Source organism: Dromiciops gliroides, chromosome 5 (genome assembly GCF_019393635.1).
Source record: "Dromiciops gliroides isolate mDroGli1 chromosome 5, mDroGli1.pri, whole genome shotgun sequence".
NCBI lineage: Eukaryota > Metazoa > Chordata > Mammalia > Microbiotheria > Microbiotheriidae > Dromiciops > Dromiciops gliroides.
Window position 1 is genome coordinate 46,312,042 of NC_057865.1, and position 144,179 is coordinate 46,456,220.

At 41.2% G+C, this 144,179-nt stretch overlaps 5 protein-coding genes, 2 non-coding genes and 1 pseudogene across 10 annotated transcripts; 1 reads left to right on the forward strand and 7 right to left on the reverse strand.

Annotated features, from left to right (window-relative positions):
* Nucleotides 1–16,145: 16,145 nt before the first annotated feature.
* Nucleotides 16,146–22,908, reverse strand: RPSA (ribosomal protein SA). The gene is made up of 7 exons (XM_043968996.1): nt 22,803–22,908; nt 21,840–22,006; nt 20,499–20,617; nt 17,690–17,935; nt 16,912–17,040; nt 16,565–16,730; nt 16,146–16,307 (listed from the first exon to the last, which is right to left on the reverse strand). The coding sequence occupies exons 2-7, from the start codon at nt 21,970–21,972 to the stop codon at nt 16,213–16,215; spliced, it is 888 nt and encodes a 295-aa protein (XP_043824931.1). The 5' UTR covers nt 21,973–22,006; nt 22,803–22,908; the 3' UTR covers nt 16,146–16,212.
* On the reverse strand, nt 17,373–17,528 carry LOC122730249. The gene has a single exon (XR_006353441.1). It is a non-coding gene; the product is annotated as a small nucleolar RNA SNORA62/SNORA6 family (small nucleolar RNA).
* On the reverse strand, nt 20,687–20,840 carry LOC122730250. The gene has a single exon (XR_006353442.1). It is a non-coding gene; the product is annotated as a small nucleolar RNA SNORA62/SNORA6 family (small nucleolar RNA).
* Nucleotides 22,909–28,488: 5,580 nt separating the features above from the next.
* Nucleotides 28,489–53,179, reverse strand: LOC122728551 (caspase-14-like). Of its 4 annotated transcripts, none has more exons than XR_006353292.1 (8): nt 52,188–52,609; nt 45,858–45,922; nt 43,063–43,212; nt 41,456–41,681; nt 40,393–40,506; nt 37,847–37,956; nt 34,981–35,200; nt 28,489–28,569 (listed from the first exon to the last, which is right to left on the reverse strand). XR_006353292.1 is itself a non-coding variant. In XM_043967268.1 (8 exons), the coding sequence occupies exons 2-8, from the start codon at nt 52,432–52,434 to the stop codon at nt 35,099–35,101; spliced, it is 1,014 nt and encodes a 337-aa protein (XP_043823203.1). In that variant the 5' UTR covers nt 52,435–52,513; nt 53,079–53,179; the 3' UTR covers nt 34,891–35,098. The 4 variants fall into 4 exon arrangements, 3 of the variants coding, with proteins under 3 accessions (XP_043823203.1, XP_043823204.1, XP_043823205.1); XM_043967268.1 differs by lacking the exon at nt 28,489–28,569 and adding an exon at nt 53,079–53,179 and having other exon boundaries at nt 34,891–35,200; nt 52,188–52,513; XM_043967269.1 differs by lacking the exon at nt 28,489–28,569 and adding an exon at nt 52,920–52,988 and having other exon boundaries at nt 34,891–35,200; nt 52,188–52,513.
* A 4,432-nt stretch (nt 53,180–57,611) lies between these two features.
* Nucleotides 57,612–75,182, reverse strand: SLC25A38 (solute carrier family 25 member 38). Its single transcript, XM_043967271.1, has 8 exons — nt 74,800–75,182; nt 74,153–74,364; nt 66,512–66,633; nt 64,469–64,553; nt 63,781–63,960; nt 63,264–63,432; nt 62,543–62,709; nt 57,612–62,134 (listed from the first exon to the last, which is right to left on the reverse strand). The coding sequence occupies exons 2-8, from the start codon at nt 74,219–74,221 to the stop codon at nt 62,012–62,014; spliced, it is 915 nt and encodes a 304-aa protein (XP_043823206.1). The 5' UTR covers nt 74,222–74,364; nt 74,800–75,182; the 3' UTR covers nt 57,612–62,011.
* A 3,230-nt stretch (nt 75,183–78,412) lies between these two features.
* LOC122729825 (ubiquitin-like protein 5) lies at nt 78,413–78,637 on the forward strand. The gene has a single exon (XM_043968911.1). It carries the CDS (start codon nt 78,416–78,418, stop codon nt 78,635–78,637), a length of 222 nt encoding a protein of 73 aa, XP_043824846.1. The 5' UTR covers nt 78,413–78,415.
* Nucleotides 78,638–101,773: 23,136 nt separating this feature from the next.
* On the reverse strand, nt 101,774–120,978 carry LOC122728704 (annotated as a pseudogene).
* CCR8 (C-C motif chemokine receptor 8) lies at nt 120,162–121,223 on the reverse strand. The gene has a single exon (XM_043968431.1). It carries the CDS (start codon nt 121,221–121,223, stop codon nt 120,162–120,164), a length of 1,062 nt encoding a protein of 353 aa, XP_043824366.1.
* Between the last annotated feature and the right edge of the window lie 22,956 nt (nt 121,224–144,179).

Consider the following 144,179-nt stretch of genomic DNA (forward strand, 5'->3'; position numbering starts at 1 on the left):
TCACTGATCAAAACCAGGAGTCTGTTGTCAATCAGAAGGAACCTTCCAGATATCAATCTGCCTCTCTCTGCACATATTACCATTTATCATAGCTTCACATGCTCTGAACCCTTTTCCTATAGACAGAAAACTAATTAAACCATTCAGGTATCTCTAAGGCACCAAGGCCCCCCGGAACTCCACAGAGGCACCCTCCACTCTTCCCTGCCTCTTATTCGACCTCCTTAAGACTCCAGATGGGCATGGGCATGCATTTCCCAACTCTCCATTCTTGCAGGTTTTTATTGCCATGCTTAAAGAAGAAGGGGATGGGAGATTTCAGAGGCAAAAGCCCCCACATGACCTCGGTGCAGTGAAACTTCACTGAACCAAAACTCCAATTGCTGCCACACCCTCAGTCAAGGGGAATTACAGTGTCCTTGAGTTTTAAGAAAAAAAGGAGCAAATAAAAAGAAAACAAACTGATTCCAGGGATTCAGTTTAAAACACAAACAAACAACCCTCCATCTTTGTCATGGGCTTAGTTAGTACAACTTCAATCCAGTTTTCTGCACCTTTGGTATCTACAATGAAATAAGGGTGTTCAGAGGATTATGTTTAGAATTCATCTTCTACACTCTCTCCCTTTCACAAATGAGCAAATTAAAGTGCATTACTTCTCCAAGGGTACACAGGTAGTAAATACCAGAGATGGATCGGCAACCCAAGTCATCTGACTCCAAATACCGTGTCCTAGCCACTACTGTACATTGTCTCATGATGGTTATCTCACGTCAGTAAAAATAAATTCAATAGGGGCGGCTAGGTGGCGCAGTGGATAAAGCACCGGCCCTGGATTCAGGAGGACCTGAGTTCAAATCCGGCCTCAGACACTTGACACTTACTAGCTGTGTGACCCTGGGCAAGTCACTTAACCCCCATTGCCCTGGAAAAAAAAAAAAGAAAAATAAATAAATAAATAAATTCAATATACTATACTTACTAAGGCAGGAAAATAGATGAATACACTTTAGAAAGAATTTCAACAAAGATTTTCTGATGAATGGTTAGCAAGAAAATTCAGTTATGCAGAATTCTTCTCCCTTCTTCCCATTCCCTTAAATATTCTCTTTACTTGGGAGTTTGGGACACTTTTTTCTGAATTATAGCCTACCTTAGTGAAAACATAACCAGAATGATAAAAGAATACAACCAGTTCTTCACTGTACCTTATCGGGTATAATGTATAAAATACATATTGTATAATAATTACACTAATAGAATAAGCTCACTAATAGGAATTTTGGCTAACCCACTCCTCGCCGCCACCACCCCCCACACCATTTACATCACGAGTTTGTGATCAGCTGCACCAGCATCATAAGCGAGTTCTCCAAAAATCTTCCCTTCCAGCTGAGTCCTTGCAAATGTCTTCCCTGCAAGACTGCTAAAAACAGTTCCCTCCAGGCTCTCACTAATTGGCCTCCATAAGGTTGTGTCTCCTTTAACAAGTCATAATTCCCCCGCTAACTGTCTGGTCTGAGACTCTCCACCAAAATAGAAAGCTCATGCAGTAATATAGTGGTGATGCCGCCCAGCATCTGAAGTGTACTTTTCTTTAAAAAACAAAAGTAATGTACTTTCCAATCTGTTACCTTCCAATCTCCACAAAAAACCTCTTGTGAGAGGGAGGGAGGGCATTGTCTTTCCCATGTTTTTATATGTGAGAAAAATGAGATCTAGAGAAATAAAATGACCTATATTTTTGTTAGTTTGTTTGTTCTGAGACTGGGTCTCCCTAAGTTGCCCAGTCCTTAAGTTCATTGGCCACTCAAAGACTTGACACCCCTCCACCACCTACCCCACTGATTGCCACAAGAGGTTTGAGTCAGTTCACCTCCTTCTTAGGCACCCTGGAGACCCTTCTCACTCCCAGATACTCACTCTATTGGTGCCAGGCTTAGTGCAGAGGGTGCCCTCCCAGATAATGGGGCATGGCCAAGTCTAGCTGACCCATAGAAAGGTCATACTAGAATGGGGACTAGATCATAGATTCACGGGACCCCAACTTAGAGCCAGAAGTACCTTAGAAACTATCTAGCCCAATCTCTTCATTTTACAAATATGAGGCCCAAAGTCACACCAACAATAAGAGGATTCGGGGTTTTTTGTTTGTTTTTGTTTTTTGTCTTGGGGGGTTTTGTGGGGCAATGAGGGTTAAGTGACTTGCCCAGGATCACACAGCTAGTAAGTGTCAAGTGTCTGAGGCCAAATTTGAATTCAGGTCCTCCTGAATCCAGGGCGGATGCTTTACCCACTGCGCCACCTAGCTGCCCGCAATAAGAGGATTCGAACCCACATCCTCTGACTCCAGAGCCTATGCTTTTCCTATGTCCTACCATTCAGGTAGCTCGGTAGAGGTAGGTACAGCGCTGAGCTTGCAGTCAGGAAGACTTGAGTTCAAATCCTACTTTGGACACTACTAACTGTGTGACTCTGGACAAATCACTTAATCTTCTGTCTGCTTCAGTTTCCTCAACAGTAAAATTAGGATAACGACAGCACTTACCTGACAGGATCAAATGAGATATTTGTGATGCACATAGCACGGTGCCTCTAGGTGGTACCCAGCCTGGAGTCAGGAAGATGAGTCTTCCTGAGTTCAAATCCAGCCTCAGACACTTATTAGCTGTGTGACCCTGGGCAAGTCGCTTAACCCCATTTGCCTCATCGTCCTTATCTATAAAATAAGCTGGAGAAGGAAATAGGGAAAACCCCAAATGGGGACACGAAGAGTCAGATACCACTGAAACACCTGAACAACAACAAGAGCACGGTGCCTGGCATAAAGCAGGCACTGTTTAAATGCTTATTTCTTTCCCCTCCCCCACTTACCTAGTGTTCCTCCTGATGGAACATCCGATCTCCCCCAAAACATCAAAGATTTTGGCCAAGTTTGCTCCAAACCCTATCATGAATGTCCCATTTATCACAACCACTGACAAAGCAGCAATCTGACAATGAATATTAAGGAATATATTCTCTTTAATCTGACAGACCATCTCCCGTCCTTGGGAAGGGCCCTTTAGGGTCAAGGTTACAAGTCATCTTTAGCTACGTTTTTCAGCTGACAGGCAGAGACCCTTCTCTCTTAATTAACTGAGAATCCAAAGGCACCGGTCAGTATTGGTGTCATCGTGCCCATCACAAGAGCTTGTTTTAAGATGAGTTGTGGAATATGACAAATCTAGAGGGAAAAAAGCAAGATTTGTATGACCTGGTGAAGGGCAAATATGCACAATGACTACAACAACAAAAATGAAAAGACCTGAAAATGAAGGATAGTCCCAGAGAGCAGACAATATACCTTACCTTCTTCAAAGCAGGGAGACAGGGGACCACTAGGGCAGAATGGCACATGTCTCCTCAGCTGCCGTCAATATACCAGGGACTTTTTGTTGTTGTTTTAAGGAAGTTTTCAATGGGTAGGGTAGAGATGAGGTTTCTATTTGTTGTTCAGTTGTTTTTCAGTCATGTCTGACTCTCAGTGACCCCATATGGGGTTTTCTTGGCAAAGATACTGGAGTGGTTTACCTTTCCTTCTTCAGCTCATTTTACAGACGAGGAAACTGAGGCAAACAGGGTGAAGTGACTTGTCCAAGGTCACACAGCAATAAATGTCTGAGGCTGGATTTGAACTCAAGGAGATGAGTCTTTCTAACTCTAGAATCGGAGCTCTACCTGCTGCACCACCTAGCTGCAAAAAACAAAAGAGGATTTTAAAAAGATTAACAGTAAAAGGGGATGCAGAATCTCTTCCATGGTGAGGTAGACCTCCAACTCACCTGCATAACAAGGCTGCACGTGTACTGTGTCCCCCCAAAATGAAGGGAAAGCTAAATGGAGACTGCCAAAGAGGTAAGCATGTCCTTATGTCCTTGGTAGAAAACTGGGTCCAAAATCTGGCCCAGAGGCAAACCAATTATGACTTGGCCTTTGTCAGTGGACTTTGCCTTAAGAAGCTGCCAGTTTGGCTGCTCGTTTCTCACAATATCCCCGTGAAATGGGACAGTATGTCCTGTTATCTCCATTTCACAGAGACAGCCAAGAGTGAAACTCACCACCACAGGGTGTGGGGTGCCAAAATGCCCCCAAAGACTCATGTGACTTCGGATACAGAAAAGCGCTATGAATCAATCAAATAGTAAGAACCTCCTGTGTTCCAGATACTGCATATGTATGTATCTGTATATGTACATACAGATATATACATACAGGTATATGAATATGCACACATGTGTAATATGTATGTGTATGTACATATATACAGGATGTCCCCAAAACTCTTAGTTCAGTTCTAAGTCTTAATAGCTTAAAACTTGAACTAAGATTTTTGGGACACCCTGCATATGAACATATTTAGACATTGTATGTGGTAGAAATTTACATAAACTGTTCTTTGTATCTTGAAGTATTTGTGATTACTGATAGTTAAATCTTTCAATAAATGAAACCAACTAGAAGAATAAATATTGGTTAAATTTGCACACTTTGTGCATCTTTTTTTTAATCAATTGTGCCTTATTTAGTCCTAGTTCTTCCCTCAGAAAAATGCAGGTTACCCAAAGAACAAAGGAGAGACACAAGGAGGGTGCTAATAAATAAGTTCTAGCAAATCAGTAATGAGGACTAGTGCCCAGGAAGTGATGTTAAAAATATCATACATAGGGGCAGCTAGGTGGCGCAGTGGATAGAGCACCGGCCCTGGATTCAGGAGGACCTGAGTTCAAATCCGGACTCAGACACTTAACACTTACTAGCTGTGTGACCCTGGGCAAGTCACTTAACCCCAATTGCCTCACTAAAAAAAAATTTTAAAATATCATACATATAAAGCACTGGCCCTGGATTCAGGAGAACCTGAGTTCAAATCCGGCCTCAGACACTTGACACTTACTAGCTGCAGGACCCTGGGCAAGTCACTTAACCCTCATTGTCCTGCAAAAATAAATAAATAAACAAACAAATGAATGAATGAATAAATGAATAAAATAAAAATAAACATAGCATATGAACAGGAAGTGAGATGGTCAGGTAGTGATAACAAGGAATAATGTGGGGACAGCCATGTGTTGCCCTTGGTGGGAGGGGTGGGTAGAGGGGAGAACATAACATTAGGAGACTCAGAAGGACTTCGGCACACCAGAGGGTCCAGAGGGAGGGCTCCAGACTATCTGCCGGCTAGAAGGACTCCAGTACATTTGATAAGACAGAGAAAGGGCTCCAGGGCCCAAACACATTTGGTGGCTTCTCTACAGAGCATTTCTGGGGGCACGTGGACAAGAGCCACAAAGGAAGAGAAGGCACAGATGGGTTGTCATTGGCCCCACTGAAGGGCATTTCCAATCACCAAGGCCATAAAGCCATCGAACTACTGGTGCATCCACCCCAGTTCCCAGCACCATGTTCTACACAAGGGCTTCATAAGTGGTTGTTAAAGTTGACATCTGTGCTAATTCTGCAGGGAACTGATCTCAAGCCAGAGAAACCCGTGCTTCCAAGAACTGTCCTAGGAGGAGGCCTGGGGGCACAAGACACAAGTTCAGAAGCAAAGCCAGCCTCAGCTCGGCAGCTCCAGTTCCCAGTCCGTGTGAAAGCCTAGCAAAGCCTAGCAAAACAGTCAAAGGTCAGGCAGAGAGAACAGCTCAGGGAGGCAGGCGACATTCACAATCCAATTAGGCCTTAATAAGATGTGAATTTGTTTCCCCTCCGAATGATAAGTGCTTACGGTCTAAGCGGGCCTATTTTACAATGCATGAAGCCTCCTAATAACATCAGCATGATTACCATTCCAGTCACTGCCACAGGATGCCAACCTTGAAATAAAATGTCATTTCTCTAATTAAAGAATGTCCCTACAGGAGATCATTTCCACGGCTTGTAACTCAGAGCCTTAAAGAGAAGCTGACAGTCTTCGCTGCGTCAAGGGCCATATATTCAATTTACTTAGCATGTATCGAAGGGCTGGACAACTGATTTCCTCATGGTGTGTGAAAGCCTGCAGATGCCCTGTCTGAGGACTGTTTCTTTGTTAAAAAGCTGGTGCCTCAGAACTTCTGGAAAGGCTCAGTGTGGTCATTGCTCTGTTTTATCCATCTGGGCAAGGATGCTTCCTTCTTTCCCATGGCTCTTGTAGGGAAGAGGTGGGGTGCCACAGGAATCAACACTGGGTTTAAAGACGGGGAAGAAGAGTTTGAATCCTACCATAGCCACCTACTGTCTTAAGGCAAAACATGTAAGTCATCCAGACTCATCTCCTTATCTGTAAAATGAGGGGATTGAACTACATAACTTGTGAGTTCCTCAGCTCTAAAACCATGAAGACGTCAAGTATAGTCAACATGTTCTTCTGAGCAGCTCCATTAAAGAATGCATTTGAGATAAAATAAATGGTAGCAAGGACACTGGGGAAGCTAGGTGGTAGGGGATAGAGCACCAGGCCAAGAGTCAGGAAGATCTGAGTTCAAATCCAGCCTCAGACACTTGTGTGACCCTTCAGAAGTCACTTAATCCCTATTTGCCTCAGTTCCTCATCTGTAAAATGGGGGACACACGGCAGAAGGAAATGGCAAGCTGTTCCAGCATCTTTGCCATGAAACATGGACAAAAGTTCACAGAGAACCAGACACAACTGCATGACTCAGCAATAACAACAAAGAAAGGTCACTGGTGTCAGAAAACCTCAGTTCCCATCCAAACTCCCCCACTTTCCATGATGCCTGAGGCGACCCACTCAATTTCTCTGTGCTTCAGTTTCTTCATCTGTCAAAATGGAAATAACCATAGCTTCTCTCCCCCACCTCACCGGATGGATGTGCAGGCCAAGTGAGGGAACGGTACAAACGTGCTTCGAAAACCAGCAACATGCAGATATAAAGTGTTCCTATCAAAATCCTCACCATCGTGGTTATCATAACTGCCCATACACTGTTTCCTCCTGCTCCAGCTGACAACCTGCTCATAAATGCCCATGACCTTAGATTTAAAATGGGCTCCTAGTGCCCTCTGCTGACCAGGATCAAAAGCTGCAAGAGAATGACAAATTCAATTTCTAACTCCCTATCAGGCTCTGGTCATCAGAGACTCAGAGCTAGAAGCTTCCTGAGAGATGTTCTAATTCAGTGGTGTCGAACTGTGAGCTGCATGTTTGCTTAGAAAGCCACAAATCCACATTATCTATGTTGCATTGTACTTTTGTTTATTTTGTCAAGCAATTTCCAATTACATTTTTTTTTTTTGGTGAGGCAATTGGGGTTAAGTACCTTGCCCAGGGTCACATAGCTAGTAAGTGTCAAGCATCTGAGGCCCGATTCGAACTCAGATCTTTCTGAATTCAGGGCTGGTGCTCATTCCACTGCGCCACCTAGCTGCCCCCAATTACATTTTAATCTAGTCCAGGCCTTAATAGAGAGTTTGGTTTGAGGGGTACTGAGTTTGACACTTCTGATCTAAATGAACCCCTTCATTTCACAGATGAGGGAACAAAGGCTCAGAGAGGGTAAGGAACTTGCCCAAGGTCACACAGTGGCAGGGCTGGGATTTAAGGCAATCCTTTGATTCCTGAATGAAGGGATGAATGGATGGATAGATGGATGGATGGATGGATGGATGGATGGATGGATGGATGAATAATAATAATAATCCAGCTCTCTAACCACTGCATCACACTGCCTGCCCTCCCTCCTGGACGACAGAACACTATGAACTAGGTAAAGTTTATCTTCAGACCATGCTCCCTCCATACCCTACTCCCCCCATAGAAAGTTTAATGTTTTAAAAAGGATTAAAACTTAAAGCTATGGGATGGAATTTTAGGCATTGAGGTTTTGGGGGGGGTTGGTTTTGGGGGTTTTTTAGTGAGGCAATTGAGGTTAAGTGACTTGCCCAGGGTCACACGGCTAGTAAGTGTTAAGTGTCTGAGGCTGGATTTGAACTCAGGTCCTCTTGACTCCAGGGCCAGTGCTCTATCCACTGCACCATCTAGCTGCCCCTTGAGTTATTTTTTTGTTTGTTTTGGAGGAAGGAGAGGCTTCCCGGATGCTATGAAATCACACCCCTTCAGCAAATATCAATTCTGCTATGTGTAAGAATGGTGCCTTAAATTGAGTAACAAGTATGACTTCCACTTAGGGGGAAAGGGGAATCTGGAGAAAAATGACTCTGGAGAAACCCCGGATTCATCGTTCCCAGATATTTGTAAGTAGAAAAAAAAACCTATAGTCTAAGGTTAAATTCTGTATCTTCAAGGGAAAATCTCCTTTTGTAGATTGTAGAAATCAATCAGCCAAAATCATGAGACAGCCCCAAATCACCCCTATTGAATGACATTTTATACCCATGCATATGGGCAACGAAGTGACAAAGTGGATAGATGGCCAGGCCTGGAGCTGGAAAGATCTGAGTTAAAATCATCAGAATGGGATACAGAGTTTTGGATTTGGGGTCATAGTGGAGAGACAAGGTACTAGATTTAGGAGAAGTTCAAATCTAGTGGCATATACTCGCCAGCCGGGTGGCCCTGAGCAAATCACTTAATCTCACCCAACCTCAGTTTATTCCTCTGTTATTGAGGATGATAATAGTACCTAACTTATTGGTGTGTTGAAAGGATTAAATGAAATAATGACTATAAAGTGCTTTTTTGCAAACCTTAAATTATGTAAATGTGAGTTATTATCACTACTATTACTACTACTACTACTGCTGCTGCTGCTGCTGGAGCACAAGACACACCAACAACAACTACTACCATTACTACCACCACCACCATTACTTTGACTGTGGATATTTAGAGAGGATCTCCACAGGTTTCCTGTCTTAGATCCAAAGACACCTGAACTAGAAAATAAAGGAGACAGTGACCTTTCCATAGCAACATCTGTACAGGCCAAGCCAACAGTGCATGTGGGAGAAGGGGAAACTCATGGCAGGACTCTCCTTCTACAAAGAAATCTTTCAAACTCTCTCCAGAAAAGATGACCACAAAGGGGACAGCCAATCCCAGTTCTCTGGGTTACTGTCCTGAATTACTAGATCACCACAAACTATGACCTGCCTTCATGGTAGCTATGTCCCCCCACCTCTGCCTTGTCATCCCTGACTTAACTTTACGGCCCTATGATTATGGAACCACAGAGGGTCACAGGGGTTTAGCTAGTCAAGCCTCCCCACCCCCGAGTCCAAGAATGAACCCCTTGGAGATGATCAGCCACCTGCTGCTTAAACACTTCCAGGGAAGGAAAAAGGCACTATCCCCATAAGGAATCTGTGATCCTGTTCCCACTGGGAACGTCCTCCCCGAGACCATTTTAGAAAATATCCTGGCTATGTTGTTTCACTCTCCCAGGCTCTTTCTCGTCCCAGTCCCATACCTGTTCCTGTGGAGCAAGAAGAGAAGAGAAAAGGTCACACCGCACCAGTCCCAGGACCCAGGATCGTAGACTATGTGTCATGAATTGTTATTTTTTTTAGGCATTGTAACTGAATCTTTGCAGGGGAAAGGGGCAGAGGGTGAGGAACGTAATGTCACTTACTGGTAGGTGAGCTGCAGTTATTCTTTGCTAGCCCTGGGCTCATACAAATTAATTTCCTGTTGCTTATATGACTTCTAATAATCCTATTTGTTGTTTAAGGGTTTATTGCTGGTTTGATTCTTTCAAGAGAACTGAGGATCCTCTCCAGGATCAAGCCAAGTTCAGCATCTCCCTACGTGGTGGCTCAACCATGTCTTTGAGAGGTCCCCCAAACTGATCCCGCTTCTTATGGACCAGAAGTTCTGAGCCACAAGTTAGAAAAGAGACACAAGAGGCTGTCTGGCAACCCATTCTTGAACAAAACCCTCCATCACAACATCCCAGATACGTGTGGATCCGGTTTCTGCTTAACGACTTCTAGTAGCAGGGTTTCTAAGGCAGGTCATTTCACTATAGCATCAATCTAACTGAAGTTTTTCCTTATAATATATCCCTCTGTTTACCCCACCCACCAAAAAAAAAAATCAGATATAGACATATCTACCTATCTAATCTATCTGTGTATGTATGTATATGTGTAGTGTGTGTGTGGAACACAGTTAGGTGGCACAATGGATGGAGTGTCAGACCTAGAGTCAGGAAGATGAGTCTCCCTGAGTTTAAATCTGACCTTAGACATTTACTTGCTGTGTGACCCTGGGCAAGTCACATCACCATGTTTGCCTCAGTTCCACATCTGTAAAATGAACTGGAGAAGGAAATGGCCAACCACTCCAGTAGGTTTGCCAAGAAAACTCCTAAATGGGGTCGTGACTGAAACAACTCAAAAATGTGTATACATACACACAAATACACACACAAACGTACACCCTACAAATAACTTATTAGTCTAGTGGTTCATTAACAGGCAACAGGACTTTGGAGAGTGTTTGTCTTTCTATGAGGAATCTATGAGACAGAGTTTAACTTTTCTGGAGGGGACCGCTAACTATAATAGCTGAAGAGAATATAGAGAAAACAGACTAAGATAACTTATTTGCTGAGAAGATAAAGTTTGAAGTTCATTTTGCAAAGAAACAGAATTGTTAGGAAGGGACTTTGGTACACTGAGAGAACCAAATAGTGGGATGACACTTGCACAACTGAAAAGTTAGCAAAAGTGATGTCTTTGGGTGTGATATTTCTCACAGCTAATATATCATAAATAATGTCTGTGTCATTGTTGGTGATCCTTAATAAATAGTATAGTCAGTAACCTTGATATTACTTTAAGGGGGAGGGGGGACTTGAAACAGATATATAGTTATAGATGATACATAAGTCAAATACTTATGGGAAATTTCTTTTTTATTCTAAAGGAACTTTATCCTATAGGCTTTTTTATAAAATATTTTTATTAAATAAACTAAGGTAGGGACTCAGAATTAATGAGATGTTGCAATTTAAGTAATTAATAAGGAAATATGAAAATACACCCCAGCTGAAAAAATGTATGCATCATATGAATCATAAAGCACCAACCCCAGCCCTGAATTGTCTAAATTAGTTTCCAATCTTCTAATTCTTTGACCTTTCATTTCAATGCGCTTTTAACGACCTTATTTTTATTCATTTAGTCAACTCTTAAAAATCACTAACTAGATCCCTGAGTTTAGTTTTAAAAATATTTATTAAACATGTCAGCCTCAAGTTTTTTCAAGTAGTGGTAATATATTTAGCAAATTAATAATGATAAACTAATGACTAAACATGCAACATAAACAGTAATAACCTATGAAACAAGTTATATGCAATAACTTATTAGATAATATTCATATACAATAACCTATAAAATAGCAGTTATATGCAATTAATATGTATCAAATGCAAATCAAATAGGCAAATCAATCATTAAGCTCCTGCTGTTTCAGGCATTGTTCTAGGAGCTGGGGGTACAAATTCAATGACTGAGCGATTCCTACTTGATGGGGGTGAAGTACGGGGTTGAAAATGGGAGAAAATATCTATAGGTTTTGTGTCTCCTACAGTGCATCTCCAAACTAATGTATCTCTGGAAGAGGTTTCTCTCAAATGCCTGGGGGACAGCCAGAGAGAGTGCCCAAAGCCAAGATGAAGCATATCGTTTGCACATCGGCCAGGACACCAGATTGAAGGGCATTGCAGGGGGGTGTGGGGGGGCAATTCGGTTAAGGTATAAGACTGGAAGGGTAGGAGAGGGTTAGGGTATAATGGACTTTGAATGTCAAATAACATTTTGTATTTGACCCTGGAGGCAATAGGGAGCCACAGTAAGGGGCTGACATGATCATCAGCCATCTCATTTCTCACCAAGCTGCATTAACTGGGCATTTCCGACTTCACCTTCCACTTCTAGGTACTTCTTCCCACCCACTTTTCAGCTTCCTTTGGTGTTCTCTTCCCTCGTTAGATTGTAAGCGTCTTGAAGGGAGGGCCCCTTTTTTCCTATTTGGATCCCCAGTTCTCAGCATATTACCTGATACATGGTAAATGACCGACCAGGGTCACAGAGCTGGATCCAAAACCAGGCCTTGCTGATTCCAAGCCCTACCTATTCTATCCACCGCACTATACGGCCTCCACCACAGGACAAGGGGCTTTGTCCACGAGGGGTGAGTTAAGACAAAGGAGGCAGCTCCATAGCTTCAGCAGAATCATCTCTCAGGTCATTCCTCTCTGTATATGCTAAGAATTCATCAAGAAGGCTAATTGCTTGCTTACAGACCACTACCAGGTATGCATCCTAGAGATCGTAATAAAAAAGTTTGGAAAAGGGCCTACATGTACAAAAATATAGCTTTTCGTGGTGGCAAAGAATTGGAAATTAAGAGGATGTCCATCAGTGGGGAAATGGCAGAATATGAATGGAATGGAATATTGTGCTATTAGAAGTGATGAGATGGCAAATTTCAGGAAAACCTAGAAAGATTTAAGTGAACTGAGGCCGAGTGAAGTGAGCAGAACCAGAATGGTGTACACAGTGACATCACCATTGTGTGATGATCAACTAATAACGACTTAGCTCTTCTCAGCAATACAATGATCCAAGACAATTCCAAAAGACTCATGATGGAAAATGCTATCTACATCCAGAGAAGTATGAAGTCTGAATGCAGATTGAAGCAAAGTATTTTCATTTTTTTCTTCCCGTTTCTTCTCTCACATAACTAATACAGAAATGTTTTGCATGCCTGCATATATGTAACCCACATCAAATTGCTTACCATTTTAGAGGGGGGAGGGAAGAAAATTTGGAACTCAAAAATTTTTAAATGAATATGAAAAATTCCTCACATGTAATTGTCAAAAATAAAAGGGTTTTTTTGGGGGGTTTTTTGTTTGTTTTATAAAAAAGGCTAATTCTTACTCTCATAAGAGTTTATTCCCCATCAAAGGCATCCTGACATTGGCAAGCCTCTAAAGCCTGAGCAGTCTGGAGCAATCGCACTCCAGATTCCCAAACATCATGGGACATTTGAGGGCTGATGCCAGTGGACTCCCTCTTCAGCCTTCATTTTTCCCCTTTCCTGGCTCATGGTGATGCCAAGGGGCTCTCACCATCAGCCTGATACCCCAAACCGAGACTTTCTCGTGATGAGGCACCGTGAAGGCAATGAACAAAACGCGTCGAGTAAAAACACTGTCCATCCAAAAAGAAAAAGATTATACAATTATTCCTGGCTTTTCAAAAAATTTTTAATCCATTTCTGATGTTGGGGAACTTCAGGGGAGCTCTAGGATGCCAACAAAGCCCGTTTCTGTAGCTCTTGCCTCAGAAGGCAACAGAGCTTAAGAGGTGCAGCTTGCCTCTAGTCTCAAGGAATCCGGTCTGCCTCGACTTCCCTCCAGGTATGGGAGTAGAGGAAGATAGCAGTGGTATGGCATGGCAGTGGGTCTGAGGTCTTCAAATAATTACAATTGTGACCTTAGGCAAGTTCACTGAACTCTGAACCCCAGCCTCCTCACTTCTAAGGGTTCAAAGAAACAGGCATTAAGCACCTGCAATGGGCCACGTACTGTGCTAAGCACTGTGCTAGCTAGTATTTATTCACATAGCAGCTGAAATCATCTTATTTGATTCTTAGAATCACTCTGGGAGGTAGGTGTCATGATTATCCCCAATTTATAGCTGAGGAAAGAGGCAAATAAAGGCTATCTTGCCTGGAGTCACATAGCTACCAAGTGTCTGAAGCCAGATTGGAACTTGGGTCTTCCCACTGATCTATCCAGCTGCCTATAATTGGTTCTTCTTGACCCGGTTTCCTTGGCAAAGATATTACGTGTGATTTGCTATTTCCTTCTCTAGCTCATTTTCCATATGGGGAAACTGGAGCAAACAGGATTCAGTGACTTGCTCTGGGTCCTACCGCTAAGTCTAGTAAGTGTTCAAAGCCGGTTTGACCTCAGGAAGATGTCTGACTGCAGGCCCAGCACTCCATCCTCTTTGCCATCTAACTGCCCCCAATACCTCTAGTAATAACGGTCATCATTTCTAAGGTTTGCAAAGTGCTTTACACATATCACTTGGTTCTCAAAATAACCCTGGGACAGAGACTCCATTATCCCCATTTAACAGATAAGAGATGCTAAGTGACTGATGCAACCTCCCCTCTTTGTATGTGCAGGAATAGGCCCAAACATCCACTCACTCACACACACACTCTCACGCACACTCACTCTCACACACACACACACACACACACACACCCTGAATTTAAACCCAGATAGATTATTCTGACCCTTTATAGGGTAAGTTTAGAGCTAGAAAATCCCTTGGGTCATCCAGTTCAATTTTTTATTTTAAAAATATAGGGGCAGCTAGGTGGCGCAGTGGATAGAGCACCAGCCCTGGAGTCAGGAGGACCTGAGTTCAAATCCGGCCTCAGACACTTAACACTAACTAGCTGTGTGACCCTGGGCAAGTCACTTAACCCCAATTGCCTCACTAAAAAAAAATATATATATATATATATAGAAAGAGAGAGAGAGAGAGAGATGAAGAAATTGAATTGCCCAGGATGATACAGCTAGTCAGTGTCTTAACTCAGGACTCCATGAGACCCTACACATGCTCCATCCACTAAAATCATCAGGCTGTCCCTTGCTCTCTAGGGTCCCTTCCATTTCCTGTAAAACCTGAAAGGTTGGGGCAGCTAGGTGGGCAGTGGGATAGAGCATCAGCCCTGGAGTCAGAAGGACCTGAGTTCAAATCCAGCCTCAGACACTTGACACTTACTAGCTGTGTGACCCTGGGCAAGTCACTTAACCCCAATTACCTCACCAAAAAAAGGGGGGAAAAACCTGAAAGGTTTTGGGGGTGGGGCAATGGTTGTTAAGTGACTTGCCCAGGGTCACACAGCTAGTGTCAAGTATCATAGTGTCAAGGTCATTTTTGAACTCAGGTCCTCCTGAATCCAGGGATGTGCATCACCTAGTTGCCCCAACCTGAAAGCTTTTTAAGCTTTTCCTGGCACGTAACAGTTCTGGCTATGGTCCTCACTTAACTTTTAACCTGGGGTCTGTGAAGTTATGCTTTTAATGACATTTTGTTAACTATTTCAACATAGTGGGTTTCTACTATAATTCTTTAAGCCATCAAAACATTCTGAAAAGGCATACACAAAAAACTTAAAACTACACAAATCCAAAAGCTTCTGAAACTTAGTTTTGAAATGGTTTCTCAGCCATTTTTTTTTTTAGTGAGGCAATTGGGGTTAAGTGACTTGCCCAGGGTCACACAGCTAGTGTTAAGTGTCTGAGGCCGGATTTGAACTCAGGTCCTCCTGACTCCAGGGCCGGTGCTCTATCCACTGCGCCACCTAGCTGCCCCTCTCAGCCATTTTTTAAACCATGTTGTATCAGCTCGACCATCCTCCCCACCCCATGCTATCTGGCTAGGCAGGGAAATGAGTGCCTGTATTGTGCCTTTCACTGGCTGAGCATTATTCCCTGTAACTCCCTGAACAAGGAGGAAAAAAGCACAGCAACAGTAAAGACTTGTTATAGCCAGCCACCAGTAAAGCCTCGGGGAGGTCACAAGCCTGAGTCCAACTGCTCTGTGATCTGGGAAAATCCCAAGGGGACCATGGGCATGGTCACACAGGAAAAGCAGCCACTGCCAACGCTGCCCTCATGGGGCAGCACCACGGATATTCCTAGAAAACCAAAAAGGCTTCAGGTGGTCTCTATGGGCTCACCCACGCTGATCAAAGCCCTAATGAACTTTTCAGATGTGAAAGTTAGAAATTCACCAAATCTCAATGTCAAGACGATTCATTCATTCCTTAGTCCAGGGCAATAGTACCAGCATAAAGGTTAGAAAATTTGCTCAGGAAGGGGAAGGATTAAATCCACACCCTAATTATACTGAAGCTGTTGAGCACATCCATGCCAGACTCCTAAATCCTTCTGGCATTAACTCTCCACAAATCATTCCCTAACAACAAATTTTCACCTTTGTGTTAATGCTGTGCCAAATGAAGAAATATTAAAGAATATTCCAGAATCCTTACAAACAGGTTTGAGATGGAAAAAGTTTCAGGAAGATTCTTCCTAACATGTGAAAACCTGGGGCAAAAAATTCAAATAACAACAGATGAAATGACCCCGAGAAGATAAGAAATCAAGATTTATTTTCCTTCAAGAATCTTTTCCTTCTCTATTAGAGCATCTGGGATAAAACTTAGGACCACTCTGTGGTAGTCCCTACCCACTCAGTGGCCTGAGCAGTAGGAGCCGCAGACCAGTCCTCGGTAGCAGGCTGAGCACTCCAGTCTTCTAAAATTAGAAAAAAAGAAATCATGAGCTCTATTCCCAAAGAGCATCTCTCCCACCCCACCTGCCTTTTAGAGTTCAATATTTTATCCAAATAATAATACCCCACACAATAGCAAATACATGACCTTTTCTCAATCTCTTAAAACAGAAACTACTCTCCCCAACTCGAGGAAATACCCACTGTATTGCCCTGCAGAAGCAGTCACCTCACATGAATCCTGAGCACATCCACATTCTCCATGTCCTCATACACTTACCAGTAGGGAACTGCTGAATGGGCACAGATGGCACCTGCACTCCCTCAGACCAATCAGCCACCTCTGGTTGAGCAGCAGTGAATTCTGGGGCAGGGGCAGTCCATTCACCCTGAAATTCCTCCTTTGTCACTGCCTTCTCAGCTGCGGCCTGCTCTTCCTTCTCAATCTGGTAAAATACATGGGACACATTATACAATGCTAAGCAACACGGCCTGTGCTAATTTCCTTAATTGCAGAAAATTACTCCTATTCACTGTAGTAAGCTATAGGACCTAACTGTGCCCACAGAATGCATAGGCTACTTTCAACAAGGGTCTAAATTTCACTACTGAAGATGACCAAGTTACCTCCTCTGGATCCCTGTAGAAGTAAAGATCAGGCATCACTTCCCACGGGTGTTCACGGGAGATGGTACCACGCATACGTAGGACTTCACGGGCCAGCATCCACCACATCAGACCCACAGAGTGAGCTCCCTACAAAAATCACACTGGTGAAGAGAATCATGGAAATATTGTGGCTACCTACTTCCATAATAAAAACAGGTAACATCTGCCTGTTGAGTTTCAAAGCTCAGTGTGGTACAGAAAGGATCTCTCAAAGAAACCTTCCTGCCAGCCACCTGCCAATTCATTAAGTCCAGACAGAGAACCTCAATCGCTATGGCCTAAAAGGCCAAAGTGTAGAAAAGCCTCTCATTACATTATGCAGCGTCCCTTGAGTCCTAGCCCCAGATGGCCTAAGACCTCCTTCTAGTGCCCATCTTACTTCTTCACTCTTTATAACTTGTCTTAAAAGCACCATAATTATCTGTCGCATGGAATACTATCAAACTCCACTCATTGGACCACCAAGGCCCTTGTGGTGTTAGCGAAAAACCTGCCATTAATATAGCACACAACCTACACTTGGGAGTTCATTGGCCAGTAACCAGCCTCAACTCCAAGCTCTAACAGTGTGCAAAATGTTGCCCCAATGATCTCTTTCCAGGAGCTAGTCCAGGCCAAAGATTACACAGGATATTTGTGAAGAGCTTAGCACAGCGGCGAACACACTGCAACCATGCTCTAAATGCCTACTGTTCCCGTGTCCCAAAACCAAAGATGGCAAGATAACAGCTGATACCTTGTTGTTGCATGGAATGGCAATGTCCACATAGCGAAGTGGAGAATCTGTGTTGCACAATGCAATGGTTGGGAGGTTAACATATGATGCTTCAGTCAGAGGCTGGTGATCTGCCCGAGGATCAGTGACCACCAAGAGACGAGGTTCCCGGAAAGCTGCCTGAATCTGGTTAGTGAAGGTGCCCGGAGTGAAACGTCCAGCAATAGGTGTAGCACCAGTGGCAGCAGCAAATTTCAGAACAGCTCGCTGAGGACAAGTGACAAACCAAAGAATTAAATGAGAACTGCATTCCATGGTATGGACAGACAACATGGATATCTATCAATTCTTTCAGCAATTAGCACAAGCTTTGGTAATGAACTTCAAAAGTATACTCCTCCCATATTTCTCTTTCCTATCATGTAGTCTCACCCCATTGTGCCAAAGAAGTGACAAAACAGAAAGGAGGAAACAAGACTTCTATGATCTGATGCTAAATGAAATGAGCAAAACAAGAACAATCCATACAATGACATTAGAGAATCTATTAACAACTTTCAAAGACTTTAGAACTCTAATCAATGCAATAATAAACCTTAAGTCCCCAGGACTGAAGATTAATCATAGCATCTACATTCTGCCAGAGGCAATGGATTTAAAATCCAAAGAGATTTCCTGGATTGTGTTAATTGCAAGTTTTCTAAACTGTTCTATTGGGAAAGGGGGCCAAATAGGTATTTTTTTTTAAGCTTCACATCCATTAGGTACAAAAATAAGTATTGATGAACTTTTTCATGCTTTCAACGAACTACGTAAAATTTGGTTGAAATGGATATTTCAATTCAATCAAGAACTGGGCTGGATAAGGTTTGTTTTTATGAGTTTTGTTAATATAGTTTGTCTAGAGTAAAACCAATGTATAGCACATTCTAGTCAGATACAAATTCTAATGATTTTATATGTGGGTCCCATATTGGTCCCACATTTAAATTTTGTATGCAAATCTTAACAGTCACTCTGTAACACTCATGAGGCCAACAGTGAGGGCATCAACAATACATGAATTAGGATCCCCCCCCATTCTACAGTGGAAGCTCGGTTTTGTAATCAGTCTTTAGTCACCTTCAAGATGGAATGTACCTGACTCTGAACTTGTTTTCAATAGTGTATTTAGAAATAAAACAACCAATTTCTTCAAGTTTACAGTCTGCTAATTTCACTCTTTTGTATGCTTACTGACTGTATAATTCCCTGAGTAAACCACCATCGAAAGACCACTACAAACGATAATCTGAAGCCAACAACTGACCAAGTTAATCCCCAGATCCCCACATAGCTTGGGTACACCTAAACACTCTGAATCTGTATCAGTTCAAGTCTGTCTGCTCCTACTGTATCTGTACACTGGATGATGGTCTGCACCATTTACCTTGTTAAACCAACAATATAAAAACACATCCCCATGGCTTAAAGGACTGGATAGATTTCATGCCCTCCAGGGCTGAAAGTATAGCGTTAAGTTGAAAAACTTTTAGAAGTGAGTAAACTCAATACCAAAAACAGCCTAAGTAGGGGAGTGGGGTACAGAGCTTATGGTGACATTAGTGTTAGCCCTCTGGGCATTAGAACCAGCCATTAAAGTTCAAGGGCCCCGTGAGGCATGGTATTAAGGAGAGAAGTTTCTGGACAATGAGAAGGTCCTTATCTTAGAAACACTTAATGAAGTTTCAGAACCACCATTGTCTCTTATCCCATCCTGTGGGTAATAAATGGCCCTACTAATCTTTTCAGGGTCAGGTGATCCTTCAATACTTCCTACATTAGTGGGAATTAAACAAAAGCCACCTAGCCCCACTCCCCCAAATCATTTGGTACCTGCATATCATTACCCTTATGTCATGGCACTGAACAGGGAAGCTGTCCAGTCACATCACGTGACTGTTAGTGATTTTTTATCTTTCAGTTAGTTTATGGAGGCCCCGGCAAGTGTCAGGGCTAGTAACTAACTGTTCCCAAGGGGGAATACCGGAAATATCTAAGAAGGAAGGAGGCAAAGTCCAAGGAAGTCTAAGTAGGGCAAGTAGGAGGAAAATTGAACTAAGTGGTGGACATTTTCTTGGGTTCAATCAGCTCCATGGCTGTTAGACAAGACAGATTTCCGAGAAAGAACCTCATCTCACACAGTTACTTTTATTTATTTTCATTGTTTTATTATGTATATTAGAACATTTGACAATTCAGTACTTTTCATTAAGAGTCAAATGCCTTTCTGTTGTTAGCTGGCTTTGTCTTTTCCTTTTCTTTCCATCTTCTCCCTTCCTCCCCTCTCCCCACCCTCTTAGCAAAGATTGTTTGAAATTCTCTCCTTTTGGATTTCTGCTCCTATTGAGAAATTCAGTTAACTTCTCTATGTTATCATCTACTGATATTTTATACCTTATGATCCATGAATTTGTAAGCCTTTGGTATGTGGTTTGAAATGGGATTGGAAAGGTGAGCCACCATTTTGTATCATAAGGAGTATAGCACTTTAACCAGAGAGAAACTGGATTTCTTATCTTTGAAATACCTTGAACTATTTATTATTAAGAACATGACTCCGTAGTCCCATGTGCTTTTGTCATGCTAAAGTGAAATGTTCAACTTTCCTTCAGAAGACAAAAACAGGGTGATTTCCTCCCACTCCTCCTCCCTTCCTTGGTGAAAGTAAAATGCCTTACCTTGTTTAGAAGCAAATTCCTATTTCTGAATATTCCTGCCTCAATTTCCCTCTTCTCCCCCCATTAAAGTTATACAGCAATCAATTAAAAACACTTCCCAGTCCCCGTACCTGGCCAGTGTTCCTGGATGAGATAACACTAACATCAGCAGGGTTTTCAATGGCAACAATGGCACGAGCAGCGAGCAGAAGCTTTTCCCAAGTTCTCTTCAAATTAATGATGTAGATGCCTACAGTAGACAGAACCAAGTTCTCAAAACCAACTTAAAATTACTACTAAGACTAGCACCTAAAACCAGACATGTGGCAGTGACTACTATCAAACTCCAGTCACAGAGGCAAGCTCTACTGGTGTTAGCGAAAATCCTGCCAATATACTGTAGCACACTTCCGACACTCAGAAGTTTATTGGCCCAAAACTGGCCTAAACTCTGGGTTTTAATAATGTGCAGGTTAGAATTAACCAAACAGTCTTTTGCATCCATTCCTTCCTCTCCATTCCTACTTCTACCAACCTCACATATTCTCAACCTGATTCGATAGTCTTGCCTCAATTTCTAAAGTGGCTTCCTCTATATGTTCAATGCCTTTGTAATATCTACAAATCTCTTACCTTCAGCTACATACTGTTATTTATAATGTATCTTAAAGTATTTCAAGGGATTGAATTAGGAGGAAAAGTTCACTGTTTTTAAAAAGCTACTGTAATATCTATTAAGTATAAGGCTTCGAGTCAAAAAGAATGGAGTTCAAATACAGTCTCATCCTTAATAGCTGTTGGACCCTGGCCAAAGTTACTTAACCTGGCTTCCTGTTTCCTCAAATGTAAAATGGAGATAACAACAGCACCCACCTCACATGGCTGTGAGGACCAAATGAGATAAATATGGTCTACAGGGTCACAAAGAGGACAGGAGTGAACAGCAAAATTATTGATTTCATGTAATTTACACAAACTATAAAATGAAGGGAACCCATTTGTGGAGCTAAGTATGGTGAAATGTTTAAGCCCTATCACAGGCTGAAGTTGAAAATTTATAACCTTTAAATGAATTCTTTCCAGAATGATGATAGATATGGAGAAAACCTGATTCAAAACCCTAACTCAGAATTACTTACTTACCCTGTGATCTGAAGTCACTTGATTTTTAAGTCTTAGTTTCCTCATCTGAAAAATGGGGAGAATACACTCACCTCATACAGTTATGAGCAAAATGCTTTGTTAACCTTCAAGCAACTCTATTCAATGAGCTTACTTACTACTCTCTTTTCAGGACCTGGCTAAATTTCCTAAACATCTCAGTGTGCTCCGTCCCCAAAAATCATCCTTGCGCCTCAATCCCCCAGCCACGCTCTGGACACTGCAAATTGCGTCCCCAGGGACATAACCTATTAGAAAAAGGCAAAACTTCACAGCCTGTCCTGGCGCCCGTTTTCACGTCAGAGACCCACCATCACTCTTCCTTTTGTAGATGTACTGTTCCATCTGGAAGTCCAAATTAGTGCCACCCAAATGGGTTCCTGCAGCGAGGAATTTGAGGACATCCTCTTCCTTCATCTGCAAGACATCCAGGGCTCCGGACATTGTGGAAGTTTCCCTTTAAAGTTACGACGGAAACCTGAAATAGCAGAGATCCATGAGAACCCACAAACTCCGAAAAGCCCCAGAGCAGCGTGAACTTGAGCAGGTGTCATTTCACCCGCAGCTGCAAACCTCTAAGCCCATTTTACCCCCGGCTCTGCAGCGAGGTTTCAAGGAGTCCCCCATGCGAAGACCCCTTCATTTTGAATAAGGTCCTGAGCAAGACCCCGACTCCACAATATGTCAAGGGCGTTCGGAGGGCTCCGCAGCCCCGCCCACGTCGGGGAAACGCCGCTACCGCTGACAGCGGCGCCAGCCCACCCAAATCGCCCCTCACGGGGGCGTCCGACGCAGCACGTGGGGGGGCCGCGGACCCGTCCCCAGCTAGATGCCCGCCTTGCAAGCCCCGCTCCGCTGTTGCCCTGCTCCGAGGGTCGAACTGCCTGGTCTCACGGGGCGGCCCCCATTTCCGGCCCTTTGGGGCCGCTCGCATAGTACTTGGGGGTGACGCCAGTTTAACATTTCCTTGCAGAGGCCGCAAAGACATCGCGCGGCTCCCCGCCGGGCAGGGTCCTCCCTCCCTTCCCAGGCTAGGGTGAGAGCGCCGGAACCTCCCCGCGAACAGCGGGAGGGCGGGGGACTGAGGGCCGGCCCTGCGGGGCCGCCACGTGCCCCAGCCCTCCGCAGGCCTGGGGCTCACCCGGCGTCTGCTCCAGCCCGAGCCAAACCCCACCACCACCCCACCGAGCCATGAAGCCTCCCGCCTCCCACCCCGCCTACTCCCGTGGCGGCTACAGCCGCGAGGACGGTGCAGACAGAGCGAGGACACTGACCGAGTACAACGCCGTATGGATCCCTCTTCTGGGTAGCGCGGAAAGGGAACGCGGGCGGAAATGACGTCCTTATATATCCGGGCCGCCGCCAATGGGCGAAGCGAGCGCAGGAAGCGCTTCCCTTTAGCAGAGCGCCTGTCACCGCCGGTAGCCGCCAGGGGTCAGAGCGGTGCAGTGACGCTCCTGAAGCAGCCCAGGATAAAGCCGACCTCCGCAGGACAAGTGGAAAGGGAGGCGGCGGTTCCCTCCCTCACTCCCCTCCTTCCCCGCTGGATGCCGCGTCGGGGAGTGCGCGTGCGCGACGGGAAGAGCGCCCCCGCCCTTGGAAAACAGCCCTCAGTAGAGGAGCGCAAGCTAGAGCGCCTGCGCGCTACCCTCTGTATTTGCACCAGAGTTACCGATTTTAAAGAATCTTTACTCCAATTTTGTTTTTATAAAGCCTTCTCCTCCATGGACCATAAGAGTAACGAGGCAACAGCTAATGTCATCTGGGATTCCGTTGATTTCATCTCGAAACTGTCTCAATTTCTCAAATAACTCCTGTGACAAAGAGCGTTGCAAAATGTATTCAGTCAAAGGGTGGACTTGTAACCCATTTGTATTTTCTATAGTAGTGCTCAGAATGCACTCCATTTCCCCAGGTCGTGGCACTGAAAGCTTATGTTCTCACAAAACATAGACCCTTAAAAGGAAGGGTGCGTCTGAAACGGCACCATCATATTTATAGGCTGTTTCTTTGATTGTTCAGGTGTATGGGGCAGGTATTTAGGAGAAGAAAGGCCCTTCCTGTTAACCTTGGCCTACTCCAACCCCACCCACCCATATTTTTTGAGGATGAAGACTCAGCGTGAGAAAAATCACTCCAATAACTTCTGGAACTCTGCGTTGCTGATGTGTCAAAGACTCATTTATTGTCATTCTCTAGAGAATGGGCCACCCCTCTTGAAGAGAACACCAAAATGGAGGCTCCCGGGCCTTTTATCTCCTGGTCACTACCTTGACTGGCCCCTCCCCTTTTCCACCATTATTCTAATTACTCAAGGGTTACAGTCTATGAGCTGGAAGTCAGTATTTCTTTTTTTTTTTTTTTTTGCGGGGCAATGGGGGTTAAGTGACTTGCCCAGGGTCACACAGCTGGTAAGTGTCAAGTGTCTGAGGCTGGATTTGAATTCAGGTACTCCTGAATCCAGGGCCTGTGCTTTATCCACTGCGCCACCTAGCCACCCCCAAACTCAGTATTTCTTAGCCAATGGAGGAGGTGATACAGGGACAACTCTTCAATTACTCCCTTACATGGACATAGCTCAGGAGCAGATCTAATTGCCAGCAGCTTAGGGTTTCCCTGAATCACGTGATTTTGTTGGGGGAGGGGGTTAGGGGGGAGAGAAGAAGCAGACCTTTTTCCTCAAACAGGTTCTGATTTGAGACCAATCTCCATTTCCTCACACTCAGCAACATGGATAATTTCTGAGCTACTTGAAAATTGTTGAGTCAACCCTTTATACTTCAATGCTAAATAGTATTATACAAATAAAATTTGTGAAAATATAGATTTACAAATCAAAAGCTTCAGTTCCTACCCATTACCCTTACCCTAAATCCAACTAGTCACTAAACCCTTTCATTCTTGTCTTGGTTCCTTCCTTTCTGGCACAGTCTTCCCAATTACTACCATCTTAGATCAGGCCTGCTTATGCACTTCCAGTGTAAAAGTTTAACTATCAAAACATATTTTTCCCCATTTGCACAAGACTCAAAGCAAAGTAGTAGGAAACATTAGAAAATGAAAGAAGCACCAAAGATTCCAGTCCAGTTTTACTGAACTTTATGAAACTCGAGGATACAGAAAGAACCAGAAACAAAGCAAATATCGATTGGCTAGAGATTGGCTAAATTAGTTCTCTTACTTAAATATAATGGAGTATTGTGCCATGAGAAAAACTGACTGAAGGATTCAGAGAAGCATGAGTTTTATATGAACAGATGCAGAGTGAAGTAAGCAAAGAAAAATACCACAATTACCACATTACAAAAAGAGAAAGAACAGAAAATAAATGAGATGTGATAACTACAAATTTACTGATTCCCCCACCCAGTCCCCTATCCAGGCAGGAAAATTGCCTGGGGCTGACAGTCTTTGGCTATTCCAGAGTCTTGCTCAATTTATGGACCTGCCCCCAAGCAAAATGATCCTCCACCTCCTTAGTCCCAGGACTTTATGGTATTATGTCAAAGAGTTCACCTACATTAAGTAGTTTCTATTTAGAGTTTAGTAGCATCTATACTTAACTCCAGAGCAGTTCTATAGTTTCTTTTTGCTGAAGGTTCATTTACATTAAGTAGTTAGTAGTTTCTGTAGTATCTCTGGAGCAGTCTTTTGGTTCCCTTTGTTCTGTCAACTCCAAGAAAATCCCGTCCTCAATTCCTATCTTTGGGTATTCCTAGCTTCTTGCTTTGCAATACCAGAAGCTATAGTTCCTCTGCCCCAGTTAAAGACCTTATTTTCTCCTGTATTTATTGTTTCATTAATTTACAGGTTAACATATAATTTACAGTTTAACAGATGTAACAAAGATGACCAAATTAGGAAGTGGAAAGGAAATGAAAAAACATGGCTTCCTCCCTTCTATGCAGAGGTTAAGGTCCATGGATATGGAAAATTAGATATTCTATCAGACTCTTTTGATGAGTTGGTTGGTTTGGCTAATTTTTCCCCTCTTCCTTTTAAAATTTTTTATTACAAAGGGCTACCTACTAAATAGAGGAGAGAATATATTCAGGAAAAGGAGTAATATAAAAACAAAAGGAAATTAAAATGTAAAAAAGAGCATTAGTTAGAACTTCACTAACACCTTGCTAAGAAATTCTGTAACTAATATTTATCATTTGCATGTTTTAAGGTTTGGAAGAGGAGTCAAATTTTCTTTTTTTCCCATTTTGTATATGTTACTGATGAAACCATGATATTGAGTTTTGTTTTGTTTTGTTTTGTTTTCAGTTTCCCAAGTTTTATTGCAATACTGTGAGTGACCACAGGAAAAGCACCATGGAGGTGTCTCTTCAATATTGAGTTTTAATAAAGGGTAAAGTGAACAGAAATCTGATGTCTCATGACATGTCAGAATCAAAGAATCAAATTTTTATAATCAGTTTATAATGTTTATAATACTGAGAGTTAAGTGGACCATTTTCTGCATCTCTAATCACATTTTTTTCTGACACAGATATCAGCATTTTTCATCAAAAAAGATTAACAGATCTGTTACTGACAGAATTGAGATATCTTATGGAACAGGTCAACTTCTTTGGAGAAAAAGCTCTTCTAAGCCTGTGAACTCAGGTCCAAACCTATCAATGTCACTAATTAATTTTGTGACCCCCTACATCTCAGTCTTCTCATCTGTTTAAATGAAGGGACTGAACCAGATGATTCCTTAGCTTCAGTCCTTTCCAAGAGCCTATGATATTAAGAAACAATTTAGGGCAGCTAGATGGCGCAGTAGATAGAGCACCGGCCCTGGAGTCAGGAGTACCTGAGTTCAAATCCGACCTCAGACACTTAACACTTACTAGCTGTGTGACCCTGGGCAAATCACTTAACCCCAATTGCCTCACTAAAAAAAAAAAACAGTTAGAAAAAAAAGAAACAATTTGAAAATAAGACAGTATATAGCGAATACTAAATTGTGCTATCAGAAATTAAAGGAAGGAGAAACCAGCGTTTGCTAACTCTGTCTAGGAAAGTTTCATGGAAGAACTGGGACCTGATTGAAGCCTTAAAGAATAGCTAGTTGGAATTAGAAATGGAGAGATTGCTCATCAGTTGGGTAATGGTTGAACAAGTTGTGGTATATGATCATGATGGAATACTATTGCGCTGCAAAAAATGGCAAGCAGAATGGTTTCAGAAAAACCTGGGAAGATTCATATGAACTGATGCTAAGTGAAGTGAGCACAACTAAAAGAACATTTTACACATTACAGCAACATTATAATGATGATCAACTGTGAAAGAGTTGGCTACTCTGATCAAGACAATGATGCAAGACAATTCCAAAGGACTCATGATGGAAAATACTGTCCACCTCCAGAGAGAACACTGATGAACTCTGAGTACAAAATGCAGAATAATGTTTTAACTTTATTTTTCTTGTTGTTTTTTTTCAACATGGCTAATGTGGAAATATGGTTTACATGATTTCACAAGTGTAAGTGATATATTTCTTGCCTTCTCAATGGGCTGGTGGGAAGGAGAGAATTTAGAACTCAAAATATTTTTTAAAATGTTAAAAATAAAATAAAAGTTTTAAAAAGAGGGAGAGAGAATCGTTAGGAGGAGGCGTGTGCCTCAAGAGGTTGGAAAAAGAAAATGAGTTGGCCTCAGTCAGAGCCAGAAAGACTGAATCTGAATCCTGCCTTGGACACTTATTAGCTTTTTGGCCCTGGACAAGTCTCTTCATCTTGTTCACGAATTTTCTGATTGGTAAAATCCAGATATAATAATAGCATCTAACTCACAGGGTGGTGGTGAAGATTAGATGAGGTGCTAGATTTCAAAAGGCTTTGCAAACCATAGCAAGAGTGAACCTTTATAGAGCACTTACTTATGTGCCAGGCACTGTGCTAAGCACTTTACAAATATTATCTCATTGGTGCCTCAGGACAACCTTACAACAAAGTAGGTGCTATTATTATGGCCATTTTACAGATAAGGAAACTGAGGGAAACATTTGCCCATGATCACAGAGCTAGGAAGTGTCTGAGGGCAGATTTGAACTCAGGTCTTCCTTACTCCAGCCCCCATGTTCTATCCCCTGCTCTACCAGCTGTCTAACAAAGTGCTATATGAATGTTAGCTATGAGGCTTGCCTTACCCTCTTGTTAGGTGACTTTCCTCTAAGATTACATTCCATTTCCTTTCTCCCCTATTCATTCCCTCATTCTCATACACTCCCCTTATCTCCTTTTTCTTTCTCCTGTGTATCTGTATATGTATATATGTGTGTAGAGATAGAAAGAGAGATAGATAATCAGGTGAAAGATTCTTATATGAATTAGTGTAAGATTACCCAGGTATAGGCCTAGTTGAAATGACCTTCAGTTCACCCTTATGTGACTGGAATTTCATGACCTCCAAATTATCTTTAGTGTGACTCCACTCTCATCCACAGTGTATGTTTATGTCTGGAGTAGTCTGAGTCCTGATCAGAGGACTCAAAGGCTGTGAATAAAGGGTTCCCACAGCTACTAAATTGAGAGTTGTTCTTTCCCGATTCAGTGATGTTTTATATATATATATACATATATATATATATACAGGATTTGCTTTTTGTGTGATCATTCTAACCTGTATTGGATATTTTCTTTATAAAACTGATCTGCTTTTACCTTTCCTTTAATTATTATTTGCTTTTACCTTTCCTTTAATTATTATATTCTATTAAAAATCGTATTAATCTCTATTTGAGAGCGTGTCATTTTGTAGGAGCAAATCGAAACCAAACTTCCTTAACTAAACATCAGGGTATCCCAAAAGTCTTAGTGCAGTTTTAAAGGTTAATAGGTGAACTATTTTGTATGTATAAATATGTGTGTACTTATATGCATAAACACTCACATCTACCTTGTAGGATTCGTATAATCCTGGAAACCAGCAGAGCAGATTCTACCCAATATATGTAAAAGCCAGTGTTTTAGAAATGTGAAGTACAATGCAAATGCACAAACAAGTTATTCTGTATTCTGTGTGCACCACTCTGTTGTTCACCTACAAGATTAAAAAAACACACATTTACACAAAGGAGTGAGTAAAATTCACTTCAACAATAAGATAGCTGAGAAGAATATTTACAAAAATCCAAACTTCTTAGATTAGCAATAGAAGAAAGAAAATATCTAAGTAGACCAATTTAAAAAAAAAAAGGAATTGAATAGGCCACAAAAGAACTTCAAAAGTAAAAAGCACCAGGACCAAAGGGATTTACAATCCAATTCTATCCAACATTTAAAGAACAAGTAATTCCGGGGGCAGCTAGGTGGCGCAGTGGATAAAGCACTGGCCTTGGATTCAGGAGTACCTGAGTTCAAATCCAGCCTCAGACACTTGACACTTAACTAGCTGTGTGACCCTGGGCAAGTCACTTAACCCCCATTGCCCTGCAAACATTAAAAAAACAAACAAACAAACAAAAAAGAACAAGTAATTCCAATATTAAATAAATTATTTGGAATAATAGGCAAAGACGGGATCCTACCAAACTCCTTTTATAAAACAAACAAACATGATATTGATACCCAAACCAGGAAAAGTAAAAACAGAGAAACAAAATCATACACCAAGTTCATTAATGAATATGGATGCAAAAATCCTAAATAAAACACTTGTTAAAAGATTACAAGAATACATTACAAATATTATACATTATGACCAAGCAAGATTCATACCAGGAATGCAGGGGATAGCTCAACATAAGGAAAATTACTAATTGATGATATAAATAATAAAAGTAACAAAAATATATGATAATATCAATAGAAGCAGAAAAAGCATTTGCTAAAGTACAACACTCATTTCTATTAAAAAAAACACCTGGAAGCACAGGCATAAATGGACTTTTCCTTAAATTGATGAGAATTATTTATCTAAAGCCATCAGAAAGGATTATTGGTATTGTAGATATGTTAGAGGCTTTCCTAGTAAGGTCAGGTGTGAAACAAAGATACCCATTGTGACCAATATTTTTCAATATTGTATAGGAAATGCTAGCAATAACAATAAGAAAAAGAAACAGAAGGAATCAGGATAGGGAATGAGGTAATAAAATGATCTCTTGTTGCAGATGATATGATGATATACCTGGAAAATCCTAAAGACTCAACTAAAAGTTAATTGAAATAATTAATAATTTCAGCAAAGTAGCAGGATGCAAAGTAAACCCACATAATCGTCAGCATTCCTATATATAGTGAAGCAGATACTTCAGGAAGAGATGTTCATTTAAAATAACTCTATGCAATCTAAAATATCTGAGAATATACCTACCAAAACAAATCCAGGATCTAAATGAACATAAAAACCTTTGTACATAAGTAAAACTTTGTACACAGATTTAGATATATGTAGAAATATAAAGTGTTCATGAGTTGTCAGCACCAAAATAATAAAAATGTCAATTTTACCAAAATTAATATACATATTGAATGTCATCCTAATTAAATTACCAAAAATATTTTATTGAACTGGAAAAAATAATAAGAAAATTCATTTTGAAAAATAAAAGTTCAAGATATCAAAGGAACTAATGGAAAAAGTATGAAGGAAGGACGTTTAGGAGTACCAGACCTTAAAGATACTATAAGGCAGTAATTAGCAAAACTGGCTAGTATAAAAAGGTAGATCAGTGGAACAGAACAGCCATATAAACTAGGACAGCAAATGAATACAGTAATCTAGCGTTCGACAAGTGTGAAGACAAGTTTAGGAATAAAAATTCATCATTTGGTAAAAATTATTAGGAAAGCTGAAAAGCAGTCTGGCAGAAATTAGGCATAGACCAATATCTTCTACCATATATCAACACAAAAGTGGGAAGTGACAAATGTTGGAGGGGATGTGGAAAAATCGGCACCTTAATTCACTGTTGGTAGATCTCTGAGCTGAACCAACCATTCTGGAGAGAGATATGGAATTATGCCAAAAGAGTTATTAAATTGCCTATACCCTTTGACCCAGCAAGACAACTCTCAGGATTATTTCCCAAGATGAGGAGAGGAAAAGAAAAGAACCTACATATTCTAAAATATTTATAGCCACTCTCTTTGTGGTAGCAAAGAACTGGAAATCACAGGGAATGGCCTGTGATTCTGCTATAAGAAATGAGGAGCTCAGTGACTTTAGAAAAGCCTAGAGAGGGGCAGCTAGGTGGCGCAGTGGATAGAGCACTGGCCCTGGATTCAGGACTACCTGAGTTCAAATCATGCCTCAGACACTTAACACTTACTAGCTGTGTGACCCTGGGCAAGTCACTTAACCCCAATTGCCTCACTAAAAAAAAAAAAAAGCCTAGAGAGATCTCCACAGGAGAATGAAGAACAAACATGTAGAGAACCAAGAGAACATTCTATACAGCAACATCAGTAACATTTAAGAAGAACTTTGACCAACCAAGTTATTAGGATCCTGAAGTCCTCCTGGCATGAGCTGATGAGGGCCTTAACTAGGGTGCCTGTAGCATGAGTGGAGATAAGGGGACAGATGCTAGAGATGACATCCCACCAAGCCACAGTCATGATTTCAGGCCTGGGAGGGTTTTCTGGGGTTGCTTGGGAGGGGACAATTTTCCTGCAGAGCACAAGAGCAATGAGTATTATTATCATGATCATGACGATGACAACGTGGAGATTTATTCGACAAGCAGCGACTGGCATGTGTGATACAGAGCCAGTGTGGTCTAAAGGAAGGAGTGTTAGCCTTAAAATCAGGAGAGCCCCAGCTTCAAATCCCTCCCATGATGCAGGAGAAGTCACCTCCTCTAAGTTTTCCTCATCTCTAAAAGAATACCTGTAGCACTTACCTCACAGGGCTGCTGTGAGGATCAGATGAGATAATATTTGTAAAGAACTTGGCACATAATAGGCACTAAATATAATACTTATATTTTTGTTTTAGACTTCGGATTCCCAATGTCCTCATGCAATCATGCCATTTGTACCTTTCTTACATCTACCCTCTGTCTGCCTTCTTCAAAATTATATGTTCCCTTTCTGGGACTACATGGAATTGGATTAAAGCAATTCTCTATGAGATAGTGGCTAGAACTAGCCTTGAAGTGAATAAGACCTTGGTTAAAGTCCCACTTTTTTTTTTTTTAATTTTTGGTGGGGCAATGGGGGTTAAGTGACTTGCCCAGGGTCACATAGCTAGTAAGTGTCAACTGTCTGAGGCCGAATTTGAACCCAGGTACTCCTGAATCCAGGGCCGGTGCTTTATTCACTGCGCCACCAAGCCGCCCCCAAAAGTCCCACTTGGGACAGCAAAGTGGTATAGATGGATAGAGTACAGGTCCTGGAGTCAGGAAGATTCATCTTCCTGACTTCAAATCTGGCTTCACACACTTAATAGCTATGTAAACATAATGGATTATTGTGCTATAAGAAATACTGACTATGAAGGATTCAGAGAAGCATGAGTTTTATATGAACTGATGCAGAGTGAAGTAAGCAAAGAAAAATACCACAATGAAAACATTACCACATTACAATAAGAGAAAGAATGGAAAACAAATGGGACATAACTAAGATGACAAAATTTGGAACTGGAAAGGAAATGAAAAAAATATGCCTTCCTTCTATGCAGAAGTTAGGGTCCTTGGATATGGAGTATTAGATATTAGATATTCCATTAGACACTTTTGATGAGTTGGTTGGTTCGGCTAATTTTTCCTCTTCCTTTAAAAAAGTGTTTTATTACAAAGGACAACGTACTAAAGAGAGGAGAGAATATATTCAGAAAAAAAGGGTAACAAAACTAAAATGTAATAAGAACATAAAGAACATTAGAGCTTCAATAACACCTTGTTAGGAAATTTGGTGACTAATATTTGTTTCCATGTTTTAAGGTTTGGGAGAGGAGTTGAATTTTATTTTTTTTCCATTTTGTATATGTACCTGATTAAACCATAATATTGAGTTTTAATAAAGGGGAAATTGCACAGAAATCTGATGTTTCATGACATGTCACGGAATCAAAGAATCAAATTTTTATAATCACAGTTTATCATTTTTATAAAAGTAAACTATTTTCTACACCACTAATCACATTTTCTCCCCCATATAACAGCATTTTTCATCAAAAAAGATTGACGGGTCTGTTACTGGTAGAAATGAGCTATCTTATGTAACAGGTCAGCTTCTTTGGAGAAAAAGCTCTTCTAAGCCTGTGAACTCAGGTGCAGACCTAGCAATGTCACTAATTAATTTTGTGACCCCCACCATCTCAGTCTTCTCATCTGTTTAAATGAAGGGACTGAACCAGATGATGCCTTAGCTTCAGTCCTTTTCAAGAGCCTATGATATTAAGAAATAATTTGAGAATAAGACCGTATATAGTGAATGCTAAATCGTGTTATCAGAAATTAAAGAAAGGAGAAACCAATGTTTCCTAAATCTGCCTTGGAAAGTTTCATGGAAGAACTGGGACCTGAGTGAAGCCTTAGAGAATAGATAGTTGGAATTAGAGATGGAGGGATTGCTCATCAGTTGGGGAATGGTTGAACAAGTTGTGGCATATGATTGTGATGAAATACTATTGTGCTGCAAAAAATGACAAGCAGGATGGCTTCAGAAAAACCTGGCAAGGTTCATATGAACTGATGCTAAATGAAGTGAGCACAACTAGACTAACATTGTACACAGTAAGAGCAATATTGGAATGATGATCAACTGTGAAAGACTTGTGTACTCTGATCAAGACAATGATGCAAGACAATTCCAAAGGACCCAAGATGGAAAATACTATCCACCTCCAGAAAGAGAGCTGATGAACTCTAAGTAAAAACTGCAGCATAATTTTTAAACTTTATTTGTCTTCCTTTTTTCCCCAACATGGCTAATGTAGAAATATGGTTTACTTGATTTCATGTGTATACTTGATATATTCTTTGCCTTCTCAATGAAATAAGGAGTGGCTGGTGAGGAGACAATTTTTAGAATTCAAAATATTTTTTTAAAATAATGTTAAAATAAAATAATAGGGGACAGCTAGGTGGCACAGTGGATAAAGCACCATCCCTGGATTCAGAAGTACCCGAGTTAAAATCCGACCTTAGACACTTGACACTTACTAGCTGTGTGACCCTGGGCAAGTCACTTAACCCCCATTGCCCCGCAAAACAAAACAAAAAAATAGTAATAATAATGTTTTAAAAGGAGAGAGAATCGTTAGAAGGAGGTGTGTGCTTCAAGAGGTTGGAAAAAGAGAATGAGTTGGCCTCAGTCAGAGCCAGAAAGACTGAATCTGAATCCTGCCTTGGACACTTACTAGCTTTTTGGCCCCGAACAAGTCTCTTCATCTTGTTCATGAGTTTTCTCATTTGTAAAATCCAGATATAATAATAGTACCTAACTCACAGGGTGGTTGTAAAGATTAGATGAGGTGTTAGATTTCAAAAGGCTTTGCAAACCATAGCAAGAGTGAACCTTTATAGAGCACTTACTATGCACCAGGCACTGTGCTAAGCACTTTACAAATATTATCTCATTGGAGCCTCACAACAACCCTGTAAAGTAGTTGCCATCATTTTGGCCATTTTATAGATGAGGAAACTGAGGCAAACAGAGGTTGAAGTCACTTGCCCATGATCACAGAGCTAGGATGTGTCTGAGGGCAGATTTGAACTCAGGTCTTCCTTACTCTAGCCCTGGTGCTCTATCCCCTGCTCTACCAGCTGTCTAACAAAGTACCATATGAGTGTTAGCTATGAGGCTTTACCCTCTTGTTAGGTGACTTTCCTCTAAGATTACATTCCATTTCCTTTCTCCCCTACTCATTCCCTCATTCTCATACACTCCCCTTCTCTCTTTTTTCTTTCTCCTTCTCTGGCTCACCCCTCTATCCTGTGTCCTCATCTTCCATTACACACACACACACACACACACACACACACACACACACACACACACACACACACACGCGCGCGTGTGTGTGTGTGTGTGTGTGTGTGCATGTGTATTATGTGTATGTGTGTATGGAGATAGATGGATAGATAGATAGATAGGTAGATAGATAGATATCAGGGTGTCCCAAAAGCCTTGGTGCAGTTTTAAGGCTTAAAAGCTAAAATATTTTGTGTGCATAAATATGTGTGTCCATATATGCATAAACACATATGTATATATATATATATATATATATATACACACACATATACAAACATAGTTATTTACTTGTCTCTCCCATTAGACCCAGAGTTCCTCAACATCACAGACTGTTTTTGCCCTTCCCCGTATCCTGTGGGGAGTAGAATCTGAAATAACTGAGGAAACAAAGACTTATTTTTTTTATTAATAAAAGGGATTTAAAAGTCCAGTAATAAAGCATTTTCAAAAAAACTCCTTAGAAACATGAAATATATTTTAAAAACCATTAGAGAAATTCATTTTTTGACAGAAAAACACCTACCAGGAAGGTTTTGTCATTACTTCATATAAAAGACATTGTTTTACAAAGTGTCAAGCACAATGCAAATGCATAAACAAGTTATTCTTTATTTAATGTCTTCTTCCTTCTCCTCCAAGTGTCAAAAGTACACAGCTTTGGTGAGAGTTGACTCCATGACAAGTACTACTTTTACGGGATTCTTACTCATGTAATAGTCTGTGTGCACCACTCTGTTGTTCACCTACAAGATAAAAAAAAAACACAAATTGCTCAAAGAAGTGAGTACAATTCACTTCAACAATTAGATAGCTGAGAAGAATATTTACAAAAATCCGAACTGCCTAGATCAGCAGAAGAGGGAATAGAATATATAAGTAGACCTATTTAAAAAAAGATATTGAACAGGCCATAAAAGAGCTTCATAAGAAAAAAGAGCCAGGACCAGAGGGATTTACAAGCCAATTCTATCCAACATTTAAAGAACAAGTAATTCCAATATTAAATAAATTATTTGGCATAATAGGCAAAGAAGGGATCCTACCAAACTCCTTTTGTGAAATAAATATAGTACTTATACCCAAATCAGGAAAAGTAAAAACAGAGAAAATGATTATACAACAATTTAATTAATGAATATGAATGTAAAAAATCTTAAATACTAGCAAAAAGATTACAACAATATATTACAAATATTATACATTATGACCAAGCAAGATTGATATCAGGAATGCATGGGTTGTTCTATATAAGGTAAACTACTAATATAATTGATGATATCAATATTAAAAGTAACAAAAATATATGTCAATGTAATGTAGATAAGTTGCATGCTTTCCCAGTAAGGTCAAGTGTGAAACAAAGATGCCCACTGTGACCAATATTATTCAATATTGTATAGTAAATCCTAGCAATAGCAATAAGAGAAGAAAAAGAAATAAAAAAAATCAGGATAGGGAATGGAGTAATAAAACTATCTCTTTTTTGAAGATGATAAGATGATATACTTGAAAAATCCTAAAGATTAAACTAAAAAGTTAATTGAAATCATTAATAATTTCAGCAAAGTAGCAGGATGTAAAGTAAACCCACATAAATCATCATCATTCCTACATATCACCAAAAGGATGCTGCAGGAAGAGATAGCTAGAGATACCCCATTTAAAATAACTCTAGACAAAATAATATACTTCGGAATATACCTACCAAAACAATCCCAGGGTCTCTCTGAACATAACAAACCTTGTACACAGATTTAAATAAATGGAAAAATAAATATAAATTATTCATGGGTTGGCAGGGCCAATATGAGAAAAATGACAATTTTATCAAAATTATTCTACATAGTCAATGGCATCCCAATTAAATAATAACAAAATTAATTTGGAAGAACAAAAGGTCAAGAATATCAAAGGAATTGATGGAAAAAATGTCAAGGAGGGAGGTTTAGGAGTACCAGACTTAAAGATACTATAAGGTAGTAATTAGCAAAACCAGCTAGTACTGGTTAAGAAACAGAAAGGTAGGTAAGTGGAACAGAATAGACATACAATCTCCAACAGCAAATGAATACAGTAATATAGTGTTTGACAAGTGTAAAGACTTAAGCTTTGGGGATAAGAATTTGTTATTTGGCAAAAATTATTGGGAAAACTGGAAAACAGTCTGGCAGAAATTAGGCATAGATCAATATCTTATACCATACACCAAGACAGAAAGGGGAAGTGACAAATGTTGGAGAGGATGTGGAAAAATTGGCACCTTAATTCACTGTTGGTGGATCTCTGAGCTGATCCAACCATTCTGGAGATAGATATGGAATTATGCCAAAAGAGTTATTAAATTGCCTATACCCTTTGACCCAGCAAGACCACTCTCAGGATTATTTCCCAAGATGAGGAGAGGAAAAGGAAAAGAACCTGCATGTTCTAAAATATTTATAGCCACTCTCTTTGTGGTATGAAAGAACTGGAAATCGCAGGGATGCACATCAGGCGGGGAATGGCTGAACAAATCATTGTACATATTCATGATGGAATATTACTCTGCTATAAGAAATTAAGAGCTCAGTGACTTTAGAAAAGCCTGGAGAGATCTCCACAGGATGAGGAAGAGCAAACTGAGCAGAACTGAGAGAACATTCTATACAGCAACATCAGTAATGTTTAAGAAGAACTTTGACCAACCAAGTTATTAGGATCCTGAAGTCCTCCTGGCATGAGCTGATGAGGGCCTTAACTAGGGTCCCTGTAGCATGAGTGGAGAGAAGAGGACAGAGGCTAGAGATGACATCCCACCAAGCCACAGTCATGATTTCAGGCCTGGGAGGGTTTTCTGGGGTTGCTTGGGAGGGGACAATTTTCCTGCAGAGCACAAGAGCAATGAGTATTATTAGCATGATCATGATGATGATGAAGATAGCTGTAATAAACTTGACACTGATTTCCCTTCATTCAGCCCAAAGAACATTAAGGCTGAGTTGTCGTTCTTCCTTCCAGGTTGATCCATCATCCTTACTGGACAAAAATTTAAATCTGACCAGATCCAGGGAAATGAGAGAGTGAAAAAGTGTAAAATGACTTATTTAATAAACACCTCAGCCCCTTGTTTACTAACTACACCAAGAGCTGCACAATCCTGCCCTCAGAGAAGTTTAAAATCTACCGAGGAAGCCAAGAACATGAGAAAAGAGTTCAGAGAAAGAAGACATCTCAGAAGGAGAAAGACTTCATGTAATGGTGCAGGCACCCAGCACACATACACACATACATGCACAAATCCTACTTAGGGAGTTCCATGGAATGTGCTGATAGAAGTAAATAAACACTTGTAAATCAGTAGAGGAAAAATAGCATAACAGGGAGCATGAATCCATTTAATGATTACTCACCTGAGTGAAAAAATCTGCAATATGTAACTTCATACCATGTTGCTGAAAGACTTCATCTATGGCTTGGATCATCACAGAACCATATTTTGGGTGGCGCAAAGCAACATGATCTACCAGTAGAGAAAGGAGAATATTGTGTATATTTTTTACTAAAGTGTCCTAAAAACACACACATTTGGAAACTAGAAAACAATTTTACTAAGCAAGATAAATGCTTGTTCTATGAAACATTAGGACATTTCTACATTTCACCAAGGTGCCCAGGAGTTACACCTTTGCTGCCTGCCTCCCAAATCTGTTCCTTGGAACCTTAGCCTTGTTAGTCCACTAACTAGGCAGTTTCAATGCCCAGTCCATAAAGAATCCATGGCAGGTGAGGTCAGTAAATAATTGACAGTGGGCCAAGAACCAGGAAAAGCCTCTGAATGTCCAGCAAAATAGTCTAGAGGACACTAGGTATTATCTGAAGGTTCGGCTGTGTTTCCTCAGTGCTGCTTCAGTCAAGAGCTTGTGACTTTCAGAATCTCAAACAGACCCTGTAAAGCAGCTGGCTGGGCCCTGGAGCATCCTGCTCATAGTAAGAATGGATTCCATACCCAAAGCATGTCCCATAGGGCAAAGTTTCTTAAAATGTGTGTTGAGACACTATAAAGGGTCATGTAACTGAATGTGGGGGAAACAAAACATTTGGCAACAAGAAATGGTTATGTCTACCTATTTTATATACCTATGTACCTCAGGTTGTGTATATATTTCTTGGGTGAAAAGAAGTCGTGAGTGGAAAACGTTTAAGAAGCCCTGCCATACAACATCCTCAAGCATATGGTCATTCAGCTGTCACCCAAGAACTTCAAGTAGGGGAAACCTGTTATCTTCTAAGGTAACTCCTGCTAACTCCACTTTGGACAGGAATCACTATTAGGTAGTCTTTACTAATCATAACCTCAAATATGCCTCTCTGCACTTTCTGCCCTACTCTGTGGATCTTAGAGGGGCTCTAGGAGACCAAGCACACCAGCTGAAGTTCAGAGTTTGAAAGGACATCAAGAGTCATCTGCTCCAAATGGGACCTAATCTATGCCACAATATGGCCAACAATTAAATGGTCATCAGGACTTTACTTGAAGCTCTCTAGTATAAAGGCACCCACCAATTCCTGAAGAAGTCTACTCTGGGATGGCTCTAAGTACTGGGAAGTTTTCCCCATCATCCAACCTATACCTGCCCTTCTGCAGTTTTCTCCCACTCTTCCTATTTCTGCCTTTTAGGGCCAAGCCAAATAATCTAATCACTGTTCCACATACTTGACAATAGCTATCAAGTCACCCGAAGCCTGCTCTTTTTCAAACTAAATATCGCCAAATAATCTCCAAAATACAGCACCATTCTAGTCACCCCACTCCTTACTCATTCCAGTTTATCACTGTCTTTCCAAAATTGAGGTGGTTGTTGTTGAGTCGTTCTAGTTGTATCTGACTCTTTGTGACCCTATCCATAGTTTTCTTGGCAAAGATACTGGAGTGATTTGCCATTTCCTTCCTCAGTTCATTTTACAGATGAGGAAACTGAGGCAAAGAGGGTAAAGTGACTTTCCCAGGGTCACACAGCTAGCAAGTGTCTGAGGCCAGGTTTAAACTCAGGAAGATGAGTTTTCATAACTCCAGGGTTGGCACTATGTCCACTGCACGTCCTAGTGGCCCATTCAGGTACTCAACATGAACATAATATTTCAGGTGTTATCAGACCATAGCAGAGGACAAAGGGATGATCATCAGCCAATTTCTGGACATCTCTTAACACATGTTCTGACTACCATATCACAAAATGTTAAATTATGCTTGGCTTTTAGTTCACTAAAAACCCCAGATATTTTTCCAAATGCACTCTAATCTCTAGTGACATCTCCCCTACATTTTAATTAGGGAGTTGAATTAAGACTTTGCATTTATCCCTGATAAATTGCATCTTTCTAAATTTGACCAAAATTCTAGCCTGTCCAGATATTTCTGAATTATGATTCTGGCATCCAAATTATGATATCTCTCAGTTTGGTCTCCTGTGAAGATTTGATAATTATGCCATCTTTGATTTCATCTCAAAAAGGGATAGAAATATTAAACAATACTGGGAGCAGCTAGGTGGAGCAATGGATAAAGCACTGTCCCTGGATTCAGGAGGATACGAGTTCAAATCTGGCTTCAGACACTTGACATTTACTAGCTGTGTGACCTTGGGCAAGTTACTTAACCCTTATTGCCCCACCAAAAAAAAAAAAAATGTTAAACAACACAGACCCAATGGGAGTCTGCCTAAGTACAAATGGTTGAGCAGAAGGCCAAAACCCTAGTGGATTAAGCCAATTGTGCACTGGAAAAGATGCTTCGTGGGACGAGTAATTCTATTCCTTGGCGATCTATGTTTACATGATGAGGAGTAAGAATAATTTTACCACAAATGTGAAACTTAAACAACCACCACTGGATTTTGAGCAATCATGATCCCTTTCACTTCACATGCCTTAGCAGCACATAAATTCATTGCCTTACCTTTTTGGGTGGGATAGATGATAAAGTAATCACTGAATGTGGGAAGTCGCTTCTTCTCTGAATCCAGTTCCATTGGTTCATCATCAGCTTGAACAACACCACCATCTCTTTTATCTGTTTTTGTAAGAGAAGATGGGAAGGGACAGTGAGATGAGCAATCATCTGTTAATCTGCTACTAATGCCAAATGAACCCATCATAAATAGGACTGTGTCACTGCATGTACATTGCAGAGGGTAGTTCACAATCATGGGGCCCAGCAGCTCCAGAAAAGCTACACAAGCCAGATCCCAGTCTAAAGAGCAAACTACACACATATAAACAGCAACATTCCTCAGAATTGGTAGGCCAGGGACTAGCAATTTCATCATGTTAAAGGCTAGTAGGATCATAGCATCAGATTTATAGATGGAGGGGACTTTAGAGTTAATCCAACCCAACCTTTAATTTAACAAATAAGGAAACTGAGCCCCAGAGAGGTTACATGACTTGCCAGAGTCACAGAGGGAGTTAGCATGAATAGCATAAGTAAGGCACTTTGTAAATTTTAAGGCTATTTTTTAAAATGCCAGTTATCTTAAGTATCTTAAGTGACAGCACCAGGATTCAAACCTTGGTGCTCTGCCTCCAAATACAAAATATCTTTTCCACAGCATTTCACTGGGCCCTGAGAAACCACAAAAAATTATCCCAAAGTGAGTGAGGAAGTTGGGGCCACAGGGGAACATCATAAAAAGTGGAAGGGGGAATAACACTGTGGAAAATCAGTAAAACTGTGGATTTATACATAGTAAGATCTTGAATCTATTTACTCAAAAAGACACCCTAACATGTAGGATCTTAAGATTAGAGTACTTTGGGCCCGCAAATAGACGAAACTTGACATCTTTATGGATGTAAAGGTGCAGCTAATGAGTATTTCTTCTTGTGATAGGAGGACCAGAAGAAGAGAAAGGAAAGTCTTTCTCAGATGAAAATCTGAGTTGGAATTTCCTAGGGCCAAGAAGAATTCATTTACAATGAAGTCTAAGAATTCCCTGCCACCCATGATAGGTTCTTCTTACCTCCTCTACAAGCCTGGATTACAAAGATTTTTGGTTTCTCTTGAAGCACTGGACACTTTTCATTGCTGAACATTTCAAAAATATCTGATAAGTTGACTCTTTCCTCCAATTTTGTTTTTATAACGCCTTCTTCTCCATGGGCCATAAGAGTAACAAGGCAACAGCTAATGTCATCTGGGATTCCGTTGATTTCATCTCGAAACTGTCTCAATTTCTCAAATAACTCCTGTGGCAAATAGCATTGCAAAATGTATTCAGTCAACGGGTGGACTTGTAACCCATTTGTATTATCCATAGTAGTACTCAGAATGCCCTCATTTCCCTGAGGTCGTGGCACTGAAAGCTTATGTTCTCACATAAAATATAGACCCTTAAAAGGAAGGGTGTGTCTAAAATGGCACCATCATATTTGTAGGCTGTTTTGAAAAGAAACCTAGCACTCAGGAACACAAGAGGTTTAAGAAGCAAGAGAGGGGCAGCTAGGTGGTGCAGTGGATAGAGCACTGGCCCTGGATTCAGGAGGACCTGAGTTCAAATCCAGCCTTGGACCCTTGACACTTACTAGCTGTGTGACCCTGGGCAAGTCACTTGGCCCCAATTGCCTCACTAAAAAAGAAGAAGGAGAAGGAGAAGGAGAAGGAGAAGGAGAAGGAGAAGGAGAAGGAGAAGGAGAAGGAGAAGGAGAAGGAGAAGGAGAAGGAGAAGGAGAAGGAGAAGGAGAAGGAGAAGGAGAAGAAGAAGAAGAAGAAGAAGAAGAAGAAGAAGAAGAAGAAGAAGAAGAAGAAGAAGAAGAAGAAAACTTTCATTTTTATTACAACTGTGGGACTCTGGGATTATTTTATATGATTGCATATAGCACCTAACATAACTTTCATCATGAATTTGCAAATTACAAATAGAAAATCCAATCTCCAAATTCTGATTGCAATTATAAAATAGAATAGTGGATAAAGCACAGGCCCTGGATTCAGGAGTACCTGAGTTCAAATCTGGCTTCAGACACTTGACACTTACTAGCTGTGTGATCCTGGGCAAGTCACTTAACCCTCATTGCCCCGCAAAAAAAAAAAAATAGAATGAATGATTGTTCTAAAATCCAATATTAATTAGTTTTAGGAGTAGTGGTACCAGTGATGGCCTCCAGGGCAAGGGGAATGACTTCCTGGGGCTGTCTTTCCTAGTCAGGGAGGGTCTCAGCCAGAGTAAAGGGGACCAAAATGGAGACAACCAGTAGGGAGGACTCCTTAGTGACCCAGTCACTTAGTCATGAAGCTCAAATTCTATCCAGCTCTGCAAACCATGTGAAATCAAAGCAATTAATAGAGCATTTATTTTCCTGTAAAGGCTTTTCTTTACTGTAGAAATTAGGAAAACAATAGACCTTTAATCCCCATCTCCACCATGAAATACTTAAAAGGCTAAAAAAAAAAGCTCATGGGAATGTCATAGAATTTATTAGCTCCCTGAAACTTGACCCTTGACAGAAGTACTATGATTCTTTTACTAGGATTTTTAAAGGAAGAAGACATTACTGATAAGATTACATCCTTACAAAGGAAGAAGGCTATAAAAGCCAGTTACCAATGTTGCTGTGTTCTCATGTTTACCTCTTCATCAGGATCAATGCATGATTCATAATCAAACTTGCATGCATCCAGCCATTTTTTAATTCTGTTCATATCCTGCTCAGCCCCTGGTCGGCCTGTTTTCACACACATCACAAAAGCCTTACGCTTTTGGTCCATGTTATAGCGTTCCTGTTTGTAAGTCAAATGGTTAAGAACAATTTAATCCCACGTATCAGAAAACATAACACCCAGACACACAGGCCCACATGCTGTCTGTCCCTCTCCTGGGGTCAGTGATGGGGTTTACCTGGTAAGGTAAGGGTTTGGTTTGGGTTTATCAGGGGAACCGGGAGCCCTGGGGGCAAACAGGAATGATAGTATTATGGATTCCCTGGGTGCTGGATACTTCTCCTTTTTATGAGTCAAGAACTTTAGCTAAATTCATTGGGTTATACATAGTTTGTAGGCCCCCAAATCTCCCCAGCTCCAGAGGTTTGGTCTTAATGATTCCAATGAGAACATGCCACTAAGTCCCTGGAAAGACATGGTCTTATTCTTCTCTCATAAGTCAGTCCAGAGGTGCCCATCACCAAAAGCAACTCTGGCTTTCCTTGGCATTTTAGCATTTGGGAGAGGGGTGGTGAGCAGGAGAGACCCCTCTTCCCATAAAGTATCAACATGCCCTTTGGCACTTTGGTAGGAAGACGAAGACCTGGTTAGGTCTTGGGAGCTGGGCGCTGGCTGTCCTAAGATAAATCAATTGGTTTATTGGCACCCCTTGGCCCGTTGGGGACAGGAATCCATTTTAGTGGCAGGGGACACCTCTAGCATCATCTGGGTGATAAGACTCAGGAGGACAGACTCTTTACAGAAGCCCTGCCTCAGTTTCCAACACTCTCTCCTTCCCCTCCCCCAAGTTTCCCCTTGCCATTTTTCTTGAATGCAGCAAGGACCCCACTTTCTCCCCAGTCCTTCCCCTTTACTAGAAACAGAGGTGGGCTATAAGTTAAGGTATAGTAAGGACTTGATAAATGCTTGTTGAACCCAATTATCTGTTTAGTTACTTAAACTCAGGTGAGGGAAGAACAGTTATTATTCCTATTTCTACTTCAGGCAGCTAGGTGGTCCCCTGGACAGGATGCTGGACCTGGAGAAGACCTAAGGAAGACCTGAGTCCAAATCCATTCTCAGACACTTACTAGCTCCATGACCCTGGAGCATTCCGTCTCTCTGTGTCTCAGTTTGCTCATCTGTAAAATGGAGATAATCATAACACCTACCTTCCTGAGTTGTTGTGATGATCAAATAAGATCTCTTTAAGCACCCAGCAAATCTCTCAATGTTATCCTTTAGATATTAACATTCTTATAGATAAGAAAACTGGCTGAGAACTTAGCTGATTTGATCAAGGACAGAGTTAGGAAGTGCTAGAAACCAGACTTTAACCCAGTTCTTTTGAATCCAAATCCTGTGGTCTTTCTGATTTACTCCACCCCATGGGCATTTACAGCTGTTACCTTGTTTGTCCCCTCATTACTACTTTGTTATCTCCCCCATCTGGAAGCAAAGCAGTCATAGCCCACCTGGTTCCAAAGGTTTGTTACACCGGGGTGGGAGTGGGGATAAGCTCCCACTCTCTATAAAATGCTCCAATAGTGGGCGTCTCAAATAGCTTCTGACAACCGAAGCCCAACTCCTGGCCTTCTCTTGGTGGAACCGTTTCCACTAACAGAAGAAGGGGCGAAGGTGAGTCACTGGCGCCTTAAAACCAGTAGCTTTGGGCAGGTGGGGCTCATTAGCCTTGGCAGGCAACCCACCTAGGGGAAGGAAACCCTGATTTTAAACCTCGGCTATACCCATATATGGGAAAGGCTTCGGGAGTTAACCCCGAGGAAAAATCAGGAGTTGGAGTCCCTTAGGTAGTTGGATGTTGGACATCACATCCCTCTGGCAACTCCTACGGCGGCACTGGTGCCAAACTATATTGGCTCTGCCTCTCCTTTGGATCCACCAATGTTGCAGAGAGGGAAAACCTGCTTCATGGGCAACAGCTTGTCTTCCATATTTATCTGCCCAGGCCAGCCCCCTGGAGAGGACACTCCAGCTACTCCTCATGGGGTAGATATAACACGGGATGTGGCAGTTACCGGTTATAAGTCACTCAGGAGCTGCGGCTCCCGTATCGGACTGCACAGCCACACTGTGGCCTGTGGCTCTTCAAGCCGCTGATCATGGTCATCTGAGACTGGTGAAGGCCTACTACTACTACTACTACTACTACTACTACTACTACTACTACTACTACTACTACTACTACTACTACTATACCTTAAGCACCCTGCTGGACAGTGTAAGTACAAAAGGCATAGGCTTTTTCAGCCAAGGAGCTGACATTCTACTGAGAAAGCTCCAACAATTAGAGTGAGGGGAGAGGCCCCAGGGAGGAGGGGTCAGCTAAGATGAGTCTGAATGGAACCTGGGCTTCCAGGAGGTGGAAATGAACAGGGATTGCACTGCAGGGATGGGAGCCAGTCTGATGGAAATCATGGTGAAAATCAAGCAGTCCAATTCCCTTACTGATGGAAGGGATGAAGGGGGGCAATAGGAAATTAGTTGGAAAAGTGAGGTTGGAGCCAGATTTTGAAGGGCTCTAAATGCCAAACACAGGAAGAGACGTCTGTATTTTATCCCAGAGAGAATAGACAGGAAGTGGAATTTTTTTGAACAGGAGAGTGAAATAACACACAAATCTGCCCTTTTATAGCTATGTTAAGGAGCCACGCAGGTATCAGATAATTACATTACTCAGGTTTAGATAAAAATTAAGAACTTACCAATTCAGGGCCGTCATCTTCATATGGTCTCTTCAAATTCATCCGTGAAGCTCTTTCTATGGAATCTATGAACCAGAAAAACAAAAACACAGAACAGCATTATTTATTTAGTGCTTTCCCACATATCCTTTCTCTATCTGGGACACATTTCCTTAACCCCATTCCTCCTGGGTTCTCCAGCAGATCCATCCTACAAACATTTTCCTACATTCTGTTTTCCAATCTCTCCCTATCTGTAGGTTCCTTCCCTACAACCTACAAAGAGGCCCAAGTCTTTCCTACCTTCAACAAACCTTCACCTTCCCTGCTAGCTATTGCTAGCTATCACTCTCTTCCTCTCTCCCTTTTCTCAGCCAAACTCTGGGACCTGGTTGTCTTCAGTCCTCACCTCTGCTTCCTCTCCTCTCCTTCCCTCTTCAACCCCTTGACATCTGGACCTCATCACTCAACAAAAACTGCTCTCTGCAGATTTACCAGTGACCTCTTCATTGCCAACCTCAATCACCTTTTCTCAATCCTCATCCTCCTTCACCATTCTGCAGCACTTGACTCTGATGATCCCCCTACCTTCTCCTAGATACTCTCTTCTTGATGGTATTCTGTGATACTGGAGAAAGAGAATAAGCATTTATGTAGTGCCTACTGTATACCAGGTACTTTTTACAAGTATTATCTCATAGAAGCTTCACAAAAACCCTGCAAGGCTAGGGCCATTTGGTCCCCATTTTTCAGTTGCTAAAACTGAGGCAAACGGGTTAAGTGCCTTCCCCAGGGTCACACAATGAGTTAAGTGTCTGAGTCCAGATTTGAACTCCAGGCCCAGGGCTCTATCTACTGTGCCACCAGCTGCCTCTGTTGGTTCTCTCTTTCCTACCTGACTGCTCTTTCTCAGCATCTCTATTTATGTTCCCTTACACTAGGTATATGCCAAGGCTCTGGCCTAGGACCTCTTCCCTTCTCTCCCCTCTCCCTCTAATTGGTAGATCACCACAGAGTACAGCTACATACACTTCTCTCAATTGGTAACTTCATTAGCTTCCATGGATTGAATCATGGTCCTGGTGCAGATGATTACATATGTGGCCTCAGCCTCTCTCTTTACTTCCTGTCCCATATCACCAATTGCTCTTGACCTGGACATACCATAGACATCTCATAGGGACTATGTCCAAAGCAGAACTCATCATCTTTTCTCTTTAACACACGAGTCTTCCAAACTTCCATATTTATGGTAAGGATTACACCATCTTTCCAATCACTCAGTAACTTAGGCATGGTGCCCAAATCTCACTCCTCAAATCCAGTCTCTTGTCAAATGTTTTCATTTGTCTCCATGACATCTCTTGTCCCCTTCTCTTCTGCCCTAGTTCAGTCTCTCCCTTGGGCCATTACAACAGTCTCCTTATCAAATCTCCCTTCCTTAAGCCCCTCACTACTCCAACCCATTGCCCGCATACAAGCCAGTGATTTTCCCAAAGTACAGGTCTGACCATCTTACTCTCTTTCTCAATAAGCTCTAGTGGGGGGGCAGCTAGGTGGCGAAGTGGATAGAGCACCGGCCCTGGAGTCAGGAGTACCTGAGTTCAAATCCGGCCTCAGACACTTAATACTTACTAGCTGTGTGACCCTGGGCAAGTCACTTAACCCCAATTGCCTCACTGAAAAAAAAAAAAAAGCTCTAGTGGCTTCCTATCCACCTCTAGGATCAAATTTAAGACCATTTTCTTTAAAGCTCATTACAGTCTGGACCCAACCATAGGCCTACTTACACAGTATTCCCCTTCATGTTGCCTTCAGTCCAGCTAAACTGACCTTCCTACTGCTTCTCACACATAACCCTTTATTTCTCAACTCTCTGCCTTTGCACTGGCTCTCTACCTCACCTGGCATGTACTCTCTCCTCACCTCTGCCTCTCTGAATCCTGGGTCGCCCCCAACATTCACTTCAAGCTCCATCTTCACATGAAACTTTTCCTGATTCCCACAGCAGCAGCTCTCTCACACCCCAAATCACTGTGTGTGGATTCTGATTGTATTTTGTATGTATACTTCCATGTGTGCACATGTCCCTCAACACAATGTCAGCTCCTTGAGGGGAGAAAGGATTTCACTTGTGCTTTTGAACCCTCAGCATCTAGCACAATGACTGGCACAAAGCAGGTGTTTAATAAAGGTTTGTTATTGACTCTGAAGTCTTGGTTTATTTTTTGTCAGTGTCTTCATACTTTTGCCTTTTTGCTGAACTCTCTATGTAAATCATGAGAGAAGAGAGAGGGAGCAGAAGGCAGGGCAGAAGTGAACCAAAGGTGTAAATGCAGAAAGTCTGTGGGAAAGAGGGGGAGTTAAGGGTACAGGGAGGAGGCCATCAGAAGAAATGAATTCCATGAAGTCAGAAAAGCCAAGGTAGAGTCAGAGCCTTTTGGCCAAAAGTTTTGCTTGACAATACAGGATTATGATAGGAAAAGTAGATAGAGAGATAGATAAACAAACACTTAAATGAATGGACAAATAAATGGATGGAAATAATAAAGAGAAGCAAAGGATATTTTCTTAGGTACACATTTAATGTTTGCTCCAGCTTTCTTTATATTGACCATGGACAGTTTAAAACTGGAGTCACATCAACATTCTTAAGTGCCTACTATGTGCAGGTACTGGGGATACAAGGAAACAAAAAGGACAGCTCCCTGTCTAATGGAGGAGATGAAAATGGCCTCCACTGGAGACCCTATTAAAGACAAGGCCCTAGAATTGAGAAGAAATGGGAGAGGCTTCTTGCAGAAGGGGACACTTTATCTGAGACTTAAAGGAAGCCAGGAGGTGGAGATAGGGAGGGAGAACTGGAGGTTGTAAACATATTCCAGTTGTGTACACCCATAACAGACTTTGTTGCTATGACAGATACTGTTTAAAGTTCCTGAAAAGGGAAAATGTTGCCTGCTACATAGTAGCAGGAATCTACATGGATCATCCCCTCCCCATGAAAGTGTGTTCATTTGACTCTTTTCTGATATGCCGACCCCAGGCTTAGTCATTTCCCAAAACTGCAGACTCGGACAGCATCTTAGAAGGCCTAGGACATAATCCGAAACTGACCAAGAATCTCCTTCTACAATATTCCTGATACAAGGTCTAGTATCAAACTGAAGACACCCTCTCACCACAACACCCCTGCCTCATTAAGGCAGCTCAGGCAACTTTTGGATAGCTATATGTGTTAGCAAATTCTCCCTTACATTAAGCCTCAATTTGCTTTTTTGGTGACTCCCACCCTGACGTCCTTGTTTTACCCTCTGAGGCCAAGCAGCACAAGAATTGGTTCTATTCCCACGTGTATTCTGATAAAGTTGGATTTCCTAAATCTACTTATACCACTGCATCTCAAGCCTGAGGAAGTCTAAAGTCTGGTGTGGAAAGGACATGTTTGGAATTAAAAGACCTGATTTAAAGTGGCATGTTGGGAAATATGTTTAACAACCAACTTGAGAAGGTTGGGGGTGGGGGAAGAGGGTAAACACTTGAAACATTTTTAAGTTTAACCTGCATTACCAATATTTTCTCCATCACTTTCTTAAGCCCATACAATCAACAAACATTAAATCAAGTCCTGATTTGAAGTGTCAATGCTTGCAAGGATAATTTAACAATCCATACTACTGGAGCAGACTCTGTTATTTCCCATTATTGACCCTGGGCTAGGGACTTGACCCCTTTGACCCTCACTTGTCAATCAGATATGATATATGTGTTATCAGGATTTTTATGAGAAAAGTCCTTTGTCATGCCTGATGTGCTGGGAAAATATGAATTGTTGAATGAGGAGACAAGGCTTCCTTGACTTCTTTTATCAAGCTGGGACAGGGGGATCCCATAGCTCTGTGGGCTTAATGATGGTCCCAGAAGCAGCCTCCCTTAGTGCCTACAGCTCTAACTGAGCATGCTCAGACAGGTCAGTAGCATGTAAATAAACAAAGACGCTTCTTCCCAGACTTGCAGAGGACTCTTAAAGTGAAACCTCTTCAGAAACAGGTCCACCAACTCCAAAGCAAATTTTGAGGAACAATCCTCTTCCACAATTTGGCACGTTTCCAGCTACATTTCATTTCTCTTGTTTTGGATGCTGCATTACAGAATAATTGGAAACCCTGCTACATTTTCCTACCTCCTTGCTTTTGCTCATGGTGTTACCTGAAGCTGAGATATCTTCCCTCCTGCTCCTCCTCTATTGAATTTTTATCTATTTTATAAAGCCCAGCTCAAAAACTGGTGTGGCACAGGCATAGACTATTGGGATTGGAATCAGGAATAACTCAGTTTGAATCCCACCACCGGCAATTATTAGCTGGGAAACCACAGGCAAGTCCCTTTACCAGAGACTCACTTTCTTCACATATAAAATGAAGGCAATAACACCTTTAGTACCCACCACTCCATAGTACAGCCACACTGGCCTGCTTGGCCCTTTACAAGATTCCATCTCCTCTCTGTGTCTTTGCACAGGCTTTCTCCCCATCCCTATTCAGCACTCCTGCCCAGTAGAATCTCTACCTTCCTTAGCTGCCCTAAAAGAATCTCATTTACTGCTTTGGAGTTGAGAGGAATGGGCAAAAGTGCCTTGAATAATCCCATTTCTTCATATCCTGATCTCCCAGGTGCTGATGTTATCTTAGAAAGGACTTTGCATATCTTTCTATTTAATTCTCTTCTCACCTGTTGTTTTTCCTAAAAGGTAAACTCCTTGAAGGCAAGAACTTCAATTGGTTAGAGCTTTGTATCCCAGCACCTAACACATAGTGAGTGCTTACCGAATGAAGAAAGCAAGTGGCAGGGACCATTTCTTTTGTCAAAGTCCTTCCTCAGAGTCAGCAAGCATGAAGCACCTACTATGTGCCAAGCATTGTGCTAAGCATCAAAAATACAAAGAAAGGCAAAAGCAGAGGTTCTGTCCTCAACAAGCTCACATTCTACTGGGGGCCAAAGCACACAAACAACTATGTACCATCCTGGAATTGATAGTATATGCCAGGGGCAGCTAGGTGGCACAGTGGATAGAGCACGGCCCTGGAGTCAGGAGGACCTAAGTTCAAATCTGACCTCAGACACTTAACACTTACTAGCTGTGTGACCTTAGGCAAGTCACTTAACCCCAATTGCCTCACTAAAAAAATTTTTTTTAATTAAAAAAAAAAGATAGTATATGCCAAACACATAAAATATATGCCCCACACTCCATCTGTCTCAATCAGTATTGGAATGCATTGCTTGACATCTTTTATGCCAATAATCTCAAAAGATTAGGGATAAACTTCAAGGATCAGATAGATGAGAAAGTCCTTCAGATATCTAGCACCCTGCCTAGCATAGAGCTGACAAAAGTGGATCCCAGTGAATACCTGTTGGTTTGGAATTGAAAGGTGGTGGGGAGATGTCCCCTGAATAACCTTTTGTGGACTTAACAAAATGAACCTTCGATCTAGTGATACCTTTGATCTCAACACTGGGGCATTATGGTATTCTTAAAAGGGCCCCGGTTTAGAGGTCAGAAAACCTCAAATCTGGTCCTAACTCCCCACTACTAACTAAGTGACTTTGGATAGTCAAGTAACTACTATGAGAATTAGTTTCCTCATTTGGCATCAGCACCTCCTGCTTATTTCAAGTTCTTTTTTTTTGGGGGGGAAGGGGGCAATGAGGGTTAGGTGACTTGCCCAGGGTCACACAGCTAGTAAGTGTCAAGTTTCTGAGGTCATATTTGACCTCAGGTCCTCCTGAATCCAGGGCCGGTGCTTTATCCACTGTGCCACCTAGTTGCTCAAGTCTTATTTTCTTTTTTAATTATAAAAGTATTTTATTATTTTCCAGTTACATGTAGAGATCGTTTCCAAAACCTGCCTTTATAAGATTTAAGTCTTAGTTTTTTTAACCAAAGCTCCTAATGCCAGGCTAGGCCCCTAGTCTTTTAAACTCTCTCCATCTCTTCTATCTGGATGACAGCTGGGAGTGAGGTAGCAAAGTGATGCTGGTCATGAAAAGCTCTGTATTCCCAAACTGCATCTGACTCTCACTAGCTGTGCAAATTAAACTGGCTTGCTAGTGGGACCATAAATAGGCAGGTCACTTAACCTCTTATCCTCGGTTTGTTCGTCTGTAAAATGGAGCAGTAGCTTCGCTTACCAAGGGTCAAGTGGGGCTCACAAATGAGAAGTAACGGTCAAAGGTGATCATCCTTATGGGGGTGGGGTAGCGGGTGGCGGTGCAAGGGAAGCCTGGAAGGCGGGACCCGAACCCGGCCAGGAGCAGGGGCGCCCTGAGTGTGCCGCCCCACCTTACCCCACTCGGCTGCCAGGTCCATGCGGCGTACCCGCTTCAGCACCTGGGCTAAGACCCTGGGCGTCTCGCTCCTGACGTAGCGCTTCTGCAGCAGATCGGCCAGCTCCGGGGTGGTGCCGGCCAGGTCCAGGTCCTGCGCAGTGATTCGGGGCTCCTCGCAGTGCCGCAGGTAAAACTTGAACTCTTTCAGTTCGTTCGGGGTGAGCTGGTCCAGCGTGCTCCCCACCTGGGCCCTGAGCCTCTCCATGGCCACGGTACCAGGGGGCGTCGGGCGCTGAGGACCCCGGGCTGGGGAGGGGTCGGGCACAGCTCAGAGCCGACAGCGCCTGGACGAAAGTGAAAGGAGCTGCGGGGACCCCGGGGAGCCGCGCGCGCCAGTCCGCCCGAACCTGGGGGCGGCAGGCGGGGGCGGGAGGGGAGAAGCGCGCGCCAGCGTGGGCCCCGCCCCCGGCCTGGGGAGGGGCTCTGCGGCTCTGTCCTTCTGTCCCTGCTGCCCGGCTTCGGCCGCGGGTCTGTGTCTGTCTTTGTCTGTCTCCCCCCTCCCCGCCCCGCCCCCCGCTTCTCTCCTTCCTTTCTCTTTCTCGTCTTCTCTCCCCGCCCTTTCCTCTCTCCCTCTTCTTTCTCCCTCTTCCTCTCCTTTCCTCTCCCTCTTCCCTCCTCTCTCCTTCATCTCTCCATCTCCTTTGTTTCCCTCCCTCTCTCCTCTCCTCTTCCCACCTTCTCCACACTTACCCCCTCTCCCTCATCTCCTCATTCTAAAGTATTGTATTTCTAACTCTTTCGAGTTAGAATGAATCGCTGTCACTGATCTGCCCTAAATATTCCCCAATTCCTCAGAATATCCAAATTTTACTCCCTCCTCAAATCCTAACTCAACCAACCATTACTCACTTGCCTTTTCTCCCCTCAGCTTGTTTTACACTTGTGGTCACACAGCATTTTAAAAATAAGTTTTAACTGATGTCTTCAGCTTCTTCCATCATTTAGAGTTGTCCCAAGTGCCCACCTTCCTGAAACCCATGCCCTTTCTGTCTTTCTTTTTTTTTTACTGGACAATGAGGGTTAAGTGACTTGCCTAGTCACTTACACAGCTAGTAAGTGTCAAGTGTTTGAGGTCGAATTTGAACTCAGGTTCTCCTGAATCCTGGGCTGGTGTTTTATCCACTGCACCACCTAGCTGTCCCCCCCCCATTTTTTTATTTGGAAATTATATATATATATATATATATATATATATATATATATATATATATATATATATATATATATATATATATATATATGAAGAGCTCATAACACAATATGACAGAATTCCAAAATCAAATTACACAATGTGGGAGACAAAATTAACAAATATCATAAAGTGAGGCATAACACAAGCAAATGGTGCTCACCAGCATCATCAAGGGATGCTCTGTCAAAGGAGATTTTCCAATTTACTAGACTGATTTACTAGATTGATCTCTCAGGTCCCTTACCCTCTGAGATCATCACTTTCAGGAATTTGGCATCAGGGCAAGATATATATCAGGAGGACTGGAGATGGCCCCACATGTTTAAGGCAATCGGGGTTAAGTGACTTGCCCAGGGTCACCCAGCTAGTAAGTGTCTGAGATGAGACTTGAACTCAGATCCTCCCAACTTCTGAGCCAGTGCTCTATCCACTTAGCCACCCAGCTGCCCCTACCATGGGTTTTAATTCCCAGTTGAAAAGAATGTCTGAAGGGACAGCTAAATGGTGAATGTATAGAGCAGCCACCCTGGAGTCAGGAGGACTTGAGTTAAAACTTGTCCTGAGACACTAGCCATGTGACCCTGGGCAAATCACTTAACCCTGACTGCCTCCCTCCCCCGCCAAAAAAAAAAAGAATGCTTTTGTAACCCATGGCAAGTCATTTAATCTCTTTGAGTTTCATTCACCAAATAAGTAAAAATGTGAGTCTGAGACTAGATGGTCTCTGACTAACTCCAATTTTAAATTCTATGATCCCTAATAACCATCCCATGGCTCACAGAATAAAGTCCAAACTCCTCAATCTGGCTTTTAAGCCCTTTTATAATATAGTTCCTCCCTACTTGTTCAACCTTACCTTTCGTCAGTACCTAACCTGAGTGCTATCTACCAGTCAGACCATTTTTCTGTGGAGAGCCCCCAAGAGATGTTATGTTGTTGCTGCCTCCACCTTTAATTGAAGTATCCACCTAGGTTTTAGGTTTCTATTCTTTTTTTCCCCACTTAATAATATTTTCCCCCAATTACATGTAAAGATAGTTTTCAACATTGATTTTTGTAAGAATGAGTTTCAAATTTTTCTCTCTCCTTCCCTTTCCTTCCCCCTTGCCAACACAGCAAGCAATCTGATATAGGTTGTACTTGTACAATCATCTTAAATATTTCCACTTTAGTCATGATGTGAAAGAAGAATGGGTTTCTATTCTACTGGAATATAGGCTCTGGAAGGTTGTAGCCCTTCATGAAGAATCTGAGTATGGGAGGAGAGATGATGCCTATTCAATGAGGAAAAGCTGGATTGGAAAGGTTTATACTCAGTGTGGCTGTAAGGTGATGAACTTTCTGCTCACTACACTCAAAAAACTTTTAAGTGTTCTATGATCTGGGGTGAAGAGGGATTATAATGTACCAGGGAATTACAGAGTTGAAATATTGGTTTGCCAAGCACTTTCCTCACTATAACCATGCTAGTGGGGGGGGGTGTTTATTATCCAGTTTTTTGTGACCTCCTTGAGGGAGGCAGAAAGACCATCAACTCTGGAATCAGAGGACCTGTGTTTAAATCCCATCTTACCTTTCAGGCTTTGGGCAAAGTTACTTGAACTTCTTTAGCCTCAGTTTCCCCATCTGTAAAATGAGCAGGCTGGACTATGGTGCTTTCCAGCACTAGATCTATGATTCTATAAACAGTACCCTGCCCCAGGTTTCCTGACTGCAAGTCCACTCTTCTTTCCTTTTGCAGCAGACCCCCTCTCTCCCAGGGCATTTGAGAGGGGAAAACCAGATTTTTTTTTTAATGTGTGGTGTTTTTTTGTGTGTGAGGCAATTGGAGTTAAGTGACTTGCCCAGGGTCACACAGCTAGTAAGTGTTAAGTGTCTGAGGCTGGATTTGAACTCAGGTACTCCTGACTCCAGGGCCGGTGCTCTATCCACTGTGCCACCTAGCTGCCTCTTTTTGATGTTTGTTTTTTTTTTAACACCTCTCTGTATAACACCAAGTTCAAATTGGTGTTATTAGGCCCCCAAGTAGCACCTCATCCTTGCACTGCCACCCCATTAGCCCTCCAAATTCCAAGGAGAGAAGCAGATGAAGGAGATAAAGGTTATGTTTCATATTTCTATTTTTCCTCTGCCAGCTTGATATTTACATTTCTCTTAATGGCAAACAATCCTTTGAGATTACCCTTCCTCCCATCATCCAAATATTAGTGTCTTTCTAAATATGAAAGTGTTCTTCAAACATTTCACAGACAATACAGAGCTCAAGTTCTTCCTAGACAATATCTGATGCTGTCAGGAACAGGAAGAACTACAATAACCAAGACGGTCCAAGACGGTGAGCTGGAGGGTGCAGGCTGCACTGGGGTACCCAGCTCGTTCAGTGTGGAAAGCAGAATGGCAGCAGAATTGTGCACTTGAGCAGGCATCTAATTGCAGCTAAAGCCTGGCTCATTGGGATGGAGGGGAAAAATGGCAAGATGGGTGATGACAGCTCAGCCCCTTTCCTGCTGCTTGACTTCCTGCATTCAGAGTTTACTCTCCAAAGAGGCAAAGTGCTGCTGATGCATCTGTCGATCATTTCTCATTTCCTTCCTCTGGAAGCCCTCTTACCCTAATGATGCCTCTCCCTTGCAGCCCTCTCTTCTGTTAGTGGCCCAACACCAGGCTCATTCCCAATTTCCGTCATCGTTCTCCAGAAGTTTCTCCCTTTCAGCCCCTTTGTCTGTATTCTCTCTCCTCCCCCCCCATTAGAATGGAAGCTCTTTGGAGGTAGGGAGTGTCTTTTATTGTTTGTATTAGTTTATTTTGCTTTTTGGGGGTTTTTGCGGGCAATGAGGGTTAAGTGACTTGCTCAGGGTCACACAGTTAGTGTCAACTGTCCGAGGTCATATTTGAACTCAGGTCCTCCTGACTCCAGGGCCAGTGCTCTATCCACTGCACCACCTACCTGCCCCCTTGCATATTGCTTTCTGATAAGTAGTTCAGTTTAGGGCATTGGTTGGGCCCAGTGCAGAAAGCTCCAGACTCAGAGTGAGGAAGACCTGAGAGACCTCAGCAGGACCTGCATTTTATCCTTCTGAAGAGGGATCATTTTTGCACTCTCTCTCTGTTTGGTTATTTTAAGGGTCAAATGAGTTCATGAAAGCCTTATGTAAGTTGGATAGCCCTTTGTGATAACAGAACTGTAATTATGAACTGATTAATATTTAGGGTGTACTCATTTCCAGATGTAAAAGTCAAGTTTCAGGAAGCTAATGAATTCTATGACATTCTCATGGACTTTTTTTTTTAGCCTTTTAAGTATTTCATGGTGGGAGTGGGGGTTAAAGGTCTATTGTTTTCCTAAATTCTACAGTAAAGAAAAACCTTTACAGGAAAATAAATGCTCCATTAATTGCTTTGATTCCACAAGGTTTGCAGAGCTGGGTAGAATTTGAACTGCATGGCCAGGTGACTGGGTCACTAAGGAGTCCTCCCTACTGGTTGTCTCCATTTTGGTCTCCTTTACTCTAAGCAGTGTAACGATTGGAATGACGCCACCTGCTGGAGACTTACTGTAGAAAAGTTCCGCCATGAAGTGAAGGTCTTTGAGGGCAAGACCAGGAGTCTTTTCTTTGGCGTCACTGACATTTGCTTGTGGGAGGAAGAAGGAAGAGACTGGGGCTCTGTCTCGCGCTCTTTCCTGGGGACTCTGGCGGAGAAGGGAGCTAGAAATGCGCTCTCCCTTTAATAGATAGGAATCTAGGCCTTTCTCTCTCTCCTTACCAAATTCTTATTCTCCTTAATAAATGCTTAAAAGTCTAACTCTTGCTAAAGCTTATAATTTATTGGCGACCACTCATTGGATATTTTAGACAGACTAGCTAGAATTTTAGCCCTTAACAGTAGGAAGGTGTTATTGATGTTGTAAGGCATGTGGGAGAGGGAAGAGAACCAATGGCAGGAACAACCTACCAGCCTTTTCCTACGTGTCTGATACTAAAAGATACTAAAAGGCCTGTGCAATCATAATTATGAGTATTTGTGATCTCCAACCATCCAGCAGCAACTTGTTCAGAGCAATTTATCAGGAACTTTACTCTTTTTTCATCTACCTAATGAATTTTATTTCTTACAAAGAACTGGAATCAACTATAGTAGACAAGTTCCTGCTGTCGGAATATTTGTACAACACATAACACAGAGAGTAATTGCTAATAAAAAGGTATATTTATTCAAAACCAGAAAGAGATCAAGAACTAAAGTCAATTTTACATTTAACTTCAACATGTTTTCTATTTTGAAAACAGGTGCCATTTTTTAATGTTACCATTTAACATATGTTTTTCCAACAGTTCACAAGCTTTTATTTCTACAATTAAAAAAAAAAGTTTTGAAAAACAATATAGGCACCTGTGCACTTATTTTCTGTAACCTCCTCAAACACACACCCATGCCCCTAAGTGGCTGCATACACACACCCCATATAGTTCAAGTCAGAGGATAAACTATGGTCCTTTCTGATAATGCCAGCATTTTATTCTTAGATGCTCAGGCATTTGTGTGTAGCTCTGAGTATATATTGTCCAGGAAAAACTAAAATTTATGTTAGCTCTAACTTGCCTTTTCAAGTATTTTGCTTATTAATTTCAAAGCAAACTAGGCCGTATCAAACAGCTTTCTTTCAAAGGACAAATTCTTCCTTCTACTTGCTTGTTAAAATCTGAACTTCTCCTGAGTGCTGAGGCTGGCCATGGACGGCCAGTATGGAAACAAATGCTATTGAAATCTGTGAGAAGCAGCCTAAATCACATCCTTTAGTAGTACTTCAAAATTCTATGGAAGTTGAAACACTTTTCTTCTGATGAACATAATACTAGTGTGGCATTAAAACTGATGATAAGGGGGGCAGCTAGGTGGCGCAATGGATAGAGCACTGGCCCTGGATTCAGGAGGACCTGAGTTCAAATCCAGCCTCAGACACTTGACACTTACTAGCTGTGTGACCCTGGGCAAGTCACTTAACCCCAATTGCCTCACCAAACAAACAAAAACCTGATAGTAAGGAACAAGATATGTCTATTCCAGTAACAGACTATGCTGTTCTGTTGAGCTGGCCAAATTAGGAGCCTGGCTGCCTAAGTGCTTAGCAATCTCATCATGGTGCCTAAAGATATTCCGAGCAATCTTACACAATCACAGATGCATACTTCATTCCCCCTGCTTACTTATGTTTTCATATTATTAGTGATAACATTAAAAAAACTCACTCACACTACATACTGTAACACATCAGCAAGCTCCTTGGGCTTCTCAGCCTCCCCGTTCAAGTTTAGGCCTGACCTCCAAGGAAAGGGCTGGACAAGACCAAGAGGTCAGATCATGGAGTTGTAGCATCACGCCACTTTTCCTACTGTTTTTTTTTCCTCCCTGAAAAGCTGAAAAAAACCAAATCTGATTCCTAAATATTTGGGCTGGCTTCTCGATCCAAAGCAAGACTGTTGAGTCCTACTGCCAGGTATTTCAGGGCTTGTTTCTGGCATCCTGTGTTGACCCTGGACCCATATGAACACTGGGAAGTAAATGAAAAGTGTTTGTAAAATGTTGGACCACTTCGCCAACCCCAGTCCTACTCCCACCACGCTGAGATGAGCCACAAGGCTATCAGAAAAAAACAACTTCAAAAATCTGAACATATAGTTGTTTGTACACATCATTTCCAATCACACTGAGGAGATGCATTACGAGCAAAATTCCCACTTCAAGAAAGAAGTCAGGTACACCTAGAGCTGGAGTGTCTACCAGTGAGGCTGAGCTCTTCTTCTGGCCTGTCTTGCTCAGAGGATCTCCAGTAGCCAGAGCCCAAGGGTGGCTACCAGGGCGCAGGGAAAGGCATGCACCCCAAAGAAAAGGCTACACAAAGGCCTCCTGGGGTGAGAAGTAAACCCCACTTAATACTACTGGGGACTGTTAGCCATCCTACCTACCTCTCCCTGTGATTCCTCCCCAGATCTCAAAGTAGTCAAAATGCACAAGACTAGGTTAGTTTGACATGAAGCCTATAGCTCAGCCACCTAAATCATTAATAGCTCTTTTCTTATGTCTACCAACAAGTTCAAATGTTTCTGCCAGATATACCAGCACGTTAAAAATGAAGTTTCTAGTTTTCCTCTCCTGCACCCATTTCCTCCCTCAAAATTTTCGTGCTAAGATACAAGGGAATTGAGGGGGGAATGTGGCAGCTCTTGGACGGACCTCCGTACAAACCCATATGTCCAAGATGTCTCCTTAAGGCAAATCAACTCATCCAATGTGAGCAGAGGCTTAGAAATGAAAATCTCACTTTCTGATGATTTGGCCTGGAATACCCAAACTCATTTAGGGAAATTCTTTCTGATTGGCAAATGTCACCATTTTATCTACAAAAAGGTATTTAATTTGTAAAATGATCCCCTAATTCCCTTCTCTTTAAAATCCTGATGAGAGTAGTTCTCACTGGCAGTTCCCCTAAAGTCTTTGATGAGAGGTATAATTTGGGTCAATAATCCCTAAAATAGGATGAAGCCCTGGGAAAAGCAGGCATATCCATCATCTTGTCAGGGTTTCCAAGTTCTTGAAATGCTGAATCCTAGCTATTTCTATAGTGCCACTTATATACTGGGGGCATTGGTAATGTTTAAAAGTCAATTTCTTCTCTTTCTTAACCTGGTAAGACTTTCAAAAATAGATGTTTTATTAAAAACAAAAACAAAAAAAGACCCCACACTATTCTTAAAACTTACTGACTTCCTGATCTCACTGAGTCTTATAAAAGGAAGAGATGAATCACTTCCAAGAATAAAATTTTTATTAATTTCAATAGCCAAGTAATCGGCTTTGCAACATGAGCTTTGTTTCTCCTAACTAAGGTTTTGTGGATAAGAGGAAGGAGAAACAGAAACAGAGACCTTGCCACCTGCCTAGTGGTAGCTCTTTCCCATGGGGTCTATAAACCTTTAACATTTCCTATTTCTCTCATTTCTATCAGATTTTGATGTAATGCCAAAAAGATGAGCAACATAAGGAGTTAAGACTGAATTTACTCAGTTACATTTTACCAGCTTTGAAAACACACACATTGGAGAAATACAAACCAGATTCCCCAATCTAAGAGAGCTTTCTTTCTCAGGTTAAGTCCAGAAGGGTTTAAAACTATCGAATATAAGCCTTGAAGAACTTCACCAAAATCAGCTAGGTCAAATTAGCTTCAAAGCAAATTGTGGTGTTCTTCGTGAAAAGGAAGGGGAGGCCCATTAAGTAATTACCTGATCAGAGGAGGTACCTATCTTTAATGTAGGCCTGAGGAAAGTGTAATCAATAATTCAGTAACCTTGTAGTGACCCAGTGGGCTCATCATATTTGCCAAAATTAGAATCATGGGATATCCTATCTGATATCACTTTAATCTGACTTCACCCAACTTGAAAAATTAAAAATGCTGTCATAAGAGCAAACTGTTTTTTATTGAAAAACCAAAATCTCCCTTGCCTTTCAGATTCCTCAGGATCTGGGTTCTCTCCTAATGACATGACACATGAAGGAATACAGTTATAAGGGCTTGTGTGACACCCTGAAATTATCGGATTTCACAAAACAATGCATGCCCCCTTCCTAACAAAATACTTATTATCCATGAAGGTGAGGTATATATGAAGCACAATAGAAAATTAGGAAACAGTTGTCTGTGTCCCCTTTAACACCCCAATTTTGGGAAACTACCTGAGTTAAGCCTTTATCGAAACCTCAGAAAGCAGCTCTAAGCCTTCCACTCGGAGCAAGATGGGGCATTTCAGGCAAGAAGCCTTCCCTAAGATGCTTCTAGATGAACAATACTGAGTGTCTATACCTCCCTTTTTGAAAAGGGTCTTTGGGTCTAGTGCTTTGGCAAATTCACAGTACAGAACACATACAGTTTTCCTAGTTTGAAAGGGAGTCAGAAGGCAGTTTCCGTTACAAGAACTAGATTAGAAAGATGCCCTCCTTCCAGGAGCAACTGGATAATTCTAAGACAAGTGGAGAATACTAGCTAAGTAGTCTAAACAATAATGTGAAGGGTAAAGTGCTTGATTTTATAAATCCCAACCTTAGCTGCTGAAAATACCAAAGCAGCTTGGAGTCTAGGCAGAAATAACATGTTCTTTCTAAGCCAAAACAGAAGTGAATTGACTTAAGAGGGAACAACTAGGAAACCAGATGTGCCCATCCTTCAGAACAAGTATGAGAGTTTGCCAAAATCCAAAATGTGCTGCAGCTTGGGTCTTTTGTCCACTTCTCAGATCCTCAATAAATAAACATTGCAATTCAAAGAAATTCTCCTCGGCAGAGGAGATGGGCCTGACTATTCTGTCACAAAAACCTTCACCCTATCCCCAACTCCAAGTCAGTTTAGTGGCAAGACGGGCCCCTTGGAATGCTTCAAATGGTCAAATACTTCCATTTTCTTTCCTTTCTATCTGGCCTGCAGAAGGTGAATCAATTCTGCCTGGAGCTCTGGACTGGACAGCACCGTAATTCAACGGGGAAAGGGCAGTGGAGAAAGGCCGATGATTCCATGCTTTCTCCTTCTGACCTTTCACGACTTCAGACCCATCTTGGCCATCATTTCTTCATAGACTGTCCATGCCATTGCTGCCATCAGAGTTCGTCTGAGGGCACGGGGAACACCACCACGGAAGAAGCCGACTAGCCCAGAATCCTGCAAGAAGAAAGATTTCCTAAGAGCAAAATTCTACAGCCAATATTCCAGGACTCCATAGTGGAGAGAATACTGGACGGGAGCCTGGACTGGGAGTTCTCAGACACTTTCTAGCTGTGTGATGTTGGGCAAGTCGTTTAAGCTGAGTTTCACTTCCCTCATCTATGAAATGAGGGGTTTGGATCAGATAGCCACTAAGTGTCTTAGCCCATTCATTCTCTTCAGCACAATGCATTCCTAGCCCTGACGCAACAAGAGCTTTTCCCCCTTTGAAGAGCTTTAGTTTGCAAAGCACTTTTCTCTCATAACCCTGTAAGGAATGGGGCACAAGTATTCCTGTTCTTCCCCAGATCAGAGGCCAGAAGTGGACACACAGCAATGACCCATGATGAGCTAGCTCAGCCTTACTTTGAAGATGAATGTGACAGTTTGGTCAATCCTCTGAAACTTCTCTGGCGACAGCTGCATGTGTGTTTTGACAACATCTGCCGGCTGAGTTGTCAATGACGCCAGAATGCCAGCAAAGACCCCACAACTGAAGTTCAGAAAGGGAACAAGGGCCGTGTCCAATTCATCTGAAATGGCAGAAGAGCAAAATTCACCAGAAAAGGTCCCACCAAGCAAGAGCAATACTGACCTTCCCCTTCCTACCACTTCTTTATGTGAACTACCAAACTACAGATTCAAACTCAACCAAAGATCGTGTGATTATGAAATAAAGCCAGAGGCAAATTAGGAATGTGAACCATTCTCATAAAAATACTTTGCAGCCCATGTTTTTCCCTTTGTCACTAACTGGTATGAGCTAGGTCAATGGTCCCTGAGCCTCAGTTTATTCATCTTGTAAAAAGAAGAGGCAGAAGGGGCACCCCAAGCCTCTCCTTTTCCAAACTAAGCATCCCCAGCTGCTTCAACCTATCTTCAGAGGAACTAAAACATGGTCTAACCCAGGTCCCACAGCTCTCACTCCCCACACAAAGGGCTCCTGAGGGGACAGTGAGAACGGAGAACCCGGAGCAATGCTACACCAAAGGTGCCAAGCTCCAGTGTGTTACTGAAATGAGAAAAGCAGATGAAGCCCGGGGCATGTCTTCTCTCCAGTCCCAAAGACCCCAGCCTTCAGCCTTACCCTTCATCGCAACCTTTTTGGTCTGGTTGTAAAACATCAGGTAGATCCCGGAAAAGGGGGCGTCTCGCAGGAGCGTGGCTGTCAACCCGCTGAACAGGCCCTTGTGCCCTTCAGTGCGATAGATGTTCTTCAAGGCACCATGGATACTCTCGTAGCCAAACCTCCCACTCTACAAAGCACAGGTAAGACCAGTGACTCATATAAGAAACCCTGCACTTAGAACAATGGAAAGGACATGGGGTGACATGCACCACAGGGTTTAGAGTCACGTATGGCCCACTTTTGTTTTAAATTACATCACAGAGCCTGGAATCTAACCCAGGTCCTTGGAGTCCAAATTCATTGCATTCCCTTTTTCACTGGATCCCAATCCTATGATCCTGTGTAAGGTTATAAACCCACCTGAGGTTCAGAGAGGGTTTGCCTTGTCCAGTCCATGTGCCCAGCCTCTCCTCAATAATCCTAATGCAACAGGGACAGTCACATGCAGTGTTTAGCTCAACAGCCCAAGACTCACCTCATACCTCGTCTTGACCACAGTGATGGGTAACATGCAGACCCCTGCAACAGTCCGGGAGCTGATGCCCAGCACAACAGACTGCAGGGCTGTAGGGGGCTGCCCCAGAAGAAAGTACTGCTTCATGTAGTAGAGAGTCCCGAAGTAGATCCCAACTCCAGGGACACATCTTGCAATGGACTGTAAAGGAGGGAGTGAGAGCAAAAACAAGAGCTAGTTTGGACCTTGCCTCAGACACGATCTACAGCACCAGTGGATCTTATATGTATCATAACACATGCAGAGCTCCTTATGGAGAAGTAGAGTGAAGAGAACTGGCCTTGAAGGCAGGATGACCAGGGAACCCTGGCCAAGTCATTTGACCCCACATGCCCCAAAGGTCCAGAACAAGTGCCCACCTGAATTAGCAGAGAAAGTATCCTCTTGAACAGCCCTGTCCAATACCCAGGATATCACAGGCCCTGGTCCTGCTCCAACCCCACAGCACCCACATTTATTAACTAAGGAAGGAGTCAGTTTTTCAGTCATTCTTTCAGCAGAGAAGTTAGTGATATAATGGGAAAGCCCCAAAAGATCACAGGGCTGTAGCCCCAGCCCAACCTTTACTTCACATGTATATTCAGAGTTCAGTAGCCATGTCCAGTAATCAAAAACCAGTCCTCAAGACCCAGGGACACAGGATGCTTACTGGAGACATTCCTTTCCAAAGTCCCAGCAGACTCTCTGTGCGAACAACATTATATAACAATGATACCATTCCAATGTGCTTTGACCTGAAAGAGACCAAAAAAAAAGTCACCATTTAGACAGTTTCTCCACAAAAAGTGTTCTTCAGAGACATCAAGATACAATTATATTTACATAACCCATAACATTTGTAGTTTCATATAATTTGACCCTTAATATGCATATTCATACAACTATGGGGAAATGTGTATGCACACACATGTATGTGTGTGTATGTATGTGCCTGCATGTGCGCGTGCAGACACGTAGATACTTTGTCTACCTAACTATATAGCTGACTGCTTAAGTGTCAGAACCAGCTTTAGGTATTCTTTGGGGATTTACTCACTGACTACTTCCCACCTGAGTTAGTCAGTGTCACTAATTATATTAAAAGCTACTGACTGAATTCTTTGGTCAAGATGTGAAGCATCACCCAAGGGTAGAGCAATCTTGCTGGATAGTATTTATGTCAAAAGCAATTCAGATATTTGGAGTCATTGCTGAATTGTATGTAATGTTGCTTTGTACTTTTTGACATAAATACACACATACAGAGGCAGCTAGGTGGTACAGTGAGTAAAATGTCAGGCCTCAAGTGAGATCAAAACTGGCTTCAGACACTAGATATGTGACCCTGAGCAAGTCATTTAATGCAATTTGTCTGTTCTGTCATCTGTTTAAAAAACGAAAAGGTCTGGAGAAGGAAATGGAAAATGACTTCAGTATCTTTGCCAAGAACACCCAAAAGGAGGTCATGACGAGTCAGAGACACATTTCTATAGGTGTAGTATTTAACTGTTATTATTGCTCGTGTGTTGCATTCAATATATGGATTGAATAGAATATTAATATGGATCCGACGTACTCCAAAAGGATTTTCACAGATGGGAAATTTTTGGTTTCAGGGAGATATGTTACCCCAGCTTCAATAGTCTCTCACGGCTATTGTTTCTTTAAGGGGCAAAGGCATCTTCCATGGTTAGTTAGAGACAAACACAATTTACTAAGAACTAACCGATCCTCACTGGTCCTCCATTCCCAGGTCAGGGAATTGCCTTTGGCTGACCAGACTTTTGTCAATTTCAGACTGATTATTATTTTGTTTTTGCGGGGCAATGAGGGTTAAGTGACTTGCCCAGGGTCACACAGCTAGTGTCAGGTGTCTGAGGCCGGATTTGAGCTCAGGTCCTCCTGAATCCAGGGCTGGTGCTCTATCCACTGCGCCACCTAGTTGCCCCAGACTGATTATTTTGTAAATCTCCCAAGCTCTCTCCTTCAGAGATTCCCAAACTTTCTGTATATACTTTTGTGTGTTATGTAAAACAATTTACCAGTGAAACGGTGAGAAACTTATTCTTCCCAAGGGCAAGTCCCATAGCTCTATTTGGGAACCCCATATAAACCCAGTCCCCAGTTCCCATTTTTAGACATTCTTATCAACAGCTATAAAAGTAACAGAGTTGGGGAGGGGAATTAGGGAAGCAGGAAAGCAACTGGTGCCCCTGGAGAGAGAGGAGGGCCGGCACATGGTTCAAGCGCACGTGGGCAGAGAAGTAAGGGCAGGAGGAGAAACATTTGGGGTCTGATACAGACACACAGAAAGGGGAGGACAGGCAATATTCGGGGGACCAAAAATGGATGGACGGATAGACTCCCAAGTGAGTGAAAGGAGCAAAGGACAACGGTCTCCTCTCTCAGCTTGGGAGGAGTCAAGCCTCAACCCAACCAACGGTAGCATTGGCAGCCTCTTCGTGTGTCCCTTCTCTTTTAATTGGAGGGGGCGTTCTACGTTTTTGTTTTTTGGGTTGGCTTTTTTCTTTGCTGGGGAAGGAAGAGGCTGTTGACCACAGAGCTGAGGAGGAGCAGAGAGTCAGCACGGTACTGTAAAGTTCACATTTTGGGGTTTTCTGGAATGTAGAAAATTTATGTAATACAACTTTATCTCAAGCAAGATCTATCTATAATTAGCAGTGAGGGCATTTAGCAGGGAACACTTACTTACCCATGGTGTGCTGGTTGGAGAGTCTGCAGTCGGGTTTTAAGCAGGTCCAGAGGTTGAAAAAGTAGAGTTGAACAGGTCCCACTGATGGAACCACATAGAAAGGCCTTTATCGCAGGATGTAACTGAAAGATAATTGAACATCATGATGCAAATGAACCAAAAGTCATCAGATAAATCCATAGGAACTTAACCTTGTCTTTCCCTAAAAACTAATACTACCTTTCAAAATATTGTCATCTACATTATACAAGAACTTAAACAGGAACGGAAGATCAGAAATCTAGTTTCCTGATTACCAGTCTGCTTTTTGCTGTTACCAAAAAAAAAAAAAAAATCTTAACACCCACCCCCAAAATGCAACATATTGTCATACCATCCTCCACAACCACTTTTTTTTTGTCGGGGCAATGAGGGTTAAGTGACTTGCCCAGGGTCACCCAGCTAGTAAGTGTCAAGTATCTGAGGCTGAATTTGAATTCAGGTCCTCCTGAATCCAGGGCCGGTGCTTTATCCACTGCGCCACCTAGCTGCACAACCACTTATTAAACCATAACTTAAAAATCTAAAAATACATCATCTTAGTTTAAACAATATATCCTATCTTCTTTACTTCTCCATTTACTAATTGAAAAAAAAACCCAACCCTTTTTCCTCCAGCCCCCATCACAATGACTAAATTAGATCAGTCATGCCCTATAGATCAAAAGTCTCTACAAGTTTACTCTATCTAATATCACCAGCAGTGGCAGCCATCTCCAAACCCCAGAAGTGACCACTCAGAAGAAGCAAGCCTCCTTGAAAGGATACTTTTTGACCCAGTGTGAAAAAGGGGGCCACAAAACACATTGTATTGTTTGTCAGCTGTTAGCTCTGCCGCAATGGGCTGGGACCAATTAGGTTACACACACCGTAGCTTGAGCCACACAGTGATAACTAGTGGCTGAGACCTTTGTAGTTATGCTCAAAAGATAGCAAATAAAAGCCATGGTTTTGACCGCAGGAGAAAAGAGCCTAGCTTTAGAAGTCAAGGGCCTGTGATGTCACTGGCACAAACTGGGATTTACATATAATTTTCTAGGTTCAGAGAAATTAAGTAACTTTCCCATCATCACACAACTAATAATCAAAGCCGGTGTTTTAACCCAGGTCTTTCTACCTTCACATTCGGATAGCATTTATATACTGGCTTTAAGGTGGTCAAAGTGCTTTACAAAAAACTTCACAACAACCCTGGGAGGTAGATGCTATTTTATTCTCATTTCACAGGTGAGAAAATTGAAGCAGGGGTTTAGGTGACTCACCTAGGGTCACGCTGCTAGTAAGTGTCATCTGGGGAAGGGTTGGAACTCCAGCCTTCCTGATTCCAGGTCCAGAGTCCTAGCTGTGCTAGGACAAATTGCCTCTCTAACATCTGTATGGGTCTTTATAGGTGGCAGAGCACTTTCCATGAAGTCATTTGAGTCTCATGATAGCCCTGTAAGTAGTATAGACTTTACCACCTCCATTTTATAAATTAAGTAATGGAGAGACTCAGGTGCCTGACTTGGCCAGGGTTACATAGGCTTATACAATTCTTACAAGCCATTAGTTTAGATGCAAATGTGTCACAAGGCTCTTGAAAACAAGCACTTTAAGGGGAGGAACCTTGTCCAAAGGGTATTTGAGTGTTATCTCTACACCTTCAGCGGATCCCATAAAGGCAGAAGACAATATGTGAGTAGTAAATTAATGAACTGGGGCAGCTGGGTGGGTTAGTACCAAGCTCCTTGAACTGTGGGTCATGACCTCATATGGGGTTGCGAAAAATCTATTTGGCAATAAAAGGTCATGCATACCATTTTATATACCTATGGACCCAGGGTCAGGTAAAAATTTCTTGGGCCGAAAAGGGGTTGTGAGTGGAAAAAGTTTAAGAAGCCTGGGCTTAGTGGATACAGGGCTGGGCCTCATGTCGGGAAGACTTCCTCAGAGTTCAACTCTGACCTATGAAACTTACTAGCTGTGTGACCAAGGGAAAGTCATTTAACCTGCAAACCAATCCAGTATCTTTGCCAAGAAAATCCCAAATGGGGTCATGAAGAGTCAGACAAGACTGAACAACAAACAATAAATATTGTTTTTGCTATGAGGTGGGACCAAAAAGCCCACTTAAAAAGCTGCATTAGAACTTTTACATCAAACGAATGCTGTCCCCTCATAAACAATGACCTTAGGAGACTGTACATTATCATTATATGTGATTACAACCAACTCTGCCACCGGTCAAAAGTTCTGATCATTTCTTTGGAATGGCCTTTACCTCCTAAATCCGATACCCCCCCCTCCCCCATTCCCTTAACAGTAGACCTTTAGCTGTGTAGGGATGTGGTTTGGGTTTTTTGAACGAACCAAAAAGCCTTCAGAATCACACCTAAATAAAATGCTGTATAAAATAAAAGGGGTTTTAAAGTGAGCGCCGGTGAAGTGGATAGAGGGCCAGGCCTGGAGTCTGAAAGACCGAGTTCAAATCTCTCATCTCAGATATTTACTAGCTCTGTGACCCCGGGAAAGTCCGGTAACCCCAATTGTTTTTTTTAATCCATCCGCTAGATGGCGCAGTGGATAAAGCACCGGTCCTGGATTCAGGAGGCCCTCAATTCAAATCCGACCTCAGACACTTGACACTTACTAGCTGTGTGACCCTGGCCAAGTCACAGTCCTCATTGCCCCGCCAAAAACAAAAACAAAAACAAAAACATCCGGGGCCATCTCCAGTCATCCTGGTATATATCTTGCCACTGGGCCCAGATGGCTCTGGAGGAGAGTGAGGCTGGTAACCTTACACAGCCCTCCCTCCCTTCAATTCCATTCACAGGGAGTGTCGGCATCAATACGACCAACCAGAACACAGACTGCCTCCAGGTCCGGAGCTCTGCGCGCCGCGGCGCCCCCTAGCGGCCAGTCACCACCACCACATGCTAATAACTGGTAACGTGCTCTAGAAAAGCCAGTCACCATTCACACGGCGGCCTCTCCTCCATGGACCCCTTCCCCCAGGGGCGCCCCCCCCCGCCCTTCCCCCCAGGAGAGCCTAAGTACACAGGAGGCGCTTAACAGGAGAGTGGGCTCCAGGAGGCCTCGATCTTCCCCTCTACCCAATGGGCCCACAGGACCCGTGATCAGGAGCCATCGGGCCCCTCCTTGCCGAGGCACACAGACCCTGAGAGGGGTGGGACCCTCTTTCCTCCACACTCCCTCCCCTCCCCCATCCCGTACAGAGGGGCAGCTTTGGCCCAGGTCCCAGGTGCTCACACCCACCCCCACCAAGAGCTCGGAAAGAACCATCCTCAGCTTGGGAGGAAGCCGCCCAGCCCTGGACCCGCCTCCGCCCCAGCCAATCCCGAAGCGGGAGGTCCGGAGGAATTCGGCCAATCAGATGGCGGAGCGAGCGGCAGGCGTGGCCTCGCGCCAAGGGAAGGACCGGAAGAATAGGGAGACTGAGAAGAGCCAGGGGAAGAGGGGCTGGGAGTGGGGGTGGGGGTGGGGGTGGGGGGAGTGGATAAGAAGGGAGGGCCGGAGCAGAGAGGCCTGCATTCAACCCTTCCGATGACACGTCAGGATAGGACAGCCAACTGGAAAGAAAACTGGCTCTGACAGCCCAGGTCCTGGGTTCAAATCCTTATTCTGACTCACCCGCTCAAAATAACCAACATTTACATGACCCCTATTGTGTACTAAGCACTCACAACCACCCTGCCAGATGGGTGTTATCACCATTCTACAGATGCAGGAAACTGAGGCCAACTGAGGTTATATAGTATAGCTATTTGTGTGTGTGTGGGGGGGGGGTAATGAGGGTTAAGTGACTTGCCCAGGGACACACAACTAGTCAGTGTCAAGTGTCTGAGGCTGATTTGAACTCAGGTCCTCCTGAATCCAGGGCCAGTGCTTTATCCAGCTGCCCCCAAACTGAGGGAGGGAGATCAATTTAAAAATATCTCATTTGATTCTCAGAACAACCCTGGGGGGTAGGTGCTAATTTTATTAGCATTTTATAGATGAGGAAACCGAGGCAAGACAGCAGCTAAGAGACTTGCCCAGGATCACACATTTATAGATTTAAATGAAAATGCAGGCATCCTTGGAGAGATTCCGGGTTTGATTCCAGACCACTGCTACAGAGTGACTATGACAATTAAGTGAGTCACAACAATATTTTGGTTTTGGAAGTGCATGTAAAAGTCATGTTTACACTATACTGTTGCCTATTAAGTGTACAAAAATATTACGTCTTTTTTAAAAAGTGTATATCTTAATTACAGAATATTTTATTGCTAAAAATGCTAACCATCCCCTGAGCCTTCATAATCTTTTGGGTGGTGGAGGGAGGGTTTTGTCTCAATCTGCTAAGGGGGGTGGTGGCTGAAGGCTGGGGAAGTTTGTGCCATAGATTGACTTTCTTTCACTTAAAACACCTAAGCCACAAACTGACTTAATTTCAATGTTATATCTGGAATAGGGAGACCAGAGGAGAGGGGAGGAGAGGGGAAAAGATGGGGGAATGGTCAGTATTCAGAGCAACATTTATTGATTAAATTCACTGTCTTATGGGTTCAAGGTGTCCCAAAACAATCACAATAGTAACATCAAAGATCACTAGATCACAGATCATCATAACAAATATGATGATAATGACCAAAGTGTGACTAGAGACACAATATACTGTTGGAAAAATGGCACTAACAGACTTGCTCATGGCAGGGTTGTCACAAACCCTCAAATTATTTTTTAAAAAAAGGCAATAACTTTGAAGTACAATAAAGTAAAGTGCAATAAAACTGAGGTATGCCTGTATGTCACTGGAGTTTTACAACAACCCTGGAAGGTAGGTGCTATTATTATCTCCATTTGACAGATCAGGAAACTGAGGCAGGCAGAGGTTAAGTGACTTGCCCAGGGTCACATAGCTAGTAACTATTTTAGCCAACATTTAGAGTACTTTCAAAATCGAATTTGATCCTCAGAACAATCCTGGGAAGGCATCCTGGGATGACACCCTGGGTGCTCCACTCCACTCCTCCTCATCATCCCCATTTTACAAAGGAGGATACAGAAACAGAGGTTAGGTAACTATTCCAGGATCACACAGTATCTGAGGCTGGATTTGAACTCAGGTCTTCCAGCTCCAAGAATCACTGTCACCTGATAGACATGGAGACACAGCACGGTATAAAAGAAAGGGCACTGCCCAAAGTTAAATTACTTGGGTTAAAGTCCTTTCGCCATCACTTCCTGCCTGGGTGAAACTGGACAAGTCAATTAACTTCTCTGGCCCTCACTTTGACAGAACAATCAGAACAAAAAGCAGAAACCTCAAAGAAAAAAACAACCAAAAAAGTGAAAATAGTACGCTTCAATTTGCATTCAGATTCATCAGTAAAATTAAGGTGGGGTGGGAGGAGAGGAAGTTGGCCTGGATGAACCTTTAAATTCCTGTCCAGCTCTTTCTTATTTTTTTTTTTTTAAAGAAAAATCAATGTGCCTTTCACTTGTAGGTGTGTGAACACAGGCCTTGACCTCAGTGACCCCTGGACAACTCTAGGACTATTAGGGTCAATTTATAGACCCCAAGTCTGTAGAAGAAGGCATTTAGTCCACCCCTCTCATCTTCAGGATGAGGAAACTCAGACCCAAAGGTTAAATGTCTCACCAGTGATGGCACAAGTAGCAGGGAGCTGAGCTGGAATTCTAATTTCAGTCACCAAACTTCAAAGCTGAGGCTCTCTGTTCCCTGTCCCCTACTGAGCAGTCCAACTAGCTCCTAGGTCACACAGGTGTAAAAAGACTGAAATCCTCCTTTGGTCGCTTTCCTGGCTTCCCTGATGTTGCAGCTGGGGCTCACTCTTCTCTATCTTTTAGCCTTTTCTAATTCCAAATCCTGTGCTTTTGCCTCTCCATCAGAGAGGCTTAAAAAAACCTACCCTTCCCACACATACAAAAATATTTATAGCTGCTCTTTTTGTGGTAGCAAAGAAATTGAGGGGATGCCCATCAACTGGGGAATGGCTGAACAAGTTGTGGTATATGAATGTAATGGAATACTATTGTGCTTTAAGAAATAACAAGCAGACAGATTTCAGAAAAACCTGGAGAGACTTAAGTGGACTGTTGCTGAGTGAAGTGAGCAGAATCAGGAGAACATTGTACACAGTAACAGCAACATTGTATGATCAACTGTGACAAAACTTGGCTCTTCTCAGAAGTTCAATGATCCAAGACAATTCCATACAATTCATGATAGAAAATGTTTTCCACATCCAGAAAAAGAACTATGGAGTCTGAATGCAGATTGAAGCGTACTATTTTCACTTTTTTGGTTGTTTTTTTCTTTGAGGTTTCTGCCTTTTGTTCTGATTGTTCTGTCAAAACATGACTTATGTGGAAATAATGTTTGACATGATTGTACATATATAACCTATATCTGATTGGCTTCTGTCTTGTGGAGGGGAATTAGGGAGGGAGAAAAATTTGGAATTCAAAATCTTACAAAAACGAATTTTGAAAACTATCTTTAGGGGGCAGCTAGGTGGCGCAGTAGATAGAGCACTGCCCCTGGAATCAGGAGTACCTGAGTTCAAATCTGGCCTCAGACACTTAACACTTACTAGCTGTGTGACCCTGGGCAAGTCACTTAACCCCAATTGCCTCACTAAAAAAATAAAAGAAAATAAATTTAAAAAAAAAAGAAAACTATCTTTATATGTAACTGGAAAAATATATACTATTAAGAATTTTTTTTAATCCTACCCTTATATTTATATATGACACTTTATGATTTAACAGGGACAGTGGATAAGAAGTTGGGGATGGAGTCTGAAAGACCTCAGTTCAAATGAGGCCTCAGAAACTTAAAGCCAGGCAGCTCCTTTAACCCATTTGCTTCAGTTTCTTCACCTGTAAAATAGGGTATAATATGAAACACCTATCTCCCAAGGTTATTGTGAGGATCAAATGAGATATTTATAAAACACTTAGCATAGTGCCTGATACACTGTAGGCACTCTATAAATGTTCAATTCCTTCCTATCTCCCCGTTTATAAATATTAATTACTAGCTCTGTTTTAAAGCAAGTTCTACATATTTCAGGCTCTGTTACCTCCCTCCCGTCCCCCCCCACCCCATCCCCATGGCAGGCAGCAAGTCCAAATGTGAAGAAACCTTGTCATGCCTCACAGACTTAGGCAGCAACTTCCTGGGCCTTGCCTGTACCCTCGGGTCTACATCAGCAAGGAGAGAAAAAAATACTTTTCATTGTAGGCATCCAGGACCTAGTTTTTCAGAGAACCGGCCTCAAGACTGGGGAGAGAGTTCATAACCATTCTCTGATCATTGCACCAGAACCTCACTTGCAAATAACCCGTTTCTCTACCAACCCTGCAACAGACAAACAAGCCCAAGGCTTCAAGCTGGATAGTTGGAAAACATCGATTTTCAGCCCAATCTACTCCTCCAGCTCGGGGTACCAGCCCCGCCCTACCCCACCCATACTGAATCAGCATCAAGCCCTCTTGGAGAAAACTCAGGACATAAACACTCTTCTCGCCCAGTTGGCCCCTGGAGCACCTCCCTCGTGCACGTCTGAGGTCCCAGCCCGTTTTTACCATAAGGGTTTCCACTCTGTCTCCAACATCTTGAGTCTTGAGTAGCGGGGCCCGAGATTTTTGGATCATCGAAGAGGATGTGCTTGGGTCTGGGTGAGAAAGGCAACGTTCAAGGAAAGTCTCCCAGGTTCCCTGGGAGCTCGTTCCTTAGCTCCGTGGAGCCCAGGAGGAGCGAGGCGGGCCGCTCCCGGTATCCCAAGAGGAAGCCGCTCCTGGAAAGGGGAGGAAATTTATTAAGGGCTAATTGATCATCTTTTTCCTATGCCGCACTCCCCCTCCAAGTAGTCAAAATCCTTCCACCTTTGGTTTTAAAAAGTTTGTTTGATATCTCTCTAAATGGTATTTACTTATTTGTACACAAGTTTCCTTCTAGTAGACTAGAAGGGCCGGGTTAATTGAAGCTTTCGTCTTCGTAACCACAACATATAGAATAGTGGCCGGCATACACTCTTAATAAATGCGTGATGAATGGACTGAAATTCCTGCTCGAGTTAGGCTCATTATCCTCGGGAGTCAAACTTCCGAGAGTCCGATGCTCTGGGAGCCTCAGTTTCCCCCTCTGTGATGTGCTGCTACCGGCACTACTCCCAAGCGTCCGAGGTTGCTGGGGAGAGAGAGGACGGGCTATGTGAATTGCAGATATTTACCTTTGTTAGGAAGGGGAGGCTTCTTCCAGTTTACAGGGAGCTTCTTTTCACCGCCTTCCCAGATGCTGCGGCTCTCCTAGCCTCATCTTCCAAACCTCTTGTCTTCCCCTGCGGGCTGCCCCTGAAAAGGGGGGACGGTCCCAGAGAACTTCCCCCGCACCCGCCTCTCCGTGGCAAATCTTCCTCTCCCCGCAATTAAATCCCCGCTCTCGAGTCTCCGCGGGCGCCTGCGGTGCCAGGACCCGCTGAGGGCAGGATGCTCTCTTAGCTCTCGTCCTTCTGTATTCTCTCTCTACTCCCCAGTGCAAACCCCTCTCAAACCCGCAGGTTTCTACACCCTCCCGCCCCCCGGCCCTGGGTCACGGCGCAAATCAAACGTAAGACATTTTTTTTTTCTTTAAGTGGGCGGAGAAACGCGAGAGGAACTGTTTCCGGGGTTAGCTTCAATGCTGCGGCCTCTCTGGGGCTATTTAATTCTCTCCTGCAGTGACACCTGTTGGGCGTGTCTGGAACTGCACTTGTGCTAATTCACCTTGCAGAGCTTCATTTCCTATGTTATAGCTGTCAGGAAAAGACCTTAGAGGTCAAATAAACCAAGCCCTTTAGCCTTACAGTTGGATAAACAGAGGCTCAGAGAAGATTAGGCATTTGCCTAAGGTAGCAAGCAGGCACAGTCAGGATTAAAACCCAAGGACCGTAAATCCACCATCCTCCTTCCAAGGCCCCAGTTCCCAACCTTTTCTGTGTCCCCTTTGGACCTCCCCCTGGAAGTGTGGTGAAGCCCATGGACCCCTTCTCAGAATAATGCTTTTAGAGTCATGAAACAAATTCCATACTATTGCAAATGGAAGAAATTATATTGAATTATCAAAATAGTAAAAGACTAAATTCATGGCCCCCCAATTTAAGAACCCCCCCAGATCTTTAAGGTATATAACAACAATAACATTTAACAATTTACATTTATAACAATTAACATTTATATAGCACCTACTATGAATCCAACACTATGCTAAACACTTTAAAAATATTATCTGGGGGGCTGCTAGGTGTTGAAGTAGATAAAGCACCAGCCCTGGATTCAGGAGGACCTGAGTTGAAATCCAGCCTCAGACACTTGACACATACTAGCTGTGTGACCCTGGGTAAGTCACTTAACCCTCATTGCCCCACAAAACAAAAACAAACAAAATAAAAATATTATCTGATTTGTTCCTTACAACAATCCTGGGAAGGAGAAAGGCGGTTCTATGATCATCCCCATTTTATAGATGAAAACTGAGGCGGGGACGGGGGTTAGGGCTAAGTGACTTTCACAGGTTCTCACAGCCTAGTTAGCATCTGAGGCTGGATTTGAATTCAAGTCTTCCTGATTCTAGGTCTAGTGCTCTTTCTAGGAGAGACCCATTCTAGGTTCTCCTAGGAATCTTGGAGACTGCTGAATATGGAACCAGGGATCGGGATTCAGATACTGCTTTTATATTCAATAAACGAATTGATTCATTTTTCTAGGTGGAAGTAAACATGAGAAGATAGGGTTGGGAGTTAGACTATTTGGATTCAAGTCCCAACTCTGTCCATTATTACCTGTGTGATCCCTAGGGCATAGCACTTGGCTTGTGGGAAAGCATATTTTAAAAAAAAACTCCTTTTTTCCTTTCTTTTACAACATTAAGAAATAATCTCAGAAGCATTTTCCAGATTCTTGGAAATTCTCTTGGATAAAAGGTTGTACTTATGGAAATGCATTAAGGGTGCGTGAAAATGCATTAGTGCCTCCTCTCTTAATCCCCTTTAATCCTCAATTGATTTAATATATTCTGAATTGATTTGTTCTATCATGAATACATCTTGTTGTTTGTACCTACTTTTTGCCATGTAGTTTCTCCCACTAAACTGTGATCTTCTTCTTTTTTTTTTTTTTAGTGAGGCAATTGGGGTTAAGTGACTTGCCCAGGGTCACACAGCTAGTAAGTGTTAAGTGTGGGAGGCTGGATTTGAACTCAGATACTCCTGATTCCAGGGCTTTGAGATACCAATCTCCTTGAGCAGGAGACTGGCAGGTACTTTTATAGAGGACTTATGGTGGTGGTGGAGGGGTGACCATCTGACTGTGGAAAGTTCCCTTAGTGAGGGAGGACCATCCCCCACCAGTGGTGGCTGGAGGAGTTGGGTGAGGGGTGGCTGCTGATCTCTCAAGCCATCTCCTCAGAACACAAAGGAAGCAGCCACACCTAATCTTATCGCCCCAGGGTTGAGGGAGACTAGAATGAAGGGTGGGGGTCCTGGAGCTAGCTCCTTCCCAATTGGTTCTGCTTACCTCTCTAGGCTCATCTGCCCTGTGGTTTAGTTTCTCAAGGAGAAGATTATTTGATGTGCCCCACTGAACTACTGGGGGTACTCTGGGCCCATAACACATAGTGCTTTGTCCATAGAAGGGGATTAATAAATGCTGAATTAATTGAATTGAATTGAATTTGCCTAGTAAGAAACCTATGATTACTATTTCTGTGTTTGAACCCACAAAGATGGGAGGCATTAGGTAACACCAGCAATATACCATTTGAGGTGTACACCCAATCAAATTGACTACATCCTAAATGTCTATAATAGGCAGTGAAAGGATCCAGTCTAAAATCACCATAAGAGAGGAGAGTTCACAGGTTTAGTGAAAGGCTTGTACAATCTGCCCATACTGGAGAATCTGGCTGTCTTAACCTTTTGACCAGTTGGTTTAAATTCTGATCTTGTGGCGACATGAAAGCTAAAGACCTAGGTGGCTAGGGTTGGAGGGGACAGCTGGATATCTAGTCCCACATCCTCTTTTTTTCAGGGAAAGGAAGAAACATTTAAGTGTAGACTCAGTGAGTGGGCTATCAGTCTTCAGGGGTTGAAAAGAACTCAGCATATAGATTCTTTAACCCTCCAGGGTCAGGCATCTCAGAAATTCCAGATACTTAGAGCCACTACTTTGAAGTGCAGGGTGTGTTCACAGGTTACATTGTTAAAAGCTAATTGGACATCAGCTTCGGGTTTCGGGTTTCTGGAGCCTATAAAGGGCAGGCACAGAGGGCAGAGAGATAGCTGATGCTCAGTGAGCAGTGAAGCCAGAGAAGCTGGTGCTGCTGCTGGTGCTGCTGGTGCTGCTGGTGCTGCTGGTGCTGCTGGTGCTGCTGGTGCTGCTGGTGCTGCTGGTGCTGCTGGTGCTGCTGGTGCTGCTGGTGCTGCTGCTGGTGCTGGTGCTGCTGGTGCTGCTGGTGCTGCTGGTGCTGCTGGTGCTGCTGGTGCTGCTGGTGCTGCTGCTGGTGCTGCTGGTGCTGCTGCTGGTGCTGCTGGTGCTGCTGCTGGTGCTGCTGGTGCTGCTGCTGGTGCTGGTGCTGGTGCTGGTGCTGGTGCTGGTGCTGGTGCTGCTGCTGCTGCTGCTGCTGGTGGTGGTGGTGGTGGTGGTGGTGGTGGTGGTGGTGGTGGTGGTGGTGGTGGTGGTGGTGGTGGTGGTGGTGGTGGTGGTGGTGCTGCTGCTGCTGCTGCTGCTGCTGCTGCTGCTGCTGCTGCTGCTGCTGCTGCTGCTGCTGCTGCTGCTGCTAACAACGGTGTTAGCCCAAGGCTTCTAGGCACCATGATCGAGGTGGTGTGCAACGACCGGCTGGGCAAGAAAGTCCGCGTGAAATGCAACCCCAAAGACTCCATAGGGGACCTGAAGAAACTGATCGCCGCCCAGACAGGCACCCGCTGGAACAAGATCGTCCTGAAGAAATGGTACACGGTCTTCAAGGACCACGTGACCCTGGGCGACTATGAAATCCATGATGGCATGAACCTGGAGCTTTATTACCAATAGGGGATGGCCGCACCTCAGCCCCCAGTCGGCACCTCTCTCTCAGTGTGTGTGTGTGTGTGTTTGAAATGAAAAAGTAATAAAATACCTCCCCAAAAGAATACAAGTTACCATAGTGATTTCCAACTTTGATTTTAGGCTGCCACAGAGCTGAGACTGACAGTACATTAGCCCTTGCACAGTGAGGCAAACATACTGGAGTGGTTTGCTATTTCCTTCTCCCCTCAATTAAGGCAGAGGTTTAGTGACTTGTTCAAGGTCACATAGGTATTAGGTGTTTGAAGATTTGAACTCAGGTTTCCCTGACTCCAGCTGGGCCCAGTGCTCTTAATTAATGAGCCACCTAGCTGCCTCCAAGGCAAAATTAGAAGAGACATTCATTTGACATATGCACTTTTCCTGCAGAGTTCAAGTTGGGAAGAGGAGCAAGAGTGGAGTGTAGTCTAGGGCAAGTTATAGCCAACATGAGTGACCCTTGTCAGTTCGGCATTTTGTTTATTAATGTGATATATATCCAATGTGATATAAATCCGCTTGTTAACTAAAGTGAAGACAGAGTTGTTTTAACTAGTCTATTATTCATTTATTTTCCATCTATCTATATAATACATATACATGTGTATATGTGTGTGAATATATACTGTAGTAATAGTAAGTTTTAGAGAATGTTTCAGTTTTTGTTTTTATTATATGTTTCATGTGTAACAACTGGACAATAATTGTAAAATCTCTAAAAGATTCTATATTTCCTTCAACACATTTTTGAGAATTCTCAGTTTGATTTGGTTATTGGCAAAGCTATTTAAAGTTGTGTTAAGTTCAGTGTTGTAGGGCAATTTCCCAGCTGATTTCCAGTATCTGAAACACCTGAGGGACTTCACAATCACACCTCCAAACTCTACAGCTGAGACTTGCTAGTCTTGATCATCAGCATCCACACCTGAAAGACTTTCCACAATTACACCCAGGGGACATTCCAAGAATCATCTGAGAAAAGACTTCCAAAGACTTAAATGGACATTTTCCTATTTTCCTTTTCCCCATTGTATACACTGTTTATAATTTCCACTTACTAAAGGGGAGTGCACCCTTTAGTTTTACTCTGTTTGTAATGTCCACCTGCTAAAAGGGGAGTGCCCCCTTTAGCCTTTGTTAATGTGTCGCTCAATTTCTTTTTCTCTCTTTTCATTCCCTTTACTTTGTTAGTCATAAGTATCTTTAATGTTATTGCTTCATGTAAGGAAATGCTGTTTCTTTATGAAGCATAAGGGGAGTGTGAGAATCAGAATGCCACACCCCCTGCTGAGAAAAACATTGTGAGGTGTGTAATTTAAGATTCTAAATGTGGATTCTAATGTGTTCCCCCAGTTTGGGGGAAACTGACTAAAAATCACTGATAAAACGAGTTTAGGTTTTTAAGGGTTTATTGGAAAATAGAAAGAAAAAGATTGAGAACAGAACTCTAACAGCCTGGCATTCCTATCTTTCCTCAAATTTCCTGTGAAGTCCTCTGCCGCCACCACCATCCAGTCCGGAAGCCAAAAAGGCCAGCGCTCTCTGCGCAGGCTCCCTTTCCTCCTTCCTGTCTCCCCCCAGACCATAGGAGGCTCCTCCAGTTGATTGGCTGGTAGACTTGATAGACAGCACCCATGAGCAAACGTCATTTCCTGACGCCAAGGAAAAGCCACAATGCCTCTGAGGCATTTTCCTCATGGTGGAGCTCTCCACAGCAAGTCTCCAGTAGGTGGCGTCATTCCAATCATTACAGTCCCCCCTTTTGTTCCTCAAGAAACAAAATGTTTCCTTGACGGAACAGTAAAAAGAATATAATAACTAATGCTAACTAATAATATGTGAACAACAATATAGAAAAGGAAGAGAGGAAAGTTTTGTCCAGAGGGGTGATTTTTTTTTCTCATGAACCAACGCTTTGACATTAGTCTTGCAAAGGGAGGGCCTCTGCATAGGGTACATGTTACAGATGATGTATATTATAACAGAAAGGAGATAGTAAAAACTAACAAAGCAAAACAGTTCATATAAAGTCTCTGAGTTCTCTTGTCTTCTTGAAGTGGTAAGATGTCATCAGGAGGAAACTGGATTCTGGTCTGGAAAACTGGATTCTGGACTCTGGTCTGGATTCTGGATTCTGGACTCTGGTCTAGAAAGCTGGATTCTCTTCTTTAACTGTTTGAATTGCTGTATTTTTACTAAACCTTAGCATAGCATTGTCAATGATCAAATTAGTAAATTCCATTACATTCCCTTCTTTATATCCTTAGACTTCCAATAGAGGGTTGAGGTAGTTTTGCAATCAGTAACACTTTTTACCACCATGTGTGTGGATCAAAGCCAAATTTAGTATGTGTTCATGACACCTGAAAATGTTATGGAAAGGTTATCATACCATATCTCATGGTTCCGAGACAGCCAGTGATTGTGCTAGGCCACAGGTGAGTTCAACAGAGTGAGATAAAAAGATAAATAAGTTCAGTTAAATTAGGTTAAATTAGGAGGGAGAGAGGATGAATACTGGACTGTGCCTAATAATTGTGCTCTACATAGTCACCATCATAAGCAAACCATGGACTTACATATACCTGTCTCTCCTTTTGTTGCACATATATTCTCTCCAGGGCCTGCATCAGAGTTCACAACAAGTTAGTCTCTGAAATGATAAGTTTCCATATTTCTGAAATCTCATTAATTTCACCAAAGACAGTATGATGGTAAAAATGCGTGCTATGCTGCATAACTGAGAATATATTAGTGATATATACAATAATTCCAAACCATACCCAGAGTATAATGACATATAAATAATAAATGAATGTAAATAGCTGATTATATTAGACATTATTACATAATCTTCTTTTAGCAAGTAAACCACATCATCTTATACATGAATTCTCTAGTATAACAGTAGCAGATACTTAAAGTGGTGATTAATTTTTCAAAAAGAAATAAGATTTCAATATTCAATGTTTTTAGTGAGGTATCAAGCAATAGGGTTCAATAACCCTTTCTGGTCTTTTTTTTAGTTAAACAGAACAACATAAAAGAGAAAGGAGAAAAGAAAAAAAAACTCATTAGAACTCATGGTTCTCTCAAAAAGAAAGAGTTAAAAAAAAATAAGAATTCTGGTAGCTTCTGAGGCCCGATGGCCTCACCGACAGCATATACTTAAAATGTCTCTGAATAATCACTTAGTTTACAAAATTTAGTTTTAAAGAGAAGCAAAAGAAACAAAAGTCAAAAAAAAAAACCCAAAGCAAAACCAAAAACCAAAAATAAAAAGCAAAAGATTTGCTAAGCACCCTTTTGTGCTCGTAAAGAACTTAAAGGTGTGGTGAATTCCAGGTTTTTTTAGTGCCTTTCAAAAGTCAAAACAAAACAAAACAAAACAAAAAAGGAGTAAAAAGATATATATATATATGTATAGGGTAGGGAAAGGGTGGGAGAAATTTAGGTGGGCCAGAAAACTAGGCCATGTGCTTCAGTGCTTTTGCCTGTGGAAGGAAATGCTTGTTAAATTTTAAGGTATTTAAGCTGCTAGAGTTTGGGGTATGCCACATTGTTTTAACTGGTTCCCCAATTCTCTGCAAGCCAAAGTGGCAGGGGTTTCTGAATTGTCATTGATCTTTCTAATGCTGTCATAATGTTCTTTATGGTAGAAAATGTGGAGTTCTCTAGCATCAGTTTTGTCTGTGCCACTGATTTTCAATAAAGGCTGATTTAATTGATGAACCACAACATTCAGCTGATGCTGCTTAGCAAATGCTACAATTGTATCATTTCCTCCCCACTTTCCAAATTTCTTTAATTCATCAACATATTCTTCAAAAGGGGAGTCATTTACTATAAAAGACTCAAACTCTTGTCTATGGTTAATCATATAAGAAGCAGCTTCTTGTCTGTGTCTGAGATGATTTCTACAGTGACCTTCTAGCTGGTCTGCTAAAGCCCTAAAAAGGCAATTTCCGTCTCCTGATACTTTCCGAAGACTGAGTCCCAAAGCATTTAACTGATCAGTGGGATTATCAAATGGGAACTGCCTATTTCCTCTGAACTCTCTTTGCTCTTTAACAGTTGCTATTGTTAGGGTTTTTAGCTTTTTAGCGTCTACCTCAGGTCTATCTGAAATCTCTTCACCTATGAATGGTGCAGGCTTTACATGAGAGCAATGAATCCATGAGTCTTTTTCACCAATTTTAATGGCAGTAGGAGTTGTCAATAATACCTGAAAAGGTCCTTCCCAGGCAGGTTGGGTTCCACTGGTTCTCTGAAAATTCTTTACATATATTTTATCTCCTGGGTTGAAGTTATGCAATGAAAAGTCTAATGGGCCTGCCTGGACCACAGCTCCTGCCTCATGGAGTTCACGTAGCCTGGTCTGTAATTCCTGTATATAGGAGGCAACAGAAGTATCACCTCCCACCAGTGATGTATAAACTGGGGAAAAAGTTTTAGCTTGGATAGGAGGGTGACCAAAAAGCATTTCATAAGGAGATATATGAAGTTCTCCCCTTGGTCTACTTCGTAGATAGAATAATGCCAATGGTAGAACATCAGGCCATTTCAAATGGGTTTCAGTACATAATTTGCCAATCATGCTCTTAAGCTCTTTATTCATACGTTCAACTTGGCCTGAACTTTGTGGATGGTAGGGCGTGTGGAATTTTGGAGTCACTCCCAAGAAAGAGTAGATTTGGGATAAAATCGAATCAGTGAAATGTGTGCCTTTGTCAGAATCGATGCAGGCTGGTGGGCCAAAACAAGGTACTATCTCTTTAAGAAGAATTTTGGCAACAAAGGCAGCTGTGGCTTGGGGGCTGGGAAAGGCCTCCACCCACCGAGTGAGCTGATCAACTATAACAAGGCAAAATTTATAATGTCCTGCTTTTGGCATAGTAATATAATCAATTTGTAAGTGCTCAAAAGGTGTATATGCTAGGGGATGCCCTCCATAAGCTTTGGCCTTAAAAGCATACTGATTATAAGACTGACATGTGGAACAGCCCGAGCAGATTCGAGATGCTGTATTAGTCACACCTGGTGCTATCCAGGTTCTCTTAATAGAGTCTACGATGCCTTGTGTACCAAAATGGCCTTTTCTGTGAATAGAGAGGCATACCTGGTGGTAGAATTTCCGGGGAAGAAATGGCTTACCTTCCGGAGACACCCAGATGCCATTGATCTGTTTCGCCTTAAATTTCTTTTTCCACTTTTCTACTTCAGAATCGTCATAGGTTAGGTTGGAAGGAATATCCTCAGAAGGTGAAAGGTTAAATACATGTTCAGGAGCTTCTAATGCAGCAAGCTTGGCTGCAGAATCGGCTCGTGCATTTCCCTTTGAAACAGGATCACTATTCCCTGTGTGGGCAGGGCAATGTACAACGGCTAGGGAAGAAGGCAGTTTTAGGGCATCTAAGAGGTCCTTGATAAGGTCCCCATTGGCAATAGCCTTGCCTGAGGATGTTAGAAAGCCTCGTTGACGCCAAATCATACCAATAAAGTGGCATATGCCAAAGCCATATTTCGAGTCAGTAAAAATGGTGGCACTCTTATCTTTAGCTATATTACAGGCCTGTGTAAGAGCCACAAGTTCAGCAGCCTGTGCACTAAAATGGGAAGGCAGAGAAGCTGCCCAGAGGGTGTCATAATCAGAAACTACAGCAGCTCCAGTAAAACAGGTTCCCTCTCTCATAAATGAGGAACCATCTGTATAGAGGACAAGATCAGGATTTTCTAAAGGTGTATCAAAAAGATCGTCACGGGGTTTTTCAGCCATATCAACTAAAGAAGCACAGTCATGCAACGGTTTCCCCGAGAATGGTAAGTTAGGGAGTAGTGTTGCTGGATTAAGAACTGTGCAGCGTTTTAAAGTGATATTCTCATTACCTAACAGGGTTATTTCATACTTAGCCAGCCTTTGATCTGAAAAGGCTTGTGTCCTGTGACGTAGTAAGAGAGCCTCCACTTCGTGAGGGCATTGCACAGTTAGAGGATTACCTAGGACCAAATCAGAGGCTTTTTCTACCAATAGCACTGTGGCCGCCACTGCTCTAAGGCAAGGTGGCGCTCCAGCCGCTACAGGGTCCAGCTGAATTGAATAGTAGGCTATAGGACGTTGGTTAGGCCCCAGTGACTGAGCCAGGACTCCAGAAGCCACCCCCCTTTGTTCATGCACAAAGAGTGAAAGGCTTACTATAATCTGGTAGTCCTAGGGCAGGTGCTGATAACAAGGCCCGTTTTAATTCTTTTATGGCTGAGAGATGCTGGGGATCCAACTGTAAAATGTCTGGAACAGAACTTTTTGTAAGAGCTATGAGAGGTTTAGTAATTTCACCAAAAGAGGGTATCCATTGTCTACAGTACCCAGCTGCTCCCAGAATGGCTCTTAATTGCTTCTTAGTAGAGGGGGCAGAAAGTTGTTGAATGGCCTGGACTCTCTTAGAAGAGACTGAGCGAGTTCCAGCAGCCAAAATAAATCCTAAATATTCTACCTGGGGCAAACACCATTGTACCTTTGTCTTGGAAACCTTGTGTCCTCTCTTGTGCAGCTCCAGCAGTAAGTGACGGCTATCTTCCTGACAAATTTCAGCATTAGGAGAGGCCAAAAGTAAGTCATCAACATATTGTACTAGTGTGGAGCCTTTAAAGGTAATAGAGGCCAGATCCTGCTGTAAAATTTGGGAAAATAATGTAGGACTGTCTACAAATCCCTGTGGGAGTCTAGTTCAGGTCCACTGTCTATTTTTCCAGGTAAAAGCAAATAAATATTGGAAGTCCTCATGTACTGGTATGGAGAAAAAGGCAGAGCAGAGGTCTACCACTGTGAAACATGTAGATTCATAGGGAATGGAAGAAAGTATGGTAGAAGGGGAAGCCACTATAGCATGTCTAGGGATAACATAATTATTAATTGCTCTAAGATCTTGCACAAAACGATAAACAGGTTTACCATCTGGCCCAGGCTTGGGTTTTTTAACTGGCAAAATGGGAGTATTGCATGGAGAGTGATGACATGGAATAATAATACCCTGGCTTTTCAAAGCCTCAATTATAGGTGTGATCCCTTCTATTGCTTCCCTAGACAATGGATACTGTGGAATGGAGGGGGGTGGTCCCCCCTTAACTTTAAAGGTAACAGGTATGGCAGACTTAAGGAGCCCCACCTCATTAGGGGATGAGGCCCATAAAGACTCAGGAATGTCAGAGGGGATTTTGGATACCTCCCCTGCTATTCCTTGAGCTTCTGTAAGTAAAATTGGTAATAAATGAACAGTATCCTCTGGCAATTGTAGGGAGACAGCCCCATCTGGAGCACAAGATATGGTTGCTCTAAGCTTACAAAGGAGATCACGACCTAATAAATTTACAGGGGCATCAGGCATGAGTAAAAATGAATGTTCTACTGTTAAGGGCCCCATAGATACCATGCGAGGATTCAATTTTGCCACTCTCTGGCTCTTTCCTGAGACTCCTACTACATTCAAAAATCCTATAGGTCTACACCCAGCATCTGGTTTGCTTATTAATACTGATTTAGAAGCTCCTGTGTCTAGTAAACAGTCATAATACGTGTCCCCTACTTTGAGGGTCACATGAGGTTCATTACTCTGGGGAGGTGAATGAACTGGCACAAGTGCATTTAAAAAATCCAGATCTGGGAATATGTTGCTTTCATTATCTTTGTTCCATTCCTCCCCTTCCTCTTGTCAATCCTGTGCCCCCCTTTGAGGGAGTCCATGGTTACCCTGATTCTGGTTCTGTCCTTCTGTTCCTCCCTGATAGGGTCTACGGTTATTCTGATACTGTCTCTTTGTATCCCCCTGAAAAGATTTATATCCATTTTGATTCTGCCTGTAATAAGGGTTATAATTACTCCGGTTGTTTCCTTTCTGATAAAAGTTTCCAAAATTATTTCGATTTCCCCCAAAGAATTCCTCAAGGCTCTCAGTCATTGTCCTCTTAAGGTCTTGTTTTCTAGTTCTACATTCCCTCAAGAAGTGTCCTTGTTTTTTGCAGTACTCACAAAATTTAGGGGGTTGATAACGATTTTCAATTTTCCAGTTTCTCTGCCCTGTTGTTTCCTGCACTGGAGCTAAAATGTCCTGTCTGTTCCTTTCTTCTCTCTCATTTCCTTCATAAATATATGTTGCTATTTCTTTAAGTCTGTCAGGACTCAAACTATTCCACCCAGGACATTGCTTTTTAAAATATTTCCGAATTTCTGGTAATGACTGGTTTACAAAATGAGAGCAGATAATATGGGCGTCTCTACTGTCTAATGGGTCTAGTCTAGCATATTGCCTGGCATACTTACACAGCCTGTCATAAAATCTATTAGGTCTCTCATCAGGTCCCTGAACTGTATCTATAAATTTTTGCCAGTTATCAGTCTTTCTAATACAGGATTCCATTGCCTTCAGCAATGTTTCCCTTGCATCTTTCAACATATCAAAATGCTCAGGGTTATTGGGGTCCCAGTCAGGGTCTTGAATAGGCCACCCAATATCAACCTTTCCCATGGCTTCCAGGCTGTTTGCTGCCGCTACTATATCTGCTCTTTCTCCTGGGGACAATATTATTTCCATAAGGTCAGTAACATCATTCCAAGTGGGCTGATATGCTCTAAAAATTGCTCTAAACTGCCTGATAACTTCTGTGGGATCTTCATCAAATTTAGGAGTGTTTTGTCCCCATAAAGCCAAATCCTTGGGTGTAAAAGGTGTGTATTGTCTGAGCTTATGTATAGTACCTTTTTGACCATGGGCGAGGATCTCTTGAAGGGGAAAAATTTTTACTTTTTCTGTCTCCTCTACAGGGGAATCATTTCTTTCTTTCTTTCTTTATTTGTTTGTTTGGCATGGAGGAAGTAGAGGGCGAGGGAATAAGAGTTGGGTCATTTGGAATTTCAGTCTGAATGGCCTTGGATTTAGTTGTACTATTGGGCGTTTCGGTTTGGCAGGCCATGTCTTTCTGCCAGTCTATTGTTTCAGTTTGGGTGGCAGACTCAGATGTAAACTGGGGCCTGGATTTTCCTCGTTTTATATTGTTAGTATGATAATTTTCACTTGCTCTGGCCCAGATTTTCCAATAACGTAAATGTTCAGGTGGACATCTACTTAGGGTTCTTTGCAAATGCCTCAATGTTTGGGGATCAAATGACCCATATTTGGGCCATTCTTCCTGTAATTCCTCATGCTACATAAAACACAGTCTGATAAGCTCTCCTCTGGTCATGGTTCTATTTAGTCTAAATTTTCCCTCATTCCAATCCATAAGTAGCTTTCCTAATGGGGAATCCCAGGGAATCATCTTTATTCTAATATTATCTAGGGCATGCCAAATTCTCCATACCACACCACAAAGCCCTACAAAACCACAAAGAGTAATAAAAATATATTCAAATTCAAGCTGGCCAACATCTCTGATTAGTGAAGGTAAAGCTAAAAAAGGGGTACTTAGGATGTTTAAAAGATCCATTTGAAATTTAAAATAGCCTATACTTGGTAGTTCTTTCCAATTTAAGGGGACAAGGGAGGGGAAATCTTACCCAATCAGAAGATCAGAAGATGAACGTTCGGTTATCCCTTCGTGGTCACCAAACTGTGTAATTTAAGATTCTAAATGTGGATTCTAATGTGTTCCCCCAGAGGGGAACCATGCCTCAGTGGGCCACAGGGAGCTTCTACTCGGGGAGTACTGGGATCTTTCTTTTTTCTGTTGGAGGTCGAGATAGGAGCAGAAGGTGCAGGGAGCTAGGTTCTTGCTTTCTCCACATGTTCTCTTTACTAACCCCTATTATACTTTAATAAATGCTTAATGCCCCAAAGACTGGTGCTATGAGTTTCTAATTTAAGGTGACCACACATTAGATTTTTAGACATCATAGTTAGATTTTTATACATCATAATACATATATACATACATGTATGTGGAAGGGAATAGTTTTCTGTTTGAAGGGAGATATTGATAAAATGAAGAGGATGAAGAAGATATCTCCTTTCCACATCACAATTACTTTTTTGTCTCTCTTTAATTCTTACTAGTTTTCTAATCCATCCTGTTTTAATAATAGTAATAATATGTATTAATAATAATTAACATTGATATATAGAACATCTAGGTGGCACAGTGGATAGAGTACCAGGCCTGGAGTTAGAAAAACCTGAGTTCAAATTTGGCCTCAGATACTTACCAGCTGTGTAACCCTGGGCAAGTCACTTTTCCCTCTTTGCCTCAGTTTTCTCATGTGTAGAATGAACTGGAAAGTGAAATGGGCTCATGTAACCTTTGCTCTATGATGGAAGAGACTGCACAGGAACTAGAAACCAAAAGGGGGCAACAGCAGCTTATTTGAAAAGTAGAAGGGCCTTTTATCCAGAAGAGGGCATCTCAACAGCAATACCAGAAGAAAGCAATGTAGCAGAGAAAATGAATGTATCAACAGAGAGCTCCAGCTCAATGAAGAAAGTATCTCAGAGCCCAATGACTTTGTCAAAGAACTATAATAGTAGCATGGCAGGAGTCAAATAGAAGCAAAAAGAACAGAAAAGAGCCCTAGCAGGGATCCTGCAGGCAGCTGGGTGGCACAGTGGATTGAGTGTCTGACCTGTAGTCCTCTTGAGTTCAAATGTGGCCCCAGACACTTACTAGTTATGTGACCCTGGGCAAGTCACTTATCCCTGTCTGCCTCAGTTTCCTCATCTGTAAAATGAGCTGGAAAGGGAAATAGCAAACCTCTAGTATCTTTGCCAAGAAAGATGCAAATGGGGTCAAGGAAGGGTTTCTTGGTGATGCTACCTGCAGTCCAGGGAAGACTTCCTCTCACAAAAAGGGGCTCCACTCTGCACTTAGTTGTAGTATTGGTAGAGCCTAACCTCTAAATTCTCCTATTAGACTGAGTTACTTGAGAGCAAGGACTGTCTTCTTGTCTTTCTATGTATTTCAAGTGCTTAGCATAAGTACCAATACATAGCAGCCATGTAAAGCTTATTGACTGACTTATTGAATACATGTTACATTCGCCTTAGCTCTATACCATCTAAGCAACTCATGAAGTCCAGACCTTCTGGCCAGTCTTACATGCCTCCTCTTTAATTATTTTAGCTGCAGAACTCTCTTCGAGCTGATGCCCTTTTCCTCCAAGAAGCTATTGTAGCTTTCACCTCTAGCTAGACAACTATCATCCAACTTAGGAACTCTTAAACACCCAAAGTATCCAATAACATCCATTTCTCAGGATTGATGTTTGTGATCTGAGCTAAGGGAGAGAAACACAAAACAGAGGCAGCTGGAGGTTTGAAGTGTCATCTCAAGTTCTCCTAGATAAGTATATGTTCTCATAGCCCCAGAGCAGTTGAAGGGGTTGGGGAGAGGGGCTTGCAAGAAAACAAATTCCCTTTTCCTCACTAGGAGTTACAAAAGAGAATCCCAAACCAGGAACCAGCCCCCCCCCAAAAAAGATGCAAGCAATGCTCAAAAGGCTATAGAACTGTGCATACTCTTTGATCCAGCAATACCACTGTTAGTTTTATATCCCAAATACATGCCCCAAAAGATAAAAAGACTTATTTGCACAAAAATATTTATAGCAGCTCTTTTTATGGTGGCTAAGAAATGGAAATCAAAGGAATGCCCATCATTAGGGAATGGCTGAACAAGCTGTGGTATCTGAAGGTGATAGAATATTATTGTACTATAAGAAATGACAAGAAGGATGATTTCAGAAAGGCCTGGAAAGACTTGTATGAACTCATACATAGTGAAGTAAGCAGAACCAGGAGAAGATTGTGCACAGAGACAGCAATATTGTTTGAAGAAGAACTGTGAATGATTTAACTAATCTCAGCAATACAATAATCCAAAACAATCCCAAAGGACTAATGATGAAACATACTATCCACCTCCAAAGAAAGAACTGATATTGATTGAAAACAAACTGAAGCATGCTATTTTTCACTTTCTTTTTATTCAAACTTTCTTGTACAAAATAACTAATATAGTAATATTTTTTTTTGCGGGGCAATGGGGGTTAAATGACTTGCCCAGGGTCACACAGCTAGTAAGTGTCAAGTGTCTGAGGTCGGATTTGAACTCAGGTCCTCCTGAATCCAGGGCCGGTGCTTTATCCACTGGGCCACCTAGCTGCCCCCAATATAGTAATATTTTACAGAATTACACATGTATAACTCATATCTGTTTGCTTACCTCCTCAGGGAGAGGAGAGGGGAGGGAGAGGAGGGATAAAATTTGGAACTCAAAACTATAAATTAAAATGCTTATTATTTTTTAAAAGATGCAAACAGAGCACTTTTAACTCATAGGCTATGAAAGGTGGTTAGCTCTCTGACTCAATCTTTGATACCCTCCTTTCCTGAATGGGAAGCCATAAGAGACTGCTTCATCATCCCTAAATAATCCTGAGAGATTGATTCCCATGTCTACTGGCAAAAGGGCCAGGTTTGAAGCAATGCTCTTGTTGGTGTCTCTTCTCTCTAAAAGAAGCTTCCCTTTCAGCCAAAAAACCTCTCAAATTCATAGGACCCCAAACCCTTGCACTTCTTGAACTCACAGGATATCCTCCAAGCCAGAATATGTCCATCCTGAGATACTTATTCACCTCAAATTAGGAAGAAAAAACAAAAAATGACTACATCCAAATCCAGGCTCAGGCTTGCCCAGGAAAGATGTGATCTAGATGCCATGTACTCATGGTAGCATAAAAGCTGATGGTGAGAAACAGGGCCACTTAAACTGTCCTGATAGGATTTATAAACTAAGAGGAAGAAAGAAGTAGAGGGCCAAATAGCTCTCCTTTGTGTATCTACTGAATCATCAGCTGTTTTGGCTCTGCTGCTAATCAAGGAACTCTGTCATGTGCAAGCCCTTTAGCCTTGAGCCATATATGGCTGCCAGCAACCACAGGTTCCACCAGAACCAGTAATTGTAACTCTAAGCATGGTCCATGGGATGACCCAATAGGTCAATATAATAAACTCCCTAAGGGAAGGTATTGTTTAATTTTTGTCTTTATTTTCTCCACATCTAGCATAGTGCCATGCATATTAATAACTGTTGAATTGTTTGCCACTTCCTTTTCCAAATGCTCACAAACCATATTTAATTAATGTATTCAGGAATTTTTGCCTGGAATTAAAATGAAGGTAATGGTTCAAAGAATTCACCTTCTTTCCCTTTTAGAAATTAATATATTTGTCTTGTCTGTGTTACCTCTCCCTTTTACCATGACTAAATAAATGTTGCAATCAGCAACTTAGTAATCATAAAAATAAACTGTTTCGGTACCTAGGCTGTAGTCCATTCAAGTCAAGTGACTTGAAATCTATGAGGACAGATAGGCATCATCTCTTCACTTATCTTTGGTTTCAAGTCCTCATTAACCATTTTTGTTTCTAGCCACCTAGACAGGTAGGTAGAACAATGGATAGAGTACTGGGCTTGGAGTCAGGAAGTCCTTTGTTCAAATATAGCCTCTTACTAGCTGTGTAACCTTAGAGAAGTCACTTAACCTCTGCCTGCCTCAGTTTCCTCAACTGCCAAATAGGGATAATAATAGCATAAGAATGTCATGGTAATTAAACAAGATAGTATTTGTAAAGTGCTTAGCAAAGTGTCCAGCACATAGTAGGCATTATATAGATGCTTATTTCCTTCTTTTCATTTCTAACCTGAAAGTCATTCTCCTTGATAGATTTTTAAAAATCCAAGTAAGAGTTGAGTGGTTCTTCCTTCTCCTTGTTATTTGTTATCATTGTCTCTCCCATCCACTCTTTTTTCCTTTGATGGGCATAACCTATATACTCTGTTCCCTTCTTTTATTTTTATGTACATGTCTATTAAATATATGAGTTGGGTAATGATCTACCACTGGTCTCTTTTAAAAGTTTTACCTATTCTTTCTTACTAGAGTTATATAGCATCATATCTCAGTTTACTTGTGCCTGGTAAAGTGAATTTACTGATAAAATCTACTTTTAATTAACATAGTGCTCAAAAAACAGCAAGTGGTTTAACAAGATTCCTGCAAAGAAACCACAAATTGAAGATAAGACTAATTATGTGAGCACATGGAAACCATGAAAGAAATCCTTGGACTTCTCATGGGGAGAGAGGCATGGCACAAAGCATGTGGCTTTGAGATACCAATCTCCTCGAGGAGACTGACAGGTACTTTTATAGGGAATTGATGGGAGTGACCATCTCACGGTGGAAAGTTCCTTTAGTGAGGGAGGACCATCCCCCACTGGTGGTGGCTGGAGGAATTTGGGTGAGGGGTGGCTGCAGATCTCTTCTCAACACAAAGGAAGCAGCCCCACCTAATTTTGTCACCCCAGGGTTGAGGGAGACTTGAATGAAGTGTGGAGGTCCTGGAGCTAGCTCAGTCCAAACTGGTTCTTATCTCTCTAGGTGTATCTGTGCTCTGGTTTAGTTTTAGTTTTTCAAGGAGAAGGTTCTTTGATGTGCCCCCAGAGAACTTCTGGGGTGCCTTGGGCCCATAACAGTATAGTGGACGAAGGGTGTTTCCAAGCTGGGTGACTCAAATTGTGGCAGCACTTTGAGTGGTCTTTCAATGTGAGCATAGCTCTGAGCAAAGGGTACACGAAAGAAAGAGAAAATAAAGATGTTCCATAGATCAAATGAAATTAAAACAATGGCTTGAGGTTCCTTACTCTTAAATGAAGGATTCTTAGACCTCAAAACAGCAACAAATTTGGGTCACTTCTTTACCAAAGAAGCATCAGCTGAGGAACATGCAAAGAATGGTAAATAAGATCAGCTGTAGTGGAGAAGGGAAGAAGAGGCATCTAATGATCAGAATCACAGAGTTTAGAGTCAGAAGCAATTTCAGAAACCATCTAGTCTGATCTGCACCTGAACAAGACTCCCCTCTACAATGTAACTGACAAACGGTCGTTCAGTTTTTGTTTGAAGAATTCTAGGGGCAGCTAGGTGGCGCAGTGGATAGAGCATTGGCCTTGGATTCAGGAGGACCTGAGTTCAAATCCAGCCTCAGACACTTGACACTTACTAGCTGTGTGACCCTGAGCAAGTCACTTAACCCCAATTGCCTCACCAAAAAAAAAAAAAAAAAAAGAATTCTAGTAGGGGCAGCAAAGTGGTGCAGTGGATAAAGCATGGGTCCTGGATTCAGGAAGACCTGAGTTCAAATGTGACCTCAGATACTTAATACTTACTGTGTGACCCTGGGCAAGTCACCCTGATTGACCCACAAAAAAAAGAATTCTATTGAAGGGGAACCCACTACATGCTGAGAGGTACCCCATTGTACTTTGGACAGCTCTGATTGTTGCAAATCTTTTTTCTTATGAGTCTTGTTTTCTTACTTTGCAACTGCGTGGGACAATTATGGATTTGAGTCAGATTAAACTCTGAGGATGGATTCTGAAAGATACCTAGCCCCCTGAGAATAGCTAGCTTCTCACTTTGCCTAAAAGTTAATTGCTTGTCAAATTCTCACTGTCTCCTTTAAGTTTTATTGTTGAGATAATGGACTTGGGACAGTTCTGTAAACTTTGGGGATGGGGTCTGGGAGATATTCAGTCCCCCAGTAAGTTTTATTACTTGTCACAGTTCTACCAATTAGCACTATTTACTTTACTTCTGCTTAGTTCCCACATGCCAGCTACACCTTAGTTTATGGCCTGTAATAAAAAAATTCCCCTCTCACACGTCAGAATCCCAGTCCCTGTCATGATAAATTGCAGTCAGATAAGGGAGTGATTTCTGCCTCGCTCTTTCTTTGACATTCCTCAGACTTGTACCCCTTCCCCTTCTCCCCTTTGTTCTTGGACATGTCTCCAAACATGGATCATGAGCTGGGTACGCATCTTGGGTGAGACAGGATTGGATATTAGATTGTGAGCTCATCCACCCTAGGCGTACGTGGGGACAGTCCTTTTCAAGATTACTATAAAAACCTAGAGGTTTGGGCATATCTTTGCAAGACTTCAATGTGTAATTGGGTTTTGCCTGTCCTCATGAGGATGTAATAAATCTGTCTCTGCTTGACTTGGTGGTCTCCTCGAGTTATTTGGATAAACTGAGGCAGTTTGTCCCAAACAGCAATTTACACACATTCTTTGTAGTTCTGCCCTCCATAGGATGTCTGTTTCTTTTCCTATGCTACAGGCCTTCAAGCCTTAATTCCCCACTACCTTCCACTTCCCTGTCTTCTCTTCCCTTGGCTAAATACCCTCAGTCACTTCAAGTGATTCTCACATGACATGGTTTTCAGTCTCTTTACTATGCTGGTCCCTTCCTGCAGAGGTAGGTGGGGATGCAGTGGAGTCAGGAAGTGTTCAAATTTGGCCTCAGACACTAACTAGCTATGTGACTTTGGATAAGTCACTTAACCTATTTGCCATAGTTTCCTCAACTGCAAAAATGGAGCTTCTACCTCACAGAGTTGTGTTAAGGATCAAATGAGATTTTACTTTGTAAAAGTACTTAGCATAGCACTTCGAACATGGTAGGTGCTATATAAATGTTATTCCCTTCCCTTTCCCCCATTTTCCGTGTATTATCTAGATTATGAATGTGCTTAAAAAGTGGTGCCTATAACCAAATACAATACTCCTTATGTTGTACAACCTGGAAGAGAAGAGCAGGGCTTTCCTCTTCCTAGTCCTTGACACTTCACCTAACTTAATGTGGCCAAAGATCACATTAGCTTTCTTGGTTGTGATATCATGCTATTGACTCACATTGATTGAACCCGTAGTCTACTAAAATCCTTAGAAGAGATTTCAAAGGTAAAAACCAAATGTTTGCCATACATCCTCCTTCAAAACCAAAACTTCCTCATGCTCTTTACTCCCTCCAATACCAGAATCCCATACAAACATTTTGTTCCCCTCAAAAGGAGGAAGGTAGGAGCACAGACAGAGTCACAATGTTTCATAAGATACGGTCAATGCTGAAGGAACATGAAGAGGGTGGATGCTCAAATGTTTGGTTCATGTATTCTTTGCACACCCAGAAATAACATTTGTATTTTTTTCTTTTCTTTTTTGGGGGGGGGGCAGGACAATGAGGGTTAAGCGACTTGCCCAGGGTCACATAGCTAGTAAGTGTCAAGTGTCTGAGACTGGATTTGAACTCAGGTCCTCCTGAATCCAAGGGCCAGTGCTTTATCCACTGTGCCACCTAGCTGCCCCGTGGTTTCTCCTTTTTAATACCCTACAGCAAGTACCTCTCAACCTGACACTCCTCTCTTCACATCCACATCTGTAGTCTTCACATACAGTTCCCAGCACTGGTGAACCCTAGCAGTTCATGGTGCCATGCCAAGAAAACACAAAAACTTTACACGGAACATTTTCATGTTATGTCTTGCTCCACAACCCACTCCTGGCAACATTTCTTATCTGATTGACCCTTTAGAGTCAGTGTGGTGTAGTGGATAGAAAGTTAACCTCTAAGTCAAGAAGAATTGGTTCCAAGTCTTGTCCTTGAAGCATATGTGACCCTAGGCAAGTCACTTAACCCTAACCTTTGGCAGGAGGTCTTTCTTGGTCTTCCCTCCCTCTGCCCACTCAAAGGCAAGTTATAGAGAAACCTTTAGGTCTTCAGTGTGCAAAGGAAATGGCAATTCATTTCCTTTAATGTGTTTTCCCCACTGGTAAAGCCACCACATTTCTAATGTTAAACCATTTTACAATGCCGAGGACTTTGGTAGTAAGAACTTTTCCCCCCAGGCCTTGATGAAGTAGCTAAAATTCCTAAGGAAGTAGAGGCTGCAGAGGGAGTTGCCAGGTCCCCTTTCCACAATTGATTCTCTGCATGCTGGCTATGGAGACTGAACTGGACACAGAACTGTTGGGCTTTGGGTCCTGGCCTATCTACATATGAGTCTGAGGGGATGTGGTGGCAGAAATTTGACTTAACCATCACATGATGCCTCCTGTCTCTCTCTCTCCCAGTGCCTTGCCATTTTAGCTAGGTTGGCTTGCCTGGCCTAGGGGTGGCGGTTGGTTAGTAGTTGATGGGGATGGTAGGCCCATTAGGCACAGGGATTGCTGTCCTGGATGATGGCTGCAGAGGCTAGGATCAAAGGAGGGCTGGTGGTCTGAGGGATGATGCACTATCCAGGGATCCTGGGATTATCTGCCCATTGCTGGAAATTTATGGTGGTAAAAGTGGTGGGTTCATTCTTCATAGTGGTATTTGCTCCTGCTTCTTATATATATTGACTATGTGACCCTGGGCAAGTCACTTAACATTTCAGAGCTCTGGGCAACTCTCGACAATTTATCAATTTCAGAGAAGTTGGTATTGGTAGGGGAGAAACTTTCTCAATTGGGAGCTCCTGATACCTGTGAACTCACAGTCCATTTCCTATATTTCTCCATGTGAAAGCATTTTTCCCTTTTTTTTTTTTTTTTGGTGGGGCAGTGATGAGGGTTAAGTGACTTGCCCAAGGTCACACAGCTGGTAAGTGTCAAGTGTCTGAGGCCGGATTTGTACTCAGGTCCTCCTGAATCCAGGGCTGGTGCTTTATCCACTGCACCACCTAGCTGCCCCCCATGTGAAAGCATTTAAAATACACAGCATGTCCTAAAAGTCTTAGTGCCAGTTTAGTAGCTTAAACCAGCATTAAGATTTTTGAGACACCCTTATAACTATGTGATAAGAACTAATATGATCTTCATAAGAATAGTTTAGCTTACTGACCCTCCTTTTCTTCAGAAAAAAAAAAATTCTGCAACTGAACAAACTTTCTCTCCTCCCAATCCATTTACAGAGTAGGGATATTCTGACAAATACTCAAACTGGGCCAAAACCCAGGAGAGAAAGCAGGGGAACTACCTGATGGCAGTGAGCCATCGGACTGCTTAGAGATTTTATTCCTTAGCATCTGTGGAGTAACTAAGGCTCAGGCTCTGAGAGCTGAAGAGGTGTCTACCATCCCAACTCTCTCAGAGAGCAGTAGATGAGCAAAGACCTCTATTGACTTCATGAAGTAGACTTGGATTATTGGGACGGGGGAGAGGAGGCAGAGAGGAAAGGGACTTGAAACCATTCTACAGAGGGCTGTAAAAGAGACGACATTTTAGGATTGGGGGAATCGGCACTCTTTGGAAAGAGACTTTCACTACCTACAGCAACTTTGAAGGAATTTGTCCCTCCCCCTCTCCAAGTGACATCTCAACTCTGTACATATCACCTCATTTAAGAAACAGATCTGTATCTCTGTATTTCCCATAATGAGTTGGAGGTGTCAAGTATATAGAGGAAGAGGTAGGTAAGATAAGGAAGGATGCAAATGTCATTTATGGTTGACTTTGAAATGTAGTCTTGACTCTTCTACCTCCTCATTACCCCGAGACTGACCTTAACCCTGACATCTCAGTTCTACGTTATTCCCAGCAGCCCCAAGCCTGTCCAGGGAGCTGAGTGAATAAGAGTCCAGATCATTGTGGAAAATTTTCTTGTGGACAAGAGTTTTCATTGATCTGGAGCTTGAGGAGACATTGGGAATGATTTAGTGCAATTCTTGCACTTTATTTTTAAGTTTATTATTTTTTATTTTTCAAATTAATAAATATTCTCTCTCTCCCCTAAAAAAAGAAAAAGGAAACACTTGTGATAAATATGCAAAGTCAAGCAAAATACATGACCACACTGGCCATATATGTCCAAAAAATAAGGCTCATTCTACAGCCTGAGTCCATCATCTCTCTTTCAAGAATGGGTAGCATACTTCCTTATCAGTCCCCTAGAGTTCTGGTTGGTCATTGCATGGATCAGAGTTTTTAAATCTTTCAAAATAGTTTGTCTTGACAATGCTGTTTTTTTTGTTTTGTTTTGTTTTGTTTTTGTGAGGCAAGTGGGGTTAAGTGACTTGCCCAGGGTCACATAGCTAGTAAGTGTCAAGTGTCTGAAGCCGGATTTGAACTCAAGTCCTCCTGACTCCAGGGCCAGTGCACTATCCACTGTGCCAACTAGCTGCCCAAACAATGCTGTTTTTATCATATAGATTGTTCTTTTGTTTTAGCTCACTTCATTGTGAATCAGTTCATATGACTCTTCCAATGTTCCTCTTAAACCATCTATTTCATTTCTTTTTTTTTGTATTTCATTTCTTATGAAACAATAGCATTCCATTCCATTAATTTACTATAGTTAGCTTAGTCCAACCCACTCATTTTTTGTTGTTGCTTTTTTTGAGGCAATAGGGGTTGAGTGACTTGCCCAGGGTCACATAACCAGTCTGACCCCCTAATTTAAAGGTAAAGAAACCCACCTGCAAAATTACTTGCCTCAGCTCATATAGATAGGGGTTGGTTTTTTTTTTTAAGTGGAAGCAGAATGGGAACTAAGTATCCTCTGATCCCAAATCCGGTCTTCTTTCCATTATAACACACTGCATAGGATAGTCTGAATTTCTATGTATACAAAGTTCTTGCTAGATATAAGAAATGTAGTTTTTATTAGGATCACAAGCCCACTCTAAAAGAGTTTGGGATTTAACTATAAAAAAGGATAGACCAATAGGGATATATTGAGAGTCAAAAGACCTGGGGTGGAATCTTGGCTCTTTGGCTTTCTATTGGGGCTAGTCATGTATATCCTGGACCTCAGTTTCCTTCTTTGTAAAATGAAAGCCTTGGACCCAAGGATCTTTAAAGTCCTTCCTTTTCAGCTCATAATCTTTGATTTTATGGCTGTACCCACAGGAGAAAATATTATGCATGGCTTATAAGATAATTGTCACTATGGTATAAAACTCATCAATTAGGACAGAGAGTATGGGAGTGAAATAATGTGCCTGTGTATAAGAAACAGAAGCGAACAGCAGGAAATTCTGTGTGAGATGGGATGTTACTATCATTTCTTCCATCTTCTATGAGAATCTTAATTCTTCTGGTTGGAAAGCAGACAAGTCTCTACCCTCCTCCCCACCCCCACCCCCACCCCCCTCCAGCCTCAATGAAAAGCTCAGATTCTTACATGACTAACCAGCTTCGATTTATAAAGGACCCAAGAGATGAGCTGCAACCAGGGAGATGCAATCTGGACTTCGTCTTGGGGGCTTGGAAATGAGAAAACACCAGTGGAACTTGTATTCCTTTATTGGCTAGAAATAATGGAGGTCATTCCTTAATTAGCAAGAATAATTAGATAAAGTTCGAAGGTACCAGAGTGTGTGCTTAGGTGACCTTGCAAACTTGCCATCCTCACCACTATCGCTATTGACCTCCTCAGTCTTAAAGCATTCTAAAGTCTTCCCACCACAGGCCTTTGTGTTAGGAAGTCTTTCCCCAGCATCAACTGAATTACTTTGAAAAGTTGAGTTAGGGATCTTCCAAACTGTTTGCCCTAAGTGTGTGTTATGAATCTGTCCATGAGAAACCAATCTGTCTGTTGTCATTTGTTGGTGGTGTAGGGTGGCATTTTTTGTCTAAGATAAAAGCATTTTCTCAAAATGGACTCCAGAGATCCTTTTGATAAGCAGTTCAGGGCCTCCATAACCTTCAAATTAGCCAGATTCAGCAGCCAGATTGAGGGTCACTGATTTTTTTTTTCCTACCTTGCTTCTGTCTTTGGTTGACCATACCACAGCGAACTAATGCATTCTTTAAAAAATTAATCAGATCTATCAGTAGGACTATTAGTCGCTCCATGTTAAATGAGTTTATCTGGAATGAGAAGTCTGAGAGTGCCTGCAGTGATCTTGAATTGAGTACAACTTTTCCTGTATTTCTATATTGAGCAGATGGCCAAGGAAAACACATGCTATGGAGACTGACCATGAAGAGGGACACCAAGAACAGTGTCTGACTGATGCCAATATCTGCTTCTACTGGAAAGCAAAACTTTGGTCTCCTTCCCTCTTTGTCCCTTTCTCTACCCTTCTTTCTCCCTCTTTCTATCTCATTCTCTCACTTTAAACACTTCTCTCTCCTTTTCACTTCTCTCTCTCTCCATTTTCTGTGTTCTTTTCTCCCTCTTTTCCCTCCAGCCTCCTTTCCCCTTCTATCTCTCACCCATTTTTTCTCTCCTTTCCCTCTCCTCTCCTTGTCTTCTTGTCTTTTCTCTTTCTGTGTCTTCATCTTGTCTTATTCCTTCATCTCTTTTCTATCTCCCTTCCTCTCTGTTACCTTCTCTTTCACTCTCTTCTCCTTCCCTCTTTCCCTCTTTTCCCTCCCTCTTTACTTTTTTTTTTCCTGGCCCTTCTGCTCCTTCTGCCAAAGGTACCTGATGGAACCTAGGGAATTGTTGGACAATTGGCTTCACTTATAGTTTACTAGGTGACTTATCTTTGCTTTAAAGAGTCAGACAATTATAGGTTCTGCAGTGAACTTTTTACAAACAAAAAACAATATCCCCAGTACACATTTTGGAACATGACCTTGTAGCCTGTGGTCAAATATATCCTGTGTGGGAGAGATAGTTGTGGTTTCAGGGTGCTAAAGCCATCAAGAGCAGAACTTGGGCTTGGATCATAACATTGAATTGTTATTGCTATCATCAAGATCAGATTACCATATGTGCCTTTCCACAGCTAGAGAGATTAAATGTATTATTTGTTATAGGTTCTCTCTTACATTTTTAAACTTCTGGAGGGAAGAAGAGGAACCTTTAGGATAAGGGTTCTTAACCTAGGGGCTATGAATTTGTTTCTTTAATATTTTTATAGCTGTATTTCAATAAAATTGGTTTCTGTGTAATCCTCTGTATTTTATCTCATGCATTTAAACACATAATTCTGAGAAGAGGCCCATAGGTTTTCTCAGACACTGCCCAAGAGGTCCATGGCACCAGAGTGAGGACCAAGTGAGCCAAGTGAGTTTCCTTACCTGTAAAATTAGGGAGTTGGGCTGTCATATGCAAGACACCATTTTTGTAAATGCTCTAGATCACTTTTTTTCTTCCTTTTTTTTTAATCGTGACACTTTTACTGACAAAAATAATCCAACAGGGGAAGCTAGGTGGCACAGTGGATAGAGCATCGGCCCTGGATTCAGGAGGATCTGAGTTCAAATCCGGCCTCAGACCCTTGACACTTACTAACTGTGTGACCCTGGGCAAGTCACTTAACCCCAATTGCCTCACCCAAAAAAAAAATCCAACAAATGATATTCACAGACAGTGACAATGGCGACCACCCTTTCTGCGAGTGCTGTCAGAGGGGATTGGAGTGACATCCTCAATCCGCCCGATCTTCATTCCAGAACGTGCCAGGGCTCTCAGGGCTGACTGTGCACCAGGGCCAGGTGTCCTAGTCCTATTTCCCCCTGTGGCCCGAAGTTTGATGTGAAGGGCAATGACGCCTAGTTCTTTACATCTCTGGGCAACATCCTGAGCAGCCAACATAGTAGCATAGGGAGAAGATTCATCTCTGTCAGCCTTGACCTTCATCCCACCAGTCACTCAGAAGATGGTTTCTTTGCCAGAGAGATCAGTCACATGGACAAAGGTATCATTGAAGGAAGCAAAAATATGATAGACACCAAACACATTCTCTCCCTCTGCAACCTGAGGTCCAAGGGTGATGACCTGCTCTTCCTTCTTTTCCTTTCCCTTGCGAGGTGCCATTTCTGCTCCTTCACTTGGGCCGCCAACACCGGAAAAAAAGCTCTAGATCACTATTGATTAAGAAATGCAAATTAAAACATTTCTGAGGTACTACCTCACACCTATCAGATTGGCTAATAGGACAGAAAAGGAAAATGTTGAATGTTGGAGGGGATGTAGGAAAACTGGCATGCTAATCCACTGTTGGTGGAGTTGTGAATTGATTCAACCATTCTGGAGAACAATTTGGAACTATGCCCAAAGGGGTATAAACTCCAGAAATACCATTGCTAGGTTTATATCCCAAAGACATCCCCAAAAAGAGAAAAAGACCTATCTGTACAAAAATATTTATAGCAGCTCTTTTTGTGGCGGCTAAGAAATGGAAATCAAAGGAATGCCCATCAATTGGGGAATGGCTAAACAAGCTGTGGTATATGATTGTAATGGGACATTATTATGCTACAAGAAATAACAAGTAAGATGATTTCAGAAAAGCCTGGAAAGACTTGTATGAACTCATATATAGTGAATTAAGCAGAACCAGGACAATGTTGTACACAATGACAACAATATTGTTCAATGAAGAACTGTGAACAACTTAACTAATCTCAGCAATATAGTGATCCAAGACAATCAATCCCAAAGGACTAATAATGAAGCATACTATCTACCTCCAAAGAAAGAACTGATATTGACTGAACAGACTAAAGCATGCTATTTTTCACTTATTTATTTTTTCTTTTATTTGAGTCTTTTTATACAAAATGACTAATATAGTAATATATTATAATTGCACATGTACAACCTATATATGATTGCATCGGGGAGGGGGAAGGACAGGGAGAGAGTGAATTAGGGATAGAATTTGGAAAGCAAAACTTTAAATAAAAATGTTTATTAAAAAATGATAAAATAAAATGACAACTAAAAATAGGACACCATTTTTCTGTCATAAAAGGAGTTTGGTGGGACTCCTTCCCGGGCTATTTTTTCAAATAGTTTATATTGATGGGGATTAATTGTTCTTCAAATGTTTGGTAGAATTCATTTCTGGATCCATCTAGTCCTAGGGGTTTGTTTTTTATTTGGGGATTCACTGATGGCTTGTTCAATTTCTTTTCCTAAGATTGGGTTAGTTAAGTATTCTATTTCCTATTCTGTTAGCCTGGGTAAATTATATTTTTGTAAATATTAATCCATTTTGCTTAGGGTGTCAGATTTGTTGGCATATACTTAGTCAACATAGCTCCTGATAATTGTTTTACTTTCCTCTTCATTGGTGGTGAATTCACTCCTTTAATTTTAGATATTGGTAATTTGGTTTTCTTCTTTCCTCTCTTTAATCAAATTATCAATGGATTATCTATTTTATTGTTCCCTCCCCCCAAAACCCAGCTTTTGGTTTTATTAGTTCAATTGTTTTCTTTCAATTTTATTAATCTTTCCTTTGATTTTTAGGATTCCAATTTGGTGTTTAGTTAGGGATTTTTAATTTGTTCTTTTTCTGTTTTTTTTTTTTAGTTGTATGCCCAAGTCATTGAGCTGTACTTTCTCTGTTTTATTGATTTAAGCATTTAGAGATATAAAATTTCCCCTAAGTACTGCTTTGGCTGTAACTCATAAAATTTGTTATGTCGTTTCACTGTTGTCATTCTCCTTAACAAAATTAGTGATTGTTTCTATGATTTGTTTTTTGATCCACTTATTCTTTAGGATTAGATTATTTAATTTCAAGTTAATTTTTAATTTATCTTTTCAATACCCATACTTGAATGTGATTTTCATTGCATTATGTTCTGAAAAGGATACATTTATATTTCTACTTTTCTGTAATTGTTAGTGAGTTTTCATGCCCTATTACATGGTCAGTTTTTGTGTAGGTGCTAGGTGTTATATTCCTTTTTGTTCCCATTCAATTTTCTCCAAAAGTCTATTATATATAACTTCTAAAATTCCATTTGCCTCCTTACTTCTTTCTTGTTTATTTGTTTGTTAGTTTTATCTGGTTCTAAGAGGGGAAAGTTGAGGTCCCCCCAATATAGCTTTACTGTCTATTGTCTCCTATAACTCATTTAACTTCTTGTTAAGAATCTTTTTTCTTTTTTGTTAGTGAGGCAATTGGGATTAAGTGACTTGCCCAGGGTCACACAGCTAGTAAGTGTTAAGTGTCTGAGGCTGGCTTTGAACTCAGGTATTCCTGACTCCAAGGCCAGTGCTCTATCCACTGCACCACCTAGCTGCCCCCTCATTTAACTTCCTAAAAAAATTTAGATGCTGTACCATTTGGATCAAATATGTTTAGTATTGGTATTACTTCATTGTTTATGGTACCATTTAGCAAGATATAGTTTCCTGCTTTACCTCTTTTAATCAGATCTATTTTTTGCTTTTGCTTTGTCTGAGATCATGGTTGCTACTCCTACTTTTTTCTGAACTTCAGCTGAAGCTCCAGTCCTTGACCTTTACTCTGTGCATCTCTCTGTGCTTCAGATGTGTTTCTTGTAAACGGCATATTGTAGGATTCTGTTTGTCTGCTTTTTCTTTTTTAGTGAGGCAATTGGGGTTAAGTGACTTGCCCAGGGTCACACAGCTCTATCCACTGTGCCACCTAGCTGCCCCAGGATTCTGTTTCTTAATCCATTCTGCTATCCACTTCTGTTTTATGGGTTAGTTCATCCCATTCATATTTACAGTTATGATAATTAATGGTGTATTTCCCTCCATCCTATTTTCCCTTTGTTTATCTTTCTCTCTCTCTTACCTTTCACCCTCTCTCCCCTCACAAGTGTTTTACTTCTGACTACCACCTCCCCAAATCTGCCCTTTCTCCTATCAGATGCCTCCCTCATCTCTTATCCCCATTACTTTTTACTGGGTAAGATAGATTCTATATCTAGATGAGTGTGTATGTTACTCCCTTTCTGAGACAATTCTGATGAGAGTATAGTTCAAACATTGTCCACCATCCCCCCATTTTCCCCTCCACTGTAAAAGCTCCTTCACACCTCTTTTATATGAGATAATTTGCCCTATTCTATCTCCTCTTTCCCTCATCTCCCAGTGTAATATTTTTTCTCATCCCTTTATTTTGCTTTTTTGGCTATCATCTCCTAAAAGTCAACTAACACCCACACCCTATGTCTATATATATTCCTTCAAAGTGCCCTTATAGTGATAAAGTTCTTGAGTTACAAATATCATCTTGTCATGTACGAATATAAACAGTTTAACTTTATTGAATCTCTTATGTTTTCTCTTTCTTGTTTATTTTTTTATGTTTCTCTTGAGTCTTGTATTTGAAGATCATTTTTTTTATTCAGCTCTTGTCTTTTAATTAGGAATACTCTAAAGTGCTCTATTTAATTAAATATCCATTTGCCCCCCCCTCCCCCCGAAGGATTCTATTCAGTTTTGCTATATGATTCTTGGTTGTAATGCTAGCTCCTTTGCCTTCTGGAATATCATATTCCAAGCCCTCCAATTGTTTAATGTGTAAGCTGCTAAATCCTGTATTATCCTGACTATGGCACTATGATAGTTGGATTTTTTCTTTCTGACTGCTTGCTATATTTTCTTCTTTTCCTGGGTGCTCTGAAATTTGGCTATTATATTCCTGGGAGTTTTCATTTTGGGATCTCTTTCAGGTGGTGATTGGTGGATTCTTTCATTTTCTATTTTGCTTTCTGGTTCTAGGACATTAGGATACTTTTCCTTGATAATTTCTTGAAATAGGATGTCCAGACCTTTTTTCTTTTTTTTGATCATGGCTTTCAGGTAGTCCAATAATTCTTAAATTATCTCTCCTGGATATAATTTTTTAGGTCTGTTGTTTTTCTTATGAGAAATTGCACATTTTCTTCTATTTTAAAATTATTTTTTAGAATTTCTTCATGGTATGGCATCATTAGCTTTTACTTGCCACATTCTAATTTCTAAGGAATTATTTTCTTCAGTGATCTCTTCTACCTACTTGGCCAATCCTATGTTTTAAGGAGTTGTTTTCTTTGGTGAATTTTTGTATATCTTTTTCTGTTACTTTTACCAAATTCTTGACTCTTTTTTTCCATGACTCTCTTGTATTATTCTCATGATCTTTTCCCAGTTTTTCTTCTACTTCTCTTATTTGATTTTTTAAGATCTTTTTGAGTTCTTCCAGGAGTTCTTTTTGGGTCTGAGAGACTCATTTATATATTTTTTCATGTTTCACATGTAGCCATTTTGACATTGTCCACTTCTAAGTTTGTGCCTTTATGACCCCTGCCACTATAGTAACTTTCTATGATCAAGTTCATTTAAAAACAAAATTTGCTAATGTTTTGTCTATTTTGTGACTTTGTATTTTTATGTAAGAATTGGTTTTGCTCTTGCACTGGCCCAAGGTTTTTTTGCTGGGGCTCAAGGCCTTGTTACTGGCTTATACTAGGCTTGAAGCCTAGATGCTAGTTTATATTGGAGGAGAGGGCTCTCTGCTGACTTGCACTGTGGGTGGAACCTCCCTGTTGGCCTGCTCTGGAGGTGGGGTCTTGCTGTTAGTCCACCTCAGTGGTGGGGCCATGATGCTGGCTAGCTGTAGGGATAGGGATTTACTGCTGGCCTGCAATGGAGGTAGGCCTAGCTGTGCTGCTGGTATGCAGAGACTGTGGGCTTACTTCAAGGCTGCTGGTTTACATTGGGGCAGAGCCTAACTGCTGCCCTTCCCCTGGGGCTAGGAGCTGTATGCTCTCTTCTTTGAGGCCTGCCACTGATAGTTTACCATGTTCCCCCTCCTACCCCCAGGGAGACAGACCTTTCTTGCTGAGCTTCAAAGGTGTCCTGGGCTAGTAAGCTGCTTTCCCACTCCAAACTTGGTTCTGAGGCATTCTTTAAGGTTGTTTGGAGGGGAATTTGAGAGGGCTTAGGGGAGTTCCTGCCTCACTACACCATCTTGGCACTAGAAGTGTCTAAAAATAAGATTAAGAAGTTAAACCACTATGAAAGACTTAGGAATTATGATTCATGCAAAGATCAACCAGGATTCCAGGAGACTCATGAAGAAGCATTCTACCCACTCTTGACAGAGAGGTGATGGACTCAAGCTGTAGAATGAGGGACATATTTTTAGACATTGCCAATGTGGGAACTTATTTCACTTATCTACTAGTCGTGATTTTCAGTGTATATCTCATCAAATTAAGCTTTGTTATAGGGTAGCTCTTGAGCAATAAATTGCCTGGCCCTGAGTATAATTTCCTGGTCAAAGCCCTATAAAGAACATATATGATACATCATCATTTCCAGTTGACAACTGATTTCACTAATATAGTCAAAAGAGAAGCACATTGGAAATCTCACATGTCAAAAAGTCCAACACTTTAAGTTCCAACCTCTCCTCTGAGCTCCAGACCTGCCTCTACAACTGCTTTCACAGTATTGCTTCCTGGATATCTCTCACTGGCATCTCAAACCAAACTTTTCTAAAAATAGGCTTATTATCTTTCTCCACAGCTTCTTTTCCTTTTACCATGCAAGCCTCTTGCAAGTTCACAGCCTCAGTGTTATCTTTGACTCTTTGCTCTAACCCAGAGGCATCAAACATGCAGACCGCAGTCATAAAGCTGCCCATAAAACTTCCAAGTTCAGCCTGAGCCATGTTAAAATGTAACTGAGAAAAAAAAAAAGAAAAATGTAACTGAGAAATGTTTAACAAAATAAATGAAAATATAATACAACATATGTATTATTAATCTGTGGCTTTCTAAATCAATCTGCAACCCAGTGTTTCTATTTGAGTTTGACACCACTACCTAGCTTATCTGTAACTGGGGAAAGATGTCCCAGAGTGGGAAATTTTTGTTGTGGTACACTTGTTTAGTCATGTCTGATTCTTCATGATTCCATAGCATACCAATGGACCATAGTATGTCAATACTATCTGTGGATTTTCTTGCCAAAGATACTGGGGTGGTTTGCCATTTCCTTTTCCAATGGATTAAACCAACAGTGACTTGTTCAGGGTCACACAGCCAGTAAATGTCTGAGGCTGGATTTGAACTTGGGGCTTCCTAAACTCCAGGTCCATCCACTGTGCCACACAGCTGCCTGTAGATATACATTTACATGTATAAAATATATGAGACTCAGCTTGGCATGGTAGATAAAAAGTTGGCCTAGAAGTCAAGAAGTTCCAGTGTTGATTCTTATACTATGACTATATAATCCTGGTTAAGTCTCTTAATTGCTGGGCAGGTACTGATTTGTACTGGTAAGGAAAGTTTTCTCATCTGAGGTTCTCTACACTTAATAAATCATAGGTGTACACACATAAAACACTCATGTGCACATGTATAGCCATATGTGCATACGTACTCTATGCAATTAGAAGGGCCCTTGGGAGGCATGGTTAGACTATAGTTTGAAAAAAGATCAGGGAGGTTTAGTGGACTACAAGCTTGTTGTGTGGAAGGAAGGTAATGTAGTAGCCCTTAAAAGTTCATTTGTTCTTGAACTGATAAGAACTTAACATCCAGGAGGAGGGAGGGAAGAGTTCCATTGTACTTTGCTCTCATGAGATCTCATCTAAGGGATTGTTTTCCATTTTGAGGCCATGTTGATAAGAGTCTAGAGACAGCTCCCCTCTTTCCTCATCAGAATTGTTTATTTTTCTTCACAATTTCATTCTCAAGAATTCCCTCCTGGTTTGATGATGATGATGACGACTACTACTACTACTACTACTAATAACATTGACACAAGGGGCAACTAAATGACACAGTGGATAGAGCACCAGAACTAGAGTCAGGAATACTTGAATTCAAGTCCAACTCAGACACTTATTAGCTGTGTGATCCTGGGGAAGTCGTTTAACTTCTGTTTGCCTCAGTTTCCTCATCATTAAAGTGAGTTGGAGAAGGAAGTGGCAAAATGCTCCAATATCTCTGCCAAGAAAAGCCCAAATGGGGTTATAAAGAGTTGGGCATGACTGAAATGACTCAACAACAACAACAAACATTGAGATGGCATTTACTATGTGCCAAGTACTGTGGCAAGTACTTTACAATGATCTCATTTGATCCTAACAACTGGCTCCTTGGTCTTCTGGGTGATGCGAGAAAGCTAGCAGACTTTTCAGGTGTGGTGAGTTAAGAGAATTTATCTGTATTTCTTTTTCCTATTTCCTTATATTTGATTTTTATTAATTTCACCTTTGTTGTTTAATTAATTCCCAAGTAATAAAATCTAATCCTTTTGTGGAAAAGAAGCTGTAAGGCTCCTTTCTTATTGGCCTGGGAGAAATATTTTTTATAGTGGTTTTAAAAACTATAACTGAATGTTGGATTTTATAATAACTCTTTCTACATCTATTGGTGTTATTTCCTGGATGTTAACCAGTTAATTTATTATTTACAGGCACACAGGCTTGCAACTTCACAGCAATATGGTCCCACTGGCCTTATAGGTGTTGGAATAGTGGGCATACTGGGGCATGCATACACCAATGGAAACCCCCAAATCTCTAGGCCTCTGAACATATACCTGATTATTGTTGTTAGCTAACAACAACAATAACAACAATAATAATCCTTTGAGAGCTTGTGCTCCTTCTCTGTATCTGATTCATGATTTCCTCACACTTGGCTTTGCTTTGAGGCCAACTCTATCCAGTATACCACACTGCCTCTTTTGGAATAATAATAATCGCTTTTGGGTTTATAAAACACTTTATTTATTTATTCATTCATTTATCTATCTATCTATCTATCTATCTATCTATCTATCTATCTATCTATCTATCTATCTATCTATTTGTTTGTTTATTTGGTGAGGCAACTGGGGTTAAGTGACTTTCCTAGGGTCACACAGCTAGTAAGTGCCAAGTGTCTGAGACCGAATTTGAACTCAGGTCCTCCTGACTCCAGGGCTGGTGCTCTATCCACTGCGCCACCTAGATGCCCCTACAAAACACTTTAATTAGATTATCTCACTTGAGCTTCATAACAGTCTTCATGATCACACAGCTGAATAAGTGGAAGAGGCAAGTGTTAAACCCAAGTAATCCTGACACACCTTGTTTAGCCTTCTGAGCATTGCAGCACCATGTTTTTTGTTTTATTTTAAAGAGAGGATCTCAGGGCAGCTAGGTGGTACAGTGGACAAAGCACCCACCCTGGATTCAGGAGAACCTCAGTTCAAATTTGACCTCAGACACTTGACACTTACTATCAGTGCAATCCCGGGCAAGTCACTTAACTCTCATTGCCCCACCAAAAAAAAAAAGAGAGAGAGAGAGAGATGATCCCATGCTACTTCATCCAGCAATTTGGAATTAAGAGATAAAAACATGGGGGCAGCTAGGTGGCGCAGTGGATAAAGCACCGGCCCTGGATTCAGGAGTACCTGAGTTCAAATCCAGCCTCAGACATTTGACACTAACTAGCTGTGCGACCCTGGGCAAGTCACTTAACCCCCATTGCTCCGCAAAAAAAAAAAAAAAAAAAAAGATAAAAACATACCTTTCTATTCATTGAGTCTATTCCTAGAATCATATCCTAAGAAAAAAGCATCAACAAGTATTTATTAAGTGCTTACAATGTGTCAAGCACTGTGCTAAGTACTAGGAATACAAATACAAGCAAAAAAAAAAAAAAACCAGTCCCAACCTTCAAGGGGCTTACATTTTAATAGATGAAGACAACATATAAAAGGAATTTGAAAATCAGGAGCTGCAGAAGGTCTTCAAATAGGGGCATGGTCTCCAAGTCCAGAGAGTTAGAAGTAGAGTCAGGAAAGGAGCTGGCTCATCCTGGAAAGAGTTAGAGAATTAGCATGCAGACATGTTACACTAAGCATTTATCGAGTGTCCTGTATACAGACTACTGTGCTAAGAACTGAGAGATATCATCCTTGCATTCCTGGAGATTATATAATCCATTAGGTTGTCCAACTATACCATAAAAATAGCAATAAGGAATCCTACCAATAAATAAGGGAAGTCTTATATAGTGATGTGAAGCAAAAAAAGGTAAAATTTTTTTTAAAACCCTCAATCTGCTGAATACAACTACATAAAAAACAACAGCAACAAATCTCATAAGGACACAGAAAACATATCGGAAGTAGAGACAAGGGGGCAGCTAGGTGGCACAGTGAATAAAGCACCAGCCCTGGATTCAGGAGGATCTGAGTTCAAATCCGGCCTCAGACACTTGACACTTACTAGCTGTGTGACCTTGGGCAAGTCACTTAACCCCCATTGCCCTGCCCCCCCCCACAAAAGGAAGTACAGACAGATGAAATAAATTATGATTTTTATTCACATTTATATTTTTATTGAAATATGTATAGTTAATGATCCAATCATTCTGGAGAACAAACTGGAACTATGCCCAAAGGGCTATGAAACTGTGCATGCCTTTTGATCCAGCAATATCACTACCAGGTCTGCATCCCAAAGACATCAAAGAAAGGGAAAAGAACCTGTTTGTACAAAAATATTTATAGCAGCTCTTTTTGTGGTGCTGAAGAATTGGAAATTGAAGGGGTGCTCTCAATTGGGGGATGACTAAATAAGCTACAAGAAATGACAAGCAGGATGATTTCAGAAAAACCTGTAAAGATTTACATGAACTAATGCAAACTAGGAGAACATTGTACACAGGAACATCAATATTGTATGGTGGGGGGCAGCTAGGTGGCACAGTAGATAGAGCACCAGCCCTGGAGTCAGGAGGACCTGAGTTCAGATCCGACCTCAGGCACTTAACACTTACTGGCTGTGTGACCCTGGGCAAGTCACTTAACCCTCATTGCCCCGCAAAAAAAAAAAAAAAAATATATATATATATATATATATATATATATATTGTATGGTGAACCATGAATGACAGCTATTCTCAGAAATACAATGATCCAAGATAATCCCTATGGTGAAGCATGCTACCTGCCTCCAGAGAAAGAACTGATATTGTCTCAATGCAGACTGAAGCATGTTATTTTCACTTTCTTTCATTCTATTCTTTGTTTGAGTCTTCTTGTCAAAAATGACTAATATGTAAATGTTTTTACATGATTGAACCATATAACCTATATCAGATTACTTACTGTCTCAGAGAGGGAGGAGGGAAGAGAATGAGGGCAGGATAGAGTTTAGAACTCAAAACTTTTTTTAAAAAGTTTTAAAAAGGTTTAACATGTACTTGGGAAAAAATAAATTAGGTGAAATATTTATAGTTCAGATTTTCTGGTTTTACTTGGGATTTTTTTTTTTGCTATTTTCCACTAATTTATATTTGTTGACATTTTTCTTCAGTATTTTATAACTTTAGGAATCTATCATTTCATGTATGTAAATAGTCTTTCCACTGAGGAAGGCGGCTACCCTCTTGTAACTTAGTAAATGAGCTTTACAAGTTATCACTGTGGACCATCCTGAGATGATGAATTCATGTGGCTTGACTATAAATGGCTGGCATTGGGCTAGGCAGTCAAGAACAGAATGGAAGTGAAGTGCTCTTTAAGGTTCAAGAATGTGGCATTGTGGGATGGGAATGTCATCTGAAATCAGAAAACCCAGGTTCAAAAGCTAGCTCTGTCCCTGACCACCACTGGGACTTTGGGTTCCTCATCTCTAACATGTAGGGGTTGGACTATTTGAGTTTTAAGGTCTGTTTCAGTTCTAACCTATGGCCTTAGGATGAGTTCATTGACTGTGGGGAACCCATGTATTAGAAGACTAGGATAGTTAAGGGGGCTTTCAAAGCAGAAGAAATTAAGGATAGAGAGGTATATAACTTGATGGCAGTAACTGTCAAAACCCAGAAACCAATGGTCAAGTCTTAGAAGTTTCTGAAAATGGGACAGCTAGGTGGCGCAGTGGATAGAGCACCGGCCCTGGAGTCAGGAGGACCTGAGTTCAAATCTCGCCTCAGACACTTAACACTTACTAGCTGTGTGACCCTGGGCAAGTCACTTAACCCCAATTGCCTCACTTAAAAAAAATAAATAAATTAGAATTTTCTGAAAGTCTTTCAGCTGATCATGACACTTACCTTCTGGGGACCTAAGAAAGAGTTTTGGATTTGGAGTCAGAATGACCTAAATTGAAATCTTGCCTCAGTCATTTATTAACTGTGTTAATCCCTCCACCTCAGTGCCCTCATCTGTAAAATGGAGATGATGACGACGACGATATTTACTCCACAGAGCTGTGGTAAGCATCGCATGAGAAAATATATGGGTAACAGGGCTGTGTGCGTGCCCCAACCACCTGAAATGGGAGACATCTACACGGCGGATACCAGGGACCTGCTTCTCTGAGATGGGAGGCCTGTTTCATGCTTGGTCTGTATGAACATGCTGAATATTCTGCATTGACTTCTCATGTGGTTAGGAGCAGCCTCTTTCCAAACTGTCTGGAACTGTTTCAATCTTGAAATCTGCCTCTCTCTCTCTCTCTCTCTCCTGTGGCATCCAAGGGTGAAAGACTTATTCACCTGTAGTAGGGGGATCATTTAGCAAGCTGGGGAAGGAAGGTCACCTTCCTGACCTGACCTAAGAGTTCCCTTCCCTTCCTCTTAGGTCCAGTGGCTCTAAGAAAGTCTTGAGGTTTTCATCTTGTTTCTCTTCTCTTTTTTGGTTCTAGATACAGGGAGTGGAGTCCTTGACCAAGAAACTTGAGCCATGGGGATCTTGGAACCCACAATTCCAGGTCCAATATTATGACAGAAAACTAGCTCACATGGACTTTGCACTTGGTACTTGATGGGACTAACACTATGTAGGAACAAAGTTAAGTTATGTGAACCTAATCCCTCTCCCCTACACACACACACACACACACACACACACACACACACACACACACACATATTTATTTGCAGGGCAACGATGGTTATGTGACTTGCCCAGGGTCACACAGCTAGTGTCAAGTGTCTGAGGCCGGATTTGACCTCAGGTCCTCCTGAATCCAGGGCTGGTGCTTTATCTACTGCACCACCTAGCTGCCCCCAATCAATAATATTACCCACCATGTGTCAGGCTAAGTGCTAAGGTTACAGAAGGAGGCAAAAGACAGTCCTCCCCCCAAAGAGTTTAGATGGGGAAGGTAACATGCAAACTGGAAATGGGTACTTGGGCTCCTAAAAGTGGGGAAACACAATCTGTGGGGACTTGAGACAATGACACTGACTCCCTATAGGAAATCTTGGGGGAGGTGAAATGTAACACACTTGGCCTTCAGGCAGTGGGAGATCAGGGAATCGCAGTTACATGTGTACACTTTGTATACCTTATAACACTGTACAGATGTTAGCTATTATGATGATGATGTGCTTCCAGGAGTTCCATCTCTTCCTACCAGCATCACCTAGATGTGGTCATGCTAGAAGTGAGCTAGTATGCTGGTTGGAGAGGGGTCTTAAAATAAATACTGTTTCCCCCCCTCTCCTCAAAGGAAGAATTGCTCCAGTGTCAGGAGATTGCATGCTAAAAGGCATTACAGCTTATTCGAACTGCTTTTACCAAGTTGGAAATGCAGTTTTCTATTTGGCCCCCTCACCTTGGTCCAAATTATCAGCCCTTGGCAGGGCCAGTTTCCTGAAGATGTTGGCATTTTTAGGAGCAGGGGCAAGGACAATGAACGGTCAGTGCTATTAGGCTAATAGAGGCAACAGCAGATCAGGTGATCTATAATGCAGTTGTTTGCATGCTCTTATCTGAGACAGAATGGTGGGAGAACCTCCCTTTAGTGGCATCAGATGAGAGCAGGAAAACCAGCCAATCAGAAGGAAGCAAAGAAGAGAAAGACACATCATGGCCCTTCAATTCAATCCACTATAATTTACCACCATTCAGAAAATTTGTAAGCAGGAGAGAAAGAATGGCAGGAAGGAAGGTTATCAATCTAGTCAAATCTCCCCCATTATTCTCACTGTGTCTTTAAAAATCGTTAATTTTTCTTTCAGTCACTGTCATTTAACAATATATTCCTTTCCCTTCCCTGACCCAGAAAACTGTCCCTTATAACAAAAAGGAGCATTTATTAAGGGCTTACCATGTACCGGGCAGTGGGTCAAATGCTGGCCACACAAAGGCAAAAACACAGTTCCTGTCCTCAGGGGCCTCATATTTTATGGAGGAAGGCAACATATGAATAACCTCTAAGGAAGAATACATGGATGTACATACATACCATATATATATAGTATATGGAAAGTAATCTTGGGGTTAGGGTGGAAATGGCCCCCTACAGAAAGCGGGACTCAGGCTGTGTCTCGAAGAGAAGCCAAAGATTCTAGAAAAGAGAGATTAAATATCACTTCAGAAAAACTAATCAACAAACATCAATCAGTTCTGGCCATAATCTCAGTTTCCCCAGACATCATTCCCCACCTCTGCAAAGAAGTGAGGGAGGGACATTTTCAATTCTCTTCTTTAGGGTCAAGCTTGGTCATTATAATGACACGCTGTCCAGTTTCCATTTTTGTTTGTTTGTTTGTTTTTCTCTCTCTCTCTCTCTCTCTCTCTCTCTCTCTCTCTCTCTCTCTCTCCTTCCTTCCTTCCTTCCTTCCTTCCTTCCTTCCTTCCTTCCTTCCTTCCTCTTGCAGGGCAATGAGAATTAAGTGACTTGCCCAAGGTCATACAGCTAATAAGTGTCAAGTGCCTGAAGCTGAATTTGAACTCAGGTCCTCCTGAAACCAGGGCCAGTGCTCTATCCACTGTGCCACCTAGCTGCCCCCTCTGCTATTCTTTCAATTTACATTGTTGCAATCACTGGGAATCTTGTTTTCCTGGTTCTGCTCACTTCGCTTGTCCTCGTTTTATATATGTCTTGCCAGGCTTCTCAGTAATCTTCATGTACATTTTTCCTTGTAGTACAGTAATTCCATTACATTCTGGTCCTACCACTTGTCTGATCAGTCTCTCACCAAAGAGCATCTACCTTGCATCCAGGTCTGGGCTATTTCTCCGCTTGATTTTAGCTAAGACTGGTCTCAGTTTAGCTTTGCCTCAGGCATTAATCTGGGAGTCACTTCTTTCACCACAGACTTCTGATCCCTGCTGCCTGCTTCCACTTTGAACAGAATGTCCCCAAATGATCACACAGCCCTGGAGTACATTGGAGCCCCATTCCTCTAAGACCTTGCAATCATCACTGGGAAAATTCAGTGAAGCTCTTGATCATGGGGTAAAGAACGTGAGACTCTCATAAGGGGAACGAGTAAGGCAAGGTGCAAGGAGTAGAGAAGCTGGTTCAGCAGTCTTGACAAAACCCAGCTCTGTCAAAACAGTCCAATTGATTAACCAACAAGTATTTATTAAGTGCTTATTATATACCAAGCACTATACTAGACTGGGGATATAAGTACAAAGAAGTAATACAAAGACAAAAAAATCTCTACTTCATTAAGCTTACAAGCTTAGTTCTGCAAACTCTATTGCCTAGAAGTATTAAACTGGTATTCAACAGGGACTGAACCCACACTCCTGTTTCAGGTGGATAAGCATTTGTCTCCACCACCCCCTCCACCCACTGATAAGGGTAACTCCCCTGGAACTGGCAGAAATTCATCAACTCAGGCAGCATTCAAATGGTGTCATATGGGCAAACCAAGGTCTCTGAATAGGCCAGCTGCTTGCAGGTGTCTCTAAGGTGGTGTAGACACTCATCAGAGCTACTAGTATTGTGTCAGGACCCAAAGCACTAACTACAAGAGAGAAAGAAGAAGGGCTCTGAGGTGAGTGTGTCAATTCTAAACTGTTCTTTTCACATCTTGCAGTTTCACTTGGGCTGTGGGCCTTCAAGTATATTTAATCTTGTAATTACTGCTCTGCACCAGGCAATTAACTGCCTTTTTTTTTTTGTACTGGGAAGTGATTTCTTTTTTTCACTTTAGACTTTAAAGATATTTTAAAATGAAAGTTTCCTTCCACCATAGACTTCTGAAAATTTTCTGAATGTGACAAAATTGATTTATATTTTAGACTGGGAGAGGCGGTAGAGAATAATGGATAGAGAGAGAGAGAGAGACTGGCTTCTGAACCAGGAAGACCTGGATTTAAGTCTGACTGTCATATACTGTCTGGGCCACCATGGATGGGCAAATCACTTGACCTCTTGGTGCCCCTCCCCCACAACTATCTAAGACTAGAAGTTCAATAAACATTTATTAAGGCCTCCTAAGTTTCAGGTACCACAAAGAGAGTCAAAAGACAGTCCCAGTCCTCAAGGAATTTACAATCTAATGGATTTGCATCCCCACTGTAAGCCCCTTAACAAAAGAACCAGCAAAGAAACAAACTTTGAAAGCTTAAAAGTGCCAGGTAATTTGCACAGCTCTCAGAGGAAAAAAATGCATTAGACATTCAATGCTGTTCGATAATGTAACTGAGAGGAGAGGTTAGGGAGGGACCACCCTATGGAGCTCCCAACTTGGAGTTGCCCTTCCTGGTTCAGGTTGACTTTAGGCATGCTTCCGGGGCTCTCCTCTAGCCATTCAGTGGTCCTGCATTGGGAGAGATTGATGTTGTTCTCTTATATAGCAAGCTCTGAGCCGGCATGGAGTGGAATGGTTTGGGGGATGTGGGGTCAGGGTGCTCATCAGTTTAAGGAAGAGACATCTGGCTTGGGCTCTTGCTTCCACTCATGTCAGGGAGTGTGTTTTATCTCTGGACTCCTCATGAAGGGGTGGTAAGGATGGGTGGGCAGCATGGAACACAGGATCAACTAAGTGAACTTGTACCTGGTCCCTGCTACTTATTTTTGCTATTGTTTCCTTTCCTTAGAAGGTGATGGGTTCTTGGAGTTTGTGTTCAGCATGAAACTGACTTTGTAAGTATGAGGTCCTGCATTCAAATCCCAGATGAATTCCCACTTATCACCAAGTAGTTGCTATTCTGAGAAAACAATTTTAAAGGCTGTACTAGCTCTTGCTCTTTTCCTTCTCCCACCCCAAGTAATTTCAAAAAGGAGGAGAGGAAGTAGATTCTGATAGACAACCTCCTTCTCCCACTATTGAGGAGCCTGGATTGTTTTCCCCTAGATGCATCCCATATTTTGATACCCAACCTCAGTTACAACTATGACTTGTTTTAGCCTGGGGATGAATTGGTCCTTTCCACATGAGTCATTTCTCACTAATATTTTGGATAAACATTACCAATAACTAATAAACATCAAAATCATAAACTTCTCTCATAAATAAAGCTCAGAGTTCCCGAACTAGGTAAAATCCTACCTATGAACCCAGAAAATCCTAGCTATTCTGAATTTGGGTCCTTTGTTTTGATTAAATTTTGTACATTTCCAGAAGTCACAGGCATCTTCCATTACTCTCCCACCTACACAAAATTAATATACATCATAAAGAAGTTTTGATCAGAGGGGTTTTTTAATACAAAACAAAACAAAAAAAAATCAACAAATAAACGCAGCATGTAGACACAGGAAAAAAATATAAAAATGCCTGTCATAGGCACCAGGGAGGAAATTAAATCTTTGATGTCCTTGAGTTGATCCCCAAGAAGTGGCCACTTTGAACCATTAATCCTTTTCATCCAACTCCATCATAGTTCTTTGTTCTGTAGAATGGAGGTCTGGCCTGGTCTTGGGGACAGCATGCCCTGTTTAGTCTCTGTTCTCAGAACTCACAGCATAAAACCCCTGCAGGGGTTTCCTTCTGTCCTGTTCCTCAATCAGTCACTGCCAGCCTCTCCTTCCCTCAATCTTGCTAAAAAAAAAATCCCGGCTTGTAAGAACTCCACCCACAGCTAGATGAGAGTTTTCTGGCATGGTGATCTCCAGGACTGCAATTCCCAGGATTCAGAGTTAGGCTTTAAATGTCTTCTCCTCTGGTTGCAGATGGGTGAGTTTCCTTCAAAGCCCTCTGAGGCTCTCAGAATACACTTGCTTTTTTTTTTCTTTATGCCACAATGAATGGTAGCTTCGTAAGAACTCATATTCTCAATTCAATTCAATTTAATAAACATTTTTTAGAAGTGCCGACTTTTTGTAAGAGATAGGGTTGGAAGCTCTCTCTGGGGAGACAAAAACAAAGGAAACCGTTCCCCACCTCACAGGAAGTATACATTCTATTGGTGACTACAAGGTTTACACAGAGGAGTAAATTTTTAAAAGTATATAAAAAGGGGCAGCTAGGTGGCACAGTGGATAGAGCACCAGCCCTGGATTCAGGAGGACCTAAGTTCAAATCCGACCTCAGACACTTAACAATTACTAGCTGTGTGACCCTAGGCAAGTCACTTAACCCCAATTGCCTCACAAAAAAAAAAGTATATACAAAGTTACAAGAACAAGATTGAATGTTAACAACTTGGTGGGAAGGGGGCAAGGTGGATCAGGAAAGGCCTCATGAAAGAAGTGGTCCAGGAGCTGTGAAGTTGGGGATTATTCCATGAGGGGGGAAGTAAGGAGGGAGTGTATTCCAGACCAGGGACACAGCCTGGGTAAAGGCAGGAGGGTTAGAGGAAATTGTGGTCCACAAAGAAGTAAACTATTTAATTCACAGTCTCACACGTAGTTAGCAGCAGAGCCAAGCTTAGAACATGGCTCCTTCTGAACCCCAGTCTAGTGTGTTTACAATACTCATGCCTCTTGATATTTGCCCTGCAAGTTAGATGAAACTGAAGCCATCGGTTAGAGGTTAACCATCCCCAACGTAAAGATTCTTATACAAATCCTTGGCAAATCCTGACGTATACAATCAGCAATTTGTTTGGGTTAACTCACCTTCTACCTCCAAAGAAAGCATCAACCAGAGAATATAACCAGGAAATTGTAAATGGCCCCTTATGCAATGAAGGAAGAAAGGGAGTGTTTCATCCATATTAAGAGAGACTTGAAAATAGTAAATATCTGTTTTCCTTGTATACAAAACATTTTCTCCCTCCTTCCTTCCTGCAATCCCTGAATACTATAGTATTCAAACATTTTCTGGTGGGGCTAGAACTATCTGCTTCACAAAATATAGTCTGTGGTAGAGGAACGCGAGTGGGGTTGATTTACAGATGATCTGTCCATGTCCTGAGAGTAATAGCTTTCTCTGCATACCCAGAAGTAACGTTTGTATTTCCAAAAGATGTCAGAGAGGTGGTTCTTGAACTTTTCGCCCACAAAAGCATAAATGATAGGGTTGACACAGCAGTGGGTGAAGGATATGACCTCAGTTATTTGGGTGGCCTGGGTGAGTTTCTGACTCAGGTCACACCCATCCAGGATGTGCAGGTTGTGCAGGGAATTCAGGAAGAGCATCATGTTAAAGGGAACCCAGAAGAGGAAAAATGCCACCACGACAATGAGGACCAGCCTGATGGCCTTGATCTTTTGGCGGTTCTGACACTCCCTCAGGTGCCTCAGAATGTTGGCATAACAGTAAACAAGGATGCTGAGTGGGACGACGAGGCCCAGGATGTTGATTTCGAAGTGGGTGATGAGTTTCCACTCAATCGTTCTGTCATCGAAGAAGGAGTAGCACTTGAGGGTGCCCTCTTCAGAAGATACCTGGTAAAACACCAGCAAAGGCACAGAGGCCAGAATGGCCACCAACCACACCAGCAGGCTGACAGCCATGCCCTTCCTGGTGGTCCTCACCTTCAAGGCATAGACTGCATGGACAATGGCCAGGTACCGGTCCATGCTCATGATAGTGATGAAAAAGATGCTGCTGAAGAAGCCGATGTAATAGATCCCCGAGATGACCTTGCACATGGTGTTCCCAAAGACCCACTGGTCCAGAGTGTAGTGTGTCAGGAAGGGGAAGGAGAACACGAAGAGCAGGTCAGAGATGGCCAGGTTCAGCAGGTACACATCAGTCATGCTTCTCAGCTTCTTACAGGCTACCAGAACCAGAATGACCAGGACATTCCCCAGCAGACCAAAGACAAAGAGGAGGCAGTAGAGCAGGGCAAGAAGCAGAGAGCTGGACTTCTGGGTGAAGGCAGTGTGGCAGGGGCTGGCCAGTATGTCTGGATAATAGTCTTCTGTGGTCATGGACACATTTGGCTCCAGGGTATAATCCATTCCAGCTCAGTCACCTGATCAGACAACACATAATCTTCTTATTAGTTTCTCCCAGACACCTGTTTGTCAAATATTTGACGAGTTCCTTATAGTAGTAGGCTAGACTGCCAACCTTAAAATCAGGAGCCCTGGGTTTGGACCACCACCTCAGACACTTAGCTATGGGATCCTGGGTAAGGCATTTAACCTTCTAACGTCTCAACTTCCTCATCTGCATAATAATATTTGCATGAATGTTGTTGGAAGAAAAATGCTTTGTAAACTTTAAAAGTAACATGGGCGGTGATGGTGATGATGATAACGTAAGGGTGCAAGACCTGTGCCAGAGGAGCAGAAACGAAGGTAAAGCATAATGTGTTCCATTGAGTGTTGCTAAGTGGCTCCTTTAGGTTTACAAAATCCTTAAGGAAATTCATTTGGCCTTGCTGCTAGCTCACCTAAGGGATAGTTATCGCTCTTTTACAAGACCATCCATGCCTAGGGCTGATCATTACTTTTTTTCAGCTCTTAAGTGAGTCAAATCCACAGATAGCAGACAAACCCTGCCCACCTGCTGTCAGGACTATCTTTGCTGGTAAATTTCCCAGGAGCCCCTCTCCCCCTCCCCCAGTAGTTAGGAATGAGAAAATGTCTTTTAAATCCTTTCACATCACTGGCTGTTAGCTGTTTGTTCCAAGGCCAGGCAAATTACCTTGAATCGTTGATAAGCCTTAAAGTTGCACTTAGCAACACTGGAGACAACAGATCTGAGCTGGTACCCTCTGCCCTATATTTCTGCCAGTCTGTACCAGGCCCCTTAAAACTTTTAAACAATTTGTTCCTCTTCATAACTTGAAAAGTGTCATGATTCAATTCAATTATTCTGTTTCAGAAGGACATATGGGGGGAGGAGTTGCGTTTGCCTTGAACTATATTTATCTCAAAACCACAATAGTCCCTATTGGTGCTCTGGTTTTTTCTTCTCCTTTTTCTGTAACTGTCTGTGCTATCATTTCCTTCTTTGTTATTCCTCCAGAGCAAGTGCTTCCCTACTTTTGAGGGGATCCTATTCACTTCTGTGCAGTCTTTTCATAAGAGAAGGTTCTTGACATCAAGCAACATGGTTTTGGAAATTTACCTTTTAAATACAGTGTCCCCCACAGACATAGCAAACCCAGGAACTTCATGATATCATACTAATAAAAAGCAAACAAATAACCCAAAGGCCTTGGTTCCCATGTCCCAGGAGCATCTTTTTAATCTGATTTATTAGCTCCCACGATACCTTTGGTTCTCTATTAGGGTCACAGAATGCAGTGGGGCAATTTGTCTTCAGCTGATCAGTAATCATTTATTAAACACCTACCATGTCCCAGACACTGAACTAAGTGCTGGGGTTATAAGGACAAAAGGGAAAGTGGTTCTTTCCTCCCAGGAGCTCACCTTTGGTATGTACAGATACAAAATAGAGACAAAATGAATCCAAGGTAGTTTTGGAAGAGAGGATGCTAGCAGCTATGGGGGATTGAGGAAGGCTTCACGGGGAAAGAGGTGCTTGAGCTGAGTGTTGAAGCATTCCATGGATTCTAAGAGGTAACTGTGAGATGGGAGAATATTCCAGGGATGGGGGGTACCACTAATGCTGAGGCACATAAAGAAGAGAGAGAATCAGGAGCATGCAACAGCAAGTGTGTCAGTATGGCTGACTCACTGTAGGGTGGGTATAGAGGGGGAACGGGTGAGAAGATTGTAAAAGGAGGAAGGGACCAAATTTCAGAGAGCTTTAAACGCTGGATAGTGATTTCTATTTAGTCCTGGGTGTAGTAGGGAGTTTATTGAGTAGGGAGCTGATTCTGTTAGACCTAAACTTCAGGAAAATCCCTTGGAATAGGGAAATATTTGAGATAGACAAACCAAATACAAGCCCTAAATTAGGGAGGTGGCTGCATGAGCAGCAAGAAGGGTATATCTCCCAGGGATCTGTGAAGGTGATAACAAGATTTGATAACAATGTGGGGTGAGGGAGAGTAAGCAGTCAAGGATGTCACCTAGGTTATAAACTTTGGTGACAGGAGGGAAAATGGTGCCCTTGAGAGTAATAAATAAGTTTGGAAGAATGATGGGTTTGGGGGGAAAGATAATGAGTTCTGTTTTGGATGGGTTAAGTTTCAGATGCTTATGGGATATCTGGGTAGAAATGTCTAATAGGGAAGCTAGGTTGTGCTTAGGGTAGAGCACAGGACCTGGAGTCAGAAAGACCTGAGCTCAAGTCCAGTCTCAAACATTTACTAGCTGTGTGACCCTGGGCAACTCCCTTCACCCTGTTTGCCTCAGTTTCCTCATCTGTAAAATGAGCTGGAGAAGGAAATAGCAAAGTCTTCTAGTGTCTTTGTTGAGAAAATCCCAGATGGGGTTAAAAAAGATTTGGACATGACAGAAATAATGGAACAACAACAATACTTAATAGGTATGACCATTTATCTAGTATGACAGATCATAGGAATTAGAGTCGGAAAGGCCATGGGAATGACAGAGAGAACCTAGCTTCAGTATAAGAAATCCATTTCTTTTGCCCTCATCCTTGGCTATTTGCTTCCTCTTTATTTGGGGCTATCAGGATCTGGTAGGGGCAAAATTCACCTTTCCCCAACCCCAATACTTTGAGTCAGTGTTTCCTTCTCTCTTTAGATGATTGATTTTATATACATATAAATATACATATACACATACATGTATATATATATATTAAAAACTACAATACATTCGATCAAACTATCTGCTACAATTCACTTAAACTAGTTTAAATGCATTCCCTCGAAAACATCTAACATATTTAAAAAAGAAATCAAGGGAAAAAACAGAATATATAAGAGACAATGTTAAAGATACTACAATTCAACATTAATGCGATGCAACCAAAGCAATTCTTGGAGACAAATTGATATCATGGTGTCTTCTTTTAATGAGAAAAGGGAGAAATGAATTATACTTGCATCTAAAGAAACTAGAGAAGGCACAAGGCAATAGTCATTGATTCCTGTCATTTGAGTTGGAGAGAACTTCAGAAACCATTTAGTCCCAGCACCCCAGAAAAAGGAGTGTCCTCTCCAGCATACCCAGAATGGTTATTCATTCAACTTTTGCATGAAGAATAAAAGTAAGGGACAATTTATTTGTGTGTGTTTTTTTAAAGAAAAGGAAAGTGAAGGAAGTGAAAGAAAAGGAAGTGAAATAAGAATTGAATAAAACCAGGAATAAATGGGTGAATAAAACAAAGAGATGGTTTAAGAAAAAGACCCACAACTTGACAAATTATTAGCAAATCCAAACAACATGTGGGGAAAATTAACATCAACAAAATTACAACTGAAAATTGCAACTGAAAAAGGAGAGACTGCAATCAACACAAAAGAAGGAGTTTCATTAGGAAATATTAGACACGCTGGAGGAGGGAGATGACTTAAAATATCTAAGGGATTATCTTCAAAAATCTGAGTCACCAAAACTTATTTGACACGAAATTAACTTAAATAGGCCAATCTGACAGACAGAAACCAGACAAGTTATGAATGAACAATCTTATTTAAAAAAAAAAAAGCAAACCAACAAACCTTAGCCCAGATGATTTTAGAGGTGAAAATTTTCAAACAATATCAGAACAAATAACCCTTTTTCATATATTCTTTCTTTCCTTCTCTCTCTCTCTCTCTCTCTCTCTTTCTTTCTTTTGGTGAGGCAATTGGGGTTAAGTGACTTGCCCAGGGTCACACAGCTAGTAAGTGTCAAGTGTCTGAGGCCAGATTTGAACTTAGGTCCTCCTGACTCCAGGGCCAGTGCCCCCATAGATTATTTATAAAAAGAGGGTGGTACAGACTGGTTAGATCAGAAAAAGATAACCCAGAAAAAGTAAAGGTTAAACATATAGCTAGAGCAAGCTAGAATAACTGCTTGATAATCTTGAATGCAATTTCTGAAACCTGGAAATCTGCCCATGTCTTTTGTTTAGCTTTATCTATTTGTTTTTCAGTTTTGTCCAATTCTTTGTGACCCCATTTGGGATTTTCTTGGTAAAGATACTGATGAGGAACAGATGAGGAAACTGAGGAAAACGGAATTCACAGAAGTGACTTGCCCAGAGTTGCACAGTGTCTGAGGCCAGATTTGAACTTAGGAAGATGAGTCTTCCTGACGCCAAGCCACCTAGCTGCTCCTGTACTTGAGATAGGTTTACTCTAAAGGGCACATATTAAAGAGAATTCAGCTCCCTTTGGCAACCTCAGTTGAAAATCCTGGGCAAGTCAGAGGTAGGGTTATATCTGAATAAAGCCATCTTTTTTTGGTGGTAGTTAAGTTTGTGGCTTCATTTCCCTGAAACTGACAAAGATGAGGGACCTAGAAGATGGAATCAAAATAGAATGCATTACTAATTGTACCCTTTCTTTTTTAAAATTATAAAAGCATTTTTTTATTTTCCAGTTACATGTAGAGATAGTTTTCAACATTTGTTTTTATAAAATTTCTAGTTTCAAATTTTCTCCCTCCCTCTCCCCTCCCCAAGACAGCAAGTAATCTGATATATATTATATAAGAAATTGTACCCTTTCTTAAAAAAATATGTACACTAATGATTTGGATGTTTTCATTAAATCCTGTAGATAGATCCACCAAGCATGAAACTCTGTCTTTGAAATTCTGGACCCAATTAGTGTCTAGGGGGAAAAATGGAATGCTAGATACAATCTCTGATGAGGGAACTATGGTGTTCTCCTAAAACTCGGCAAAGAGAACACTGATAAAGAAAATTATAGATCAATTCCCCCAATGAACATAGATTCAAAATACTAAATAGTAGCTCACAAATATAGCAATCTAGGTATTATTATGACCAAGTAGGATTTATACCAGGTGTTGACATCTGGCTCAACATCAGAAAAATTGTCAACATTAAAACAAGCAAAAAAATTATAATGATCATTAGAGAAAAAAGCCTTAGATAAAAATCCAACACCCATTACTGACAAAAACCCTAAAAAGGATAATAATGGAAAGATTTCTCCTCAACTCAATAAAAATATCTGTCAAGTTAATAGCTTAAATACTATGTACAATGGAGAAGTGTTACAAGTATTCTCATTAAAAACAGGTGCCAAGGAAGAGTGCTTACTTTCATTGACATAGTATTGAAAATGCTGCTCATTATATTTAGACAGGAGAAGACATTGGAAGACAACAGTGTAAATGATGAGGTCAAATTATCATTATTTGCAGATGACATGAAGGTACATATATAAAATACAGTTGACTCAACCAATAGTGAATTGAAACAAATGAATTTAGTAAGCTTATATATATATATATATATATATATATAAAATCTACCTACATAATTATATGCGAGAGCAATATAGATCAAGAAAACACAATAAAAAACCACCTGACATGTGTTTTCTTATCAATTATAACTTAAATAGTACCTGAATTACAAAGAAGGCAATGTCAATCTCCCTTCTTCTTCAAGGTCAATGTGATGTCATGAAAATAATGTTCGATTTAAACATGGAAGACCTGAGCAACTTGGTGTTTTGTGGGACTGCTTCTAATGTTTTTTATTGCGTATTATTTTGGCCATTGTCTAAAAGTAGATTATTTTGATTGTGTTAAGAATGGCTCAATCTTTAACTTGAATGATTGTTGGATTTTTCTAAAATCTTCTTCCTGCATCTATGACATTTAAAAAAAAAAGTTTTTCTATTACTAAAGAGAAAGCACTCCAAGCTCTGCTACTCACAACCTGTGTAACCTGGTACAAATGGCTCAACCTCTCTGGGACTCAGTTTCTTCATCTGTAAAAAAAACAAAGGGATTGGACCAGATGGTGTCAAGTCTGATCTAGCAATTGACTCTTCTATACAGCAAAGTCTGAGCAGCCAGACTTATTCAATATCCCCACACCATTCTCATAAAAAAAATTACTCACCTTCCAAAGTGTGCACAGTTACTTTCCAGTCAATGACACAGCTGAAGGAGTTATGTATCATCGTTATATATACTATGTGAGTATATGCATATGTACAACCACAGACAGGTGCGTAATCAAGCAGATCAAAATGAAGTCATTTCCTATTTATTTTCCTAAACAACAGAAATTAAGCTTAAAGGTCTGAGTTGAGTCTCTGAGCCTGTTTTTAAAGATCCTTTCAGACTTTAAAATCCTCTGAATTATGAAATTTTACATGGGTGATTAAAAGTATGCTTAACTTATCATGCAAATCAATTATTTGGTCACTTTTAATAAACTCTGTAAGACTAAGTGTGAAGCTTTGTTTGCTAAAATATCCTTAGTTCTATGAACCTGATGTGAAGAAAGAAACTTGTTACAGATATTGATTTTTTTTTACAGTAAAAGAGTCACTCCAATAATGATGTTATTCTTAGGATATTAGCTGTAATTCTCATTTTTAAAAATAAGTATTTTAAGTAGTTTCACATACATTGGTCTGTGTTTTACTACCAGGGACACTGCTGTACAAATAATTGTAAAAAACAATACACTTCAAGGCTAGTGTAGTTTACAGGCAATTCAGATAAACAAGGGAGTCCGAAGTCCAGCCAGATCTTCCCTACAACAGCTGAGTCATGAAGTAGGAGAATTCCTCCCTCAAGATCTGTGGAATAATCCTGGGGTCCAAATTCTCAGGACTTTAACAATAAGAAACAGGAAAAGGACTCAGATGTAAAAAATATTTATAGCATCTCTTTTTGTGGTGACAAAGAATTATAAATTAAGGAAGTGGGGGCAACTAGGTGATACAGTGGATAAAGCACCAGCCCTGGATTCAGGAGGACCTGGGTTCAAATTCGTCCTCAGACACTTGACATTGACCAGCTGTGTGACCCTGGGCAAGTCACTTAATCCTCATTACCCCCCAAAAAAAAGAAATTAAGGGAGTACCCATCAACTAAGGAAGGGATAAATAAATTCTTGTATATAGAATTCACTGCTATTGTGTTGTAAGAAATTAAATGAAGGATACAGTTTCTTTCTTTCTTTCTTTCTTTTTTTCAGGGCAATGGGGGTTAAGTGACTTCCCCAGGGTCACACAGCTAGTGTCAAGTGTCTGAGGCCAGATTTGAACTCAGGTACTCCTGAATCCAGGGCCAGTGCTTTATCCACTGCGCCACCTAGCTGCCCAGGATACAGTTTCAGAGAAATAGATTTGTGTAAACTGATGTGGAATGACATGAAGAGATCCTGTAAGACAATTTATATGATTGTGGTTGTTTGCCCTTCATTCTTTTTTTTTGTTTTGTTTTGTTTTTCTGTGGAGCAATGTGGGTTAAGTGACTTGCCCAGGGTTACATAGCTAGTAAGTGTCAAGTGTCTGAGACTGGATTTGAACTCAGGTCCTCCTGAATCCAGGGCCAGTGCTTTATCCACTGCTCCACCTAGCTGCCCCTGCCTTTCAGTCTTTCTTAAAAATTTTTTTAAAATTTTATTTTATTGTTTTCCAGTTACATATTACATATGAGGATAGTTTTCAACATTTGTTTACACTGGATTTTTACTTCCAAATTTTTCTTTTCTCCCCCCTCCCTTCCCTCCCTCCTCCACAAGATGGAAAGCAGTCTGATATAGGTTGTATATGTACAGTCACATCAAACATTTTTCTACATTAGTCATCTTGTGAAAGAAGAATCAGAGCACAAAGGAAAAACCTCAAATAGGAAGGAAAAAAAAACAGTCCAAAAGTAGAAACAGTATGATTCAATCTGCATTCATAATTCATAGTTCTTTTTTCTGGATGTTGAGAATATTTTCTATCATGAGTTCTTTGAAACTGTTTTGGATTGTTGCACTGCTGAGAAGAGCCAAGTCTATCCCCATTGTTCATCACACAATGTTGCTGTTACTGTGTACAATGTTCTCCTGGCTCTGCTCCTCTCAGTCAGCATCAGTTCATGTGGGTCCTTCCAGGTTTCTCTGAACTCCTGCTCATTTCTTACAGCACAATAGTATTCCATTACATTCATTATACCACAATTTGTTTAGCCATTCCCCTATTGATGGACATTCCCTCGATTTCCAATTCTTTGCCACCACAAAGAGAGCTGCTATAAATATTTTTGTACATGTGGGTCCTTTTCCCTTTCCTATGGTCTCTTTGGGATACAGACCACTGGGTCAAAGGGTATGAACAGTTCCATAGCCCTTTGGGCATAGTTCCAAATTGCTCTCCAGAATGGTTGCATCACTTCACAGCTCCACCAACAATGCATTAGTGTTCCAATTTTTCCACAGCTTCTCCAACATTTACTATTTTCTTTTTTTGTCATATTAGCCAATCTGATAGGTGTGAGGTAGTACCTCAAAGTTGTTTTAATTTGCATTTCCCTGATCAATAGTGATTTAGAGCATTTTTTCATATGGTAATAGATAGCTTTGATTTCTTCATCAGAAAACTACCTGTTCATATCCTTTGACCAATTCTCAACTGGGGAATGACTTGGATCCTTATAAATTTGATTTAGTTCCTGATATATTTTAGAAATGAGGCCTTTATAAGAAATACTGGCGGTAAAAATTGTTTCCCAGTTTTCTGCCTCCCTTCTAATTTTGGCTGCATTGCTTCTGTTTGTACAAAAGCTTTTTAATTTAATGTAATCAAACTCTTCTATCTTGCTCTTTATTATATTTTCTATCTCTTGTTTGGACATAAATTGTTTTCCTCTCCATAGATTTGAGAGGTAAATGATTTCTTCCTCTTCTAATTTATCTATGGTATCACCCTTTATGTCTAAATCTTGAACCCATTTCGACCTTATTTTTGTCTAAGGTGTAAGATGTTGGTCTATGCCTAGTTTCTGCCATACTATCTTCCAGTTTTCCCAGCAGTTTTTGTTAAATACTGAGTTCTTATCCCAGGTTTATCAAATAGTAGATTACTATAGTCATTTACAACTGTGTCTCCTGTGCCTAACCTATTCCATTGATCCACCACTCTATTTCCTAGCCAGTACCACATAGTTTTGATGACTACCGCTTTATAGTGTAGCTTCAAATTTGGTACAGCTAGCCCACCTTCCTGTGCATTTTGTTTTCATTAGTTCCCTTGATATTCTTGACTTTTTGTTTTTCCAGATGAATTTTATTATTTTTTTTTCTAGCTCTATAAAATAATTTTTTGGTAGTCTGATTGGTATGGCACTGAATAGGTAAATTAATTTAGGTAGAATTGTCATTTTTATTATATTAGCTCTACCTATCCATGAGTAATTGATATTTTTCCAATAACATAGATCTGCTTTTATTTGTGTGAAAAGTGTTTTGTGTTCATAGAGTTCCTCAGTTTGTCTTGGCAGGTAGACTCCCAAGTATTTTATATTGTCTACCATTACTTTAAATGAAATTTCTCTATCTCTTGCTGCTTAGTTTTGTTGGTCATGTATAGACATGCTTATGATTTATGTGGGTTTATTTTATATCCTGCAACTTTGCTAAAGTTGTTAATTGTTTCAAGCAGTTTTTTAGTTGATTCTTTAGGATTCTCTAAGTATACCATCATATCATCTGCAAAGAGTGAAAGTTTTGTTTCCTCCTTTCCTATTTTAATTCTTTTAATTCCTTTTTCTTGTCTTATTGCTATAGCTAACATTTCTAATACAATATTAAATAATAGAGGTGATAATGGACATCCCTGTTTCACCCCTGATCTTATTGGGAATGCCTCTAACTTATCCCCATTACATATAATATTTGCTGTTGGTTTTAGGTAGATACTGCTTATTATTTTAAGGAAAGCTCCACCTATTCCTATGATCTCTAGTGGTTTTAAAAGGAATGAGTGTTGTATTTTGTCAAATGCTTTCTCTGCATCTATTAAGATGATCATACGATTTTGGTTAGTTTTGTTACTGATGTGGTTGATTATATTAATAGTTTTTCTAATGTTGAACCAGCCTTGCATTCCTGTTATAAATCCCACCTGGTCATGGTATATCATCCTGGTGATCACTTGCTGCAATCTCTTTGCTATATTTTAAGATTTTTCCATCAATATTCATTAGGGAAAGTGGTTTGTAATTTTCTTTCTCTGTTTTGACTCTGCCTGGTTTAGGTATCAACACCATATTTGTGTCATAAAAGAAGTTTGGTAGAACTCCTTCTTCACCTGTTTTTCCAAATAGTTTGTATGGTATTGGAATTAATTGTTCTTTAAATGTTTGGTAGAATTCATTTGTAAAGGGCAGCTAGGTGGCGCAGTAGATATAGCACCAACCCTGGATTCTGGAGGACCTGATTTCAAATCTGACCTCAGACACTTGACCCTTACTAGCTGTGTGGCCTTGGGCAAGTCACTTAACCCTCATTGCCCTGCCAAAAAAAAAAAAAAAAAGACAATGGTGACTCTTTTAACAGAAGCAATGCATCCAAAATTAGAAGAGATTCAGAAAGCTGGGAAACAATTTTTATGGCCAGCACTTCTGATAAAGGCCTCATTTCTAAAATATATAGGGAACTAAATCAAATTTATAAGAATCCAAGTCATTCCCCAATTGAGAAATGGTCAAAGGATATGAACAGGCAGCTTTCTGATGAAGAAATCAAAGCTATCTATTGCCATACGAAAAAATGCTCTAAATCACTATTGATCAGAGAAATGCAAATTAAAACAACCCTGAGGTACCACCTGACACCTATCAGATTGGCTAATATGACAAAAATGGAAAATAATAAATGTTGGAGAAGCTGGGGGAAAATTGGAACACTAATGCATTGTTGGTGGAGCTGTGAACTGATCCAACCATTCTGGAGAGCAATTTGGAATTATGCCGAAAGGGCTATAAAGCTGTGCATACCCTTTGACTCAGCAATACCACTTTTGGGTCTTTTTACCAAAGAGATCATAAAAAAGGGAAAAGGACCCACATGTACAAAAATATTTATAACTGCTTTTTTTGTGGTGGCAAGTGTAACGATTGGAATAACGCCACCTGCTGGATACTTACTGTAGAGGAGTTCTGCCCATGAAGGGAAGGTCTTTGAGGGCAAGACCAGGAGTCAGGAAGTGACGCGGGCTAGTGGGAGGAGGAAGGAAGAGACTGGCGCTCAGTCTCGCGCTTTTTCCTTTGGACTCTGGTGGAGAGCGGAGCTAGAAATGTGCTCTCCCTTTAATAGATAGGAATCTAGGCCTTTTTCTCTCTCTTTACCAAATTCTTATTCTCCTTAATAAATGCTTAAAAGTTTAACTCTTGCTAAAGCTTATAATTTATTGGCGACCACTCATTAGATATTTTAGACAGTTTAGCTAGAATTTTAGCCCTTAACAGATGGCTGACCACGAAGAGGAAAGCTGAACCTCACTTCTGATCTTCCGGTTGGGTAAGAAATTTCCCCTACCCTTTAAACTGCTAAGTACTGGTGTACTGGCTGTGTTTTCCTTTAAATTTTTTCGAATGGACCTTTTAAACTCCCTAATTACCCTATTTTTGATTTTAGTCTGTTTAACCAGACAAATGGGAGATAAGATCATGTTAATGCTTTGTTTTTGTGGATTTTCTATTTTTCTTTTTATTTTTGTTAAAAGAGCCAGCAACTTACTCACACAAGGAAATATCTCCCCCTCTCCCAACCATGCTTTTTCAGAGAAACCTGAAGAGATTCCCGCAGCTTTTCCCAGTTCTAACAGTAATTGTTGCTTTAATTTTGCATGCCTGGAGGCAATGACCCACCCTCTAGAAGCTTTTAATCCCCTAGCACCTGGAGGCAAAGTGGGGGAAGAGGAATCCAGGCCTGAGTTCAAAATCAAGTCTCATTCAAATTGCTCTGGTCCCTCCCCTCCTCTCCAGACCCCACCCTCTACTCCTATGGCCAAGCCCATAGCTTCCCCTGCCTGGGAAGTCCAGAGATCTGATGCGCATGCTCAACTTTCTCTAACTACATTTGCAGCTTCAGGCTCAGCCCTTCCCCAGCCTGGCTGTGCTTCTGAGACAACCTTAGAAAGCCCTTTAAGTTCCACATATGCCCGTTTTGTTCATAATTTTGCTAACCTGCTTTTGTCTTTCATTAGTAATCTTATAAAGCATTTGTATGGTGAAAAGCCCGACAGACAATATAGAGGGGTTAAAGAAGAAAAACTTAAGCTGAATAAGAATGACAATCAACATAGTTCAAGACTCTGCTTCTTTTGCCATGGAAGGGTATATATTTTACAGAAATGTAAAAGTAAGCAGCAAGGTATTGATATGAGTATTGGGGATTTTAGATACCGGAATCAAAAGTGTTCTGAATTCATTCAGAGTATTAATGTCAGTTCGGAGGTTACATAGGATTTCTATGCTATTACATATACATTTTGAAATTAATGGTATGGGTTTATTTTCGTAGAGATTTTCCTGCTTTTGAGATTGTGTTTTATACTTAGTTTTTAAAACAAGGAGAATTTTTGTAAAAGCTTTTTATAGTCATGTGATCAGGTTTATATTTTATAATACTCTTGTTAATATTAAGTTCATATTCATTTAGATTTCCTTAGTTTGAATTTCATTGTCTTTTATTGTTCCATGTGTATTTTCTTCTATTCATTTGTCTATCTAATTTTGAAACATTGCAAGATGGTTTTGATTTTATTATACAATGTTAATTCTAGGAGTATTGTGCTCCCATATTCTGATTTATTTGTTTTTGTTATTTTTTTTTTTCTCAACTGATTATTTGATCAAACTCTTTAAAGCATTTCCCTGGCAAATTGGTTGCCATGGCAAGTGTAAATTGATTCTATAAGTATTATTTTTGATAAGCATATTCCAAAAAAAAAAAAAGAGGGGAACATTTGTAAAAGTTGTCTTTGAGATTGTGTTGTGCTTTAACTTTTATTTAAATATGTTCAGATTTTTCAAAAAAGTAATTGTATACTAAGTAAAAAAAGGGGTATTATTTGAAATTGTTGCATAATTATATATTGTGTTCTGAGTCAAGATGTATTCACATTTCTGTTAAGGGCTAAAATTCTAGCTAAACTGTCTAAAATATCTAATGAGTGGTCGCCAATAAATTATAAGCTTTAGCAAGAGTTAAACTTTTAAGCATTTATTAAGGAGAATAAGAATTTGGTAAAGAGAGAGAAAAAGGCCTAGATTCCTATCTATTAAAGGGAGAGCACATTTCTAGCTCCGCTCTCCACCAGAGTCCAAAGGAAAAAGCGCGAGACTGAGCGCCAGTCTCTTCCTTCCTCCTCCCACTAGCCCGAGTCACTTCCTGACTCCTGGTCTTGCCCTCAAAGACCTTCCCTTCATGGGCAGAACTCCTCTACAGTAAGTATCCAGCAGGTGGCGTTATTCCAATCGTTACACAAGGAATTGGAAATTGAGGGGGTTGCCCATCAATTGAGGAATGGCTGAACAAGTTGTGGTATATGAATGTAATGGAATTCTATTGTGCTATAAGAAACGATGAGCAGGAGGAGATCAGAGAAACCTGGAAGGATTTGCATGAACTGATGATGAGTGAGATGAGTAGAACCAGAACATTGTACACAGTATCATCAACACTATGTGTTGATCAACTGTGATAGATTAGATTCTTCTCACCAATACAACGATACAACAATGTTTCAAAGGACTCATGATGGAAAAGGCTCTCCAAATCCAGGAAAAAAAAAAAGAACTGTGGAATATGGATGCTGATTGAACTATACTATTTCTTTTGTTTTTGGTGATATTGTTTTTCTTTTTTGTCTTTCCTTTTTTGCTCTGATTTTTCTCTTATAACATGATTAATGCAGAAATATGTTTAATGTTATATACATATATACACATATATACATACATATACATATATATCTATACATATATACATATGTGTGTGTGTATATATCTATATATATAACCTATATCAGATTACCTGCTGTCTAGGGGAGGGGGGAGGGGAGGGAGGGAGAAAAATTTGAAATTGGAAATCTTATATAAACAAATGTTGAAAACTATCTCTACATGTAACTGGAAAATAATAAAATACTTTTATCAGGAAAAAAAAAGAATTCACTTGTAAACTCATCTGGCCCTGGAGATTTTTTTTCTTAGGGAGTTCTTTGATGACTTGTTCAATTTCTTTTTCTGAAATGGGCCTATTTAAGGATTTTATTTCCTCTTCAGTTAACTTGGGCAATTTGTATTTTTGTAAATATTCATCCATTTAATTTAGATTGTCAAATTTATTGGCATACAGTTGGGCAAAATAGCTCCTAGTAATTGCTTTAATTTCCACTTCATTGGTGGTAAAATCACCCCTTTCATTTTTGATCCTGGTAATTTGGTTTTCTTCTTTCTTTTTTTTAAACCAAATTAACCAAAGGCTTATCTATTTTATTGTGGTTTTTTTTTTCGTATAACCAGCTCTTAGTTTTATTGATTAGTTCTATAGTTTTCTTGCTTTCAATTTTATTAATTTCTCCTTTGATTTTCGGGATTTCTAATTTAGTATTTAGTTGGGGATTTTTAATTTGTTCTTTTTCTAGCTTTTTTAGTTGCATGCCCAATTCATTGATCTCCTCTTTCTCTTTTTTATTCATGTAAGCAGTTAGAGATATAAAATTTCCCCATAGCACTGCTTTGGCTGCATCCCATAGATTTTGGTATGTTGTTTCATTGTTGTCATTCTCTTGGATGAAATTTTGATGAGTTTGCCCTTCATTTTTGAAGAGCATCATGACATCAGGGTGATATCATAAGTGGATTTAAGTGAGGGAGGGCTGTGCAAGGTCACCAACCTCACTCTCCTCCAGAGTCATCTGGGTCTGGTGGCAAGATATACATCAGGACGACTGGAGATGGCCCCAGATGTTTAAGGCAACTGGGGTTAAGTGACTTGCCCAGAGTCACACATCTAGTATGTGTCTGAGGTGAGATTTGAACTCAGGTCCTCCCAACTTCACGGCCAGTGCTCTATGTACTGCACCACCTAGCTGTCCCTGTATGATAATAACAATATTATGAAAATGAAGAACTTTGAAGCGTGGTGGCAGTGTCAGAGGAGAGGAAATATACTTCAGAGATGTTACCAAGTTGACAGGCCTTGGTGACATATTAGATATGGGGGAGGGGGGAGAGAGAAAGGGAGGAGTTGAAGATGACACCTAGGTTGCAAGGCTGGGGCACAGAGAGGATAATGTTGCCCTGGAGAGTAATAAGGAAGTTTGGCAGGAGGGAGAGTTTGGGGGGAAAGATGAGTTCAATTTGGGGTGAATTGAATTTAAGATGTCTACAGGATACTCAATTCCAAATGTCTTATAGGTTGTTGGGCATGGATTTAATATGCAGAATAACACATATAGTTTTGGACACCACCAAGAAGGGAATTTGTCTTTCTTGACTATGCATTTTTGTTAGAAGTATTTTGTTTTTCCTTTTCTTTTTTTCCCCTGGAGGAGGGGCGTTGGGAGGGAGAGAGAATAAATGCTTGTTAACTGAAAAAAAATTTTTAAATGATTTGTAATCCTCAACATGCTATTAAAAACAACTCTTGGGGCAGCTAGATGGTGCAGTGGTTAAAGCACCGGCCCTGGATTCAGGAGTACCTGAGTTCAAATCCGGCCTCAGACACTTAACACTTACTAGCTGTGTGACCCTGGGCAAGTCACTTAACCCCAATTGCCCCGCAAAAAAAACAAAAATAAAAACAACTCTTACCCTTTCTCTTCCCCGCAACCCCTCAATAGAATAAAAGGAATTGAGACTTTCTGGAAAACAACCTTCATTGCCTCAAAGGACTCACAAATTCCCTACCTCAAAAAGCCATCTCAAAGTTTTCATATCACCTTCTTCCAGATCCATATACTTACCTCCTTTGAGTTTAGGATATAAATTAATTTGCAAATCTTTATGGAGGTGAGTTATGGAAGATTATGAGCAGTGATGGAGCAGGTAGGTGGCAGAGTAGATAGAGTGCAGGACAATGTAGTGAAAAAGACTCTTCTTCCTAAGATCCAATTCAGCCTCAGACACTTACTATATGTGTGACTCTGGGAAAGTCACTTTACCCTGTTTGCCTCAGTTTCTTCATCTGTAAAATGAGCTGGAGTAGGAAATTTCAAACCAGTCCAGTATATTTGCCAAGAAACCCCCAAATGGAGCCACAGAGTGTCAGAGACAACTGAAAATGAGAGAACAACAACAATATAAACAGAATCACGGTAAAGAGAGAAGATGGAAGGGAAAATGAACATGTCTGTAGAAAGCTCAGCATGAGACTCCTCTAAGCCTAACAGTCACAAGATTGTTTATATATTATCCAGGGGGGAGAATAACTAATAGACCAGAAAAAGATGAAAGACATACCATTTCCATATGCACCCATTTTTATCATCTGTGACAGAGAAAACATTATATTTGAATTCTAATTTCCCAGGCCCTGATGAAAAAATGAAACAGAAGTTGAAAAAACGAAGTCAAGAAGAGTGACTAAACCAGACCAGTATACCCATAGGAGAACAATTCTTGAGGCAGCACAATTTTGAAAGCATGGAGGCATGAGTTTTTTATATTATATTTTATTTTTACCCAATCACAAGTTAAAACAATTTTAAGGGGCAGCTAAGTGGCGCAGTGTATAAAGCACCAGTCCTGGATTCAGGAGGACCTGAGTTTAAATCCAGCCTCAGACACTTGACACTAACTGTGTGACCCTGGGCAAGTCACTTAACCCTTATTGCCCCACAAAAACAAAAACAAATTTTTAAACATTTTTTTTTAAGTTTTGAGTTCCAATGTCTATCCTCCCCGCCCCCCAACATGGTAAGCAATCCAATATAGGTCATACATGTGCATGTAAAACATTTCTATATTAGTCATTTTGTATAAGATATAGAAAGAAAGAAAGAGAGACACAGAGAGAGAGACAGAGACAGAGAGAGAGAAGAAGAAAGAAAGAAAGAAAGAAAGAAAGAAAGAAAGAAAGAAAGAAAGAAAGAAAGAAAGGAAGGAAGGAAGGAAGGAAGGAAGGAAGGAAGGAAGGAAGGAAGGAAGGAAGGAAGGAAGGAAGGAAGGAAGGAAGGAAGGAAGGAAGAGCTAGAAGGAAGGAAGGAAGGAGAAAATAGCCATGCTTCAATCTATATTCAGACAATATCAGTTCTTTCTTTGGAGGTGAAAAACATGCTTCATCATGAGTCCTTAGGGATTGTCCTGGATGATTGTATTGTTGAAAATAGTTAAGTCATTCACAGTTCTTCATCATACAATATTGCTATTACTGTGTACAACATTCTCCTAGTCCTGTTCTCTTCACTCTTCATTAGTTTATATAAGATTTTCCAGGCTTTTCTGAAATCATCCTGCTCAACATTTCTTACAACACAATAATCTTTCATCACAATCATATACCACAGCTTGTTCAGCCATTCCCCAATTGATGGGCATACCCTCAATTTCCAATTCTTTTTTTTTTTTTTGCGGGGCAATGGGGGTTAAGCGACTTGCCCAGGGTCACACAGCTGGTAAGTGTCAAGTGTCTGAGGCCAGATTTGAACTCAGGTACTCCTAAATCCAGGGCAGGTGCTTTATCCACTGCACCACCTAGCTGCCCCCAATTTCCAATTCTTAACCACCACAAAAAGAGCTTCTATAAATATTTTTATACAAATAGGTCCTCCCCCTTACTCCCCCCCCCTTTAAAAAAATCTCTTTGGGATATAGACCTAGCTGTGGTATTGTTGTATCAAAGTTTGATAGACCTTTGGTCATAGTTCCAAATTGCTCTTCAGAATGGTTGGATTAGTTCACAACTCTACCAACAGTTCATTAGTGTCCCAGTTTTCCCACATTCCTCCCATCATTTATCTGTTTTTTTGTCACACGTGCCAATCTGATAGGTGTGAAGTGGTACCTCAGAGTTCTTTTAATTAGCATTTCACTAATCAATCCTGATTTAGAGCATTTTTTCATATGACTATAGATAGCTTTGATTTCTTTGTCTGAAAACTGCCAGTTCATATCCTTTGACCATTTATCAATTGGGGAATGACTTGTATTTTTATAAATTTGACTCAGTTCTCTATATATTTGAGAAATGAGGACTTCATCAGAGATGCTTATTGCAAAAAAATTTCCCCAGTTTTCTGCTTTCCTTTTAATTTTGTTTTGTTTTGTTCTGTGGGGCAATGAGGGTTAAGTGACTTGCCCAGGGTTACACAGCTAGTAAGTGTCAAGTGTCTGAATCCAGATTTGAACTCAGGTCCTCCTGAATCTAGGGCTGGTGCTTTATCCACTGCACCAACCAGCTGCCCCCTTTCCTTTTAATTTTGGTTACATTGGTTTTGTTTGGGCAAAATCTTTTAAATTTAATATAATCAAAATTATCTATTTTATATTTTCTAATGCTCTCTATATTTTGTTTGGTCCTAAATTCTTCCATTATCCATAGATCTGATAGGTGCTATTCCATGCTTTCCTAATTTACTTATGGTATCACCCTTTATATGTAAATCATGTACCATTTTGACCTTATCTTGGCATATGGTGTGAGATCTTGGTCTATACCTAATTTTTGATATACTGCCTTATAATTTTCCCAGAAATTTTTTTGTCAAATAATGAATTTTATTCCAAAAGCTTGGATCTTTGGGTTTATCATATACCAGACTACTATGTTCATTGACTATAATATATTGTATACATTATACTATAATGTATTATATACATTACTATGGCCATTTACTATAATGTATTATGTACCTAATCTATTCCAACGAGCCACCGCTCTATTTCTTAGCCAATGCCAGATTGTTTTAATAATTACTACTTTATAATACAGTTTGAGATCCAGTATTGCTAAGCCACCTTCCTTCACATTTCTCTTCATTAATTCCCTTGATGTCCTTGACCTTTTGTTCTTCCAGATGAATTTTGTTATAATTTTTTCTAGCTCTATAAATAGTTTTGGTAGTTTGATTGGTGTGGCACTAAATAATTAGATTAATATAGGCAGAATTGTGATTTTTATTATATTGGCTCAGCCTACATATGAGCAATTAATATTTTCCCAAATGTTGAGATCTAACTTTATTTGTGTGAGAAGTGTTTTATAGTTGTGTTCACATAGTTCCTGGGTTTGTCTCAAATAATTTATATTGTCTATAGTTATTTTAAATGGAATTTATCTTTCTATCTCTTGTTGCTGGACTTAATTGGTAATATATAGAAATGCTGATAATTTATGTGGGCTTATTTTGTATCTTGCAACTTAGCTAAAGTTGTTAATTATTTCCATTAGTTTTTTAGTTGATTCTCTATGTATACCATCATATCATCCACAAAGAATGATAGTTTTGTTTTCTTATCACCTATTCTAATTCCTTCCATTTCATTAGAGGCATCCATTTTTTAAGATATCTGTAAAAAAAGGAAAGATACTTGACAATGAGAAAAAATAATGGATGGGATTCTTATTAATGAGACAATTGAGAGTGTAGTTGTACCTGCTAATCTATATACCAATATCTTATGCCCCCCCCCCAAACTCTATATGAGAATGATCTATATACATGTCAAGAACAGCTTTGATGAAAGTCTGAGAAGGGAACAGACAGGTTTCAAAACTGACTTTGTAAAGCAGACTGAAAAGTACAAAGAACATGAGATTCCACTGTGTTTATTGCTTATTTATTATTTTTAATAGAGCTAGATATAGGTGGGATTGTTCTCCAACAAGATGTCCCTTATATGTAGGTTAAGATCATATATAATTTGTTACTAGATGTATTCAGAGAGAATTTATTACTGTATTATCAAGCGAGACCTCTGATAAGTAAAAGAAATCACAATAGGCTAGGGGTTCTTAGTTTTTTTTTTGTATCATGAACCCCTTAGAGAGTCTGATAAAGCCTATTAACTCCACAGAATTATGTTGTTAAATGTACAAAAAACCTCATATAGGATTACAAAAGAAAACTAATTCTATTGAAATGAAGATGTAATTATTTTTTCTTATCCAAGTTCATGGATCCCAAGTTCATGAAATCTGGCATTCAAGGACCACAGGTTATGGATTATTGCTATAGACAGGGAAGCATGTCCCCCTACCCTCCCCCGTCCCCCACTCCTGTTTGGGAAATATATTGTGTTTTCATGAAGCCTCAGAATACTATTGGGATCAGCCAAACAATCTAAAGAAAAATGACTAATTATGTCTAATCATATGTCAACCCACTGAGTGGATGCATAAATATATCTATGTTAGACAAGTCCTGCAGATGAACAATGAGCTGGGCCCAGAATTGAACACAAGTCAAAAACAGGCTTTGTTGTTCAGTTGTGTCTGACTCTTCATCACCTCATTTGGTGTTTTCTTGGCAGAGATACTGGAGTGGTTTGCCATTTCCTTCTCCAGCTCATTTTACAGATGAGGAAACTGAGGCAAACAAGATTAAGTGAATTGCTCAGGGTCACACAGCTACTAAGTGTGTGAAGCCATATTTGAATTCAGGTCTTCCCAACTCCAAGTCATGAGCTCTCTATTCACTGTACCACACAGCAATCCCACAGCAAGGTAGCTGGGGGGCAGCTCTTCAAGCGAAGGGTTTCCAGGATGAAAGGGAAGAGTATGCCACCATGGATGGCTGGGTTACAATCAGGGATTGTCCCTCTGCAGGAAACAGCTGTATCAATGGGATCCCAGGACCACTGAAGTTTTATAGTTTCCATAACAAGAATCAATTCTGAATCAGGGGTAGGGGAGGAAGATGTGGGTAAAATAAAATAAAGAAGGATGCAAGAGTCATTTCTATTTGACTTTGGGAAGCCAATAAGATGCACAGGCCTCCATTGTTTCCTTCCAACATCAGTGACTCTCCTGGATCCTTCTCCCATCTTAGCTATGCCCAGCTCCCAACTTGACTGACCAGTCCACAAGCATTTATTAGACTCTTCCTATGAGTCAGGCAAGGTGCAAATGCTTATAAAGAAAGGCAAAAACAGGCTCTGCCCATAATGTTCCAATGTGGGGTGCAACATGTAAAGGAATAGGTATGTAAAGGATTCATACAATTCAAATGACTGGTCACCCTAGAAGGGAAGACTCTAGCATGTGAGGAAGAGGGAAAGCAGCCTCAAGTCAGCCCCAGTGGTCCAGGAGAGGAGATTCCAGATAAGCAGGGATAAACTGATATAGGGATGCTTAAATGTTGTATGTATGCCATGGACCCCTTATGGGAGTGAGGCAGTGCAGTGAATAGAGTGCCAGGCCTGGAGAAAGACACTTGTTGTCTGTGTGACCCTGGGGAAGTCACTTAACCTCTGTTTGCCTCATCATCATCCATCGAATGAACTGGAGAAGGAAATGGCAAACCATTCCAGTATTTCTGCCAAGAAAACCCCAAATGTGCACACAACTGAAAGTGACTGAACAACATCATGGCCCCCCCCTTGGGCAGTCTGGTGCAGTCTATCAAATCTTTCTTAGAATTACATTATATGCAGGAAAGACAATACATGGAGTTACAAAGGGACTCAATATTAAAATACAGTTCTTGTCATTTTTTTTAAGTCCCAAGATCCCCAGGAAAAGAACCTCCTTTAACAGATGAGGAAACTAAAACCTTGTTAGGAAAGCTAAGTAACTTACTTCTAGATTATAGAAATAGTAGAATAAGGATTGAACTAATGCCTTCTGAGAATCCAAGTCTAGGTGGTGTAGTGAATAGAACAATGGGCCTTGAGTCAAAAAGACCTGAGTTCAAATCGAGCCACAGATACTTACTTTTTTTTATTTTTTGTTTTTTGTTTTTTATTTTTTTAGTGAGGCAATTGGGGTTAAGTGACTTGCCCAGGGTCACACAGCTAATAAGTGTTAAGTGTCTGAGGCCGGATTTGAACTCAGGTACTCCTGACTCCAGGGCCGGTGCTCTATCCACTGGGCCACCTAGCCACCCCCACAGATACTTACTATCTGTGTGACCTCTGGGCAAATTGTTTAACTTCAGTTTCCTCAACTATAAAATGGGGATAATCAGAGCACCCACTTTTCAGGGCTGTTATGAGTCTCAAATAAGAAGAAATTTATTTTTAAAAGGGTTTTTTTTTAACTTAAATACAGAATGAGAAAAGAAAAAAAAGTTTCCATGTACACAGCAGAAACATAGGAGAGAATTCAATATAAAACAATAAATGTCCATTCCAAGAAAACCTATATTATAAATACTACGTTGTTTTCAAATCTGCCCAGCTTTTCTTTGCTTCCTTGTTGGTTTTCTTTTGTTGTCTGCTGTGAACATAAGAAGATATTTGTAAAGTGCTTGGCACAGTGCCCAGCATATAGTAGACCCCATCTCAATGTTTATCCCCCTTTTTTAGTGCTCCTTCTATTAATACCACATTGTATAGACTAGTCTGAGGTTTTTTCCCCAAGATACCCATTATACCTAAAAGCACAGTCCTGTGGAAATAGACCTGAATTTAAAGTCAGGATAACCTGGGGCTTTAATTGCCAGCCCTGGTACTTACTAGTGTTACCTGGGCAGTCACTTAACTTCTCTAGGATTTGGTTTCCTCATCCTTAAAACAAGGAATTGGGACCCAATGACTTTAAAGGCCCTTTCCAGCTTTTTATTTATTTTTTTAGTGAGGCAATTTGGGTTAAGTGACTTGCCCAGGGTCACACAGCTAGTAAGTATTAAGTCCACTGCGCCATCTAGCTGTCCCCCCAGCTTTAAATCTATGATCTTCTTTGATCCTAAGCCCAGCTTCCACTGGGATCCCAAAGATGTTCTTTGTTGGCAGTGAACTGCCAACAAAGAAGGAAGAATCAGTGGAAGACACCTAGAGTCAAAAGTATTGAGTTTGATTCCTGGTCCTGTTGCTTCCTTGAATTTGGGGAAGTGAATTAATCTCTCTGGGCCTCAGTTTCCTCCTCCGTAAAATGGTGGGGTTGGAACAGATGATCTGTAAGGTCCTTTCAGGTCTTACTCATCTAAGCTTAGGGTTCTGTGATTC

Excerpts from the sequence above, each read along its gene's own strand:
- RPSA (XM_043968996.1), bottom strand. The coding sequence starts at position 21,972 with ATGTCCGGAGCCCTGGATGTCTTGCAGATGAAGGAAGAGGATGTCCTC. Across the intron at positions 17,041-17,689 it reads CCATTCCATGCAACAACAAG|GGAGCTCACTCTGTGGGTCT; the intron begins GTATCAGCTGTT and ends TGATTTTTGTAG. Across the intron at positions 16,308-16,564 it reads CATTCAGCAGTTCCCTACTG|AAGACTGGAGTGCTCAGCCT; the intron begins GTAAGTGTATGA and ends TTCTAATTTTAG.
- LOC122728551 (XM_043967268.1), bottom strand. The coding sequence starts at position 52,434 with ATGGAGAGGCTCAGGGCCCAGGTGGGGAGCACGCTGGACCAGCTCACC. Across the intron at positions 41,682-43,062 it reads GCATTGATCCTGATGAAGAG|GAGTTATTTGAGAAATTGAG; the intron begins GTAAACATGAGA and ends TATTTGCCACAG. Across the intron at positions 37,957-40,392 it reads CATCTATCCCACCCAAAAAG|ATCATGTTGCTTTGCGCCAC; the intron begins GTAAGGCAATGA and ends CTCTACTGGTAG.
- SLC25A38 (XM_043967271.1), bottom strand. The coding sequence starts at position 74,221 with ATGATCCAAAAATCTCGGGCCCCGCTACTCAAGACTCAAGATGTTGGA. Across the intron at positions 64,554-66,511 it reads CTCCAACCAGCACACCATGG|GTCAAAGCACATTGGAATGG; the intron begins GTAAGTAAGTGT and ends GGTCTCTTTCAG. Across the intron at positions 63,433-63,780 it reads TGGTCAAGACGAGGTATGAG|AGTGGGAGGTTTGGCTACGA; the intron begins GTGAGTCTTGGG and ends TGTGCTTTGTAG.
- LOC122729825 (XM_043968911.1), top strand. The coding sequence starts at position 78,416 with ATGATCGAGGTGGTGTGCAACGACCGGCTGGGCAAGAAAGTCCGCGTG.
- CCR8 (XM_043968431.1), bottom strand. The coding sequence starts at position 121,223 with ATGGATTATACCCTGGAGCCAAATGTGTCCATGACCACAGAAGACTAT.